The sequence below is a fragment of the Giraffa tippelskirchi genome, chromosome 9 (assembly GCF_054371585.1).
Source record: "Giraffa tippelskirchi isolate mGirTip1 chromosome 9, T2T-mGirTip1v1.2.pri, whole genome shotgun sequence".
NCBI classification, from domain to species: Eukaryota; Metazoa; Chordata; class Mammalia; order Artiodactyla; family Giraffidae; genus Giraffa; species Giraffa tippelskirchi.
In genome coordinates, this window is record NC_137283.1 from 27,524,031 (window position 1) to 27,626,801 (window position 102,771).

Genomic DNA, 102,771 nt, shown 5'->3' on the forward strand with positions numbered 1-102,771 from the left:
TGAATTTAAAGTCCCACGCAACTATTTATTAACACTACTTGTGTGACCTAGTTGCTTAAACTCACATAGCTTCTGTTTTCTCATCCACAAAATGAAAGTTTGTGAAACTGCGACGATAAAGCATTGAGCGCATGTGGTGCCTGGAACATAAGCACTCAAGTTCATGTGGCTGCTGTTTTTATTATCATTATGGTTTTGATTACATTACATAAGCGCCCAGGAAGTTAGGGCGGAGACCTCAGAAGTCCTCTCCCAGCCCTGACATCTTACAAATGGGATAGCTGAGGCGTAGAGAGGTCGTCTAGCAAAACAGTAGAACCTAGAACCTCTGGCAACCAGCTAGTGTGGGAACATCTTTATTACTCTCCTTTGTCTGTGAGCTTTTCAAGAAAAGTTACTGAATTGTTTCACCATCGCTTCTCAAAGCCTAACACAAACCCATGGAAGGAAGGGAGAGAGGGAGGCAGGGAGGACAGAAAGCTAATTCTTGACTGGTGTTAGTGCAAATTTGGACACAGCCATCACAAGTGTTGACCCTCTTAAAAGATAGTGGTTCTGACCCTGACCCTAGGTGGCAGATGTAGGGAAAAGCCCCACTACAAAAAAATAATTTCTTCAGTTTTGCCATCAGAGAACTGCTGCTGCTGCTGCTGCTAAGTCGCTTCAGTCGTGTCTGACTCTGTGCGACCCCATAGACGGCAGCCCACCAAGCTCCGCCGTCCCTGGGATTCTCCAGGCAAGAATACTGGAGTGGGTTGCCATTTCCTTCTCCAGTGCATGAAAGGGAAAAGTGAAAGTGAAGTCGCTCAGTCGTGTCCGACTCTTAGCGACCCCATGGACTGCAGCCTACCAGGCTCCTCCGTCCATGGGATTTTCCAGGCGAGTGTACTGGAGTGGGGTGCCATAGCCTTCTCTGATCAGAGAACTAGGCCCTAGTATCTTTAGGTCCTTTCACTGTTGTAAGCATCCTGCTCAGTTACAAAGAGCCTTGTAGGAGATGTATTAGAATGCTGTCCTCACAGTGGGCCAGTGCTTTAAATGCACCCATGCTTGTGTTTGGTCGCTTCAGTCTTGTCTGACTCTGCGACACTCTGAACTAAAGCCCTGCAGGCTCCTCAGTCCGTGGGATTTTCCCGGCAAGAATATTGGAGTAGGTTGCCATGCCCTCCTTCAGCGGACCTTCCCCACCCAGGGATCGAACTCACATCTCTTGCATTGCAGGCGGATTGTTTATGGCTGAGCCACCAGGGAAGCCCGTTAAATACACTGGATTTAGTTTATTGTCCCCTGGAGAAGGAAATGGCAACCCACTCCAATATTCTTGCCTGGAGAATTCCAAGGACAGAGGAGCCCTTCCAGTCTGAAGGGGTCTGTCCTCTACACAGCAAAGGTTAGCCTCCCTCTCTGCCACCCTGGACTGTCTTTAAGCAGGGGTCTTCTGGTAAGACCTGTGTGGAACAATACAGTCACCACTAGCCATGTGTAGGTATTTAAATTTAAATTAAATTTAATTTAAATTCAACTCATTAGTTCCTCAATACAATTCAATTCCTCAGTCACACTAGCCACATTTCCTGTGTTCAGAAGCCCCACGAGGCTAGTGACTTTTGTATTGTACAGCAGAGAAAGAAAATTCCATGATCGCCTAAAGTTCTTCTGGAACTTTCTATTAGAGAACATACCATGCTAATTTCTTACACCTTGCTCTGTCCCTTTTCATTAGCTGTTCTGCTCACTTGGAGATGCCTCCAAAGTAACTTCCAAAAACTGGATAAGGTCCTTGAAAGGAGATAAAGTACACACAGCAGCCACAACCTAAGGGAATCAGGGAAAACTTTCCCTAGAGGAAGTAGTTGTGTTTAAGCTGAGAGCTGAATTCTGAAAGCAAAGTAGCCCAAGTGAAGTGGAGAGGAGAAGCTTTCAAAGAGAAAAACTGTAGATGTGCAAGGGGCTTGAAATGAGATCGAGGAGTGAGGTGGTTTCAGTCTGGCTTAAGCTGAGAGTGCAAGGGAGGAAGAGGCAAGGGATAAGGCTGAAGAAATATTTTATTTGGTTCCTTCCTTCCTTCTTCCTGTGGGCTTCCCTGGTGGCTCAGAGGTTAAAGCGTCTGCCCGCAATGCGGGAGACCTGGGTTCGATCCCTGGGTCGGGAAGATCCCCTGGAGAAGGAAATGGCAACCCACTCCAGTATTCTTGCCTGGAGAATCCCATGGACGGAGGAGCTTGGTGGGCTACAATCCACGGGGTCACAAAGAGTCGGACACGACTGAGCGACTTCACTTTCACTTTCCTTCTTCCTGGGAACTTTTCTCTAGCCAGCGCTCATCTCACTGTCTGCGATTGCTAGAGCCTCCTATTGGTACTCACCCACTTAGAGCAAAACAAAATGTGATGCCCAGCCTGTACGATTGCCCCCAAGATCCTTGCCTCCTGGGGTTCATGCCCCAGTGTAGTCCCCTCCCAGGTGAATCAGAGCGAGTCTGAGTGAACAATAAGCGTGGTGGAAGGGATGGTATTTGACTTCTGAGGCTAGGTCATAAACGGTGCCGCAGCTTCTGTTCTAGGCACTTGTACTGTTCTCTCTAGAGGAAGCCAGCTGCCATGTCACCAGAACATCAGAGCAGCCTGTGGAAATGCCCCAATGGAGAAGACTGATGCCCTTAACTTGAGTCTTCCCACCCCAGGTAATCTGCAGCCCCAGCTGGGATCTGGACCACAGCCTTGTGAAGGATCCCAAGCCAGAATCATCCATCTAGGCTGTGCCTCAAGTCCTGATCCACAGAAACCACGAAAGATGAAAAATGTTTATAATTGTTCTCAGCTTCTAAATTCTGAGAGAATTTAATCACATAGCACTAGATAACTAATGCAACAAAGGAGAATATTAATAGTAACGGCTAACATTAAGTATTCTCTATGTGTCTAGCATTCTTCTAAGCACTGTAGAAAAATATTTAATCCTTGCAAAAATCCTATCAATGAGATTATGACCCCCCCACTAAAGAAACTGAGGTATAAAGAAGTGAACTAACCTGTCCAAAGTGACACAACTACACAGGCAAGTAAACCTGGACTGATTTCAGAGCCCGAGACTCTTTGTTGTCCTCAAGAAGGTTGCAAATGACCAGGGGAAATAAGACAGAAGTATAGACTCTGATGCAAAGTAAAAGGCAGATATGCAAATCAGATGGTCAGAGGCCTGTAATGTCTCTTCCAGGCAAGGATAGAAGTTACTTTTTGTAAGAGACTAAGTTAAAGATGGGAAAATATTTGTATCACAAGAGAAGAGACTTCCAGGCAAAGTGGATGGTATTAACCAGGCAAACAGTCTGTGAGGGCTTCTTCTGTGTTGCAGTGAAAACGTGTGGAATCTCTTCCTTGCACAGAGACTGGGTATAATGGAGGAGGTGTCCCTTCAATAAGCGTGAATATGCAAGAAGACTAGCCCGTTCCTCTGGGGGTACACAAGAAGGGAAAAGCCTGACAACACAGAGGAGGAGGTGGAAGATGGAGACAAAAGAACAGGAAAGAGAAAACAGCTGAGACTGTGTCAGAATAACATGTGCAAGGATCTTTTTGTAACCCCAGAGAGAATGACTTGAGTTTGGGCCATCCCTCTGAGATGATCCTGTGGCAAGTGAGAAGAGAGGATTGAGGAAAAGTATAGAAAATCCCACACACCATCTGCAAAGGCTGAAGGGCACAGAACAGGCTAGATTAAAATGCAGAAAGAGAGACTTGGAGGCTCTTTGATGCTCATGGTCTTTTATTCATGCTTTTTAGTCCTTATTTGTAGATCACAGTGGGTTCCAGAATGAAGCTGAGGTAGGGGAAGGTGGACAATAAGGATGAATCCAGTTTTCCAAACAAATAAGAGAAAGCTTCACATATCATCAAGGTTAACTTTTTCCCAGAGACTTTCAAAATCTAAATTTAAAAAACTTTTTATTTTATAATGAAATATAGCCAATTAATAACGTGATTGTTTCAGGTCCACAGCGGAGTGACTCAGCCATACATATACATGTACCCATTCTCCCCCAAACTCCCCTCCCATACAGAGTTCCATGTTCTATACAGTAGGTCCTTGTTGGTTATCCATTTTAAATATAAAGATTGTTTTCTTTTTAATTAGAAATAAGTGCAACAAAAAGTCTGCTCTAAAAGACCCAGGGTTGTTTTCTGTGATGCCACAACGGTGTGGGGGTAGCTGGTGGCCATGCTGAGGTGAAGACCAGAGTTAGGAGAACAGACTGGCAGGTGCTGCCTGGGTGGATGGCTTCATGAAGTTTGCTGCAATCCCGGTGGTGCACTTCAAACTGTGTGAATGAAATGGAAATTTATGAGGAGGGAAGGGTACTCCATTGGGCTTCCTTTGTGGGTCAGTGGTAAAGAATCCGCCTGCCCATGCATGAGACGCTGGTTCAATCTCTAGGTAAGGAAGATCTCCTGGAGAAAGGAATGGCTGCCCACTTCAGTATTCTTGCTTGGGAAATCCCATGGACAGAGGAGCCTGGTGGGCTACAGTCCATGGGGTCACAAAGTTGGACACGTCTTAGCAACTAAATAAAAACAAGGATAGTCCATAGGATCCAGGACTCTTAGTTCTGGAGGCCAGGAGTCTGAGATCAGGATGTAAGAAGGCCCACGATCCCTCTGCAGGCTCCACAGAAGAGTCAGTTCTTTTACCTCGCCCAGCTTCTGCCGACTGTCAGCATTCCTAGACATGTGACTGCATGCATCGCTCCCATCTCTGCCCCTGTGGTCATGTTGCCTCTTGCGTCTATCACATCTCTCTTGACCTTACTCTTAAAAGGACACTAGTTATTGGATTAAGAGCTGGATAATCTCGGCTGATCTCCTTAGCTCAAGATTCTTAAATTACATCTACAAACACTCTTTTTACCAGGAAGGTAACAATCACAGGTTCCAGAGATTAGGATGTGGGCATATCATTTTGGGGGCTACTATTAAGCCCATGATAGTAATTTCTGTGGCACAATCGGTTAGCACGTTTGGCTGTTAACCGAAAGGTTGGTGGTTCGAGCCCACCCAGGGACGCTCTTCTATTGGAGAAGGCAATGGCAACCCACTCCAGTACTCTTGCCTGGAAAATCCCATGGATGGAAGAGCCTGGTGGGCTGCCATCTATGGGGTTGCACAGAGTCAGACACGACTGACGCAACTTAGCAGTAGCAGTAATTTAAATTGTTTTGTGAGAACTGTGAAACTTTGCAAATATCCCATTTCTCATCAGATTTTCACTCTCAAGTTTTCACCTCCATTGATGTTACTTGACTGAACTAATTATTATGTACATGCTTTTAGGCTAGGTTGCTACTATGATGGAGAATTCCCTTGTAGTCCAGTGGTTAGGACTCTGAGCTTTCACTGCAGAAGGCCTGGGTTCAGTCCATGGTCGGGGAGGTAAGATTCCACAAGCCACGTGGCAAGGCCAAAAAGAAAAAAGAAAAAAAATATTACTATGTTCATTGCCAAATGGTAGTTTTCTAATTCCATCATTCTTTTTACATTTATCAGCTGGCTTCCTACAATAAGCAAAGAGTCGTCTCATTTATTCATTTTTTTAGTTACAGTAATTTTGACTCACTGATTCCTATTTTATCCAGTGGGTTAGTTCACTGCTATCATTAATTGATACCTACATTGGTCTAGACTTGGCCAATGAGACCTTCTTCAAGCTGGCTCCTGCATCCTTTTGACATGTCTCCATCATTCTTGGAGCACTTCTTCATTTTCTGGTACAAAAAGGTATTCCAGGCTCATCTTGCATCTCTCTTTCCCGGGCCTGGAAGTAACCATTTCTCCAAGAAGTCCCAATTCCTTTTGGTGGAGAATGCTACTTAGGAATCTACTTGAGGCTGCTAGGGTGTTCATGGCCACTGGGATGTCATTGCTGGGCCCTCTTGGCACACAGATACATCCATATATTTATTTATATCAGTATCTATAAAACTAGGAGTTCACAGCTTCCAATTCCAATCTAACACTGGAGGATTCATTTTAGTTTTCTCCTTTTCCATACACATCACTGTCCAACAGTAAACCTGGTTGCCATTCTCCATAGTATATTCCTTTTTTTCTTTGTAGGTTAAGAACTTAATTAAACTACAACAAGGTCAAGGGCAAGAACTGCAAATCCATGTTTTCTGAACTTCAGAGATTTACACGAAGCTACCCTTTTAAATTAATACTGGTTTACTGTCCCAATGCATAAGAAATTCACTGACTCCATAGACATCTGTTTGTACGCTGAAGCCATGGCAAGACAGATCAAAATCAAATATTCAGGTGCCTACTACGTGCCAAATCCTGAGTGAGATACTCCATGGGCTTTTCCCACGTTAAAGGCTTATAATAAAATAGCCTCAAAAATGATTTTTGACAAACTTATTCTTCACTCTCAGTATATTCATTTATTCTATCAATCTCCCTAGTATTCAACCGACCAATCACCAGTCCCTGTAACAGGTTCCTTTCTCACTTCCCTTAGGCTCTGACACCCTGCATCAGGCTACTTTCCCCCAGCCCCTGGCAGATACCTACTTTTCTTGGCCACACTTAACTGGTTGGAGAGTGAATCACTCCAGAAAAGTGAAAGTGAAAGTTGCTCAGTTATGTCCGACTCTTTCTGACCCCATGGACTATACAGTCCATGGAATTCTCCAGGCCAGGATACTAGAGTGGGTAGCCTTTCCCTTCTCCAAGGGATCTTCCCAATCCAGGGATCAAACTCAGGTCTCCCACATTGCAGGCAAATTCTTTACCAGCTGAGCCACCAAGGAAGTCCAAGAATACTGGAGTGGATAGCGTATCCCTTCTCCAGCGGATCTTCCCAACCCAGGAATCAAACCAGGGTCTCCTGCATTGCAGGTGGATTCTTTACCTATTGAGCTATCAGGGAAACTCTTATTCCAGAAGGAAGGGTAAATATTATTAGTATTTATAATAATAATAGTAATTTTAAACTTTTAAAATGTCTGATAAATAGTATTTTATCAAGCAATTCAAAGACTACAAGGCAAGCAAAAAATCTCTTAAGATGTTCTCCTCCACCCCAATACCCACCACAGCTAGGTGGAGCTTCATGAGTTTCTTATGAATGTTTTCAGATGTTGATTAGGTGTTTACATGTCTCACCTGTAGTATTACAGCTGTTCTTCTGCCTTCTGTCCTGGTTGTTCAGTCACTAAGTTGTGTCTGACTCTTTTGTGACCCCACAGACTATAGTCTGCCAGGCTTCCCTGTCCATGGGATTTCCCAGGCAAGAATACTGGAGCAGGTTGCCATTTCCTTCTCCAGGGGATCTTCCTGACTTCTGCATTGCAGGCGGGTGCTTTACTGCTGAGTCACCAGGGACCTTCCAACAATTTATTTTCAACACAAAAGTGTTAGTCGCTCAGTCATGTCCAACTCTTTGCGACCCTGTGGACTGTAGCCCACCAGGCTCCTCTGTCCATGGAATTCTCCAGGCAAGAAGACTAGAGTGGGTTGCCCTTTCCTTTTCCAGAGAATCTCCCCAACCCAGGGGCCGAACTCGGGTATCCTCCTTGGCAGGTAGATTCTTTACCATCTGAGCCACCTGGGGAGCCCCATTTTTAACACAACTGCCAGGGGTTTTAATAATAAGAGCCTATCATGCTTCAATCCAACTAGTTACATTCCACTCCGAGTAAAAGCCATAGTCCTTGCCATGGGTCTGCCAGTCTTACAATCTGCCAGTCCCCTGCCCCAACCACATCTCCTACCACCACCCCTCCCCCCAGCCCTTCTTCAAGTCCTCTGGCCTCATTGACCTTCATGATGTACTCTTTAAGGGAAAAAAAATAAATTCTATTTATTTATTTATTTATTTTTGGCTTTGCGGGGTCTTCACTGTTGCTCGAGCTTTTCCTTAGCTGTGGCAAGCAGTGGCTACTTTCTAGTTGTGGTTTGCAGGTTTCTCATTGAAGGGGCTTCTCTTGTTGCAGAGCACAGGCTCTACGGCACAGGCTTCAGTAGTTGCAGCTCGTAGGCTCAGTAGTTGCAGCTCTTGGGCTCTAGAGCACAGGCTCAATAATTGTGATGCTTGGGCTTAGCTGCTCGGCATGTGGGATCTTCTCAGATCAGGGACTGAACTTGTGTCTCCTGCATTGGCAGGTGATTCTTTACCATTGAGCCTCTAGGGAAGCCCATGATCTACTCTTAATCTGTGAGTACACTCCTTACTTAGGAGGGTGCCCAGCTCTTTCATCTGCCTAGATCCCTCTTCTCTGGGATATCCATGTGGCCCTCTCATCCCCTTGAGTACCATCTTCTCAACAAGACCTCCTCAGGCCTTGTCACTAAGTGACATTGCACTTTCCACCTTCCCCTGAACTCCCAACCACCTCCTCTTGTCCCGTACCCCGCTCTATTTCTTTTGCTCCCAGCTCTTTTTGTTCAGAAAACTAAGATCATGGCATCTGGTCCCATCACTTCATGGGAAATAGATGGGGAAACAGTGGAAACAGTGTCAGACTTTACTTTTGGGGGCTCCAAAATCACTGCTGATGGTGACTGCAGCCATGAAATTAAAAGACGCTTACTCCTTGGAAGGAAGGTTATGGCCAACCTAGATAGCATATTGAAAAGCAGAGACATTACTTTGCCAACAAAAGTCCGTCTAGTCAAGGCTATGGTTTTTCCAGTGGTCATGTATGGATGTGAGAGTTGGACGGTGAAGAAAGCTGAGCACTGCAGAATTGATGCTTTTGAGCTGTGTTGTTGGAGAAGACTCTTGAGAGTCCCTTGGACTGCAAGGAGATCCAATCAATCCATCCTAAAGGAGATCAATCCTGGGTGTTCATTGGAAGGACTGATGTTAAAGCTGAAACTCCAATACTTTGGCCACCTCATGCGAAGAGTTGACTCACTGGAAAATACCCTAATGTTGGGTAGGATTGGGGGCAGGAGGAGAAGGGGACGACAGAGGATGAGATGGTTGGATGGCATCACTGACTCGATGGACATGGGTTTGGGTAGACTCCGGGAGTTGGTGATGGATAGAGAGGCGTGGCATGCTGCAGTTCATGGGGTCGCAAAGAGTTGGACATGACTGAGCGACTGAACTGAACTGAACTGAACTTTTCATCTCATAAGATATCATGTCATTTCCTCTCAAAATTATGTATATTGCATTTCTCTGCATCACTGGAACATAAACACCCCAAAGACAGAAAACTCTTTTGTTCACTGGTTTCAAGGTGCCTTGAAGCCTTGTGCAGCATCTATACACCATAGGATCTCAATAAATAGTTTGTTGCATAAACATATACTGAAGTAGTTCTTCTTGGCTTAAATTTCTCTTAAAAGGTAACATATTCTTCTACAATTATTTTTTGGCTTTTTACTCAAACTATGTCTTGGGTTTTTTCTGTTTTATTTTAGAGATACTAATTAAAATCTTACTTTGCTTAATACTTTGAAGTATAGATGGAATATTATTATTTAACCAGTCTCTATGAATCACATATATAGCTATCCAGTTTTTCTCTATCAAAAACAAGATCTTCCGTAATTCAAATCTCAGTGTCCTCCTTTGAAACACAGAGGCAGTATTCATCTCATAAAAGACTGAGGATTAAAGTGATCCCAGGGTAGTACCTGGCAAATCTTTTATTGTGTTTTTATACTATTATTATTAGCTGTGTGGCAGCAGCTACTACCACAAGCCTCTACATGACCATTTCTCCAGAAGAGTAACAGTTGGATAGGCATATTTTTAATCAATACTGCCAGTGGACCTCCTTAAACAGTGCTGTCACCTTCTGAAAGTATGTGACTCTCCACGCACTTGCGGACTCAGTCATTTTCACCAGTCTGAGGACTAAACAGAAAACCTCGGTGTTGTTTTGATTTTCATTTCCAAGATGTATTTGTTAGTTGGAACATTTTTTCCTTTTCTTTTTTTTGCAAAGAGTGTAGTTTCATCTTTTATTCCATCTTAGTGAAGCCCCAAAACTTTCCAGACAACTCCAAATCACATTGATTGGCTCTATCTTCTGGGTTGACACAAGGTGTATCACTTCCCCAATAGCCTATTTGCATGTGGATTTTGTTAATGTCATCACTCAGAAGTGTGGAATAGGAAGGTGGGGAAGGGGTCAGCTTCCATTATCAAAGCCACAGACTTAGAATCTAAAGCTGAGCCTAGGAAATTCTTTGAGTGTGTGTTTTAGGCCAGGAACTGGTCTGTAGAGTTAGTGGTGAGCCACGTATATAGGATCCTTGCCCTCCTGGATCTCATTGTCTAGTGGGACAGAGGAACATGAAGGAAGTAGACAACTAAGTAAAGGCCCAGGATCTACAGATTGTAGTAAGTTCTAAAAAGGAAATATACAGGATAATATGGTATGAAAGCCATGTAGGGAAGTCATGTTGAGTGAGATGATTAGAAGTCTCTGAAAAGACGATGTTTGAGTTGAGACTTGAAAATGAGACTTTGTACATACCTTTAACATAGGAGCATGAAAACTTTTTTAACCAAAATCAGAAGGAAAAATTCATTTTATATTGCAACCCAGTAAATATACACTGATAAAGTACATAAAATATGATTACATTAAATCAATAAAACATATGACTGTAAAATAATACCTATCTTAATATGCACTCTGATATTCTATTTTTTTAAAGCTGGCTGTGACTTTTTAATTGTTTGTAGTATGAAACATACAGCTTTGGTACATATTTCTCATATGAAATTGTAATTATTTTCATATTTATCTTCTCAGCTGAAGTGTAAACTATGTGTAGGTTGGGGTTGGATCTTATGAATCATGTGTCTCCATAGCTTACTAGGGCACTTAATAAGACAGTCAATAGATATTTATTGAATGAATAAATGAATACAAGAGCCTATAGCTTTTGCTTGTCCTTTTCCAATATTGATCCAAACATTAATATTCAGCTAAACACAAGTCATTTGGGTAAATTGTTGAATCAACTGGATGCCTGTATGGAAATCAATGAAGGTTAACTCTTTCCATACCTAAAACTTAATTCAAAATACATAGTGCATCCTCACATGACTGAGAGAGAAATAGTGTTTCTTGTGTTTCTTCTTAAAAAGGAATTAATCTACCCTCATGACCTAACTGCCTCCCAAAGTTTCCACCCCCTAATACCTCCACATGGGGTTTAGGATTTCAACATATGAATTTGGAATGGGACATAAGTATTCAATCCATAACAGTATAAAACTTAAAACTATAAAATTTCTGGTAAAATACACAGGAGAAAATCTTTGCAACTTGGGACGGGCAATCGTTTTTCACAACACAGTACATAAAACAAATAAGAAAAAGTTGAGAAATTGAACTTAACCAACATAAAGTCTTTTGCTCTTATAAAGACAAATTGAGAAAATAAAAAGACATGACACATGCTAACAAAAAATATTTGCAACATGTGTATCAAAGATTTGTATCCAGAATATGTAAAGACTCCCAAAACTTAAGAATAAGACATGAAAAACCAAAATTTTAAAAAATGGGCAAAAGGTTTGAACAGACTTTTTTACCAGTGAAAACATCTGAATGTTAAACAAACACATGAAAGTATGCTAAACATCATTGCATGCATGCGTGCTAAATCGCTTCAGTCATATCCAACTCTTTGTGACTCAATGGTCAGTAGGAAAATGCAACTTAAAATGAGGGATTACCCTGGTGGTCCACTGGTTTTCTAAGACTCTGTACTCCCAATGCACGGGCAATGCTCAGTCCCTGGTCAGGGAACTAAGATCCCACATGCCTCGTGGCGCAGCCAAAACAAACAAACAACAACGACAACAAAAAATAAAGCCACAATGAGATACTTATACTCACTAGACTGGCTAAACTTAAAAAGGTTGTCCACACAATCTCGGCAAGAAACTTGGAGAAACAGGAATTGCTAGTGAAAATGTAAGTGGTACAACCAACTTGCGAAACAGTTTAGCAGTTTCTTCAAAAGTAAAACATACATTTACCATGGAACTCAAGCATTCTAGTCCTAAATTTTACCCGGCAGAAATGGAAAAATAGGTCCAAAGACATGTTCATGACTTGTTCACTCGTTCATGTCTGTAACAGCTTTATTTGTAACAGTCAAAAACTGGAGACAAGCAAACCCATCAATAAGAGGATAAAATAAAAAGGAATGAACTATGGATACATGCAATGCAACAATATGGATGAATCTCAGTTATGCTGAGTGAAAAAGGCCAAGCAAAATAGAGTACATAATGTATGATTCCATTTTGGGCTTCTCAGGTGATACTAGTGGTAAAGAATCCGCCTTTCAATGCAAGAGCACAGGAGACGCAGGTTTGATCCCTGGGTTGGGAAGATACTCTGGATAAAAAAATGGCAATCCACTCCAGTATTCTTGCCTGAAAAATCCCATAGACAGAGGAGCCTGGCAGGCTACAGTTCGTGGGGTTGCAGAGTGGGACACGACTGAGTATCCACGATTATTATTATTAGTCACGGTTCCATTTATGCAAAATCCGATAACCTTGTAAATAGCTATCGTTTCAAACATTTAATACACCAAAGTTGATATTCGTCCTTTTATTTTTTTCTTCAACTCTGTGTGTTTGCAACCATTTCTTTTTTTTTTTTTGGCCACATTCCCTCATGAGGGATAAAATCTTTGCCCTCCACAGAGAAAGCACGGAGTAATAACCACCATTAGACTGTCAGGAAATTCCTTTTTTTTTTAACTCTGCTATTTTTTTTTTTTGCAATTATTTCTAATAACAGTCATTTAGATACAAGAGAACTCAACTTCCTAATGTGACATTTAGACTCATTTTTTCACTAGAGCCAAAGCAGATATCCTACAAAGGAGGTGCTATTATTTGGATAAGATCTAAATGCTCAGTAAAGAGACAGGAACAGGTATTCCCAGGAGTCTCCTTATAGTCACAGCCTAAGAAGACACACTCACGGGTTGCCTGGTCGCCTTCACAAGTCTATGGGGACCGCGGAGGTGAGGAAAGGTGGTCAAGCACTCTTGCCCATCAGTTAATGAGATTGTATCCTCCTTCCTCCACTTCCCACCCCCCTCCCAAGTCATTCATTCATATTGGATTGCTGAATCATTTCTGGTATGAAGGCTTTATTTACTTAATGGCAGTCCTCAATGAGGGAAGGTGGGATTTGAAGGAAGGAGGATGCGTTCTCATTAACCGTTGGGCAAGAGTACTTTACCATCATTCCTCACCTCAGTTATTTTCAAATATACACCAAGAGAACCATTTTCTTGATATTTTGACCATGTTGACAATACTGTTTTTCAGTTGGACACAGAGACCATGTATTTTTCCACAGATGGAATGATTCTATTGGAATGACATGAAAATTTTATGGCTGGAATCCTAGAAGGATGTATGGTTTTCAATAAAATATTAATGAAAAAAGCATTGTTAGAGTCACACATTTCCCTTGGCATCATTTAAGCCTTTGAATCCAGAGCTATTTCTGGATTTTTCACTCACGAGTCAATGCATTCCCTCTCCCTCTCTCCCTCTGTACCAATTTGAGTTGTATTTGCTGTCACTTGCAATTTAAAAAGTTTTTAACAATACAGAAATTGGCACCAGGAGTGGGGTTGTTTCTAGGCAGTCAAAATCCCACAAACATCCACAACAGAGGCATAAAAGAGAGATTATGGAAACACAGAGCATTCAAGTAGCAAGGAACGCAAACATCATCTGACCTGACCATGTCATTTTATGGGCAAGTAAATAAATTTACAAGGAATTAAATAAATCAATATACTTTCAGTGAATGAGACTTTAAAGGACGGGTTATTACAACTCGACACCCTGAACATTTGTAGGAGAGATAGCAATAGTTGTTGAAAACAACACTCAAAATAAATATAGTGTGTTTTATAGCTTTACTGATATGAACTGGTCCCAGTTCATGGTGCAGCAGAATCATTTATTTTCATTTAATATTCTTGGAGCACAAGAAATGCATTAGCCATTAAAGTAGATAATGCAGAGCATGGAACAAGATCAGCAAGGGCTATACCCTCAAAGAACTTTGTATCTAGTGCAGGAAGACAGAAAATTAACTCAAGAGTTTTACCCAAGTAAGTATTGTTGCTATGATAATACATACTGCATATAAAAAGTCCAGGATTCTATGAGGGAATCTAAGAGGGAGAGCTGCCTTTATGTGGGGGATCCAAGGAAACTTCCACAAAGAAAGGAAATTTAAACTGAACCTGAAGGATAGTAGAATTTGCCAGGTGAAATTTTAGGGTAAATGATTCCAACCATGTGTAAAGCCCCTTGATGAGAAAGAACTTGGCTTCCTAAAGGAACAGAAAAACAAATATGCATTAGTGAACATTAGTGGAGTGAGAAAGAAGAACTCAAATGCAGCCAGGGAGATAAGTAGGAGGTAGATGTGCAGAGACTTTCTGAGAACTTTGGAAAGGAGCTTGGACGTTATTGTAGGAGCAAAGGGGGGAAATACTGAGAAGCTTTTTACAGGATGGGGGTGGTTATGGTTTGGAGAGTTCCAGACTGAATTCAGAGCAATAAAAAAAGGCATTAGGACAACAATCCAGGTCAGAGAGAACAGAAATCCAGGAAGTTACAGTTTGAGCAGAGACAACAATAAAAAGAGAGGAAGTTGACTCAGTGACTATTCTGGAGGTACAAGCATACACCTTTTTTTGTACTAGTTTAGGTTGTTTGTACTATCACTTGCAATTGGAAGAGATGCACAAAAATCGGTTACCACGAGTGGGGTGCTTCAGTGGGGACGTGATGATTTAGTGATGAGGGAGATACGCAATCTGGGAAAGGGAAGAACCAAGAGTAATGAGCGGGTTTCTAGGATAAGGCATGGGGGCAGGGGGGTAGATGTTGGTGACATTGACAGACTTAGGGAATAATGAAGGTGGAGAAGGACGCAGGACATTATGACATCATGAACAAGGTTAGGAAGGGTACTTGTGAGTTATTAAGAGCTAAAGGGTGTGATGGGAACCAAACAGAAACAGGGTAGCTTTGGAAATGGTAAAAGCACTGATAGTGAAAGTTGCTCAGTCATGTCCAACTCTTTATGACACTATGGACTGTAGTCCATGGAATTCTCCAGGCCAAAATACTGGAGTGGGTAGCCTTTCCCTTCTCCAGGGAATCTTCCCAACCCAGGGATCAAACCTAGGTCTCCCGCATTGCAGGCAGATGCTTCACCAGCTGAGCCACAAGGGAAGCCCAAGAATACTGGAGTGGGTAGCCTATCGCTTCTCCAGCAGATCTTCCCGACCCAGGAATCGAACCAGGGTCTCCTGCATTGCAGGTGAAGCCAGAGATATTTAAGCTTTTCCACCCATGTTCCTCTAAAAAAGACAAGAAAGGCAGAACTTAAGCATGTGGACCCTCTGGTGAGTAAACATCCAACCCCATGGCAGATTAATACATTAAAATGCCATTTTTTTCAATCTGATATTCTTTAAAAATCCATCAGCCATTTGTTTACTGGAGGCAAGGGAGCCACAAACAAAGAATTTTGGGAATTTTGAAATTTCATGCTTTTGTGTTTGCTCCTCACAGCAATCTATGAGGAACTACTGGCCCAGTTCTAGTGAGTGGGAAGTCTGAAGCACTAAGACAGTCAAAAAGTTTGCCTGGGAACTTCCCTGGCTGTCCAGTGGTTAGGACTCTGTGCTTTAAATGCAGCGGGTACGGGTTCAATCTCTGATTGAGGGAGGAACTGGGATCCCGGATGCCACGTGGCTTGGACAAAACAAAGCTGTCTAGGTCACAAACAGAAAATGACTGAACTAGGATTTAAACTCAGTGTTGTCTAAATATAGAGCCTGACTCTCATATCTCACATAATTATTTGATGTGGAGTCCCAGTTATTCCAGAAAACTTTATCATACCCAGATACCTTAGCATTTTTAAATGTTTTAAAATATAAGGAGGAAACTCAGTAAATGAACAAAATACCTTCAGACTTTTAAGAGTCTAAGGATTAGGAAAAAAAAAAAAACTTTATACAGACTTGAAACTTTTGGTACGTTATTTTTTCATTATGTTACTAGCTAATAAGTCAGATTCAGTTTTTGCTAAATAAAATGTAAGAACATGAGAACTATTTTCACATTTTCTGATTTTTCTTCATTGTATATCAAGCACCTTTAAAATCCAAATAACATAACTTCCAGTGTGGTATTTTATAAACAAAGAGGATTTTTAATGATTTTTTAAAAAAGGCAAACTACATGCTAAACCAAATTTCTTTAATAGCTGAAAGGACTTAAGTATTACTATTTAATATTATCTTACAAAATAAAAGAAACACACTTCTGAAATAACACTAAAAGACAAGACTTTTTTAAAAAAAGTTTTTAATTAAAAAAAAGTAAAACAGGAGATGGCATTTAAAAATGACAAGATAGTAAGTAAATTGTATCAGTCCTTTTAATTTGCTGTAATAATTCCTTTTCTTTGGAGTGTTCTTTATTATGCTCATTTTGTCCCAAGGAAAAATCACTAAAAATTAGTTTTCCAACATAAAAAATGCATTCAGGTTCTCCTTGGGAGCAATAAACAATGGGTGTACTTTTTAGTGACAACACAAACATGTAAAACTGATGAAGCAGAAATTGCATCTGATTCTTACATGTTCGTGCATATGATGATACAAACACAAGTGCTTTTATCTTGAAGACTCAAGAGAATATTTCCAGTTTTGACTTGTGAAAATTTCTGTAGTTGCCAGAGAAATCTCATTAGGTTTATTGGGTTGGCCAAAAAATTCGTTCAGGGGTTTGTTTGTTTGGGTTTTTTTTTGGTAACCCAATAAATGCCAGCGCAGCAACTGTGAAATGATTTCAACTCAGGTGTCACTATCAATGATTCTTCAATTCGCAGAGCACAACAAATACTGGGATTTTCTTTAAAAAACATGTGAGGTGTATGTGTGGTACATATTGTGTAATTTTTAAAAATTTTTGGAAAATTCTCACCATAAAGATTTGATTTTAGGATTAGAACCTAGTTCGGCCTGCACAGGGATCCCCAAGTGCTGTGGCTCTGCCACTGATGCCAAGCATCTTGGTCCCACTGAGAAGCTAACATCGAAAACAGGAAGGGAAAGGCAAAAATGAAAAACAGGAAGATGAAAAAGTAGGAGAGAAATGGAAAGACATAAAAACAATTGCTTACCATACTAATAAATGAGGATATAATGATTTGTACTCCTATGACATTAAACATAATTCTGAATTCAATCATGAAATCACGTTCATGTTGGTTTATCCAACACCTGAGATTTATCCTTTTTGTATAAGTATTAAGCAGTATTATATCTAATCCTAAATTTGTATGTATGTTGTGCCATCTTCAGGGTGGGTTGGAATGATTACTCCATTATTAGATCACTATTTTGTGACTGTGAATAAGGTTTTGTATGGTTTGCTCGTTTTATAAACACCATAACTGCAATGAAATAAATACAAACCTCTACAAGTCCATATAAATATCCATGTCAACAACAAATTCAGGAAAAGTCACAACCATTTGGAGTGGAAGCACTGAATATGGAATAGACGTTTCAAATAAATAGTTAAGCTTAGAGCAATATATCCTAAATGCTAAATTGTTGTTTTGGAAGCTGAAAGAAAACTTAGATTTTCTAGCCAATTTTTCAGATATTGGAATTTCTAATGTAAGTCACAATTTCAGAGATTTATATTGGGAAAAGAAAAACTCAGCAAGAAAAATATGGTTGGAATTTCTAGTGATTTGCTATTGAAAGTCTCAATATCCATGCACACAAAAATATTACATTTTGCTATTAGAAAGTGTTCTTGCATTCTCAATGGTACTCTGTAGTCATGCATTAAGCAGGATTTTAAAGGACACCAGGAAAGGACAGGACAAGATAGGAGGATAGAAGAAGCCCAGTCTCAAGCTCATCCCACAGATGAGCAATGTGCCATATGGGGCAGTGTCACCTTCTGGCAGACTTCAGACCACAAGTTTCAGGAGTCTGCTGCATTAAAATCTGTGGTTATCATATTTCAAAGGCGTTAATGTAGTAGTTTTATGGAAATTATCAAAAGCAGAGAAAATACTGCCACATGGGTAACATGCTAACTATAGAAAATAATTAGCACTTTTAGGCAGTGGGGATTGGAAGATCAGTTTTTCTACATTATCCACCAAACTCATCTAACAGTTTTCAGAATACAGCAAAGGAATTTCCAAGCAGAAAACCACACCACATTCTAAGGATTCATGGGCTCATAATGCATCATTCTAGAATGTTCTAGAGTCTTATCACTGCTCTTTGCTGGAAATCCTATTGTGTATCTTCAGACTAGAACCAATAATTGAGAGCTGCGGATAAACCTGGCTCCCATACAGGAAAACGCATCGCTGTATTTCAGGTCTTTACAAGCAGATGTTTTTGTGGGGCTTGCCAAGAGAGGAAAGAAACTACTTCAGGTCTGTGAGCCACCAACAAATCTGAATGACATCGGTGGGGGTTACTGGGCATATTGAACAAGCAGGAAGAAAACTTGAATGGAAGTCAGGGAATCATCTCACATCCTGGCTCTTTCACCAAAACTCCATTTGTGGGTATACAGGATACATTTTCCCCATCCAAAAGACAATCCAGAAATTCTCCCACAGGCTTTAGAAATCAAATAATGAATGATGTCACCTTTAGTGGTAAAATGAGGAAACATAAAATACAACAGCAAAGATAGAGTTTCACATCATAACGGTAATTTCCCTTAACATAAATAACAAACCACAGGCCATCCAACTTGTCAAAAGGAAAGTATGGGTTATTACTCAACCATTTTAGATTTAAACTTGTTACTATCGTACACTGCTGCATACTAATGTTTATCGATCCTGATACATTCTTTGGTAGTGCTGAGGTTTTTGTATTTTTTTTTTTCACGGTAAGACTTTTTCTCCTGTTATAGAACCTATCGCTCAGTCGTGTCCGACTCTTTGTGACCCCACAGACTGTAGCCTACCAGGCTCCTCCATCCATGGGATTTTCCAGGCAAGCGTACTGGAGTGGGGTGCCATTTCCTTCTCCAGAGGATCTTCCCAACCCAGGGATCAAACCCGGGTCTCCGGCATTGCAGGCAGACGCTTTACCGTCTGAGCCAACAAGGAAGCCCTATGATATCTTACTGCCTTCCAATATATAGGATATCTATCATATTTGCATTACCAAAACAAAACATTTTCCTTTTAAACCTTCAGATAGTTGTCTATCTGTGATGAAAAAATAAAAATTTTGTTCCTCAAAATTTCTCTGTAAAACAGGATGTATCTTATACATATCTGTGTGTCTTATAGAACAGTAATGATATCGGATATGTTTCCTTGTATTACAATTTCCCTATTTGCCCAGTGGAGATGATGCAGGTCTCTACCAAGTTCACTAGGCTGTTGCAAACATCAAGGAGATCAATTATGCACACGTTTGTAGAGATAAATAAAGCATTATGCAAAATGCCCTTATGCTAATAGCAGCTACTAGCGATTAAGTTAGATCCCTTTGGGTAAAGAATAGAACTTCCTGTACTGTAGCTAGGTGATAAGACCTGCCTGGTTCCTTGGCTTACAGCTGGATAACCCTAGAGAAGGAAAAAAAAACAACTCAGATCTTTCTAAGGCTGGTAGGAAGATCAATTTTCTTGCCAATGGAATCCACTGAACTGTTTATTCGTACATATTACATTCCAACTTGGCCTTTAATTTCCACCTATTGCCCAAGAGTTTAAAGAGACATGGCCACACCTACCAAAGTAAGAGATAAAATGCTTTTGTCTCTGGGTAAACACAAAATCACATCTCTGCTAAATAGACTGCTTAGGTTTAACATCACTACTGAATTTCTCCTTTCAGAAGCTGAATAGACATGTCTTATGATTGGGAAAAAGATGCCTGGATAGGATCACTGACTCAATGGACAGGAGTTTGAGCAAACTCCGGGAGATAGTGAAGGGCAGGGAAGCCTGGCGTGCTGCAATCTTCGGGGTCGCAAAGAGCTGGACACAACTTGGTGACTAAACAACAACAAACAATTTTTCTTTAAAAAAAAAAAACCCAGATATGCTTCACCCTTTATCACTGCTCAAATGGCTAAAATTTGAATGCTCCTCCCATATTTATTTTAAGTAGAAGCTTTATTGCTTTGTCAGGCAAAGGGGGACAGAGCTGGGTCCTGCCTGAAAAACTAAGTGCCTCAACCTTAAAGAATTGATGAGGGGTTTTATAACAATGGTTCAAGGGTGGGATCTCTGACAAGACTAGGGTGTGTGCACAGCTTGTACTCCCTTAATCTCATCTCAATCGGTCTCCTAATCTTGACGAGCTTCTCTGTCCCAGACACATTTTAAATAAAGCACTGTAAACATAATCATTTTGTGTAAATTTTAGTCTCCTACATAAAAATGTCAGCATAGGATTCAACTTTTATTTAGACTACCTGTTTTAGATACATTATATGATGGAAAAGACAAGCAGCAAATAAATACAGAAGCAGGGGAAAAAAGGCTAGATGAGACTACACTACGAAATCTTTTCCCTAGTTGATAGGATTATGGCTAATCTCATCTTGATTTTGGTCCACTGACCTATAGATCCTCTAAAATTTTTAAAAGTTTGTTTGCTTTATAATAAGCATGTATTACTTTTATAACAAGGGGTAGGGGGAACCAATTGCATAGAAAGAGTCTCAAGAAAACTGGATAAAATATACCACAACAGATGTCGCTGCCATCGTCTCTGACATTTGGGAACTGGAAGGCTCACAAGAGTTCCTTTTCACAGCTAGCTCAACCTGCTTCAACAATGTTAAGTGAGCAATAATACCATTTTAAAAAAAAACAAAACAGATAAATAGCATTTTAGGAAAAAAAACCTAAAGCATATTTCCTTTTAGGAGCAACTAATTTAGCAACATTTAATAAGGCTGTTAAAACTCAATTGTCATAGAGCACCATGAAATAGTCACACAAAAGAGATCCAGGCAGCTTGAAGATGAATATTTCCTCGTTCATGAGATGCCTAATTGACTTGTGACAACATGAAATACTCAGTGCATCTGGTTGGGGCCAACATGGATGATGACGTGTTTCTCATAGGCCCTTTTCATTGTTTTCTCAATTTGCTTCAGAAAAACTTGTGGAATTCGTCCACATAAAGTGTGCACAGTCTCCAAAAACTTCAGCTGAAGAGGGTAATACATGGATTGAAAGAGATTGTCTTGAAAGGGAAACTGAAAGATGAGTGGGGAAAAAAAAGGAAACGTTTATTTTAGTTACTGAAATGCCATTTAAAAAGGAAACAACTTACTGGGAAATGACATAGGGAATCCCTGGAAACACGCAGTCACAGCTAGTATGTTTTTAGATGCAGTGGGAAGGAGCTCCAGGGACCAAAGTTCAAACCCTGATTCAATCCTGTGCAACCCCCGGCCGTCATTTACCCTTTTGGGGGCTCAATGCCTTTACTTTAAAAAAAAAAAAAAAAAAGATGATTTATTTGTGTTCTAAAAGCTCTTAAAATTTAAGAGTCAAGTCTTGGGTTGGACAAAAAGTTCGTTTGGGCTTTTTCCGTACCATCTGATGGAAAAGCCCAGAGGAACCTTCCGACCATCCCAATGTATTTCCCAGAACAGGATGTTCTATATACCACGCTCTTGCTGAGGAGATCAAGATTCACGTACAAACAACAAGATCTTAAGTATACAGCACAGGGAACTATATTCAATATTCTGTGACAAACCATAATGGAAAAGAATAAGAAAAAAAACACATATGTATAACTGAATTACTTTGCTGTACAGAAGAAATGAACACAACATTGTAATCAACTATACTTCAATAAAATTGAAAAAAAAAGGTTCAAGTAGATACTTGAAATCTACTACAATAAAACACTGAATTCTTCATATTTGTTGCCTTTATAGCAATGTTAATAAAGGAACTACAGTGATCTCATGAAGTCCAGAGTTTAACAACTACTAGTGAAATGTATCATCAGTGAACTTTATTTTAGTAATTTAGGTACTGAATATTGGTTGTTGCTTTTATCCCATTTCATGCTTTAAAAAGATTATCCTGCTTTCCTATGGAATATGTCTGTATTCTCCCAAATCAATCTTTCAGACTACCTAATTATGAGCATGAGTCAAAGTTTTATTACAATCTCAGCAAAAGGGGAAAGGCCTCCCGTTAGGTCAAGTCAAAGATTCACTGTTGGCAAGGACATTTTAAACAAAAAGACTAGAGAAAGAAAAAAAAAAGGAAAACAAGAATGATGAAAAGTCAGAATACTATTGCCTGACAGCAGAGTGGGTGGGTGTGTAGTTTCCCAAAACAAGCTTTAATCCGTTCAAGTTCATCAGAAATATTGCTTAAGCGAGTTTATCAGAAATGTGATTTTCTTCCCAGAAGGAGGTTAAGGTTCTGTCCCAGACTATGTTTGGGAGACTTTTTCTTTCACAGCATAATTTAGACCACTGATACACTTCTTCTGGGGTTTCCCAGATGGCTCAGTGGTAAAGAATCTACCTGCAGATGCAGGCAATGCAGGAGACGCAGGAGAAGCCGGTTCGATCTCTGGGTCTGGAATCCCCTGGAATAGGGAATGGCATCCCACTCCAGTATTCTTGCTGGGACAATCCCATGGACAGAGGAGCCTGTCGCGCTACAGTCCATGGAATCACAAAGAGTCAGACACACTGAGCATGAACGAAAACTTTCCACCACCGTCTCCCCCGGTGACAGAAAAAGAATAGGTTGAAACAATGGATTCGTCTCTGATTCCTCTCTTTCCCCGTATCCTTCATCTAGTCCATCAGCGAGTGCCATCAACTCTGTCTCCACAACGTATCTGGAATCTGGCCCCTTCCTCCCATCCTCCTAACACCGCACAAGTACCTGCCGACCCCATCTCTCACCTGGATGGTTGTAATCAGCCTCATAAGTGGCCTTTGTGTCTTCACTGGTGCAGCCCTTCCACCAGTTACCAAGCAGGTATTTTTAAAGCATAAATCAGAGCACATCATTTTCTTGCAGGGGCTTCCCACTGCAATTAGAATAAGATTCAAACTCCTCTCTTTCCCCAAAGGTTCAATGAGATCTGGAACTCTCCGTGCTCATCTCCTGCTCGCTCCCCTTTCCGGTCATTCTGGTTACTGGCCTCTTCCCACAAACTTATTCCTGCCTCAGGGACTTTTCCGCCTTATTTCTTCTACTTGGCATGATCTCCCCCTAGATTTCCCCAGGGCTGCCTCCAGGGATCAAGGCTCAGGCTGGGCAGAGGCATCCCTGAGGACCTGAGCTTGTGAATCCTCCTCTCCATCCAGGGTGGCCATTACCCTGCTCTTGTCACCTTTTAATCTCTCACTGTCTGAAAGCACTTCTATTATTTCTTGGTTTATATGAGTATTGTCTGGCTTCATCCACCCAGAATATACGGTTCATGAGGAGCGGGTTTTATTGGTCTTGGTCTTGCTGACTTCTGAGTTCCTAGAATCTAGACTGTTCCTACGTTAAATAGGCTCTTCACAGATGATTGCTGGAAAAGTTACTGGCAGAATGTCTGCTTGGCATGTAACTTTCCTTGGGTCATAGTGCGAGCAGATCGTACCTCCCCTTCACAGAAACATACAGGCAGGGTTAGGGTGTGTGAACATGAGTTGGGGGAGAAAAGGGGAGGAGATGGGATGGGAGAGGAGGAGGGAAAGAAAGAGAAGGGAAGGAAAGAAGGAAGAGGGAGGAGAGGGGAATATTTTCAGAGAAGAAGAAAGAAAGGAAAAAACATACAGTGAGAGGTAAGAAAAAAAAAGTGTGAACCTGTTATCATGCAAACAACTCTATTAACTGTTGAGCACAACTCTACATCAGGCACTGTACTGAGAAGTGTAAACACTATCATTATGAATTCCAGCAACACCTTTTAGAGAATATTATCTCCATTTCACAGATGAGGAAACTGAGGCCCAGTAAGGCAAGAACAGGCTTCCTTGGTGGCTGAGTGGTAAAGAATCTGCCTGCCAACACAGGAGATGTGGCTTTGATCCTCGGTCCAGGAAGACTCCCCTGGAGAAGGAAATGGCAACCCACTCAAGCATTCTTGCCTGGAGAATCCCATAGAGTCTAGAGTACTATAGTCCATGGGGTCGGAAAGAGTTGGACATGACTTATAGATTGAACAATAACAACAAAAGGCAAATCAGAGAGCTAGTAACTAACCAGAAAGGGATAATATTGGGATCTGAACCCATGTCTACTGATGCCCAAAGCCAAGCCTTGACCCCATTGCACTGTAGTGCACAGTGGTTGAGTGAAGAAATATGTCTTTTTATGATGAAGTCTGTCCATATTTACTCGAGTTTCAGGATGGGGTTAGTGACAGTCCCGGTTGAAATGAATGAGAATTGAAGGAGAATTGTCTTTTTAGGCCCAACTGAGGAAAATCAGTTAGTGTATTAGCCAGGATCCTTGCTGAAACATTTATTTGGCCTATTTTCTGATCCACCCAGAAAACAAACAAGACCGAGTGTAATTCTAGAAGCACAGTTGCTCAATCCCAGACCAGGGATGACAGATCACAAAACAACCCAAGGCGTGGTTCTGACGTCCACGTCTGCGGCAGTCTTCTTTAACTTCCCTGTGTACTCCTGAATGGGTTTGCACCTGGAGTCAGTCTGAATACCTAAATGCGACATCACTAAGTACAGAACATATTTTCTATGTAATTAAATCAGCAGGAACTTGGGGAAGAAAGACGTGTTAGCTTATAGGTACATGAAATATTTTCCTTCCACAGAAGACAATTCTGGGGATTCTAGAACTGGAATTCTCTGGGATTCTCTTTGCGTGCATGCATGTTAAGCGGCTTCAGTCATGTCCAACTCTTTGTGACCCTATGGACTGTAGCCCACCAGTCTCCTCTGTCCATGGGATTCTCCAGAGAAAAATACTGGAGTGGGTTGCCATGCCCTCCTCCAGGGGATCTTCCTGACCCAGGGATGGAATCAGTGTTCTCTTATATGCTTTGCAAAATGCTTATCTTCATACATGCAAAAATGTATGAAATATTACTATATTGCAGAGTTCACCCCTACCAAAGCCTGTTCACGAATCATGAGGGTTCTTGGATACTCAAGAAAAAACCCTGTAATAAAATCTACATGCAGTATGTCAGGAGTTGACAATTTTTTGCCGTAAAAGGCTAGATAGTAAATATTTCAGATTCTGTGGGTCATACAGTCTATCACAGTGACTCATCTCTGCTTCTGCACCATAAAAGTGGCCACAGACAATACAGACATGAATGGTTGTCACTATGCCCTGACACAACTCTATTTATGAATGAAGAAATTTGAATTTCATAAAACTTTATGTCACAAACTATTCTTCTGTTTTTTCCCAGCTCTTTAAGAAACCATGCTTACCCCACATGTCTTACAAAAACAGACCACATTTGGCCCAATAAGTGCCCCAAGTTGGATGACCCCTATAGTCCTGTTTTTTGGAATGAAAGTTTCAAAAGAGAAATCTCTGAAAGTAGCTGTTGCTGGTTTTCCCCCAGCAACTTCAAGGTGAAAGGCAACGTGGAAAGCTGCATTTCCAAAGTGTGCAACCAATAGTAGGTAGGACTTGACTGTTACTTCGGTTTGGTTCCGTGCCTAACTGACCACCTTGACACTTGTTTGTTCAACAGGCTGGAGCTGACAACCAGGCACCATGCTTAGCTTGAGTTGAACAATATAATTTTATTTTAATTGTATTAATATTATGTTTACCCTAACCTATGATCCTTTATTATGGCAAATGGCACAGGGTTTCTCTTTCTGATAGGATATTTCTGCCTTCAGTGAACTTATTTCAGGGGAAAAAAATGAGTGACTTACTTGGAAATATTAAGTCAAGAGTGAATAAGGTACAGTATCAGGTAGCAAGAGCCGCAATGTGACTGATACTGGGGAAAACTGGTATAATTCAATGCTTCTGCGGAATTATTTGACCTTCAGAGGGATGGGTAACCAAAGTGTGTGCACTGCATCACACTGATAAGCACGTGCTTGCTGAATGGGGACAGGAACACACTTACATCTCGGATCGCCTCATAGAGTGCTTTGAAAGTTGGCTGCTTCTCGTCATGGTAGACACCTCGATTCCCATGCAGGACAGACACACCCTCCCGCTCCGCCTCTCTGCAATTGCTTCCATACATGCAATGATCAGGACGGTAGTTCCACTGGCAGGGGAACACGTAGAGACATTCTGGTGGTGACAAGAGAAAGACACAATCAATGCCAGTGATGAAACCAACATTTCCATAAACTGCACACCACACAGGATTTCAAAGCCCGTGAGTGATTTGTGACTTGTAGCCCAGGTTTTGCCATGTTTGTCAATAGTCTGAGTTCAGGAATTGAAGGATCATGCATTAGTGATGTTGGAGGCCTTGCCCCAAAGAGAAGGGTAATATAGCATCTTGGACAAGAAGGCAAACAAAGGCAGCAGACAGCTTGAGACAGAATCCCAACTCTGTGGATCAAAAACAGTGCAACCTAGGTCCAGGGACGTAATCGCCTTGTGTTTCAGTTTCCTCATCCACAAGATGGATGTAATACGATTGTCCCATTATTGATGATTCAGTTTTTTAAAAGCTCGTGTAAAATGCATAGCAGAGGGCCAAGCACTCAGCTGTGGCCCACAGTGTTAGCAGTTACAATCAACTCTTTGGAAAGGTTTTGTGAAATGGACCAACCTGAAAAATTAGAGTCAAGAGTGAAGCAAAGGTTCCTCTTCAGATTAAAAAGCAAGCAAGCAACAGAAACAGAATGAAGGAAAACAAACAAAATACTACAACAGCAAAAAACAACAACAAAAAACCCCCCAAAACAAGAAACAACCTACTCAACATAAAAGCAAAATAAAAAGAGTTCCCCCACCCCCTCAAAAAGAAGTCTCCATGTCTGGTGATTATGTACACTGTGGGTGAGCATGTCCACATGTGTACCTGTGTGTCTGAATCTTTTCACAGGTTCTTAGCCAGCGGTGATGCTATTCCAGTCTCTTAGGGCCATCTGGCAGTGTTTGGAGGGAGATATTGGTCATCATACGTGAGGCTGCTATTGGTGTCTAGTAGGTAGAGACTAGGGATGCTGTAAACAACCTCAATGAACAACACAGCCCCCACCACAGTAGTAGCACCAAGGTCAAGAAACTCAGCTCTGATCCTGTTGGACTCAGTCAATTTCCTCTTGGTGACTAGGATTATAAAATTAGCAAAAAGTTCATAACCCTCAAGCTTCCTGGCTCCTCTTTCCTGTGCCTTTAAGGGCTGGACCTAGAGGAGGATGGATCAAAGTTCTCTGCAAACGTGTGTCGCTCATCATGAGAAAGACCTTGTGTGAGAACACAGAAGGCTTGGAGCAAGTCTATTACTGATGTCAGAAAAGCATTATGAAGACGCGTTGTTGATTAGGTTGATGGTATTTCCTTCTTATGGAAAGGACTGCTGCTTAGAGGTTATTTACAGAAAGCTTCAACATGGAAAGCAAAGAATGAAAACATCACTATACATCCCCTCTGGCAGACGGTGTGAAGTATTTCCACCGCTCAGAATTGACAGGCCACTGTGTAATTCCCTGGCAGTCTAGTGTTTAGGACTTGGAACTTGCACTGCCAAGGGTTCAGGTTTAATGCCTGGTCGGGGAACTAAGAGCCTGCAAGTTGCATGGGGCAGCCAAAAAACAAAACAAAATGAAAAACTTACAGACCACTGTGACACCAAAGCACCTTCTAATCCCTAACTGTTCACAAAACACTGTGCGATTTTCCTTTTCTTGGGAGAACTCCATTCCACCATGATGCGTCTCTTACTTTCACTCACCTCCATGCTTGCACATACGTAATCCACACCTGGGGGAGAGTGGTGCTCACCCTGAAATCATACTATCAGGATGTGAATCCCAATTCCTTTATTAGCTGTGTGACTTCCTGTACTTCAGTGCAGAGGGTGGATGTGAGGATGGTGGGAGTGAAAATATCTAAATGTACTTTTGTGCTTCTGAACTGCAGCCTGATGCCAGCACAATAGCTGCCCTTTATAACCCAAAGAGTCATGCACCTGCCAATAACTCTGCTGAATGAACTGCCCTAGACCCTATCTCTAATTTGGTAAACACATGGATTGACAGAATCAACACATATTTATTGAATCCTTGCTATATGTACAGGTCCTGCCATCATGGAGTTTAAGGTTGGTGATGAAGGTTTTGGCCTCCTCCTAAGTAGCGAAAGGACTCTACTACACACACATACACACACACAACCCCCCAAACAAACAAACAAACAAAAATCCCCCAATTTTTCCTCTCTTTGCAGCCTTAGAAGACCAAGCCCATTTAGGGCATTGTTCAAAGGCAAAACACAAACCCACGGAGGCTAAACAATATGCTACTAAATAACCAATGAATCACTGAAGAAATTAAGGAGGAAATTAAAAAATACCAAGAGACAAATGACATTGAAAACACAACAATCCAAAACCCACGGGACAGAGCAAAAGCAGTTGTGACATGGAAGTTTATAGTAATACAATCTTACCTCAACAAACAATAAAAATCTCAAATAAATGACCTAATCTTACACCTAAAGCAACTAGAGAAAGAAGAATAAGCAAAGCCCAGACTTAGTAGAAGGAAAGGGATCATAAAGATCAGAGCAGAAATAAATGAAGCAGAGACGAAGAAAACAATAGCAAAGACCAATAACACTAAAAAGTTGGTTGTCTGAGAAGATAAAAACAAAACTGATAAACCCTAAGCCAGACTCATCAAGAAAAAAAGGGAGAGGATTCAAATCAATAAAATTAGAAATGAAAAAGGAGACGTTGCAATGAACACCACAGAAATACAAAGGATCATAAGCAACTACTATGAGCAACTATATGTTAATAAAATGGACAACCTAGAAGAAATGGAGAAAGTCTCAGAAAGGTACAATCTTCTACGACTGAACCAGAAAGAAACAGAAAATACGAACAGACCAATCGCAAGTACTGAAATGGAAACTGTGATTAACAATCTTCCAACAAAGTCCAACACCAGATGGCTTCACAGGCGAATTCTATTAAACATTTAGTGAAGAATTAACATCTACCCTTCTGAAACTTCCAAAAGGATTTGAAATGAGACAGATTCATACGTTCAGTAGGTTCAAAATTGACTTCTACCATCTTCTAGCTCTAAAACCTTGGGTGATTTGCTGAAAAGCTTGACCTCAGCTTAGGAGCACTTGTTGTTTAGTTGCTAAGTCCTGTCTGACTCTTTTGCAACCCCAGGGACTGTAGCCCTCCAAACTCCACTGTCCACGGGATTTCCCACACAAGAATAGTAGAGTGGGTTGCCATATCCTTCTCCAGGGGATCTTCCCCACCCAGGGATTGAACCCTCCTCTCCTGTATTGATAGGCAGATTCTTTACCACTGAGCCACCACAGAAGCCCTTATCATGTGTCAGTCATGACCTAACAGCAGAGAGGGTGAGAGCAAGTTCTGGAGTCAATCTGTTGAGACTGAATACAGCTCTCTGCCATGAGTTGCATGGACTCAAGCAAATTACACAACTTTTTCTGGGCTTCAGCTTCATCATCTGTAAAAGGGGGAAGAATAGTAAATATCACTTGTAGAATTTGAGAGAGTATTAAATGAGTTCATGTCTAGAAGTACTTGGAACAGCGCTCAGCACATAGGAGGTACACCATATATGTAAGCTGCAATCACTACTATTAACACTGTTATTGCCATAATAAGTACTACCGAATTAGGCTGCTAGAAGGATAAAACAAGATAAGTTACAAGGAACGAGCCTAGCATAGTTCCTGACACATAGTACATGGGTGGTAAATGTTTTACAGCAGTTGCCTCTAGACCTGCAGGTGGCCAGGCTTTCTTAACCTTTCAGGAGTCACAGACCTCTCTGGGAATCTCATGAAGGCTTTAGATTCAGACTTTAGAAAAATATATGAGGAATATTTGCTTACAAGTTTAGGGTTGTGTAGATCTCCTAAAGACCAGCTAAGAATGCCAGCTACTGAAAGCCACATGTGAAATTTGGTCCAGACAGAATTCAATTAACCTGTTTACCTTCCCTTCAGAATGTTGCAGGGAAAGAAACACAAAACACATTGAGAATAGAATTGAAACAAGTATTTGTTCGCCATAAGGCAAGGCACTGGTGTCACTGGGTGATAAGGCGCTGCCTCTGCACTTGGGGAATTTATACTCTTGTAAGGGAGCTAGTATAGAAATGAACACGTTTTATCAGAGTTCATAGAAAGGAAGGCATTTCAGTAAAGCTTTATTTAAACTCAGATGTATAGTAAGGATAGCATTCTGACAGTTAGAAATAGAAGCCTGGAAGAGCTTTTAAGGAGGAGAAAATAGCCTGATGATGGTGAAGAGTTTGGAAGTCAGAGTGTGTTTTAGCAAAGATAAGGCATTTAGTTTTTCAGAGCAACTCATTTCTGCAAAAGGTTAAGCTAATGGTAGGAAAGCTGTCATATAAATAGACTTCTTTGATCTAAGATATTCAAAAAATACAAATCTATGTATTAGGTTGCAAGTAACCAACTATGATTCTAACTTGTGAGGCAAAATAATTTTTTTTCCTTTGGAAAGAAAGGAGATAGCTCATAAAAAAAAAAAAATGGGTTTCCCTGGTGTCTCAGATGGTAAAGAATCCACCTGCAATGCAGGAGAGCTGGGTTCAATTCCTGGGTTGGGAAGATCCCCTGGAGGAGGGTGTGGCAACCCACTTCAGTAATCTTGCCTGGAGAATCACCATGGACAGAGGAGCCTGGTGGGCTGCAGTCCATGGGGTTGCAAAGGGCGGACACAACTGAGCAACTAACTACACACAGCACAGCTCATAAAAATCAGACAGAAAGCTGAACTGGGGCTGGAAGTGGGGCAGGTCCTGGGATCCAGGACTAATGAAAGTCAGCTTCTCAGCACTGCTGTCAGGATGAACCAGCCTTGCCTACTTTCTGCTCTTGGGTTCCCAGACTCAGGTTCCCAGGAGATGGTCTGATGGTTTAGTGCAAGTCAGGGGCAGGCAGGGCTCTAGCTGCATGGGATGAGGGAAGAGTTCCCTGAGAAATTCCCCTGAGAAACTGGGTGCTGTTAGTAAAAGAAAGGGCAATCAAGAGTGCACAGGCAAAAATAACAGATGTGCAGCCTGGGTGGGAGGGGAGTTTGGGGGAGAATGGATACATGTATACGTATGGCTGAGTCCCTTAGCTGTTCATCTGAAACAATCACAATATTGTTAATCAGCTACGTGTGCGAAGTCACTTCAGTCATGTCTGACTCTTTTGCGACTCTATGGACTGTAGACCACTAGGGTCCTCTGTCCATGGGATTCTCCAGGCAAGAATACTGGAGTGGGCTGCCATGACCTCCTCCAGGGGATGTTCCCGACCCAGGGACCGAACCAGTGTTCCTTACATCTCCTGCACTGGCAGGTGGGTTCTTTACCATTAGCATCACCTGCTGCTGCTGCTGCTGCTGCTGCTGCTAAGTCGCTTTAGTCGTGTCCGACTCTGTGCGACCCCATAGATGGCAGCCCACCAGTCTCCACCGTCCCTGGGATTCTCCAGGCAAAAACACTGGAGTGGGTTGCCATTTCCTTCTCCAAAGCATGAAAGTGAAAAGTGAAAAGTGAAAGTGAAGCCGCTCAGTAGTGTCTGACTCTTCACAACCCCATGGACTGCAGCCTACCAGGCTCCTCCGTCCATGGGATTTTCCAGGCAAGAGTACTGGAGTGGGTTGCCATTGCCTTCTCCCATCACCTGAGAAGCCCATAATCAGCTATATCCCAGTATAAAATAAAAAGTTTTAAAAAAAACAACCAGATGTGCTTTTTTATTCACAGATACATTTGATATGGGTCACACTGTGAAACCTCCAAGTGATTAATGTGTGAAGGAGGAGGAGAGGGGCTACACCAGCATCCTGGGGTGGGCTGAAGATGGTATACTTCTAAGATCAGCTGATGAACACGTTGTGTGGATTACTCATGGTAATTTGGCACATAATCAATAACTATTCCAAAATGAATCTAGTTTAAGCAAGATTATCACAGCTGTCAAAACCTAATGTTTAAAAAATGACAGCACCATGAAATGTGCAAATTATTTTCTTTCCACTGCTGAGGAAATAATACAGTGAATGGTTTTTAAATTCCAAATCCCAATGCTTTAAACTCCTGCAATTTATTAAAAAAATTTTTTCCAGCCAGTCTCTCTGGGTCTTTGCTATTTTTCCTCTCCATTTTATATAGATCAAGCAGGTCATTAATTGATTATTTATGAGATTAAAATCCCTTAGTGATCCCTTCAGGAGTCTACATTTATTTCCACAGCCTTCTAACTATTTGCAAAGGACTATGTGAACTGATCGCTCCTTACAGTTCTGATCATTTCCTACTCTTGGAGTCTCTAAGATGATGGAAAAGTTTACGTCTGATCATTTTTAACTTTCTGGTGAAATAAGCTTGCTACTTACCTACTATATTCTATCAACAGATCAGAGGCTGTTTGCATTCCTCAGAGCGATTTGTTTGTTGTTTTGTTTTTTAATGTCTTATTCTGAAACTAGGCTTTCCCAGCCTCCTCTTCTTCCTTATTCCAAAAGCACCTTGTTCGAGAAAAGGGCAGTTCGTTTCTCCATGAAGTCACCTTTGATCACACAATCTGAAGAAGCAACCCTTTCTCCCCAGCCCTGACAGTGGCTCGCTCAACCTCACACTTGTTTTCTTCACAGTATTGATCACTGTTGGTGATTCTGAATGACTCGTTTCTATTCTTTGCAAGTCGATCTCTCCCAATAAAAGGAGGAACTCTGTCTCCTCTGTTTGCTGCCATATGCCCACTGCCTAGCCCTGGGGCTGGCACCCAGTAGGTGTTCAAAAGATAGCTGCTGAAAGGGAGAACAAAAGCTTATACCTTCCTCCATCCTCTGTTATCTCTCTCCTCTCTCTGCTTTCTTCCTTTCGTTTATCTCCCCACCATCCCTTCCTCTCACATTCCTGGCTGTGCTCTTTCTCTCTGATTTCCTTCCCTCTTTCACTTCAGTCTATTAATCCCATTCCTCCAACCAGTCAATACACCTCTGAAGATCAACTCCATTTGGTCTTCAATGCACCATTTAAGGTGCTAAGACTCGCACTACAATCACTTGATGCAGACAAAGTAGACACAACTCCTTCTCGCAAGGACCCTACAATCTTCATTCTTGCACTTCAGATCAGAGTTCATGAACTTCCCAGACAATGCTCTGTTATCGGTTTCCAGGACAGGCCTAAAACCAAATCACTGAGCCTGTCCACCCCAAAACACACTCATAACTGCCAGCTGCTGGGTGTTTTTGGTGGGTGAGTATCTAGTGTGGTTGTCCACCAGGCGCAAAACTCCGGTGACTCAGACAGGATGAGAGAACAAGGCCTGACAGGGCCTCTGAAGAAGCTTGTTCCAAGTGACTGTGTGTCTTGCTCCCTGTGGCCCCAGAAAATCCTCCTGACTCCTTTGTATCAGATTCAACTCATGGACGATCTGTGTATATATTCCCCTCGTGTTTCAGCTCTTCTCTCTCTTCCTGGACAAAACCCTACCACTTCTACTGCGGTTGGATGCCCTGCCTTGTCATCTGTACTTAGTTGCTTTCATTTCCTTTCCTGCCCAAATGCACTTTTCTAGAAACTGTTTCTGAAGAAAAGACAGATCCAGGTAGTCATGTTTGAGAGAGGAAAAAGGCATGTGATCTTGTTCCCCTGGCCCCTCATGACTGGAACAAGGGCAGTCTCCTCATCAAAAAAAAAAAAAAAAAAAAAATTGGTTTAGAGCTGGCTGGGAATCAGGTGATAGGCTGGACCAGAACAATCTCACTCTGTGTCTTTCTCTCCTTCAAGAATCTAAGACATAAAAAAGAAAAAAAAAACAAAACCTATCATCATTGGTATGGACTTGTAAGGTTCTGTTGACCTGATGTTGGGCCATGTACAAGCAAAGGATACTGCAGGAGAGATGGAATGGAATCAGATGAGCAGAAGCAATAAGACAGATACCACAAGGCCTCTGAGGGATGCAGAAATCAGCTTTGGTCCTGAGTAGCTGCCCAGAGATGGTTCTCATGAGGCCTGGTATGATCTGACTCATGTGTTCATGGGACTGGTACCTGGACCCCTACTTAGCTGGTCTGAGTAGAATTTTATTCCCTGAAACCTAAGTATATTTGAATCTAAGCACATCTTTCTAAATAGGGTTCTCTGTGAGCCCTTGTCAAATTTGCCCTTTCTACAGAACTCTGCTCTTGACTCAAATTCCCCTATAAAGATGTGAGTTCAGTCTTCCATTTCTTAATGAAACTGCCTTGGCTCACTGCCAGGAGAAGTCCCGTGGCATGAGTTACCCGTGTGTCTCCCATGGGCTTCAGCTGTCACCCCATGAGTCAGTCCAGTACTCAGCACAACAATTACACACCCACAGGCATTTACTATCTAACTATACCAAGAGTTTCACAACATTTTTAAGCTAATGACTTGTAAACCCGTTTTAGCGATATGATTGGCTACGGGAAGCTATAAGAATGAAAATATTCTAGATACGGGCTCAGGTTTTGTGTGTATTGCTTCACCCATGGCAACCCTGAGAATCATAACAATAAGCATGTTTATTTCCTGAGTCATGGCCAATTTTCTCTTCCTCTCTCCTTTCCAGAGATAAAGGTAACACCTTTTTTTTTTCTCCTCAAATACTGTTTGTTCTGGTTTATAGAAAGTGCTCCCAATCAATATAAACAAAGAAAAACCTTTAATAGGATGGATATCACTGGATTTCAGGTCAAAGAGCTCATGTTTGATAAAGGATCTGAATAAAACATGAAAGATCAAAGTCAGGCCATACAAAGAACAGTCAAAGAGACACCTAATACTGACCTAAAGTTAGGAAACTCAGTTATTTACTTGCTACTGCTCAGACTCAGGATTCAGAACAACTTACTAATTATTTTATAAAATCCTTGTACTCAATGGATCTAAGATGGGCAGTGGGGTGCCATTAAATTCAGCTGGTTTTCAGATTAATTAAAGACAAGGGTCTCGGTCTAATGGCAGAACTGCTTGTGACCGCCTTTGAGTATTATTTACTCACTGAAAAGAAAGTGAAAGTGAAGTCACTCAGTCATGTCCGACTCTTTGTGACTCCATGGACTGTAGTCTGCCAGGCTCCTTCATCCATGGGATTTTCCAGGCAAGGGTACTGGAGTGGGTTGCCATTTCCTTCTCCAGGGTATCTTCCCGATCCAGGTACTGAACCCGGGTCTCTCGCATTGCGGGCAGACACTTTACCATCTGAGCTACCAGGGAAGCTTCTATTTACTCACTGATCATGTCCTCAAATACTCAGCAACAGGCTAAGAGGCTTTCTGGGGAGGCAACTGAGCAGATCTTTTGAATTCCTCAGTTTGGGAATATGGACAGATAGGCTATGGAAGAGAGTTTAAGCCACACAACAGAGAGGGAAAATGCAATAAAAAGCAGTGGTCCCCAACCTTTTTGGCACCAGAGACCAGTGTTGTGGAAGACAATTCTTCCATGGACCAGGCTTGTGGGGGCGTGGTTTTGGGATGATTCAAGCACATTATATTTATTGGGTACTTTATTTCCATTATTATTACATCAGCTCCACCTGAGAACACCAGGCATTAGATCCTGGAGACTGGGGACCCTTGAAATAAAGGACAAAATAATGCAGGAGAGAGACACATTTGGGGAAAACTGCACAGCTCTTTAGATACTCCCCTCAACTAGGAGACCTTCCCCTCCCCCACAAAGACACGGGGCTGGAGTTGGAAAGGCCTGGGCTTGTACCCCTGCTCTGGCACTCATTAGCTATGCCACAAATTATTTAACTCTCTTTAATATGGTACCTTTGTCTATAAAATGGGGATTCTATCAGAGTTCCTATGAAAATTAAATAAGAAAATGCTCAGAACAGCATCTGACACTCAGTAAATAATCAGCGTCAGTCATTATTCCTTAGCTTCAGGCTCCTGGCCAACAGGCTGCCAACATCTGTTTTCTCCCCCCTGGGAATCTGGAAGCGGGATGAAGTTAGTCTTTCCCTGTGGCTGGACCTGGAGTGTGAAACTGTGGGACTGTGCTGTGAGCACAGAATGAGAACCTTCGAAGAGAGGGATGCACAGCCTCCGTGGGAGAAGGGAAGTCCAGCCTGCGCTGCTCAGCCTTTTCCCTTTGCCTGTTTCAGGTCTTCCTGCTCAGGGTTTCTACAGGACACCAGTTTGCTTATTAAAAACAGTATCCTTTGTGTTTAGACTAACTCCAGGGGCCTTTTATTTGTAGCCAAGAGTCCTACTGACTATAACTGCTGCTGCTAAGTCACTTCAGTTTGTGTCCGACTCTGTGTGACCCCATAGACGGCAGCCCACCAGGCTCCCCTATCCCCGGGATTCTCCAGGCAAGAACACTGGAGTGGGTTGCCATTTCCTTCTCCAATGCACGAAAGTGAAAAGTGAAAGTGAAGTCGCTCAGTCATGTCCGACCCTTAGCGACCCCATGGACTGCAGCCTACCAGGCTCCTCCGTCCATGGGAGTTTTCCAGGCAAGAGTACTGGAGTGGGTTGCCATTGCCTTCTCCGGACTATAACTACACCTAGGAAAAAAAGACGGAGTCTGCTTAAGAAGAAAAAGGAGGAGGGGCTGACTTTGAAGTCCCTGTTGCTATCAGAGTGAAATGGATTAAAACACGCCACAAACCAACAGCCAAGACACCCCCTTCATCACAAGAGGTAGTATCGGGAATCTTTCCCAGAAATGAAGTCCATTACATATCAACCTGCTTTTCTTTTCCAGGATTTGCTCCTTTTTGATTCAAAGACATATGAGATTAGGCTTTATTTCAGAATTTTGTAAAAAACCAAATACAGGTACATACAGAGACAGAAGTCTTAGAAAATAGGAGCCTCTATTTCAAGATTTTTTTTTTTTTTTTTTTGGTCACATCGCATGGCTTACGGGATTTTAGTTTCTGACTGGGGATTAAACCCTGGTTCAGGGTGGTAAAAGCCCAAGTCTTAACCACTGGACCACCAGGAAATTCTCTATTTCAAGATTTTTAAAGACCAAGGAGAGACCTGAGTAGGTTATGGTGAGGAGTGATTTTTTTCCCCAGAGATCTTTCTCAAAGAGAAAACATGTTCTTGATTTCAATCACATTAAGTAAGATTGTAGTAAAGATGAAAGAAAACAAGGAAATGTTTAGCTTTAGGAGTCAATATAAAAACACAGACCAGAAACTTCCATCCCCCTTCCTTCCCCAAGTCCACCAAATCACTGATTTGAAGAATTTCTTTTGTCCCAGGTGGAAAGAAAGAGGGATATGTATTCTTGGTCCCTCTTCTACACCATTTTAACCCTGAACAAGTCCCTTCACTGTCAGGATGCCGAGAATCAAGTCCCTTCAATCTAGCAATTGTTCAGGCTATGGAGAGCCTTGTGCTTAGATTATAATGTTTTCATTTAGGTCTGTGCCACTCATTTATTTTGCCTGTACTTCTTCAAAGAATGGCATGGCAAAACCCAAAAGATATTCTTGAAAAATGGAGCCCAGTGTTGGAGGTTTCAACATTTGACCTTTCGTGTTGGCAGCGAGAGGATGGCCCATGTGAGACCCCAAGGGCGGATGAAAAGGCCCCCTTTGCAGGGGACACAGGCACAATTCAGGCTCCGCCAACACAGCCCAGGCTGGAATGTGTTCTGTGGGGTGAGGTGGGCGAACTCGTCCATGAACCACATTCTTGAGAACCTACCTGGGTTGAAATAAAAAATAATATTTAATAAGTCCTGGTCTCCCCACGTGATGGCATTCTTGTACTTCTGGTAGAGAGGGTACAGCATGTCCTCCCAAGCCAAGCCTGTTGAAATCATGCTGTTCTGGAAAAGACAAAACCATCACAGTGGCTACGGCAAGGCAAATACATCTGATCTGCTGAGTATCAGTGTACCGGGACAAGTTCTCCCCTGTACTCTCTGCCCCCCAGAGTGAAAATGAAATCAATAGAGGAAGGGTCTTGCTGGCCTCAAAGCACAGGACAAAGCAAAACTAGGACTAGAGACTGCAGGCGTACACACGGATGGCAGATGAACCTGGAGCTAGCAGTGGGCCTATGGCTTCTCAGAAAAGCAGGCCCCAGATTGAACCTTTCTTTGCTACACTAAATTCTTGCCTCTGAAGTGAAGGAACAAAATACAGATAGCAGAATTAAGGTATCTCAAGGAAAAATACCCTTTCCTTATCTCACAACAAGTATTTATTTTTAAGACAAAAGCAACACATTCATACTAAATATTCAGACAGCCCACAAAGATGTAAAAAGTAAAGATACTTTTCCTTCTGCTTCCTACAATTCCCATTCCCACTTTCTCTAGATGCAGCCACAATTAATGACCAGTTTCTTAGGTATTCTTCTGGAAATTTCTAAGGCATAAAAGGAATTACACGCTATGGTACCATGCTTTGTTTCATTTAAATTTTTTCACTTAATATTTTTTTAGAAATCTTACTTATCTCACTTATAGATTTGACCTAATCCTTTTTAGTAGGAGGATAATTTTTTTTTGACTTGTTCTCTACTGATGTTCACTTAGGTTCTTCCAGTTCTTTGCCAAGATAAAAGCTGAGGGCTTGTTCATTTATCTCTGTATATTTATGTAAATTTATCCCTAGGGTAATTTCAAGAAGTTCTCCAAGATTTTTGAAGGCTGAGATACACACAGGGTTTAAAGATGGAATTCAGAAATGCAACATAATGTTCCCGAATAGTAACTCTGTTGAAGAGCTTTAAATTCCATAATCACCTGGGATTTTTCTAAACCAACAAATATTCTGTAACTTTCCAAATGCCTTTCTCTTCCCTGGCTTCTTCTACAAGCCATTTACTTCTAAAGTCAATACACTGACACTCCCTAAACATCACGCTGGGAAGACAAAGCCTTGATGTTTAAAGAAGGAAATATAAACTACTTTCTTACCTTGAACTGGGCACTTCTTATCCGAGTTAAATTCATTAGCATGACTCCTGAGTTAACCCCCGCGGAGCCATAGAAAGGGTGCCGGGCAAAGCGGCTGTACCACCCGATCTTGGGGATTTCATGCTCGGGGGCCATGGCTGCAAGCTGCGTGGAATTAAACTGCCTCAGAAGCTTCCAGATGTCATCAACAGGTCTCAGAAAGAGAACATCGGTGTCCACGTAGAGAAGGGAGTCCACATCTTTTAAAATCACCTTTGTATGTATTGGGTGAGGAGGGAAAACATGACAAGTCAGAAACAAAGGAAGTGGCCTGACAGGTCAACACTGACACTGATTTCATTGATTAACGCTAATTCTACAAAGGGTATAACTCTTAGCTCCCATTCCTTCCTTCTCCTTGGACTTCAGGGATAAGTGTCAATTAAAGGGTGGATGCTCAAAGAAAGATCAATCTTGACCCAGATTGGTCCAATTCCAAGACCCTTGACTATATTTGGTAAGGGTTAAACTTCCCAGGGAATGAAAATATCAGCAAATGAGGACTTTCTTCTTCTTCTTCCAGGCTTTCTTCTTCCATCCTCCAGTAAGGCCAACTGTCTTTTTCTTTTAGTTTTTTCTTGGAAAATCTAGGGCAGGCATTAGAACACTTGAAGCTGGACAACTAGATTAGTTCATGCCAGGCTTTAGGGTAAATACTCTGTCTCTGGATCCATTTCTTCCACTGTTGGTGGGTATGGCTCTGCATTTTTTTGAAATAATATTTTCAACTAAGGTTTAGACTTGGAAATAGGCAAAGCAAGTCATTGGCCAACTTTGTCTGCAGGGATTGGCAAATGCTTTTCTCTAAATGGCTAGGGAATAATATTTTAGGCTCTGTTGCAGCTATTCAACTCTGTTGTAGGATAAAAGCAGCCATGGATAATATGTAAACAAATGCGAACGGGTGATTCCAGTAATACTTTACTTAGGAACACTTAAATTCGAATTACATATAATCTTTAGATGTCACAAAACCTTTTTCTTATGTTTCTTTTGTCAACCATTGGAAACATAAAAGACATTCTTGACTCAAGGGCTCTGGTTTGTCAACCTCTGTTGTAGATCATTCAAGTCAGCCACCTTAAGTAAATAAGTTCTCCTTTGCTAAATGCTTATTAGCTTACCAGAATTTTGCCCTGGGGTTTGAGACTTCAAAGCCATTGTTATTATAGTAATAGGGTTATTTGCCTTGTTTTGTTATTGTTCCTCCAAATTTAGAGGTAGCTTAACCAAAGAAGGATCATCATCCTAAAACCATAACAACACTTGTTATGGCCTGAAAGTGCCTTTCCAAAATGCATATGTTGAAGCCCTAACACTCAATCTGATGGTATTTAGAGATGGGGATCTTTGGGAGGTAATTAGGGTTACTTGAGGTCCTGAGGGTAGAACCTTCAAGATGGGATGCGTGTGTGAGTGCTCAGTCATGCCTGACTCTTTGTGACCCCACAGATGGTAAACCACCAGGCTTCTCTATGGGGTTCTCCAGGCAAGAATACAGGAGTGGGTTGCCATTTCCTTTCCCAGCAAGATGGGATTCGTGTCCTCATCAAAAGAGACATCAGACAGCTTGTGTCTCTCTCTCTCTCGCTCGCTCTTGCGCTCATCTCACTCTCGCTCTCTCTTTCTGCCATGTGAGAACACAGTGAGAAGGGCAGCAGTCTGCATGCCAGAGAGGGTTCTCACCCTAATCTCAGACTTCTAGCTTCTAGAACTATAAGAAAATACATTTCTGTGGTTCAAGTCACCCAGTTATGGTATTTTGTTATGGCAAGTTAAGACAATATTCCACTGAGATCCTAATATTTAAAATTGATGAACATAGGCACCATACGACACAGGCATCATGGAGATTTCAGTTTTGTATAATTTAAAAAACTTACATGATTAGTTGTAACATTTACCTTTCCTTCCTCATGTAGTAGAGGAATAGAATTCACATGTCAATAAAATGAAATAAAAAACAACGATCATCTACCATGTCACAACAGATTATCCATATTAAAAAAATACATGTAACCTTGTTAAATACTTTGTAAATACATTAATCATTGCTGGGAATTCCAGCACTTATCCTAGGAAAAGTTCTGTTAGTAACAATACTACATAAAATAAATTAGAAAGTTAAAAAAAAAGTGAACTGAGATAGTCAGTGATAAATACACAAGAGATTTTAAAGACATATTAAGGACATAAAAAAGGATGTCAAATATCTCATTATGATTTTATAATGATTATAGGTTGAAATGATAAAATTTTGGATATACTGAATTAAAATGTTATTAAAATTAGTTTCATGTTTTTTCTTTTTCAGCATAAATATTACAGACTGAAAAATCACATAGCTGTGCATATACAATTTCTTTTTACACTACAAATGGTAGTATAGTGCAAACAATGTCTCTAGTCTTCTTGCTGTCTTTTTTTTAAACTTTTAATTTTGTATTGGCGTATAGCTGATTAACAATGTTGTGATAGTTGCAGGTGAACAGCGATGGGACTCAACCATACATGTACATGTCTCCATTCCTCCTCAAACTCTCCACCCATCCAGGCTGCCACATGACATTGTGGCTTGCTTTTTTATTAAACAAAAGAATACATGTAGGAGAGCTTTCCATACCAGTACATAGAAATTTTATCCACTTATTTTTATGTATAGTGTTCTATTGGGTGGATCTACCATAATTTTTTTAATCACCTACATAGAACATTTAGGTTCTTCTCAAGCTTTTGTTATCACAAACAAGGTCTCAATGAAAAAAAATTCTCATTTTAATTCATTTCAAGTATACAACATTTTGGTGGGCTCTTTTTGGTATACAGATCATATTTCAAAACAGACACCTAAAAGTAGCCTAATGATATATCTCAGGGACAGCACAAAAGATAGTCCTTAGGGATCTTGAGTCTGGCATTTCTGAGTTCAAATCCTGGCATCATGAGCCCTGTTACTCTGGATGAATTCCTCAGTCTTTCCAGGTCCCAGTTCCCTATCTGTAAAAAGTAGAAAGCAAGACCTCTACCCCTACCACCCCGTCCCCAGATTGTCACAATCATCCAGTGAATAAAAGACACAAGGAACTTGGTACACAGTAAGTACTCAATAAATAGCCACACAGCCTGGATGGAGGGGAGTTTGGGGGGAGAACGCATACATGTATACGTATGGCTGAGTCCCTTCACCGTTCACCTGAAATTATCATAACTTTGTTAACAATTGGCTATTCCCCAATACAAAATAAAAAGTCAATAAATAAATAAATAGCCACACTGCTACTGTAAGAAGTCTCTGTGCTTTTCCTTCAAAAATGTTGACTTAAAAAAAAAGTCGCAAGCTAAAAGTTGAGAGTTATGTTTTAATGGGCAGAAATGTCTAGGACTTAAGCCCAGGAGACAGCATCTCAAGTAGCCCTGAGAGAACTGCTTCAGAGAAGGTGGGAGGAGGCAGTGGGGGGTGGGCAAGGGTGGGGTGGGCAGGAAGGAATCAGGTTATACAGAAGTTTGCAACAAAGGCTATGTAGTTTGAATATCAAAAGAATTTTTGTGATTTAAAGAAAACCAGGTATCCCAAGTTAAGGAATTGAGAGCTTTTCTATGTATAGGAAGATGCCAGAGTCTGGGCTCACTGAAATCATTCCTTTCATATGCATCTCAGCTATCTGGGGCCAGTATCCTGAGTTTTTCCCATTCTGAGATCCTCAGTGCTCACCTTAGGAAGTGGCTGCAACCTGATGGCTGCCTGATCTCTCCCGTACTCTCCTTCCTGAATGCCCATAGGGCTCAGGAATTCACATTCGGAGGGCTGGAATGGCTGATGACTCTGACATCCCTGCTTACTGATATGGCAGGAAATACTCCATTTCTCAAAAACTTCAAATGTAATTAGTTACCATTTGCATCAGCGGCCACAGTACTTCAAAGCATGTGTTGAGTATAAAGTGTTTTTTTATACAAAGTCTAGCGGAGAAAAAAAATGGAAGTTTTTGAACCTAATATCATAATCCACTTATTACCTTGACTGAAAACAAGAGCACAAAGGTCTCTTTACTCTTTATCTGAGAAAAAAACAAAACAAAACAGGAGAAAAACCCAACTCCTTCTATAACATTGCATCTCCTGAGACTAATTCTGCAACAATTATTGGTGGTATTAACTTGAAGAGGATCACGGAGGCCACGTTTTAATGGGCAGAGGAATACTTACCGAAAGGGTACAAAATCAGCCATTCTAATTCCCTTATGGAAATTAGCACTACAAATGAGGCCTTTGGTTTCTAAGAGAAGGGCAAAAAGAGGCACAGGCACAGACAATAGCTATTTGTATACAAAGCTGCTCCAGCTCCATTCATCATCCCAACCTGGGCAGCTGCCTCAGGGGAACCCTGCTGGCTCTCTGTGCTAAGTAAGGATCAAAGGCTGGCCTTGGGCAGCAAGATTATCAGGGGCCACTGGCTCTCATTCAAGTTCATTATTTGCTCCAACCTTACTGTAACTTGGACAGCACAACTCTGTGGCTGAAAGTTGTGGCTTTGAAATCTAATTACATGTGTTCAGATTCTGTTTCTACTACTGACTGTGGTCTTGGGCAAGCTAGTTCAAGCCTTCTAAGCCTTATTTTCCTTGTCTTGTAGGTTGGGATCAGCCACTCACTTCAGAGTGCTGTTGGGATGATTAAATGAGATAATGCATGTGAAGCCCCTGGTACACACACAATGAGGACTCGATAAATGCTATCTGATAGTCTTACTGTCTCACTCTCAGGAGGGCTAGTTCCTTGACTCACAGCCCAGTAACTGGCTGCCATAGTGGTAGCAGTCGCAGCAGTAGCAGTAGTAGTAAAAGAATGAGGCATGTTCTCTGTTCTCAAGCAAGTTTAGTTGGGGCGACAGATAGAGGCAAAGCAAAGTAAGATGTTCTAATGGTAGGGGTAGCACAGAAGCACAAAGAAGGGCCCCCTAAACCAGTCTGGAGTGAAAACAGGGAAGGCTCCCCAGAAGTGACATCTAAGCCAAGAGATTAGTACTGAAGAACAGGGCAAAGAGTGTTAAAGATAAATAGAACAGCATGTGAAAAGTCCCAGTGACCAGGAGAGAACAACGCATAGGCAAGTTGGCTGATGGGCCTGAAGCTTAGAGCAGGAGAGCCAGGAGCCAGGGGTGGGGAGAGATTAGGCTGGTCAAGTGGGCAGGAGCCTGATCAGGACCTACGCAGACAAATTTGAATTTGACCCTGAGAGCAATGGGGAGATGTGAAATAATCTGAACCAGGAATTGAGGTCTGATGCTTCCTTTCCTGCCCTCATCGCTCACATCCAGTCCTCAGCAAGTCTCATGCACTGTTCCTCTAAAATACACCTGAATTTGCCCATCTCTCTCCCTTTCCGCTGCCTCACCCTCAGTCCAAGGCACCATCATAGCTCTCCTAGAATTCTGGAAAGGTCCATCCACTGGCATTCCTCCTCTGATCTATTCCTAACAGAGCAGCCAGAACGATTTTTTAATCTCCAGTGTCATTTCTTCTTGGACCCATGGGTTATTTACAAGGGGGGTTGCTTAATTTCCAAATATTTGGGATTTTCCAGATATCTTTTTACTATTCATTTCTAATTTAACTTCCTTATACTCAGGGAGCATACTCTGCATGATTTCAATCCTCTCCCTTTCACTGAGACTTGTTTTATGGGTCAGCATTTGGTGAATGCTGAATGTTTATCCTGCAGTTGTTGGGTGGAGCATTCTATAAATTCTATAGCTACCGATTAGGTCAGCTGGTTGATAGTGTTGTCAAGTATTTCTAGGTCCTAACTGATTTTCTGTTTCCTTATTATAACCACAGGAGCTCTACGGAGTTCTATCTTCAGACACAAAGAAAGAGTGGAGAAATATGAAATTACTGCAAGCTCATTTACATCAACAGATATGATTTGGGAGCCATCATCAATTTTCACACTAACAAACAATTATCAAAAAGGAAGAGTGTTGAAGTCTCCCACACTGACTGTGGATTTGTGTACTTCTCCATTTCTCTAAGCATGGTTTTGCTTTCTACAGCTGCAAGCTCTGTTATTAGGTTATTAGGTGCATACTCATTTAGAGTGGAACATGCTCCTGATGGATTGAGCCTCCTATCATAATGAAAGATCCAGAGGGCTTTTTAAAAAACTTACATTAGATGATACCACTTTCATCTTTAAACCCCTTTAAGACTTTTCACTGAACTTTCATTACACATGAACCATGGTCCCTAAAAGATAGACATACTCTGACGCTATGGGGCACCGAGTTCCTATCAGTGGTGATCTTTCACCTCCTAGCACAACTCTGACTTCGAGACCTTCAACTTTTCATTAGGGCTCAATTACTGTCAAACTCAACAAAGGGTGGGGAGCAAAACAGACTTAATAGGAAGCCAACAAGCGTCCATTTTTCTTCCTGCCTATATAGCCCGAGTTTCCACTGTCAGAGACACACTTAAATCTTTGCTTAGATAGAAACTAACACATAAGTCCCCCACTTTCAAAAAGAAAACATAAAGTAGAAACTATCCCATTTAACAAAGGAATTATCTTTTGGAAAAGGTTTTTTTTTTTTGTTTTTTGGTTTGTTTGCTTTGTTTGTTTTTAGGCCACACAGCATGGCTTGTGGGATCTTAATTCCCTGACCAGGGATTGAACCTGGGCCACAGAGCCCTAACCACTGGACAGGCAAGGAATTCCCAGGAATCATCTTTTGGAATGGTCTCTCTTACTTTATTTCCTAAATTCAAAGCTCCCAAGGTGAAGAAGATATGGTGCTCAAATCTGCTGAAACACAGTGTTATCTATAGTTTACGAAATACATGTGCAGCTCTGATGCTTTAGTTAGTTTCAAGGTTTGTGAGCTCTTGTTTTAGATAATTGCCTAAAGTATCAAAACTGTGATTAGCATGAAATTAATGATGTCCCCAAATCATATCTGTTGATATAAATCAGTTAACAGTAACATCACATTTCTCCCCCTTTCCTTGGCTCTGGAGATTAAGCTCTAGGGAGTACCTGTGATTTAAGATAAACATCATCCCAGGCCTGTGAGCAAAGTGCTACCGACAGATTCCTGCATGTGAGGCAGAGCTTGCCACTTAACATTTTTGAATGCCCAGCTCTAACTCAGCCTGCAGATATAAGCTCTGGTGTGACCTCTCAGAAATGCTTACCCAAGAGCCTGCTTCCTCTTGCCTTCCAGCCTCTCCATCACACCACTATACTACCTCTGTCCACAACCAAATTCTTTTCTCATCTGTTGCTTGCCTTCCCCAATGAGAATAGCAGTTCCATGAGGGCAGGGACCTTCTAGGTCTAGTGAACTTCCAAAGTTTGTGGGCCTAGTGTAATGCTTAGTAGACATATTAGGCATCAAGAAATATTTACCCAAAGTAATGACTTCAATCACTGAGCTGTCTCAAAACCACTGTAACTTTAAATATGCTTCAAGGCTGATTGCAGAAGAAAGGACAGGTCCTGAGAAATGAGAAGGTCTGTGAATAGCTGAAGAATAAAAGAACCATGTTCCTGAAGAGAAAACCAACATAACACCTACTGTGCTGAATACCATTCTTTTGCTGGTGTGGTCCAGTGTGTCACCCTCCAAGTCTCTGTTAATGGGGCAGCTAAGTTGCTAAATATGTATAATATCCCATTTCCTTACCTCTCCAGGATTTTAAAAAGACCCTAAGAACTGAAGGAATCGAAAGGGAGCTGGAGGAGGCAAAATGGAGCAGGAACCTATGGTTTTTGCCCCCCATGACCTCTGCCTGCCTTTCGTCTGTGAAAAGAGCTTAGCTAAAGAATAAGTTTAATCCAAGACATGAGAAAATGCAGAAACAAAGGGAAACAGTCCGATGAGATGAAATAACCGTTTGGTCATTAAGCATAATTAAGGATCTTTAGTTCCTTCTCAAGGCCTATAGATAATATTTTGAGCCATATCCTGTGAGCTGTCTTACAGACACTGAAACCTCCGCCAGGTGGGAGAAGTTAACTACATGATGACCAGCCTGTAGCCACGACATAAGCTGCCACAATTCTTAGAAATGGCCTCAAGGACATGGGAACAAACAGACCCCAGAACTAAAGATAAACTGTACTTAAAACAATCAAGGTGACACTGGTCAGACCACTGATCACCAATTGCATGACTATTAGACCAGACTGTGCAGTTTCTGCATCCCCCTCTCTCTGTCTATAAAAGCCTCTCTCTCCCCCCAGCCCACCATTGCTGGCATCCAAAATAAAGCAAACTTTCCTATTGGCTTTTGAGTGGCAAGCAGTGGGACTCCCCATTGCTGGTTACAAAGGGAAAGGGCAGAACAGAAGCAAAAGCAAAAAAAGCCATTAAGATTTCAGTAGAACTGTATTCCAAAGGGGGGATCTTTGGTAAGTGATGTTAGTGATAATCAGGATAGGGTTAAAGAGAGTTAAAGCAGAAGATGGAAACAGAAAAGATGAAAAGACATCTCAAGAAGCAAAAAAGAAACACATCTTTTATTCTTACCAATGGAAGACATCTACGTTTATGAAAAACAGAGACTTCAATATAATTAAAATAGCAACAATTCATTTGTACAGTCTAAAAGTCACAGTCTCCATATACACTGTTAGATCATGACTAAATGAATGATGGTCTCCATGGAAACACACAAGAAATGCAGACATTGTTTAACTCTGGGAAGATGAAAAAGTTCTGGAGATGGTGATGGTTTGCACAATGTACTGAATGCCACAGACCTGTACCTTAAAAATGGTTAATTAAAACATTTTACATTATATATACCTTGCTGTGTGCTTAGGTGCTCAGTTGTGATCCCATGGACTGTAGCCCACCAGGCTCCTCTATCCATGGGATTCTCCAGGCAAGAATAGTGGAGTGGGTTGCCATTTCCTTCTCCAGGGCTCTTCCTGACCCGGGGATCGAACCCGAGTCTGTCACATCTCCTGCATTGGCAGGCAGATTCTTTACCACTAGCGCTACCTGGGAAGGGGTTAGATTCTGGGGCAAATGTTTGCAGTCCCCAAGCCCTTCTCATTCTACAAAAAGATAAACTGGATGGAAGAGGATTTCTGGGGCTATTTGGATTTTCTCCTCTGGAACCAAAATTCCTGTTTCCAAATCAAAATCAGAACAAAAAGGAAATTTTAGATTTCAATATATATATGCAACTTGATCAAAATAAATTCCTTTTTCTTCCACCATTCTATCACATTCTTTTTCAAAAAACCTACACTGGACCTATCTTGAAGCTATTACAGAGAAAATAATTTTGGGTGAAAGGAAGAAAGAGAGGTAATGACAAAGATGTCCACTGATGGCTGGGTAACCTCTGAGAGATCCTCTAGTAAATAGAGGTGGCAATCTAAGATAAGAATTCATGATTTGGAATAATGCTGAAAAATTAAGAAGTGAACTCGTTCAGAATGCAAAGAGCCCTGAAAAACCATGCTGACTTGATCCTATAAGACAACAGGGACTCTGGGCTGAGAATCCACATGAGAATATCATTCGAAAACTAAAAAAATCCAGGAGTGGCATGCAGGAGGGAAGGGACGCAGATGGCAGGGAAACAAGTAAATAGATCAGTACAATCATCCTCTTCTCTATTATAATTGTAGCATTCATTGTTTTAATGTAAATACACCCAGAACCAGAACACCTGGTCAGAAAGAGGCCAGTACCTTCTGTGATCCTCTGTAATTCTGGCATGTCTGTATATCCTTGCAAATGTGAATAAAAAGTTTCCATACATTATGAAAATTATTTTTTTCTCTTTCTTACTGGTTTGCCATTTTAAAAACTGTAAATTATACAAACTCATGCTTGTATGTTATAAAAGTATGGACAATTCAGCAATCCACGGAATAAGAAGTTCAAATAGCTCTTTTTCTGCCTCTCCCCAGCACACCATCACTGCGTGCTCTTATACCTTTTTTTCTTTTTTAGAATTAACTAACCATAACAGTTCAGTGAACTTCACCCTACCTCAGGCAGTTTCTACATATTTAAATATATATACAAAAATAACCTTTTCAGGGCTTTCCTGATGGCTCAGTATAAAGAATCCACCTGCAATGCAGGAGACGCAGGAGACTTGGGTTTGATCCCTGGATCGGGAAGATTCCTGGAGGTGGGCATGGAAACCCACTCCAGTATTTTTGCCCGGAGAATCCTATGGACAGAAGAGCCTGGTGGGCTATAGTCCATAGGGTGGCAAAGAGTCAGACACTACTGAAAGCAACTGAGCATGCGCGCACATGACCTTTTCAAAGCCAAGAATTCAGATCTCAACCCAACTGCGACCTCCTCAGACAGCCCCACTCCTCATCATTCCCTAAAATGCTTTAATTTTTTCTCATTATTCTTATTAATATATGAAATTAGTTTGGGTTTGGTAAGTATTGTTGAATGAATGTTTTTATATATGATGTTTGTGTATGTATACATACACACACAAATGCACATAGTTTTGGAGTTTTCAAAATTGAAGTAGGGTTGATTTACAATGCTGTGTCTTACTGGTGTACAGCACAGAGTGATTCAAATACATATATACACACATAGTCTTTTTGACATTCTTTCCCATTATAGTTTATCATAAGATATTGAGCACAGTTCCTATGCTAGAGAGTAGGACCTTGTTGCTTATCTACTTGGCATACAGTAGTTTGTATCTGCTAATCTCAACCTCCTAATTAGTCCCTTCCCACCTCTTTCCCTTTTGATAACTAACCATATGTTTGTTTCCTATGTCTGTTTCCTATGTCTGTCTGTTTTGTAAATCATTTCATTTGTATCATATTTTAGATTTCACATATAAGAGATAGCATATGATATTTGTCTTTCTCTGCCTTACTTCATGTAGTATGATAATCTCCAGGTCTATCCATGTTACTGTAAATGGCACTGTTTCATTCTTTTTTATGACTGAGTAATATTCCATTGTATATATGTACCATATCTTCACCCATTCATTTGTTGATGAACACTGAAGTTGTTCCCACGTCTTGGCTCTTGTAAATAGTGCTGCTATGAACATCAGGGTCAAGCATTTTTTCAAATTAGAATTTTCTCCATATATAGTCCCAGGAGTCAGATTGCTGGGTCATATGGCAACACTGTTTTTAGTTTTTAAGGAACCTCTATAGTGTTTTTCACAGTGGCTGCACTAATTTATATTCCCACCAACACATAATTTGTAATTATCTACTTTGAGATATTTCCCCTTAGTTTTAGATGTGCAGAGAACAAAGAACTTTATGTTTGATGCTATATGTTCTCAAATATCCTTTATACTGTTACAATAGTTTAAGATAGGGGAGAGAATTATAAACACTTGGAAAGTATCATTCCTCTATAGCGCTCTTTTGTCCTGTTTCATTGCAAATCTGTACAAAAATAAACATCCACTCGATTAAATAGTGATTCACCACTTAACACTGTTTTGAGATTTTAAAAGAGGATCACTAAATTGCTAGCTTAAAATGCACAGGAGATCAGCTGGGTGCTCTGTGATAACCTAGATAGGTGCGATGGTGGTGGTGGTAGGGGTGTGGAAGGCAGGTCCAAGAGGGAAGGGATATGTGCATAGGATACACTTCCTTGTACAGGAGACACTAACACAATATTGTAAAGCAACTGTATTCCAAGGGGGGGGGGGGAAGAAAAGAAAGTATTATAATGCCCTCATTCTGAAAAAACAAAAAAACAAAAAACTATAACTTATGTACCAAAGAGGTCATTGTGCTTGTCTGAAAATGACAAAAATGTTTTAAAGGTGTCATGCCAATAAATAAATAAATAAAGCGTACGGGAGAAAATTAAAGGATAGCAATTTTTATTTTTGCTTCTGTTGTGCCCTCTTGTGGAATGACATATAACTTGCATATTCATTTTTGTGAAGTTTTAACAAAAAGCAGATTGTACCCGTGTCTTTGCTACATTCACACATGTTCCTGTTAGGTAGTTAGAAAAAGGAGTCCAAGATGGTGGCTGGAAGAGTCACATAGAAGGCAAACAAAAGAAAAAGCCCAGGAAAGAGGAAGTCGAGAACCAAAGCTAGAATTTCCAGTGGGGAAACACGCCCCCTTCCTGGATTGGCCTTGAGTGTATGCTTATTTGCATTCCCTTCTCTGATTGGTAGCAGGTACAAGCCCTATTTAGCATAAGGCTGGACCAATCAGGCTCCAGGGGAAGGTGAGAGAAAGTGTGAAAGAGGAAAGTTAAGAGAAGTGGAGGCCACTCCTTGGGATCAGCCTGTTTCCTTTGGGGTCAGCCCACTCTCTTATCTCAAGGGTGTACTATCTGCTGCCTGCTTAACAAAATTCTGCCTGCTTGAGCTGTAACTAGTCTGTTGTTTCACGTCTTTGCTACAAGGAGATAAGGAGAGAAATAAACTAACTTGACATTCCCATCAATGAAGTAGACTCTTCAATCAGTTTAATCTTTGATAACCATGCAAACAAGATTCAGATTGCCTCTGAGTTGAGCAAATCAATGATGGCTTTATTCAGGATGGTTCTCCTAAAATTCTGGCTTGTCAAACTTGCGTTTGGTCTTGTCTTTCATCATCTCAGCTGTGGGGCCAACTGTTCTAACTGCATGCATGCCGTTTTGCACAGGCCTTGCATTCCTAAAGGTGTCTGGTTTTTCTGGCGTGCTCTGAGATACTGGCTCTCTCAGATCTTCCATCTGCTCCCATCATCTCTTTGGCTTGCTTCCTCCTCTTATCAGGTGTTGCAATCCCAGCCAGCAAGTACATACTATCTTCTCTTGCTGGCTGCAGACATCCTGTTAGCCATGGCAACTGTCCTTTAAAGCAGAGTCCAGTTTCTGAGTCAGATGATGCCTTTTCAGAGACTGTCCCCTCTGCTAGGGAGTTGCTGGAAACAGGATCATTGGGTTGCAAGCAACTATAGCTCTTCACTTGAATTGGACTGGTTTTCAAAGCATATTTTCCTTTTCCCTGTATATGAGAATGAAATTCAACTAACATTTACTGAATATTTACGGGGTTCAAGTCTGGGCACTTTATAAGCGTTAAATCTTCAAATCCTCTCTACAACCCTTTGAGGAACTTGGTAAAGCCCTGTCCACTCATTCATGCATCCAATCATCCAGCTTCACTCCTTCCCTCCCTTTCCTCTATACTTCCTTCCTGCTTTTCTACCTACCTTCCTTCTCATCCATACCATCCAGTTTTACTGAGTACCTTCTGTTAATATGTGCAGTGCACTATGTGTTGAAGATCAAAGACTTTTCCCCTGGTAGGACTTAGATGCCAGTGAGAGAAAGCAAAAAATAAAACAAGTAAGTAAAGTATAGATGAAACTTTGAAGATAGTAGCAGAGAAGGAAAAATACAGTGAGGGAGAGGAGCAATTTTAAATACAATAGCCTCACTGAACAAGTGAGTCTGAACAAAGACATGTGTACTATTTTTATACCCCGTTAACAGATGACGATGGAAGATTCATGGGAATCTTCCAAAGGAGGTAGTTTGGAATATCCTGGGAATCTTTTCTATAAATACAGAAGAAAAATTTGGCATTTAGAAATTGCAAGAAGTTGGACAGAATGACTAGACTATGGGATAAACTTGGGCTTCAATCCAGGCTCTAAGATATACCCCAGGAAAAAATGAGGTAAACTTCCCTTAACTTCAGTTTCCTCATTAGAAAAAATGTTACAAATCAGTACATTCCTCAAAGAGCTGAGAAGAGTTGACGAAATCATCAATCCGAGGATCTTATCACGTGTTTGTATAACAGTCACTGTGTGGTCTTTGTGTCACTATGTGGACCAACCATAGAGTCCTCTCCTTTCAGTGGCACGTCCTGAAGACCTATCTTAAAGCCTCATTTCTCAAAGTATTTTCAATTGTACCCCACTGTAAGAAAGGCATCTATATCACAATACTAGAACATGCACATATAAATACATAAAACAGAAACATTTTCAAAAATATTATTTGTCTTACTATAGTTATGCATGTCCCTTATTTGATTCTACTCATTTAATTTTTAAAAGAGCTAATTATTATCTACAAAATTGATTTCAGGAATTACTAGTGGGGGACTTTCCTGGCAATCCAGTGGTTAAAACTCCAAGCTCCCACTGCAAGGGGCATGGGTTTGACCTCCTGGTCAGGGAACTAAGATCCCATATGCCAGGCAGCATGGCCCAAAAAACCCCACACAAAAAGAGTTACTAGTGAGTAATTTTCTTAGTTCCCTGACCAGAGCCCTCAGTCGTGAAAGCACGGAGTCCTAACCATTGAACCAGCATGGAATTCTATAGTGGATACATTTCTACTAGAATCACAAGGGTTGAGCAGTTAATGAAGGCTTGGTAAGTAATTAAATATAGACAGACAGACATACGGACAAATACATAAAAAATACCTTCAACATCTCCTGCCACATTTCCTCCCTCTCATGGCAAACAACCAATTCCAGTTCTTTGAGTATGTATGTACCTTCACGTCTCTAAATAACACACTCAAAGAAAAACTTAATTCTTTTAATTCACAGCACTTCTGACACCAAATGTACGGGGCTTTTCTCCACACCAACTAACTCCTCAGCGCTTCCTTGGGACACCCACTGAGTGTCCCACAGTTCGATTTTGATGCTATCTGAATTAGTAAGAACCACCGCAGTCAGTTACCAGAGGTTAAGGGCCCAGTCCCACAAGACTGCCCTGCCCCTTCAGACGCTAATCATAAGTAGTGGTCCCCAGGGTGCCTACACTTTCGACTTGACTACAAATCAGGGGTTCCCATGATCCCCTCCTCAGGTCTGATGATTTGGTATAATGGCTCACAGAATTCAAGGAAACACTTATTTTTATGGTTTGTTATACAGAATATAAAAAAGGATACAGATGAGCAGCCAGAAGAAAAGGTACATGAGGTGAGGTCCAGAAGGGTCCTGAGCCCAGGAGCTTCTGTCTCCATGAAGTTTGCACCACTGTCCCAGAACATGGATGTCTTCATCAACCCAAAATCTCCCTGAACCTCCTCGTTTACAGATTTTTAGGAAGGCTTCATCACGCAGGTGTGATCAATGATTAACTCAATCTCCAATCGCCCTCTCCCTTTCCTAGAGAATGGCGGTAGGGTTGGAAGTTCCAAGCTTCTAATCACGGTTTGGTCTTTCTAGTCACCAGCCCCTATCCGGAAGCTCACCAAGAGTCATTTCATTAGGACAAAAGACATGCCTATTACCCAGGAAATTCCAAGGGACTTAGGAGTTCTAGGAAGATATTTCTTACTATGTCAGATACGTCTCATCTACTGACTTCCTACCTGAGAAGAGAATTCAGGTCCTTTTCACAAAAACTATCAACTCCATAATACACCTCATCTCCCATTACAGCAACATCAAAATATCATTTTGATCAACACACAATGTTATCGTATGATGATTATTTAACATGATTTCCAATTAAGCCATGGCTCAAACCAGACTTTTTCCCTTTCTGGATAATTTTGTTTTCCCTGAAATTGATAACTGTGGTCTTCTGTTTTTGTTTCTTTTTCCTGTTGTGAATTTGCTTAGTTGTCTATACCTCAAGCGAAGTTTCTTCTACAGCTTCCTGATTCGCTCTGATCAGGATGCTCTGCATCTCCCTTCCCAAGACTCCTCTCATGCCTCCTTTCTGTGAGATTGTCTATTTCCTGGATCATGCATCTTTATCTTTCTGAATGTACTCCCTCATTTTGGTGGAGCACATTATTCAGAGAGAAGACGGATGGGGGTAAATATTTTGAAACTATGCACATCTGAAAATGTCTTGATTCTACCCACATGCTTGATTTGTAGCTTGTCTGGTAGGGAAACTAGGTTAGAAATAATATTGCCTCTGAATTTAAAGGCATTGCTCCAATATTTTAGCACTTCCACCACTGCTGCTGACAAGTTTGAAGCCCTTCTGATTCCTGATCCTTTGATGTGAACATCCCCCAACCCTCCACCTTACTGACACCTAATACATTCTTCTTTTTCTCACTGTTGTTCTGAAAATTCAAGTTCTTTGTTTCACTCGATCTAGTCTGCTGTTGAACCCCTCCACTGAATTTTTCAGCTCAGTTATTGTATTCAGCTCTGTGACTTCCATTTGGTACTTTCTTGTATTTTTTCTTTTTGTTGAAAGTCTCACTTTGTTCACGCATTGCTCTCCCAACCTTGGTGAGCATCTTTATGACTATCACATTAAACTCTTAATCAGGTTACTTATCTTCATTTCATTAAGGTCTGTTTGTGGAGTTTTGTCTTTTCGTTTTGTTTGGAGCATATGCCTCTGTGTCTTCACTTTCTTTGACTCTCTCTGCTGGTTTTCTGTGCATTAGATGAAACAGCCATCTCTCCGACATTTTTGTTTTTAATATTTATTTATTTATCTGCATCTGGCTGCACTGGCTTTATAATATTGTTCAAGTCTTTTATTCCCTTGTTGATGTTCTGCCTACTGCTTAATCCATTATTGAACACGGGGCATTGAAATCTCCTAATATTATTGGTGAATCGCCTATTTCTTCCTCTAATTCTGTCAGTTTTTGCTTCTAGTACTCTGGGGGCTTTTACATTTTACATAAATGTAAAAACTGTGCATAAATGTTTACAACGGTTATATTTTCTTAGTGGATTAACACATGCATCATGACAAAATATGCCTGTTTTTCTCTAGTAATGTTGCTTTTTAAATTCTACTTTATCTGATACTAGTATAGCCAGTCCATCTTCCCTGTGGCTGCTGTTTGATTGACATATCTTTGCCAACTTATTTGTATTTTGAACCTGAGGTATGTCTCTTGTAAACAGAACATAGTTGGATTGTATTCTTTATCATCTATCTCTGGCAATTTCTATCTTTTGATTGGCCTTCTACCCATTTTTATTTAATGTGATTATATAGACAGAGCTGAATAATGTCTCCTATTTTTGTTTTAACATGTATCGCATCTTCTTTATTACTCTAGTCTTACTGTTTTCTTTTGTACTGAGTATTTTTGAATGCAGCATTTTAATACATTTCTTTTCACCATGCTTTTTGAGATGTTTCCTTGGTGGTTGCTCTAGAGATTATCATATATGTCTTATCAGAATACACCTCAGTTTTACACTACATTCCAGTGAGATATACAAATGTCAGTCACATATAACTCTATTTCCTCTTCTCCATTTTACAACATCATTGTTACACATATTACGTAGATACTGTTATAAGCCCAACACTATAATTGCTACTTCATATAATTTTATGTGTTTTAAGAAGCTGAGAGGAAGAAGAACAAGTATATATTTATGGAGTTTGTTATATTAACTTTCTCATATGCCATTTTTAATTTTTTCATTTGTTCCTGTGGATTCAAGTTACCATCTGGTGTCATTTTCTTATTCCATACAATTTTTCTTCATCTAACCTCCTTTGTGCTATTATTAGTAAATATATTTTAACAGTACAAGTCCAAAATATAAACATAATGCTTTATATAATCATTTTTAAAATCAATCAAGAGACTAAAGGATAAGAAATACTCATTTATGTTTTCTTTTGCATTAATGCCTTTATTGTACTCTTTTTTTTTAACATGATTTTTTAATCACTGTCTGGAGTCACTTGCTTTCAGACTGAAGAACTTCCTTTATTCTTGAGGTTCTGCTGTAAATGAATTATCTCAGATTTTGTTTATCTGGGAGTGACTTTATTTCACCTTCAACTTAAAAATTATTTTGCTGGATATAAAGTTTTTGGTGGACAGTTCTCCCCATCTTTTGGCACTTCAAATAATGTTATCTCATGGTCTCAGGGTATCCAGTTTTTGTTTTTTCACGTTTTGGCCGAACTACGTGGCATGTGAAGTCTTAGTTCCCGGTGCATGAGTGCTAAGTTGCTTCAGTTGTGTCTGACTCTGTGCGACCCTATGGACTGTAGCCCGCCAGGCTCCTCTGTCTGCGGGATTCTCCAGGCAAGAATACTGGAGGGGGATGCCATGCCCTCCTCCAGGGAATCTTCCCAACCCAGTGATCAAACCCAGGTCTACTGCATTGCAGGCAGATTCTTTATCGTTTGAGCCACCAGGGAAGCCCGAGAACACTGGAGTGGGTAGCTTATCCCTTCTCCAGGGGTCTTCCCAAGCCAGGAACTGATGGTAGCTCAGCTGGTAAAGAATCGCCCTGCAATGCCGGAGACCCGGGTTTGACTTCTGGGTTGGGGAGATCTCCTAGAGGAGGGATAGGCTACCCATTCGAGTATACTTAGGGCTTTCTTGGGGCTCAGATGCACTACCAGGGAAGTCCCCACAATTTCTAATGAGAAGTCAGCTATTAATCTTATTGGAGTTGCCTTACATGTGACAAGTGTTTTTCTTTTGCTGCTCGTAAGACTTTGTTTTTGTCTTTCAGGGTTTTTACCATGATTTGTGTGCGGATCTCTTTGAGTTTATCTTACTTGGAGTTGATTTTCCATGTGTAGATTGTTTTTCATCAAATTTACAAGTTTATAACCATTATTTTTTCAAAATTTTTTTCTATTCCTGTCTCTCCTTTCCTTCTGGTGCTCCCATCATATGTGTCCTGGTGGGTCTAATGGTATTTCACATCTCCAAGTCTCTGCTCAATTTTATTTGTTATTTTTGCCTGTTCTTCAGGTTGTATAATCTTAATATTTGATTATTTTCAGGTTTACTGACTCTTTCTACTTTAAGTTCAAATCAATAGCTGATTTTTTTCACTTATTTTACCTTTCAACTCTAGAACTTCTATGTGGCTCTTTTAAAAAAAATTTAACTTTCTTTATCAACGGTCTCAATTTTACAAAACATAATCATCACATCTTATTTGCCTTTTTTAAGCACAGGTTCCTTTTGTAGCTTGAATACATTTATAATGGCTTCTCTGAAGTCTTTTTCTACTAGATCTGACAGCTGGCTCTTCTCACCAGTTTCTGTTGCCTGCATTTTTTTTCCTGTGAATGAGTCACACTTTCTTGTTTATTTGCCCGCCTTATATTTTTTTGTTGAAAAAGATTTAGATAATCTTTTTAGCATGTTAATATATTTTACCATGATAATACATTTTAGGATGTTTTAGCAACTTTGGATAACTCTCCCTCGCCCACGCTACACCCCACTCCAAAAAGTGCAGGGCTTGTTGATGTTGTTTATTTGTTTAGTATCTTGACTGGACTTTTTCAGTGCAGTCCACTTCATCTTGTGTGTGAAATCTATGCTGTTTTTCCTGAGAGGATGCAGCCTGTGCATACCCACAGTCACCCAGGATGACAGTGGTTTTTATCTGGGCTCTCTTTGATTGACCATTCCTTTAATCTTTCTCATAAGCTGTTCACTACTGTTGGTAATACCCAGCTGTTAGCCTTCACTAATTGCAGCTGATTGCTCTTCTATTTTTGACAATGGCCTGAGCAGGAGTTGCTCTGCAGGATGATCCATTAAATTCAGGCACATCTGCGGGGACAGTTTTAGAAGCTGGTCTTTGAACTTTGTTCTGACCAGAAGGGCACTTTTTATATTTCTTCCCCTGGTTCTTCCTTGTAAACTAACTGGCCTATAAAGTTTATTTACCTTCTTGCTCTCATGAAGCTTTCTCTTAATGAAGGGAGCCTCTGAACCCTTGGCCATTTTTGCCTGGAATTTAAGCTTCTGTAAGACACTGCTGGTAGAGATGAGAAATGCTGATGACCTCCCTACCCCCTGCACCCAAGAAAATACCATATCCCTCAACTGGGAGCTGTGGAGGAAAGGATTTCTGTGTTCTTGACTGAACTGTCCAGAGTTGGGTTTCCACCATGCCGAGCTAGAAGGGGAGAGAGAGGGAGCTCATTGAGGTCATGGCTCAATTGGCACAGATTCTCACTCTTTCTTATTAAGTTTTAGTAGATTTTCTTGAGTAAGAAATCTGTTTCTTCATTTGCTTAGGCCATTAGGACAGTTTCCAAAGATTCTAGATATTTGTTTTAAAAATAATGTTCTGGGACTCCCCTTGAGGTCCAGTGGTTAAGACTTTGCCTTCCAATGAAGAGAAGGTCTCACATGCCTCAGGGCCAGAAAACCAGAACATAAACAAAAGAAGCAATAGTGCAACAAATTAAAAAAAAAAAAATGGTCCACATAAAAAAGTCTTAAAAAAATATATATATCATTTATGCTTATTTCACTGGGTAGCAGTTTCCAGAACTCTCCTGCCACCGTTTCAGATGTCACCACCCTGCCAGGCTCTTTTTCTGCTGCAGTAGCTAAGCTTCTAGAATGTGACTCTCAGGCTGCTTTAAGCATTCATCATTCTCACGGAGTAAGCCTAGCAAAGGACTATGAGAGAGACAGATAGAGCCCTGGCAACATTATAGCAGCTGTTGGATCTAGTTGTGCTTGAGATTAGTCCTCTGATCTGGACTCCACAGTCAGATAAGTGAATAAATTGCCTTTTCTGCTTCAGTTCAGTTCAGTCACTCAGTCATGTCCAACTCTTTGCGAGCCCATGGACTGCAGCACTCTAGGCCTCCCTGTCCATCACCAACTCCTGGAGTTTACTCAGACTCATGTCCATTGAGTTGGTGATGCCATCCAACCATCTCATCCTCTGACGTCCCCTTCTCCTCCTGCTTTCAATCCTTCCCAGCATCAGGGTCTTTTTCAAATGAGTCAGTTCTTCGCATTAGGTGGCCAAAGTATTGGAGTTTCAACTTCAGCATCAGTCCTTCCAATGAACACCCAGGACTGATCTCCTTTAGGATGGACTGGTTGGATCTCCTTGTAGTCCGAGGGACTCTCAAGAGTCTTCTCCAACACCATAGTTCAAAAGCATCAATTCTTTGGTGCTCAGCTTTCTTTATAGTCCAACTCTCACATCCATACACAACTACTGGAAAAAGCATAGTTTTGACTAGACGGACCTCTGTTGGCAATGTCTCTGCTTTTTAATATGCTGTCTAGGTTCATCACAGCTTTTCTTTCAAGGAACAAACGCCTTTTAATTTCATGGTGCAGTCACCATCTGCAGTGATTTTGGAGCCCAAGAAAATAAAGTCTGTCACCATTTCCACTGTTTCCCCATCTATTTGCCATTAAGTCATGGGACCAAATGCCATGATCTTAGTGTTTTGAATGCTGAGTTTTAAGCCAACTTTTTCATTCTCCTCTTTTATTTTCTCTGCTTAGCTATTAATAGTTGAAATTGAGTTTCTCTCACAGGTAACCAAGAGTTGTAACTAATATCCTGAATGTCAAATGTTTAATAATGTGTGAGTAAATGATAAGTACTATGGAAAACTTGTTCAACAAAATCAGTGTCTAGGATCATTTTCATGTGATCTTTTAGGTAGTTAACTTCATCCTGATAATTTAAGGCCTCTTAGGGCATGATGAAATATACAGACATCATTTATGATGATGCTAACTGATGTTCCTCTTAATAAGGCTTTTTAATATATTCTTATTCGTCTGTCAATATTTGTTGAAATACAAAAGGTTCTTTCCAAGGAAGTCTCAACATTAATTGTTAATTCTGAAACATATTATTAATAATACAAAAACCTTACCTTAATTATAAAAAGTTCTAATAAGTCAAGTAAACCTCTCTTTTTCCTCAACATATGGCAAACACATTAGAACATTCCTAGTGGGCATACAGTTTTCCAAATACTGGAACCAGATAAAGACCTCTTTAACAAACTATAAGTGTAAAAAGGGAAGATTATATGTTGTTGCTCTTGATGTTATATAGAAAATCTAGGTAATTAAGATTTTTATTTGGCATGGTATTACCTTGAAATATTAAAGAATGGGACAAGTTCACTGGAAATACAGAGTTAAAAAAAATCTCAGGATATATTTATGTTTTGTGAATTCACATCACCTTTTCTTTGTTTAATAGGAATTAGTGAGAGTTTGTGGGCTTTCCTGGTAGCTCAGAATCTGCCTGCAATGTGGGAGACCCTGGTTCCATTCCTGGGTTGGGAAGATCCCCTGGAGAAATAAATGGCAACCCAGTCCAGTATTCTTGCCTGGAGAATTCCATGAACAGAGGAGCCTGGATAACTAACAGGGACTGAAACTGAGTCTCTTAGGTCTCCTGCATTGGCAGGCAGGTTCTTACTATTAGTGCTACCTGGGAAGCCCAGGATCTGCAGAGGAGAACATTATTGAGGAGACAGGTCTTTATAGTCAAACAGGCACACTGTGTAACAAAATGTGGAGACTCAGTATAAAACCTCACTAATTCCTACTAAATAAAGAAAAGGTGACGAGAATTCACAAAACAGTTGTTCTTACAAAAGTAAAGCCTTTTGGCTTTTACTAAGCAAAAAGGGAAAAGTCCTCCAGGATCAATTTTAAAGGACAGATTTGACTTATCTGTGGTTTGCATATTGTTTTAAATATTTTGAGCTTCATTCAGCCTAAGGAGCTTCATCAAGTCACCTGTTAGCTTGCACTAATAATGGTCCTTAGATCCACTGTTCACAGAAACAGAAATGTTAACAACCATTGATTGATTTACAAGTTAATAAATCTTGAATTTGTGGGATCTGAATTCCACTAATTGTACTTGAGAATCTAATAGGTTTGACTTGCAAAGGTTCATGCTCTGATTAGTAAAATCTTACCTGAGAAAAGGGCTTCCCTGATAGCTCAGTTGGTAAAGAATCCGCCTGTAATGCAGGAGACCCTGGTTTGATTCCTGGATCGGAAAGATCCACTGGAGAAGGGATAGGCTACCCACTCCAGTATTCTTGGGCTTCCCTTGTGGCTCAGCTGGTAAAGAATCCTTCTGCAATGCGGGAGAACTGGGTTTGATCCCTGGGTTGGGAAGATCCCCTGGAGAAGGGAAAAGCTACCGACTCGTATTCTGGCCTGGAGAATTCCAGGGACTGTATAGTCCATGGGGTTGCAAAGAGCTGGACACGACTGAGCGACTTTCACTTTCACTTACCTGAGAAAAGGTTTCATCTACAGATGACACCCCCTCAGAAAAGACGTAAGACTGATTCTCAGTCATTTGTCTGATCAGGGTCAGAACGTTTGCATTTTAGAATCTCCATCTCCTCTGCACTGACTGAGCAGCACTCCTGATTTGGTTTTATAGAGACAAATTTCAAGGAAAACATCACCTAGACTTGATTTCAAATTACCATGAGGATCAATATATCTCACTGATGTCTAGAAACGCCATGTTTATAACTTCTGTTATGATATACAACTCAGGGAAAGTAAATGTCCTGTCAACCACAATCTCTCTTTATTATTTTTAAGAAGGGCTAGTTTCCATTATCAAAAGCAGATAAGGAATTCCAGCACTCATTTGTCATTCAAAATGGAATAGACTTGTTCAGCAGGGAATGAATGAAAACCATCATGTGGTGGGTTTGTTTTTTTAGTAGTGGCAGTAAAGTCACAATTCAAGGTCAGGGAAAATTCAAATGTCTTCTACTGGGTTGTTACTATTTTTTTTGGTAGGTTGGGGAGACAATTTTCCAATAATAACTTGGGATTTCTAATATTTTCCCCCTAAAACAGTTAAGCAGAAGCCTGAGATTTTTTTTCTTGTCTTCTCAAATAGTTTTCATAACACCAACCCAGAGATTTTAGTTCTGATTTAGGGTAGTTGCTTCTTGAAAGTGAAGTGAAAGTGTTAGTCACTCAGTTGTGTCCGACTTTTTTGAGACCTCTGGGCTGTAACCCTCCAGGCTCCTCTGTCCATGGGATTCTCCAGGCAAGAATACTAGAATGGGTTGCCATTCCCTTCTCCAGGGGATCTTCTAGACCCAGGGATCGAATCTGGGTCTCCTACATTGTGGGTGGATTCTTTACCATCTGAGCCACTTCTTACTTCGTTTCGTGCAGTGAATCCCATCTCACAACCTGTACTAAAGGCTGTACCATGTGAAAAACAGTTCATTTAGCAGTCAGTGAACTTGTGCAGCAAATCACCACCAATAGTACATCCAGGTTGTGTTTCTTTTTCACAGGTTCTGAGTAGGAAATGCTAAAAATGCCATTTGCCGTATAGGGTTTCAGACCAACAGATGGCAAGGCCTCCTTGTGTGGGTGTTTCCCAGGTACCTCAAAATCAAAATATGACCCCAGTTAAACTCATCTTCTCCCTTACAAATAATGGTATTTCTTTATAGCCTTTTCCATCTCTAAGTTTTGTTTTTACATTTTTTGTTTTTTTTGGCCCCACTGCGTGGCATATGGAATCTTAGTTTCCCAACCAGGGATTGAACCCATGCCCTCTATGGTGGAAGCACAGAGTCTTAACCACTGTATCGCCAGGCGAGTCCCCTTTTCTATCTCTATAGCACTACTATACACTCCCAGGTGACGAAGTGGTGAAGAGTCTGCCTGCCAATGGAGGAGACACAAGAGATGTGTGTTTGATCCCTGGGTCAGGAAGATCCTTTGGAGTAGGAACTGGCAACCCACTCTAGTATTCTTGCCTGGAAAATTCCATGGACAGAGGAGCCTGGCAGGCTTCAGTCCATGCAGTCACAAAGAGGTGGACACAACTGAACTCACACACACACACACACATTGTATAGGTTGAACTAAAAGAAACAGCCTTTTTTGTAGGTCATAAATAGCTGAATACTGTCAATTTCAAACAGATCAACTTTAAAAGTTGTTCAGATTAGAAACGGTGAAATCTTGATCACCTCCACTTCAACTCTCACAGCCAGCCACTCATAGGGACTGGTAATTCTATTTCTCAGGCATGGTCTGCATCCATCTCTAAGGAAACCAGCTGCCATAGCTGAAGTCAATATTAATTGGCCTCAGCAATTCCACTATCCATACAGTAATGAACCAGTGAATCCTTTTTTTTTTTCCCCTAAATATGTATTTATTTATTTGGCTGTGCCAGTTGTAGCATATGGAATCTAGTTCACTGACCAGGGGTTGAACCCAGTCCCCTGCATCGGAGCATGGAGTCTTAGCCACTGGACCACCAGGGAAGTCCACGAATCCTCTTCAATACCCAAGTCAGATCATCTCACTTCCAAACTAAGAATTGTTCAATGGCATCTCACTGTCCTGAACACAAAGACTGGACATTCCAACATGGCTTATACAGTCTGCAAGCTCCAGATCCTGCCAACCCCTTCTATTCCACCACACTCTATTTTTAGTTACTGGAATCTTCTATCTCCTCAAACATGCACCTTCCTACTTTTGTAGTAGGGTCCGTGTACCTACTATTCCATTTACCTGGAACCTTTTTCTTCTCAGACCCTAGTCACTCAGTGACCACCCCCTGCTACTACTCCTTCTTTCACATTTCAGCATAAAAGCCATTCCTCAACAGAACCGTCTAGATATCCCCCAGATCAAAGTGTAACCCTGTGTTACATACATCCATGAGACTCTGTTCTCCATCTCAGCACGGATCACATTTCTAAGTTCTTGTTCATTTCCATGCTAGACTCCAAACTCCAAGGGGGCAAGACCAATAAATGACTATTAAGGATTTGCTGTATGGCACAGGAAACTCTATTAAATACTCCATAATGACCTGTATGGGAAAAGAATCTAAAAAAGACTGGAAATATGTTAGTTATAACTGACTCACTTTGCTGTACAGCAGAAAGTAACACAACATTGTAAATCAACTATACTTCAATAAAAATTAAAAATAAAAATAAAAATAAAAAAGGCCATGAGTGTCTTGTTCATAGCCATATCACCATCACTAAGCCAGGGCTTAGCACCTAATGGGCACTCAATAAATGTTTACTGAAAGCATGGCCTTCACAAATGTCAAGGCTGCAATTCACAAGTCAAAGCTGCCATTTTGTTCACTGATATTGTCAGTTTTGGTATATCTTTGGTGCTTTTCTATTTAGCATTTTTTAAAAATGAAAACAAAGACATTCAATTTGAACATTCCAAATGGAAAAGGTGAACTGGAACTCTGGACCTTCTCTGAATTATTCCCTAGCAAAGTTACAGCTGGGCTTCCCTGGTGGCTCAGTGGTAAAGAATTTGCCTGCCAATGTCAGAGATGTGGGTTCAATCCCTGAGTCAGGAAGATACTCTGGAGAAGGAAATGGCAACCCACTCCAGTCTTCTTGCCTGGAAAATCCCATGAACAGAGGAGCTTGGCAGCTACAGTCCATGGGGTCGCAAGAGTCAGACACGACTTAGTGGCTAAAGCAACAACAACAACATAGTTACATCTAGTAGTAGTTATTATTAAAAGAGAAATAATAATAATCTAAAATAACATTAATTGAGCATCAACTATGTGCCAAGCTTACGGAGGAAAGTGAGGCTTAGAGAAATTTAGAGATTTAGTGAGGTCCACAGAGCTAGTAAATGTGGATCCACAGTCACAAAGACTCATAATCAAGAATGCTCTGGATACTCTCAGTCCCTCAATCTTTGAGAAAGACAATTTCTCAACCACAGGTACCTTCTCTGTACACCTTGATCATTAAGAGCATCAACTACAGAATCTAAGAGGAACATATTTTCCACTGTTAACCACTGTAACTAAAATGTCTCTAAACAAACCCTAGTTAATTCCATGATGTTTCCAAATGCAATTCTCTCCCAAGCAGCATCTTATTAAAAGCAGGTGTTCCTACCGGAAGAAAAAGTCTCTGGGCAGCACAGGGTTTGAATAATTTCTTCCATTCCTGAGGGTTTCCAGCCGAAAATGTGATGGGGTAGATTCTGTGCTCAAACTTCTTTGTATATGAGTCAGGCCACTGTCGAAGCTGAAAAAGATAGCAGGTAAGGGGAAGGTGATTAGACCCCAGAAATATGGAAAACACCTAAAACTTCTGAGTGGCAAGGTAGAAATTATTCAGGTAGCATGCATAGAAAGTTTAACTGTATCATCACAACTCATGCTCAATGAATAGAAGATCATTGTTAAGATTTAACAAAATAGCATCCAAAGTTGGCAAGGATGATGGGAAACTCATACCTAAACACTGGAAGGGTAAATTATAAAAAAACTTCCAAGAGGGCAATTTAGAAAGTGGTAATAACAAACCCCAAGACAGAGGTACAAGGACTTTCACCAAAACATAGTTTTTAGCAAAAAATAAAAAGCAAAACAAAAAAATCTTGGGAACAAATTAAATACTCAATAATAAGGAACTGGGAAAATGCATTATGATGGAACTACACAGTGGACTATTGTAAAAGTAAAGTACAGGTGGCACTAGTGGTAAAGAACTCGCCTGCCAATGCAGGAAACATAACAGACGTGGGTTTGATTCCTGGGTTGGGAAGATTCCCTGGAGGAGGACGTGGCAACCCACTGCAGTATGCTTGCCTGGAGAATCCCATGGACAGAGCAGCCTGGCAGGCTACATATGGTCCATGGGGTCGCAAAGAGTTGGACACAACTGAAATGACTTAGCACACACGTATATGCGCCATTATGAAGAAATAGTTACAATATATAGTTAGGTTTTAGAAAAAGCAAAGTGCAAAAAGAAATTTGTAATATGGTTCTATCACACAGCGGAAAATACATGCGTGTATTTTACAGGTAGAGAAAAATCTGAACAGACATGCACTGAACTGTTAGAAGTGGGTACCTATGGAGGTGGGGGTGTCATTTTCTATGTTTATATTATTTCTGTATTCTTTAAAACTTTTATAGGGAGTGTATATTACTTTCTCTGCTTATATTAATCTTATAATAAAATTATTTTAATCAATAGACTTTATTTTTCAGAGAAGCTTTATGTTTACAGAAAAATTGACCAGGAAGTACAGAGAGTTCCCATATATCCTCTCTCCTTCCCTTCCCCATTCCACAGTTTCCTCATCATTAACATCTTGCATGCATGTGGCACATTTGTTACAAGTGATGACTCAGTTTCAATACATTATCAAGTAAAGCCCATAGTCTACATGAGGATTCATTCTTTATATCATCCAATTTTATGGGTTTTGACAACTGCATGATGTTCTACATCTACCATTACAGAATGTCAATGTCTCATGCACCCCCACCAGAATGGGCTGGTGGCTGTCCCCACTTCTGTGTCCTACTATTTTCTGGTTTTGAGTCTGGGGGAAAGTTAAATTGTATATTTGATTGTGAACTGCCTGAAGAGGTTAAGAAATCAACCAGCTGACAATTTCAACTTTTATATTAGGAGATGACAAAAATAAACGAAACTTTCAAATATTAAATATCAACAATGTAGATGGTAAATACCAATATCTACAGCTTAAAAAAACTCTACTCCTAAACAGCTTTAAAAAAAAAAAAATTCTACTTCAATATAACAGCACTTGCCCACAGTGCAGTTTCCAGAGGGATCATGATGGCAATTAGCATTTTGTTTTGTTCTGACGCTGAGGTATGTGTCCCTGAGCCTCCCAGAAAGTTATCACAAGACACTCTGGATATTCCCACAATGCCTCAGTGTTGAAACTAACTGACAACCCTGAGAAGGATGCGATAACCTGCCCCTCCACACCAGCATCTCACACGGCTGAGCAGAAACCAACTGCTGCTGATCTACAGTTTCAGGGCTAAGACAATACCCACCAGACAGAAACATTCCAAGGAATCTGTAGAATCTGATATAGCCTCACAATTATACTCCACAACAAGCAGAGCAAGAATCATTTGTCCCTTTTGTGTATTTATGATAGATTTTTGCTTGATAAAAATGAAAATTGAAGCTGAGAAACATTCTGTGACTTATGAAAGAGGCAGTGTTTTACATCTAAACTGGTACCATAATCTCAGCATGGAGAAGAAAGGGGCCATATGCCCTGCTGTGATTTTTAACACCCTATTATGATTTCCTTTGCAATTGAGCTTCACTGGTCTAACAAAGACCTGAGGAAATAAGCCGTCAAAGGGATAAAGTCATCTGAGCAACGCAAAACATAACACAACTGCACAAGTAGCTACAAAATTTTCCCATACAATAGCTCCTAATTTGTAACGCCCCAGGTACTACGGCTCATAACAAATTACTCCAAAACTTGGTAGTATAAAACTAGCATTTATTATCCTCATAGATTCCAAGGATCAAAAACTCAGACACGGCACAGAAGGGATGGCTTGACTTTGCTCCACAATGTCTGGGGCCTCAGCTACAAGTCTTGAAGGCTGGGGGCTGGAATCATCTAACGGCTTGTTCTCACATGTCTGGTGGTGGAGGTTAGTTACCAGCTGGGGACCTGAACCCCTCTCTGTGTGGACTTCTTCCTCTGGGTGAATTTGGACTTCCTGGCCAGGTTCCAGGGCCAGGCATCCCAAGAGATAACCAGGCAGAAGCTGTGTCCTTTTTATGGCCCAGCCTCAGATGTCACATAGCAGGACATTTGGCCCCTCTATGTTATATCCACGTACACAGCATGGGCTCACGCTCAGTCGCTCAGTCCTCTCTGACTCTTTGTTTCCCAGGTAGCACAGTGGCAAACAATCTGCCTGCCAGTGCATGAGATGCAAGAGATGCAGGTCCAATCCCTGGGTTGGGAACATCCCTGGAAAAGGAAATGACAACACATTCCAGTATTCTTGCCTAGAAAATTCCATGGACAGAGGAGCCGGGTGGGCTACTAAGCATGCATGCACACACATTTTATGTACATAGATATATCTGTATTAGCTCTCGCCTTAGAACAAAGTACCCTAAAACTTAGTAGCTTAAAACCACAAACACTCATTATTTCATATCATTTCTTAGGGTCAGGAATCTGTGAGCTGCGTTATTCTGGCTGAGGACCCCTCCTGAGGGTGAGTCATCTGAAGGCTAGGTGGAGTTAGAAGTCTCCAAGTTCATGTGCATGAATGTCAGCCAGAAGTCTTCATGCCTCAATGCATGGTCTTCTGCAAGGGCTGCTCTGACATAAAATCTGGCCTCCAAGAGAGAAAGAGTGCAACCAAGATGGAAGGTGCAGTGCCTTTTTAAATGTAATCTCAGAAGTGACATAGCATCACTTCTTCCCTATGCTACTGGTCACGGAGGCCAGCCCTGGGACAGTGCAGGAGGAAAATACATAAAGGTGTGAATAGTAGGAGGCAGGATCACTGGGGGCCCTTCGGAAAACACAATCTGTTACACATCTATAATTATATATATACATCTTCCTTCTCTTTTAAAATTTAAGTATGCATTCTGCTCTGTTCCATTCTCATGCCCCAACTTCTAGCATGTAGTAGGTACTCAATAAATACTTGTTCAAATGATACTGTACGTGACCCGACTAGTGTTGGCCCATAGCCACTTTTGCTGCATTCCTGCACAGAGCATACTTCTCAGCCCCTTTGGAGTTGGGTGGGTCTTGTTGACCGGCTGCTGCTGGACAGTTAAATAGGGACAGTTAAATAGGAACAGAATGTCATTGTCAAGTGGAGGAAGTGAAAGGCACTGTGGGGATCTGACAGTTCCTATCTTTCCTTTAGTGGCATCTCAAGAACTGCAGAGGCCAAATGTTCCAGCAGGTGCCAGCTACATGCAAGAACGGTCTCTGTTAACTGCGGTCCCAGGCTGAGAGGGCCGTGTGGAGAGGCCCTCTGAGACATGCAGCAGGCGTGTGGAAAGTCTCTGAGCTTTCCGGAAGTTGTTACTGCAGCCTGACCTAGCCCACCTTGGGTACAGATAAGCATCTCTTTTTATCACTCCCACTGGTCCCAAGTTGCAAAGGGGGAAAGTGAAGCCCAAAAAAAGCCCCTAAGACTTGCCCGAGATCAGGCAACACGTGAATAGTGGAGCTGAGTTTTGAATCCGAGTTTTCTGTCTACTAGTTTGAGAAGTAGTCGAGTTAAGTTTATGGATATTTGGGTCAGAAACCTTGAACTGACATCAGATGAGTTAATCACTGAGACTCTCTAAGCCTCAGTGATCTCAGTTAGTAAAATACGGATATGGTTATTAACTTTTTCAAAGGATTGTTATGAGGATTAAATAACAGCAAATCATAAATCATAAGCCCTTGATAAAGGCTATTCTATTTTTGAAATTATGATTACTATTATTATTATTAATTATAATTCCCCTTATACCACAGCTTCAGGGAAGCTACTTACATGTGTTTCAATGATTTTGGTTGCCCCTTCCCCTTATGCAGACCTTTCTCAAGGTGTCTGCCAATCAGTTTTAAGTCCCAAGACAGTTTCTTCCCTGGCTTCTCTAGGTGAGGATGTCAAAGCGATTTTTTTTTCTTTAGAAAACATAATACATTCTCCAGCTTTCAGTTATTAGTCTTTAGCTACCCAACATTCTGCTTTGGCCTTTCTCATCAGCGTGGCTACCCGGGGGGCAGGATGTAGCCCCGGTGACACAAGCTGGTATATACAAAACGAAACAGCTGCTCTCTCTGCCAGCACTCAAGACCTCACTGCAAGAGAAGCCTCGCCAGCAAAACAAAACTCGGTTTATAGTCACACGTGCAACAAGCCCGGAGAAAAGAGGTATTTCCAAAGCTCTCCTGTACTGGGAGGAAACTGTTACTTGCTCTTCAATACGAGAAGAGTACACACATATACATGTATACACATACAAATACTCAGTCTCTCAGATACATAAATACACATACACACACCTGTATGTGAAAAAAAATATGGAAGAATCACTCAAAAGTGTTGACTCTGATAGTTTCTTGTGTGGGGAAGAAGGGTAGCAAGGACTTCTACCTTTTAAATTTATAACATCCTGTTTGAATTTATTTTGATGAGCACATGTTATCTGTCATTCAACAAATAGATATACACAGATGAAAATAAGCTACGTGACTCCCACTGAGAACAATGTCGGTAACCCCAGGAGGGGTGCAGCCCTGGGTCAAGTGCTTCGAGTGCATCATCTCATCTGATCCTCATTTAATCCTCCCCATCTCTCTCTAAGGAGGTGTAAGTATCCCTGTATTATAGATGACAACTTTAAGGCTCAGAGTCAAGTGTTCGTGGGCACACAGCTGAGTATTCAGTAAAATGCATTAGGAAACAGGATATGCATGTCCCACAGTGCACTCTGTCCACACTCAGTAAATACCGTGCCACACTTTCTGCACAATCACCTGCTTATCAAACTCAGGCTTCAGAGATTCTTCGGTGAAGATGTGAAATTGCATCTTCCTGTGGCTAAACAGCACGGCAGATTTGAGCATGACAAGCGTCTCCTCCAGCCGATTGCCACAGGCCACCACTGCCAAGTGGATCCAGAGCTCGGGTGGCAGCACAGCTTGGAAACTCCTGAGTTCTCCAGGCCTCCTAGAAAGAAGAAAAATAGGTGAAAGCTATTATTAAACTCATGAAAGAAAAATAAAAGCTAGTGGAGGGTTAGAACATTTCAAAACATGAACAGGCACAATCTGTTATACTTTATAAAGTGATAAGCATTTTGACAATTCTTGCTGCTTAGAGAAAAATACCCTTTATTTCCATATTTATCCTGGCAATAGCAGGATGAGTCACTGTTTGGACTGCTATAGGTGTCTGAGGCTTTTTTCCGCCAGCATTCAGCTGTCTAGTGCCTGCTGGCTGCCTACTGGCCCATGTTTGGAAATGGTATTGCTAAACTCTGACAGCTGACACAGGGCTGTGGCGCTCCCACTCACATGGGCCATGGAAATTAGATTTGAATGCAATTTGAACAAGACGAGGGTGGACAGTGGCTTTCCCACGTGAAACAGCAACATGATACTCCTATCATCTGGAGGGTTTTAGGCTGAAGTGGAAGGCATGACCACCGGACCAAAGGAAAATCATGCAAACCCAGGAGGTGAGCAAAGAAAACAACACATGGGCCTCCATGACATCTTGGGAGAGTCTTACAGAAACAGGTGTTAATCTTAACCGTCTCGCTCAAGACTGCTGAGCTGGTAGGTATGAAATCCAGCTTCTAGCATGAAATGCTTACTAATAAGAAGCAGACAGGAGAGAGGACAGGTTAAACTGAAAATTACCAAGGTATCAAATACCCAGTCAACAGCTGAGAGCGGAACAGGGTCCAAGAGTCCAGAATCATTTTCCAGCTATTTCCTCATAATAAAAGATTTGTTCCAGGCAAGGAGACACAGCCAAGCCTCAAACACACCACTGAGAAACATTTGCAGGCAAGCTGGAAGAAGTTGGCCTGGATAAAGGTGCCCTGAGACAAATGAAACTAATTTACTTGCACAAAAGATCTGGAGACCAGGGGAGCTTGGATGTGGAATGCTACCTTCCTTCCAAAAACTTCGAGTTCAATCAGCGTGCTGCTCCATTATTCACTGCTCGCTCAAATAAAGGCAGCCGTGCTCCAGATTTCTTTCACCAAGAGGAAAGTTGAAGATGTGGGTGGAGCACTGCGGAAGACTTTCCAGTTTGATTACTTAAGAGCATGCTGAGTAGAAGCATGGCCTCCTGGCTTAGTTAGGTCCAGATGCATAGACTTACTCAGATTCCACTGATTTCGGGGATCAGAGGAGAGGACAGTAGAGATGTATCTTCTGAGACTGTCCACGTCTCTTCAGCTCCCTGCTGCTGCCTGATGAGGCATCATCTTCCTTCACCAAGATCACTGTGATTCCCCCTAGATGGTCCACCCGCCTCCAATCTGATCCTTAACCCCGTCTATGATTTCTCCTTGTTGGAGAAATGTTCTTCTAAAATGTTCTAAAATGCAAATAGGATTGTGTTATTCCCTTGATAAAAGTCATGTAAAGGCTCCCAACTGCCTTGAAGGTCAAGTCCAAACTGCTGATTGTGGCTTCTACTTAGGTCTCTTGTATCTGCCTCCAGCACCTGCAGCCTGGGTGGGCAGCCATTTATAATCACTTAGACTGCAGCTTAGTCTTAGTCACACTTAGACTGCAGCTCTCCATCTCATTTTTTGGCATCTTCAGATCCTAGCACATGCACTGTCTCTCAGAAATGCTCTTCTCTGCTCTGTTTTCCTTGCTCACTCCATCTCATTACTCCATAAATCTAGATGAGGTGCCTACTATGTGCCAGACACCTTTCTGGGTACCAGGAAGACAGCAGTGAACAATACAGATCAAAATGCCTGCCCTTGCTGAAGTTACAGTCTACAGGTGGTAGGCATAAGACAAAGAAAGAATAACAGTCAAAGCCAAATAATAACTAACTCACAAAGAAAGTTAACCAGCCAGCAGGAAATACAGGGTGGAATCATGAGGGATACAGGAGTGTCTGATGGTTTGGAACATACTATACATTTCGAAGTCAGGGAGGTAAGTCCTCACTGAGAAGGTGAGATCTGATGACAATCTGATGGTGGGGAGGGAAGGAGTCACATGCTTTTGTGGGTGAGGAGGATTCCAGGCAAAGGGGGCAGTGAGAGCAAAGGTGCTAAATCAGAAGCATGCCTAGTGAATTCGAGAATCCTTGCCTTCAGGAGTCAGATGTCTTCTCTCCCTCAGCTTCATGGATGGACTTTCATACCGGCTATTAAAGCCAACTCCCAACTAATTTATGTAAAGGGATGGGAAGGATGTGTCACAGATAATGCCAAAACCACAGTCAATTAAGAGAAAGTCAGTCAAAATACCAGCCAAAATATGCTACAAAAACATTTAATGCATACTCGTTTGTTTAAAATTATGCTCAATATTTAAAAACACAAGTATCCACAGGTACTAAAATAGTAAATGCAACAGCTTAGCTGTCTTAAATATGAGCCATTACCCTACCTCCAAAGAGAACAACTCCTCCTAGTTTAGCTTTACACTTTGGACTTCTACATGAATAAAATGTCTTAACTTCAGTAATCAGGAAACTACTAATTCAAACAATAAGGAGATTCTATGTTGTTTTGGACTGGTGAAACTTAAAAAATAAAAGTTGGACCATACACGTTTCAGAGTGGATAGGGAGGTGGGGGACAGCTCAGATACTGCTGGGGCAATTTAAGTTGACCTAAACACCTTGGAAAGCCTTTTGGCCACATCTATCAGGAGTGAAGATATATATACACCCTCATTCTTCTGGTTCTACACCTGCATATGAGATCTGAAGAAACTCTTGCACATTTGCATAGGACCCATGCAAGAATGCTCACAGCAGTCCTATTTATAATATTGAAAAGTTGGAAATAACTTTCCTGTCCATGCACAGGAGAATCATGAATATATTTGACAAGTTTAAGTGGAACACTGCACAGCAGTGAAAATAAACAACTCAGAAGGTCATGTATGAACATAAGGACAAAGAGGAAAAAGAGCAATTGGTAACGGGACAGCGGTACAATGAGAGAGTTTGGATGAAGCTGAAAAACCAGCAAACAACACTTCATGTTGTTCACAGACATATGGAGTAAAAGTCACCATGTTATGAGCATGAGAAACATCAAAGGCAAGGCAATGTTTACTTCCGGGCACTTAAGTTTTTATTTCTTAAGATGAGAGCAGGGTACACAGAAATGCATGATGTAATTGTCTGTATTATTCATGTGCCCAAACTATGTGACAAATACTTTAATTTCTTCTTGATTAAAAAAAGCTTGCACTTCCTTGCACAGCAGGCCACTTTTCTTTGCAGGCTTCAGTGGTTTGGGCCTGCATGGTACACAGAGCAGGGGCTGGGGCCTGCAGCCCTTTTTGGTGTCTGGTGACAGGTACTAAAAAAGACAAATAAAGCTTCTCCTAGTGGCAGTTCAAGTATCGGTGGCTGGGATTTAATGAGATCTTTGCTGCCCCTACTCTGTTACCTCTCATGTTACATTAAAAATCTCAGGCTTCAGGTAATAAGCATTTGTGTTCTGTGGCCACAAGGAATAATCAAGTTTAAGGGCGCTGAAATGGTGTGCCTTCCACCAAATCTTACCAATGGGACACAAGCCCCTCGCAAATGTCACCTGAAGACCCTGCAAGGGTCAAGGGATGTCCAGGCTACAGACCTCAGACTTCTAAACCCCTTGAGTTGCCAGGTGTTGGTGGGGAATGGGAGATGGGAATTGTACTTCCACTGCTCTGACTGATGGTTAACTATGTTCTTCTTTACACTTTATAAAAGAAGACTGGAGTAGACATTTGCTGTCCAGGAGTTTTACAGGCCTGCTGCTGAGGCTGAAGCTGATGGCAACCACCTCAGTTACCGCCCTGGTAGAGCCTGGATGGGAGTCAACAGGGTGGAAAGCAGTGCCAAAAGGAGGCAGGTCAGATCTCCAATGGCATTACTTGGGCACCTGAATCCAGGTATATGGCTTTAACCTTGGAAAGTCATTGATCAAGCCAATAAATTCTCCTCCCTTTAAGTCAGCTTGAAACAAACTTCCAACTTAGCAATCAAAAAAGAGTCTTTACATAGGTCTTAGAAATAGGTTTCAGATTGCCTTAGATTCACTGTGCTTTTCTTCTCACCTTGAGTCATCCTTTAAATGCTCCATGAATCCATCCCCTCTCTGTAGCTCACTGGTTGGATGGCATCAACCGGATGGACATTAGTTTGAGCAGGCTCCAGGAGTTGGTGATGGACAGGGAAGCCTGGCGTGCTGCAGTCCATAGGGTTGCAAAGAGTCGGACAAGACTGAGCGACTGAACTGAGGACCTTCATTCCAATTTTCATCATTCTACCGGTTTCATAGGTGGAAGAGATAACAGATACCATCTCGAGCAGGGGATTCCCAGCCTGACTGCATATCATCATCACAGGAGGTGTCTGTTAATATCATAACTTCCATCCCAGAGAGATTCTGATTCCGTGGGTCTGGAGTGAGATCCGAGTTTGCATATTAACACACTTGGACTACAAGCATCCGGAGTTCATCTCCAGCCAGGAACTCATCACCTGAGTTGACCTCTCACCTCTCCTCTCTCTCCCTAACTCTTCCCCTCACCTTCAGGAATGAAGCTCTATCCTCTGCCTTTTCTCCGGGTCTTCTCCTCACCTCTTGCCTTAATGAAAACATGCCGCCCTGTGAGGATGCCACGTCCCCAGTCGACGCCTCGAGAGCAGCTCTTCTTCCTGCTCTGTCCCAGGAGCCTCAGAGGCTGGTTTCCTCCCTGCTCCTCCCTAACACGTCCAGACACCTTGTCTCCACGGTGAAGTCTACAGATGCAACTATCCCATCTTCCTTGTTGGTGTCATCTCTCAGCTGTCCGGTCACTCCTCTTCATTCCCTGAACAGTTGAGCTTCTTGCCCACAGGACACCTCCCCACCACAGTCCTTGTCAACATTCTTGTTGTTGTCTAGTCGCTAAGTCATGTCCTACTCATTTTGATCCCGATAGGCCCTTAGGGACTTCAACGGCTCTTTAAAACATGGTTTCTGCATCCTGATCCTTCAGTTTTGTGAGCTGAATACCCTCCACCTTTTCCTTCTCATGTCCTGAGACACCTAGTGCTGTGCTTACGTCCTGGACCTCCACATACACTGTTGCTTCTGGAATGTTCTTCCCTAGGGCTTCCCTGGTGGCTCAGTGGTAAAGAATCCACCTGCCAATGCAGAGACTCGAGTTCAATCCCTGGGTCAGGAAGATCCCCTGGAGAAAGAAATGGCAACCCACTCCGGTATTCTTGCCTGGGAAATCCCATGGACGGAGGAGTCTGGCGGGCTACAGTCCATGGGGTCGCAGAGTCAGACATGACTGAGGCCACAGCACAGCACAGCACAGCTCTTTGCAAAACCACCTCCTTCTCTTTCAACAGTAGAATAATGCTTCCCTGACCACCGCACTGAAGGAGCACCTTCCCTTTTCTTTTCTATCAGGGTCTTTATTTCATTCCAAAAACCTACCTTGTTTGGTGATTACCTAGTCTTACATTGTAATTTATAGCAAGCACACAATATTATCTACAGTCAACATAAGGCAATGTAAATTTTAAAAATCCTTAGAAAAAAGGTTGGAATAAAACACACAATGTATATTTTCAATTTTTAAAATGTAAAACATTATGTGTTGAAATAGTAAAGTTGGTACATGAAAAAAAATCCTTGTCCCATAAAATATTTTTTTTTCATGTTACAGTCTGGTCTTTATTCCACTGAATAAAATACATACAAATGGTGTACATACAATTTTATATCCTACTTTTTTCATCTGATTCTTTTACTTTTCCTGTTACTTTTTAAGTCTTCGTGACCATCATTTTAACTGATTATCTGACTAAAACACCATGGCTTACCATCTCTTTCGTGGTGGTGGTTCTCAATTTTTCCCAAAAATACATATGTATATATATGTACATATAAAATCTTGCACTAAACATGTATAGGTCAATAGATTTTTTTTTCCCTTTTTTGCATTATTTCCTTACATTACATTCCCAGGAAGGGATTTATTGGGTTAACGGCTATTATCCTATCAAGGATGTAGTAATTTTGAGTTTCTCAAATTTACCCAAGAGTTCTTAGAAAACATCCAGACTATGAGAAGGAAAAAAAAAAACATAACAAACATTAGACCAGCCACCTCTGAGCTCCTTGTATGAGGTAACCGTGGAGCTGACAGCTGAAACAAGATGAAACATGCTTGCACGTGACATCAGTACCTCCAAATTCCTTGTGTTCTGAAGATGTGATGCATAGATTGTAGTTATCATTTAGACACTGCATCAAATAACACTGAGTCTCACAGTAAGAAGTTATTCCATTTTCAGTTCTTTTTCAACAATGTCTTTTTCAACAGTGCTAATATGTCTTTCTGATGTTGCCTAATTCTCCTTTTCAACTGAGAAGACAGCAGGCCTCAGCTAGAGAGCCTTCAGCAGGCACGAGTACCAGGTTAAAAATGAAAAGCTGTCTTGTTTTCTTAGTGTTTGATTTGACAATTCCCTTCTATTTATGTTATTGCTAACAATTTACGTCAGTGATATAAAGTTTTCTTTAAAAACAAACATACTAAGAATGTGGAGAAATCAGCACCCTCAAGCACGACTGGTGAGATTGCAAAATAGTGCAACTGCTTTGGAAAACAGTTCCTCAACATTTTAACTATAGAACTACCATCAGTCAGTTCAGTTCAGTTGCTCAGTTGTGTCTGACTCTTTGCGACCCCATGGACTGCAGCACGTCAAGCTTCCCTGTCCATCACCAACTCCTGGAGCTTGCTCAAACTCATGTCCATCGAGTCAGGGATGCCATCCAACCATCTCATCCTCTGTCATCCCCTTCTCCTCCTGCCTTCAATCTTTCCCAGCATCAGGGTCTTTTCCAATGAGTCAGTTCTTCACGTCAGGTGGCCAAAGTATTGGTATATCTGGTGGTAGTACAGAACTACCCAATGACCCAGTAATTCTACTGCTAGGTGTCCACCCAAGAGAAATGAAAACAACTGTCCTCACAAAAACATGTACATTTGTAAATGTTCATAGTAGCATTATTTACAATAGCCAAAAAGTCCAACCCAAGTGTCTATCAATTGATGAATGAATAAATACAACATGGTATATACCCATATAAAGGAATATCATGTGGCAATAAAAAGGAATGGAGCACCAATGCATCTGTCAACATATTAGAAACTTTAAAATAGTTTGTGAAAATATAAAAGACTACATGTTGCATGATTCCAAATGTACGAAAAGTCCAGGAGAGGAAAATCCATAGAGACATAAGGCAAGTTAGTGGTTACCAGTGACTCACAGAAGGGGCGAAGGGGGAGTGACTGGTTCGTGGGTATAGGGTTTCTTTTCCGAATGATGAAACTGTTCTGAAACTGGATAGCAGGGATGGTTGCACAACTCTGTGAGTAAACTAAAAATCTCCACATTGTACACCTTTTAAGGGTATTTGAATTACATTGCAATAAAGCTGCTATTAAATAAATACACAAAGGCACACATTTATAACAAGGATAGATTTAAGTTTTTTTCTTTTCAAGTTAGCATACAGTGGTATAGTCTTAAGAATCATGATGCTGATGTAGGAATGACTGAGGTTTGGAAAATGCCACCCTCATTGTCCTGGTTTATGCCCACCCTGTGATCCAATGAAAAATGATGCTCAGAACAACAGAGAAGGCTCAACCACCACCTCCGCACTGCTGGAGACGAGCGTCTCCTTAATTGCTTAAAAGTCTCAAGCGTGTGACTTAATTAAACTTCAATTTCTGGAGTGTATAAGTAATGAAATACGGCATTTATGTGTAGTGCTATTTACTTTGGAGCCTATTACTGCAAAACACACTGAATTATTAACGCAAGTAATTGCTTCTACTCAGACCCTCTTTTCCGCTGTCTCCTGCTACCTCTGTTATCAGGGCTTCTTAACTGATAGGCTAAATTAACTAAGGTAAACCTGATGCTATGATATGGGCTGGCAGTGCGAGTTGGACAAAAAATCACAGCCTGAACCAGTACTGTTGGTGACTAGTTTTAATAGGGAAGGAAACACAGAAATTTGAGGGGGGAGGTGGGAAGGAAGGGAAACAGACAAATTTTAAGATTTGAGTTGAATATGCTCACCCTAGGGAAGACTTGACTTGTGGAATGCTCTTACCCACACCCCCCCCACCCCTCGTCCCAGTGGAATCTCTTTTAAGATGAAGCCATGGCTATTTGAACATGGAGGTTTGTAAATGGGGTCACAGTGGCAGTTGAAAAAGTGGAAACACCTTGATTTAGCTCCTAGCAAAAGAGTCTGGTGATGGGTGATTATATCCATGTTAAGTGTTGGCAGCCAAAGACACTAATGAAGTTCCTTGCAAACTACAGGTCTGGGAACACATGAAACCCCTGACAAGAAATTTCCACACTGAAGCTGTGAGTAGAGCCTTTACTTAGCAACCCAGACATGACGCCCAGGACTGTGCTAACAGTTAAATCACTTTTAATGACCCATGGGTTAGAGTTAAATCAACAGTCTTTAATCTTCCAAGACAGACAGAAAAGCTGACATTTGCCTTGAAGTCCCTGCATTACATGATCAGTGTTGACACGATGCAAAAATATCTGCTATGAGGGGGAGGCTTAATAAAATCATTTGATAAGTGAATCCAATTATTAATAATTCATATTTTGCTTGGATCACGACATTTGAAACATGGCTGTGTTCCTAAACAAAGTCTAGCTCTTAAGAACAATAGGTGTCAATGCCCAAAGTTGGTGATTTTGTATGTGTGTGTGTCTGCTTTAAGCCATCATTGTACACACTATACACGGTTAATGATTAGGAAGTAGCAGAGTCAGGATTCAAACTCAAGACTTAAGAAGCCTTGCTTTCCATTATGATCTTGTATATGGGACCACATACAAGTGAGTCAGAAAAGAAGCCCCCTCTAGGCACATAAAGCCTTCATCTTTACTTTGAGCTCCTAACTCAGTGATCTGAAGGTGAACTGGATTTCAGCGCCCACAAGAGCCCCACCATGTGTGACTCCCATAGCATACCTGCACCATCTCTTCCTCCGTAGTCTATCCACTTGCCCTTTGTTGTTGCTCAGTCGCTTGGTTGTGTCCAATTCTCTGAGACCCCATGGACTGCAGCACACTAGGCTTCCCTGTCCTTCACCATCTCCCAGAGTTTGCTCAAACTCATGAACATTGAGTCGGTGATGCCATCCAACCATCTCACCCTCTGTCATCCCCTTTTCCTCCTGCCTTCAGTCTTTCCCAGCATCAGGATCCATTCTAATGAGTCAGCTCTTCACATCAGGTGGCCAAAGTATTGGAGTTTCAGCTTCAGAATCAGCCCTTCCAATGAATATTCAGGATTGATTTCCTTTAGGTTTGACTGGTTTGATCTCCTTGCAGTCCAAGGGACTCTCAAGAGTCTTCTCCAACACCACAGTTCAAAAGCATCGATCCTTTGGTGCTCAGCATTCTTTATAGTCCAACTCTCACATCCATACATGACTACTGGAAAAACCATAGCCTTGACTATACGGACCTTTGTTGGCAAAGTAATGTCTCTGCTTTTTAATATGCTGTCTACATTTGCCACTTATCCTTAGTTGAGGTTATACACAATTTTGTTCATAATTCTTCTCCTTCCAAAACTTTAGGATGCTGCCTGGACTAATTCTCATTTCACTTTTCCCCCTTATGATTGTTCCTGACACACAGGGAATTCTATTTCTCCATCTCCCTTTTCTTTTCAAATTAAGATGTTATTGAGATTTTAAAAATATGAACCAGCAGCGCTGGTTTGAAATAAATGTCTGGCGACATATGAGGGAGAAGAGTGTGGATTATATATTCTGTGAATGGGCACCTCTATTTCATTCCCCAAAAAAGAGCATGAAGGACCTACCAACCTAAAGGAAGGAAAAGTGATTTCCCCAACTAATTTCCATCTTCTTATGCCTCAGGCCAATAAGGGATTTTTAATTTTCATGATAATTAATATAGTTTAAATTGTTTTAGCAATATACAAGTGAAGGAAATGGCAACCCACTCCAGTATTCTTTCCTGGAGAATCCCAGGGACGGGGGAGCCTGGTGGGCTGCCGTCTATGGGGTCGCACAGAGTCGGACACGACTGAAGCGACTTAGCAGCAGCAGCAGCAGCAGCATATATTTAGCATACAAAAATGCAAAATGTAGACAAGCAAAAGAGGGGGTGCCCAATTTGATAACCTCTGTTAACATTTTGGTATACCACTTTCCGGGTGGTGCAGTAATAAAGAATCTGCCTGCCAATGCAGGACACACAAGAGACACAGGTCCAATCCCTGGGTCAGGAAGATCCCTTGGAAGAGGAAATGGCGACCTACTCCAGTATTCTTGCCTAGAAAATTCCATGGACATAGGAGTCTGGCAGGCTACAGTCCTTGGGGTTGCAAAGAGTTGGACATGACTGAGCACAAAGGCAGATACCACCTTCCAGAGATATAACCAATATATGTGGGTATGTGTTTATAAATATGTAAATATATAGAAGGCATTAAAAATGAGATAACTTTTATAATCTGTTTTTTCCCTTATAAATACAAGCAATTTTCAAAGTTAAAAAAAAGAGATTTCATTAAAGGTATATTCTTCAAAGGGATTCTGGAAAGCAAGCAAATAGTTCAAATTTCAAGATATGTTCCCAAGTATAGTGTGGTTGTAAGCAAAGATCCAATCATGTCTGAAGCCAGTATAGCCACTGGACTTTTCAGGTATGTGAGCCAATAAATACCCTTCCTTGCTAAAGTTAAAAAATAAAAAGCAATATAGATTTAGTTGCACATAGACCTGGCTTCAAATTCTAGGTCTGCGACTTGGCTGTTTCATCTCTTGGGCCAACACTGTTGCCATCTCTAATCCTCAGGTTTTCCATCTGTAAAATGGGCTTATTGATTCCAGTGGTTCTCTGCTTCTGGTTTTGGTGTTTCTTACTAGCATCCATTTCCAGGTGTATCTGCTAAGGACACCTCAGTTTTCTTCGGGGGGAACCTCAGTTCTCAGTCCATGAGGTTGAGATGGGCTGAAATATCCTCCCTGCCAGGTGTGGCCATCAGGGATTGGGTGTGCATGGGGTCCAGCGGAAGCAGCCCTGGGACTCTTGCTGGATGAAGTCTTTTCCTTCAAGGTTACTAAAGGAGGACAGAAGTCCAGATCTGTTGGAACTATCACACAGAAAAAAACTGACCTACAAGTGTGGCCCAGAAGGAAGCAGAGCTAAAAAATAGAGGCAAGATGGTCAGATGGGCTTCCCGGATGGCGCAGTGGATAAAGAATCTGCCTGCCATGCAGAAGACACAGGAAATATGGGTTCCATCCCTGGGTCAGGAAGATCCCCTGGAGTAGGAAATGGCAACTCACTCCAGTATTCTTGCCTGAAAAATCCCATGGACCGAGGAGTCTGGGCTACACTCCACAGGGCCACACGAGTCAGACACGACTGAGTGACTAAACAAGCAAGACAAGACAGACATCCTAGATACACTTGTGACTGAAGCTTGACCTCCTTTGCAGTTTTACCTGATCTCACAGTTTTATGAGCTAGTAAGTCCCTTTTATGATTAAGTGATATGATTATGATTACACTGAGGAGCTGGGATTCCATCACTTCTAACTAAAAAGAATATTACCTATCCAGTATCAGTACCCATCTCTTAGATTGTTATGAAGTTTAATGAAATAATGTGGCAAAGTGCTTTATATATAGTACCTGGAATGTTTTAAGTCATCATTAAATATTAGTTACCATCATCACTATTATTAAATATTAACTTGATGCATCAGAAGCCTTCATTTTTCTCCAAATCCTTTATACCCATGCCCAAAATGGGTAAGGCAGAGCAGCATAAAACTTAAATGTCAATACTCAATTATTGCAAATCAGGTTTGAAGTGTTCGCACACTTTCTAAACTTCTCAGACTTTAACAGCAAAGTCCATTACCCCATTTCTCCTGAGGGATGATATTTGATACTTGAACACTAAGGCCTGTTACTATGGAGCAGCAGTCAAACAACTGGCTCCTTGTAATTTCCATAAAATTGAGAGGAAAAGAAAGCAGAGCAAGGGTTCAAGCCCAAGCAGAGACACAGGCTCCTGAAGAGCAGTGTCTGCGGACAAAATCCTGCATTTTGGTTCCTGAAGACACTGCCTAATTCCTGCAAAGTCTTCACTTATCCTCTGCTTTTCTAGGCTCAGAAATAATAGTTTTCCTGCCCTTGAGCAGAAGTTAAACCTATAGATGGCCAGACTTTTGGGTTCTCAAACTCTCCAGAAAAATCGCCCAGCTCTACCAGAGACAGTGAAAAGGGTCCTGTCCCATCTATTTCCCCAGCTTTTACTAAGGACCAGGTTACTGGGTTGGGATAGCATTTGCTATACACAGAGGCTGTCTGCATTTCCTCAAGACACAACCCAGCGAAAAGCCTGACTGAATCCCCTCTTAGATCTGGTTAACATTTGCTGAGAGCTTCTCGTGTTGCAGGTTCTGTGCCAGCATTTGACTCACATTGTTTCATTTCCTGCTTGAACTTAGGAGAAAGCCTAGATTTGCTGAGGAGCACTGACTCATGCAAAGCCATACAGCCAGTCAGCTGGATCTAGTTAGGATTCCGTTTCTAAATAATGAAGCAACCAGGATGAGAGCAGTACCCAGAACAGCATGTCACTTGCTGAGGGATCACCATGAGCTAGGCCTGGGCTTGCTGCTTTATGTGCATTATTATTATTTTAGCTCTTTGGACCTCAGTTTTCTCTCTTATAAAAGCAAATTGCATCTTAAATTATGTGTTCTCTATTGCCTCCCACTTATGGAAAGCTTGGACTCTAAATTGTACGGCTTTGAGTATTTACCAGAAGATGACCGTCTTCTGTGTTGCTGTAAGAGGTCAGGGGGAAGCGGGCATCTAAAGATCACCCTCAAACATACTGCAGCTGCTCTTGGCTGCCAAAATAGCACGGAATCCAAATAAAGGCATCAAATCAAGAAACTCTTCTTTCTGGGGCAGTTTTCAAAATTTCATGATATAAAATATATCAAGTGCTGGGGAAGTTCTGAAGAGGAATATGAATTCCATCTTCAAGTCTGCCTCTTATTTCCTTTTTTCTTTTTTTTTTTCTTTTCTTTTTTGAAAAAGAATTTTAAATGGTGATAAGAGGTGGTGCTGGTGGTAAAAAATCTGTCTGCCAATGCAGGGGATGAAAGAGATGCATGTTCGATCCCTGAGTGGGGAAGATCCCCTGGAGTAGGAAATGGCAACCCACTCCAGTATTCTTGCCTGGAGAATTCCATGGACAGAAGAGCCTGATGGGCTATAGTCTATGGGACCACAAAGAGTTGGACAAGACTGAGCACACACACACCCACAAGACAGATATAACAAAAAACTTTACCTCTTATTTCCTTACAGTAAATTGTAACACGAAGAGAAGTATTTCCAAAGAAAACAAATCTGTTCTCAAATTTTCTTCCAAGGAATCTGTCTTGTGAGTTTCTCGGAGGATAAGTGTCAATATGGCCACTAGTTATGAAGCTTTCTAAAGGTGCTAAAATCAGGTGCGACATATCTATATCAGTCAGATTCTTCCGTGGTGAGTGACAGAAACTCAATTCATGGATGCTAGGACAGGGGTTGGGGCTTCTGAGGTGGTGCAGTGGTAAAGACTCTACTTGCCATTGCCAGAGATGCAATAGATCCATTTTCGATTCCTGGGTTGGGAAGATCCCCTCGAGGAGGAAATGGCAACCCACTCCAGTATTCTTGCCTGGAGAATTCCATGGACAGAGAAGCCTGGCGGGCTACAGTCCATGGGGTCACAAAGAGTCAGACACGATGGGCCAGAACAGCCAGCAGAGGGCAGAAGCTGGCCTTGGGAACGATGTCAGCACCCACCCCACCCCCACCCCAGTTGCTTGGCATTGCTTCTCTACCCTCTTTGTCATCCTGGGTCCATGAACTCTCCAGCTTTCTCCAGGGCAGAGACAGAGCTGCCAGTCCCTAAGTTTCCTATCATACAGCTCCAGCCACTAGAAATACTTTTCCCTTATCCTGTCTCTCTGATCCCAATTTTTTAAATCCCCCACCTCCCAAAGGCTCTAATTTGGCTTAGGAACTTATCCAGGAATCACCTGCTGCCTGGGACAAGGTCAAGGGCACAGGATGACACCTCCAGGGTGTAAGGGACCTTCATTCCCTGTGTGCTCCTGTAGCTGTTCCCTTTTTTCTTCATCAACAGCACTTAGGTTTTGATGTAAAGAACCATCTAGTTCCACTAAAAGGAGTTTAGGGACTTCCCTGGCAGTCCAGTGGTTAAGACTCTGCACTTCCAATGCAGGATATGCAGGTATGATCCCTGGTCAGGCAAGCAGGATACCACATATGGCACATCATGGCAGGGGGGAGAGGATTTTGGTTGCAAATAACGGAAATCTCAACTGCAGTATGGAACAGGAGGGTTCAAGATGGGTCAGGCCTCTAGAGCTGGGGTTCTCAGGGTTCAGCACTGTCCACAAGGATCCACAGTCTCCATCTTTCTCTACTGCCCAGAGTGATGACTTCAGTCAAGGCTGGTTTTCTGAGGATGGCAGTGACAACTGGGACTGTTTATTTGCTTGTTCATATCTAGAGGATAAAGTCTTTTGTCCACTAACATAAAATAAATCCTTCTTCTGGCTGATTAGGCCAGCTTGGGTCATGTAACACCTGTAAGACCAGTAACTATTGCCAGAGGAATGAAATTATATCTTGGTCCTGGATGTACAAAGATTACACTATGGCATGGATGGAGATGTGACGGTAGGTTTAGACCATTGCCTGGAGGTACACCTCACTGTCAAACTGGGGGTGGGATGGGAAAACAGAGGTCAGGAGCCAACCACACGTCTATTACTTTATCTCCACCCCATGGTTCCGGCATAGTTGGCCTCATCCTTAACTTAAGTGGTGAACCTCACTTGGTTTACATCAATTAGCTGATCCCATCTCACCCCTCTATTCCTTTCCATTTCCTCATCCACACTGTAGGCATTTAAACCAAACAAAGCCAGTAAGATGGGAGAAAACTTTCGCTGGTGCTTCTAGGAAATAAAAACACTCCCTCTCCCAGAGAATCAAGGAAAAGAGGTTAGAATGATCCACGTGGTAGTGGATTGCAGTTGGAGACATTAAGTATAAATCCATGTTTAACATACACAGAGATGGTCACACATGGAAAAATTTATAAATACATGTACATACATAGGTTAGTACACACATATATGTTTTGCTCTCTCAGCTGTGAGGGCTAAACGAAATGACACCCCAGTAGCAACAAACATATTGGGTATCCAAATCTTGGCTTCTAATACCATTTTCCAATGAGAGAAATCAGGTCTCCTGGAAGAAATGACTGATTTTATGACTGAAGCAGGAAATACAGGAGGTGAGACTGCAGCCTTTTATAGCGCCAGAGAGTAGAAAGTGCCCAGAAAGTCAAGAATGAAAACAAAAAAAACCAAAGCACAGGGATGGGAGTATGTCTAAAGGGCATAGCAGCCAACTGTAAGAGCTACTAATGACTTGAACTGAAACAATTTCAACAACAAAATAAAGTCATGTTGCACTGTAACTCAAAGGATAAAATATCTATGATTCTATACTGATTTATGACTGAATAAATTAATAAATGGGGGAGAAGAAACACAACATCTCTCACACAAAAGAATTTCAAATAAATTATATACAGATATTCCATACTCCCTGGAGAAGGAAATGGCAGTCCACTCCAGCATTCTTGCCTGGGGAATCCCATACAGAGGAGCCTGGTGGGCTACAGTCCATGGGGTCACAAAGCCTTGAACATGACTGAGCGATTAAGCACGCACTCCATCCTCAAGGAGGGGGAACATAACTCCACACTCCTTACGCGGCAGCTATGCAGTGTCTTCCTTCTAAAGAGCACAGTATGGAGACAGGGAAAGAGTAAGTCTAGAAGGGAGACTAGCTGACAAACACTATCTCAGCCAGGTGACCAAAGCCAACATTAATTCACTCTGATAGTATATACACTTGATATGATGTGATGAAACGGTGCTATACCATGGTTTTCCTCCTGATGATTCATAACCCCGGAGTCACCCTGAGTGAAATATCAGACACATTCCAAGAGTGAAGCATCTTACAAAATACCTGAGTAGTGCTCTTCAGAACTCGCAAGGTCATCAACAAAGGAAAAGTCTGAGAAACTGCCACAGCCCAGAGGAGCTCAAAGAGATGTGACAACTAAATGTAACATGATGTCATAGATAAAATCCTGGAACTGAAAAAGAGCACTAAGTAAAAACTAAGGTAATCTAAATACACCAAACATTAGTAATAACGTACTACTATTATTTGGTAAATTACAACAAATGTATCATACCAGTGTAAGATTTTAATCAGAGAGGAAACTGGGTACAAGATATATGGGAACCCTCTGGACTACATACTCCCCAATTTTTCCACAAATGTTGCTAAGTCGTGTCCAACTCTTGGACCCCCGTGGACTATGGCCCGACAGGCTCCTCTGTCCATGGAATTCTCCAGGCAAGAACACTGGAGTGGGTTGCCATTTCCTTCTCCAGGGGATCTTCCCAACCCAGGAATCGAACCTGGGTCTCCTGCATTGCAGGCAGATGATTTACCAACTGAGCTATAAAGGGAAGCCCTCTAAAAAATTTAAAACCTATTAAAAGAAAAATATTCCCTCTCTTGAAAGGATGTTACTATTAGAGATCCTCCCCAAAAAGGTGTAAGATTGTTTTGAATATTATTAAGTGATACGCCATTTTATGAGAGAAGCAAAGTCTTACTATAGTGCTGGCATCAGGGGGGTGCTGCATTCATTCATTCATTAGTTCACTCAACAAATATTTACTGAGTACCTACTGACAGCTCATCTCTGTTCTAGGTGCCAGCTGTACACTGATTAACAAGACATGAAGCGTGCACGAAGGGGGAAGGAGCAAAGTAGTATTTTCATATAGTGATGAGTGCTATTAACAAAAACTAAATAAGAGCAAGGAGGTAAGGATGATGGGCAGGGTCCCAGCTGGGAAGACCCCTCTGAGGCGAAAACCTGAAAGCATAGACCTGAAAGAAATGAGGAAGTTAGCCACACAAGGATAGGAGCAAAGAACATTTTGGCATAGGAAAAAGCAAGCAGGGCTGAGGTAAGAATGCAGAGTGAGTTAAGTGGGGAGGGGTAGGAGATGAGGTCAGAGAGCTAAATGGGCCTGAAATACGGTTCAAAGGCCACACTAAGAAACTGAATTTTACTCTGTATGATGTGAAGTTAGTGACTGGAACCAGCAAACTTTCGGTCACATTATTTAAGATTATAGCACCTGTAGAGGGTGCTAGAGTGGACACCCCAAGTCAAAGAGAAGCTACTGTAGTGGTCCACGCCAAAGCATGGTGTTCAGGAGCTGGGTGGTAACCATGAAAGTGGTAGACATGGTGGGACTGGGGTTATATTTTGAGATAAAACCGAGAGGACTTACTAAATGAATACATGGAGAGGGTGAAAGAGGGGTCTCATGGAGCAATCGACAAAAATGAATGTGAAACTAGAATCTGCACTCACAGTGACCAAGTGTCATAGATGGTCCTCAAGATCTGGAGATCTGTAATGTGCTCTGGGGGCACCAGTTAATTATAGGTTGGCCACAGACCTGGCATTTTGCTGTATAACATAATCCCTCTTTAGTGAGACCTTTATTCAGGCTTGAACCCTCTGAGAAGACTTCTCTCAGAGACCAAAGGGAACTGCAGAAAGTGCTGTGTCTTGATGAGCAAATACGCTCGCCTCCTCTCATTGGGGCTGCTGTGGAGGCTGCCAAATATGTAATGTGTTTTCGTGTTGTCATCCCTCTTCCAAACTCCACCTACCATTGCACAATGAGTACCTGGCTCAGGACACATGTGCAATAAACATCTGCTGAATGACTGGTATAAAATCACAGAGGGGCTTAGACGTAGCCCAGGTCTCCCTTAGAAGCCATATTTTTATGGCTTCTAGAGAAAACAGCACTATCCAGGCTAACGCAACAGACAAAGAATAGAAGTTCAGGAGAGGGTGGAGGCTGACTAATCAGCAGGAGTTCTAGGTTACAGCCAATAAATGAGAAACACAGTGATTTTGCAAGACACAGCCCAAAGGGCTAAGCAACCGTCCTTGTTGGGATTTTGCAGCTGAACTTGATGATCTCATCACAGGACGGTCAAATGGCAGAGCTGAAAGAGATCTTAGAAAATTTGTGGATCGACTCTCATTTGACAGATGTAGAAATTAGGGTGAAATGGTTCCAGAATAGAGCCCAATCCTCTGGACTCCAGATGACAAATTCTTTTTCCTATCACATTGATGTTATATTAAACACAAAAATATATTATATATATTTAATATATATATTAAAATATATCACACACACAGTTATATTAAACTTCCTCTTCTGTAGGCAGGCTCAAAGGGTATTCAGAAGTAAGCTGGAGAGACAGGCTTCTGAAATCAATTCTAATGTAAAGTTCTCATTTTAGGATTCAGTTCCATAAAAAAAAAAAAGATCCCTCTTGATAAGCTTTTCCTCTTATCATTCAAAGAAAATAACACAGCCCATCATGGTTCCCTTTTTGACATGGCTGCCAGGAAGCTTAGAGCTAAATTGAACACTTAATCCTTACAACAATAGTGGCCTTAGTTTTAGACAAACAGTACTTATTTCCCACCTCCTCTTTATGACTTTTCATGTTGCATAAGTATTTCAATGGCCTTATTGTATATGTGTCAGTTACTGTTAGTCGGCTCAAATTTGTTTTGGAAGTCAGCCAGGTCTAAATCACCAAAAAAAAAAAAAAAAAAAACCAAAATAGAAGGAAGATTTCATTTCTCTTGTGCCCTGGAACCGCTACTTAAGAGTGTGGTGTCCGTTTTCAGATTCCACCCTTGACCTAAAAGCTCAGACCTCACCTCCTGGCTTTATATTTATGGAAAGGGGAGCCCACCACAGGACAGATTGCATACAAATGACTACTTATAAAATTGTAGGGTCTGCCTGCTAACGAGGCAAATCCCTGGAAACGTCCCTGAAATGAAAACAAGATGTGGAAGCAGAATGCCATGCTTGCTGCGCTGACGTGGCAGGAGTTCACTTACGCCACGACCCTGCAGGGAGCAGTGCAGCCCTGGAAGGACGGTCAGCAGGTGGTGGACTGGGTCTCATCCAGCCCCACAATTTCTGCTGACTACTCCCCAGGCCCGAGATACCAGATCATGCATGTAGCCTTCATCTCTTCTGGATTCTAGCCACATCAAGAGATTAAAGCACTCATTTTCTGAAAATATGAGGCTTACTATTCCCTCCCTAAAATGAAATTCCTCCTAAACCACAAAAATTTAACCCAGGCAGGATTAGGAAAGCAACAAAGGCGTCCATGCAAAGATCTTTCCTCCTGCTCCCTTACTGATTCTGTCACCATTCCTGTCCAGGTAGCAAGAGAAACCTTAAGAAGTCCCCGAAAATGTCAACTTTGCCAGGGGACTTTCACATTTATGCATTTGAGCCTGAGACTTCCTGTGGCTTTTTTGTTTTTCACTCTTTCCTGACTTTGAAAATGTTGTTCTTTATTCTTATGGTGTTGGCCATGATTTCCACGATAATCTACAAGATATGTTCAGAAGAAAAATGACTTCAGGAGGTGCTGTTGCTCATGGAAATAGTCCTTCCTGAAAACATCCATTTGGATTCTGTTCGTGATCTCTTCTGAGTCAGAGCCAATTTGTTCAGATAGAGACAAGAAGATGCTGCCCCAGTGTTCCCAACACCTTGAAGGATGAAGACAGTGCCAAAAATTGGTCACATTTCTTTAGAAAAAAGTCTCAGGAAAATGATGAATGCAGGCAAGCCTCGTGTATGACAGGTGCACTAGTACTAAAGGGCTCAACCTGGACCCAGACTGCTGGGATATTTAACCTCACCTTGGAAACTTAGACAAATTGCTAAACCTTGTGTAATATTTTCCTCATCTGTAAAATGGGCATAATATTAGTGCTTGATTAGTGCTTACTTACAGCAGGCTCTCAAAGTTCGGTGTGCATCAGAAACAAGAGGAGGGCTTACTAAAACGCATATTACTGACGTCATCCTCCTGATTTCTTACTCAGAGGGTCTAGGGGTGGGATGGAAGAGGGGAGGGGTAAGACTGCACTTCTAACAAAGCCCCAGGTAAAGTTGCTGCTGCTAGTTCAAAGAGCACTCTGGGAGAACCACTATCATAGGGTTATGGTACCGATGGTGTAATTAAGAAACATAATCTGCGTTAACAATGACTTTTAATGTACTGAAGTTAACACTATGCCTTATAAAAAGTTAGCCATGACAAATGATGTCCAATCTTATTATCTTTCAAGTTGTCCCATCAACTTACAAATCACAGCAACCCTGTAGTTAAACTGTATTAGACTCCATTATAAGAAACCTTCGTACCTAGAAGGGAAAACCCTATTTAGTTCCTAACAGAAATATCCTTACAGAGCAACTTACAGAGCAAATACATTCATAAGAGGTTATAAATGGTTCCAAGTACTCAAAAACAACCCTATAGCTCATTGGGGGTTTTGCCCCTAAAACTCCTCCCTACTCATCTGTACATCTCTTACCAGGCAGAAGAGAAACAAAAGCTGACACAGCTACTTACTGAGGTCTCCTGACTTTTCTCTCATGGTAAAAACGTCAAACCAGATTTAGTCACTATGGTCAAAAAGAAGTCTTCCACTCGTTTCAAATCATTAGGGAGCCCAGCAAAAGTGGACGTCGCAACTGGCAGAAACATCAACAGCCTCAAAAGGGTAGAGGAAACGACGGTTACGAGACAGGAGGATTGTTAAAAAGCTCTCTGCACAACAAAGGAAATGAGCGCAAATCCCTAACCTGCAGGCGTTCCAGCAACCCCAAGGCCAAAGATAAAACGCTCCGATGAAAAGCTGTGGCGGGTTAAGCTCTGTGTAAAGAAAAGAGGATATCAAACAGAATGTTGAAGGCTAAGATGTTTTCCTTGCAGGACTCTGACCATACAGGAGTCTGAAAAAGAAGGAATAACAAGGAAACCCCCACTGTCTTTCCCGTGCCACGCATCACTCCTTCCTGGGAGAACACTTCTGTTTAACACCCTCAGGTAGAGTGCCTCTTCTGTTCTAAGCACAGGGCAATTCGAGGTTCAATAAGAGACAGCCAGTACTTAGCAAAAATCTAACTTTTCCAACTCAATCAGATCTAAGTTTTTGGTTTTTTTAAAAAAAAATCTCCAGTGAAATATGAGAGTTAGATAAAGCGTTCTTGCATCGCTATGGCTTTTGAGAAATGAAACAAAGGTCGCAAGTTTGGAAAAATGCAAATATACGCTTTTGCCCGGACAGTTAAGAATGTAACATGCCAATCATTTCCCCTGACACTTCCCTTTCCAAAAGGTACGTGATGACTAGCACTGAGCTGTTAACGGGATCCCAAGAAGACGATTTTTCATTTCTAGCAGGGTAAGAAATAACAGTGGGCAGCCCGTGGGTGAACTTGGAGTTTGTCCCTCCAGCCCACAGCCTCCCTTGGACTTGACACGGGTGGAGGGAGGGAGACACGGGTCCACAGATGGGATTCTGGGGCTGCCACGACTCACCTCGCCGACTTCTTCAGGCTCACGGCGCCCCGACGGCCGGCTCGGGGGCGCAGACGAGGAGGCCGGCGCCTGCGAGCGCTCGGGCCGGCCCCCGGCAGGGCGCTCCAGCCCGGGAGGCGCGCGGGGGCCGGCGCGGGGCGGCGCGGCGCGGCGGACGCGGGGCGCGCGAGGGGCGCTGGGGGTGCGGCGCGGCCGGCGCGCAGGGACAGAAGCGCCAGCAGGAGCGCGGCCAGCGCGAGCAGGAGCAGCGCCGCCGCCTTGTTGCGGAGCTTCATGGTGCGGCGCGGCGGCGGCGGCGGCCCCCGGGCGGCCGGGCCCCTCTGAGCATCGCGGCGCCCCGGGCGGCGGGGCGAGGGCAGCGGCGCGCGGCGGCCGCCTCCTCCGCCCGCCCGCCGGGTACTGGGGTCCCGGCGGCCGACGGGCGGGCGGGCGCGCGACGGAGGAGGACGAGGAGGGAGGGAGAGAGGGGGAGGCGTGAGCCGGCCCGAGGAGGGGCAGCCCGCGCCTACCGTACTGTGTGGAGTAGCTGCCCGTCCGCCCACCCGCCGGCAGCTAGGCGCTCGGGCTTCTGGTAGGGCCGCCTCGAAACCCCTCACTCCTTCATCCATCCATCCCTCCATTGACCCATTCTCTCCCACTCCGTTCCATTCCCTCGTTTCCTTCCTCATTTCACTCACTCATTCACTTACTCTTCCATTCCATCCCCTGTTCATTGTATTCCCTCATTATTCCATGCATTTCCCCCGTCATTTATTTTTATCCATCTATCCACGCACTCGGGCAGCTATCCACACGTCCAGTCAGGCCGAGATATCTCTGTCCCTTGGCCATTGCAGGGCCTGGCAGTTAGTAGATATCTGTACGAAAACATGACTCCAGCTCCATATAGCCTAAACAAGTTACAGAGCTAATTTTAGGAGTCTGGGTTTGAAATTTGACTCTACACCTCACCGACTAAGTGATCTTGAGCAACTTGCCCAGCTTTCTTGAGCCTTTATTTCCCTCCATGCAAACTGGGATTGTTTTGCTGTTCTGCACAGAGGTGTTGTGTGGGCCTTAAGTTAAACAAAGCACTCGAAGAAACTCACAGTGCTTAGCTCACAATTGGTGCTCAATAAAACTTATGTGATAATTAGTACAATAAAACCGAGCTTGTCATATATACATAAATGCACGCTTTCTGACATACATTTGAGATAGAGTAATAAGTTCACAACCCAGCGTAGAAATGCATTCTTCTGAGATTTTAACAGTCAGAATTATCAGACCAAGTTTCTGGAAGTTTCTAACTCTTCTTCCAGGGCATCCCATCATAAATCTAAAGCATGGAGGCTCCTCCTCTTACTATTTATTGTGAACTGACAGCCAGTGTTCTATTAACTTTCTTTTCAGCTATGGAACAAAGAACACTAGTTACGGCAATGTCTCTGAGATTCTACAAGATTCCATATTGCCTTCTAAATCACCTAAAATTCAAAATAGTTCTCATATTAGCATTACATTTTAATTCTTTGAGATTCTATTGTATTTAAAGTTCTAGGAATGAGAACATATAAACACCTGGAACCTCTGGTCAAGCAGGCACTTGGGGGATGGTAGGGTGCAGGCTCAGGGTGTGTATGGCAGATGTTGCAGGTGAGTGAGCACAAAAAATTCATTGATTCTCACCGAGGGTGAGGTGCTGTCTCAGTAAGATGCATTTTTGAATTGTGGAAAGGGTGTTTTGGGTTGTCAATAACTGGCAGATTCTACCGGCACATGCTAGACCTCCTACAATGCTAGGACACTCCAGTAACACAAAAAATCATTCTGGGTTGGGACTTCTTTGGTGGCCCAGTGGTTAAGACTCTGCGCTTCCACTGCAGGGGGCACGGATTTGATCCCTGGTCAGGGAACTAGATCCTACATGCCACAGCCAAGAACTGGTGCAGCCAAATAAATAAATAAAATATTTTTTAAGATAAAGAAATGTCTTGGGCCAACTGCCTACATGGCGATGCTGTGGAAAAACATTGGTTTAGGCTAAAGCCTGATGTTCAGGCCTTCCAAGTTCAGAAATGACCATTATTATGTTGATATGTGGCCAAGCAAAGCAGGAATTTCCAAACTGTATCTTGCCACCTCCTCTCTTCCTCAAGGAGACACATGCAACAAGAATAAAATGAGGCCAAGTCACACTTGACTAGCAGTTAAGGTTTTCGTCTCAAATACCAAAATAGAACTCGGGCCAGCTAGGTTTGAACAAACAGAGGACCCTGATTTCTTCAGCCTTGCTGGAGCAAAGGAAAGGCCTGATTTTCTTCCTTTCCCTGAGTTCAAATTCATGTTTTGGTTACTGCTCTGACATCTAATGTCACGGAAAAAGGGTTCCAGATACATTATCTAGGATTGACCCAAGTTTTCACTTGGATGTCTAATATACCAAATGCTTTTTTTTATCTGCCTCTCTATCCCAGAAATCTGTTCTTCCCCTTGGAATTTTGACATGTCTAGATACCCAGTTGCTCAAGCCAGAAATTAGGTAGGATGCATCCTTGGTTTCTCTGCTTACCTCACACTTGTATTAGTTATCTATTGTTGCATAACAAACCCCCAAATTTGGTGGCTTAAGATAATACACATACAGGGACTTCCCTGGAGGTCTAGTGGTTAAGACTCCATCTTCCAATGCAGGGGATGTGGGTTTGATCTCTGGTCAGGAAACTATGATTCCACATACAACTAAGCCCACATGCCTCAACTAAGACTAGACACAGCTAAATAAATAAATATTTTTTTAAAAATATAATACACATACAATCTCATGCTTTCTGTGGGTAAGAATCCAACAGAGTGTAGCTGGGATCTCTACTTCCCAGGCTCTCAAAAGGCTGTAATCAAAGTGTTGGCCCAGGTGTGGTGGTCTCAACTGAAGTCTCGACTGGGAAAGGATCTGCTTCTAAGACTCACATGGTTGTTGAAAGGGGTGGTTTCTTTCAGGTCACTGTATTGAGAATTTCTGTTTTGATGACTCTTTGCCAGAGACTGCCCTCGGGGCCTTGCTAGGTGGCTCTCTCTATCAGGGTAAGGACATCAGAAGAGCTAGAGAGAGAACACAGAAGTAGCAATCTTATTATCTATTTTAGGAAGTGACATTCCATCACAGTGCCCTGTTCTTCTTAGTGGAAGCAAGGCATTAAACCCATTCTACACTTAAGTGGAGAGGCTTACACAAGGGCCTGGATACCAGGATTACTGGGAGCTGTTTTAGAAGGCTGCCTCCCTTACCTCCCATATCTGAGAGTCAGCAAGTTCTGTCAACTCTACCTCCAAGGTGCAGTTGGCATCTGTCCACTTTTCTCCTGAGTTGTCAATAAGGATTGTTTGACAAGACCAAACCTTGCCCAGTTCCTCATAGTCTTGTTCTCATTGTATTTCATATAAATTATTCCCAGTCCACCCCTCAATACTTTAAATTGTATGCTGTAGCTCTTTTGTGGCCTAGAAATCTTCTAACTAATCTCCTTGCTTTTCCCCATGCCTTCTTCCAATCCTTAAACCAGAATAATTTTTTAAAAAACATACACTGAGTCCTGTTTCTCCTCTTGGGCTTCCCTGGTGACTCAGCTGCTAAAGAATCCGGCTGCAGTACAGGAGACCTGGGTTTGATCCCTGGGTTGGAAAGATCCCTTGGAGAAGGGAACAACTACCCACTCCAGTATTCTGACCTGGAGAATTCCATAGACTGTATGTCCATAGCGTTGCAAAGAGTCAGACACACCTGAGAGACTTTCACTTTCACTTTCTCCTCTGCTTACAACTCTTCAGGGATGGCAACAAATTCTTAGATATAATGCCAAAGACACAATCCATGAAAGAAATTACTGATGAGCTAGATTTTATTATAATTAAAAACTTCTGTCCTGTGAAAGACAAATGCAAAGGAATTGGAAGATAAGCTACAGACTGAAAGAAAAGATTTGCAAAAGACACATCTGACAAAGGACTGTTATTCAAAATATGCAAAGAGCTCTTCAGTTCAGTTGCTCAGTCATGTCCGACTCTTTGCGATCCCATGAACTGCAGCACGCCAGGCCTCCCTGTCCATCACCAACTCCCAGAGTTCACCCAAACTCATGTCCATTGAGTCGGTGATGTCATCCAACCATCTCATCCTCTGTCCTCCCCTTCTCCTCCCGCCTTCAATCTTTCCCAGGATCAGTGTCTTTTCAAATGAGTCAGCTCTTCGCATCAGGTGGCCAAAGTATTGGAGTGTCAGTTTCAACATCAGTCCTTCCAATGAACACCCAGGACTGATCTCCTTTAGGATGGACTGGTTGGATCTCCTTGTAGTCCAAGGGACTCTCAAGAATCTCCTCCAACACCACAGTTCAACAGCATTAATTCTTCAGTGCTCAGCTTTCTTTATAGTTCAACTCTCACATCCATACATGACTACTGGAAAAACGATACCCTTGACTAGATGGACCTTTGTTGGCAAAGTGATGTCTCGCTTTTTAATATGCTGTCTAGGTTGGTCAAACTTTCCTTCCAAGGAGTAACTGTTTTTTAATTTCATGGCTGCAGTCACCATCTGCAGTGATTTTGGAGCCCAAAATATAATGTCAGCCACTGTTTCCCCATCTATTTGCCATGAAATGATGGGACCGGATGCCATGATCTTTGTTTTCTGAATGTTGAGCTTTAAGCCAACTTTTTCACTCTCCTCGTTCACTTTCATCAAGAGGCTCTTTAGTTCTTGTTTGCTTTCTGCCATAAGGGTGGTGTCATCTGCATATCTGAGGTTATTGAGATTTCTCCCAGCAATCTTGATTCCAGCTTGTGTTTCTTCCAGCCCAGTGTTTCTCATGATGTACTCTGCATATAGGTTAAATAAATAGGGTGACAATATACAGCCTTGACATACTCCTTTTCCTATTTAGAACCAGTGTGTTGTTCCATGTCCAGTTCTAACTGTTGCTTCCTGACCTGCATACAGATTTCTCAGGAGGCAGGTGAGGTGGTCTGGCATTCCTGTCTCTTGAAGAATTTTCCACAGTTTATTGTGATACACAAAGTCAAAGGCTTTGGCATAGTCAATAAAGCAGAAATAGATGTTTTTCTGGAACCCTCTTGCGTTTTTGATGATCCAGTGGATACTGGCAATTTGATCTCTGGTTTCTCTGCCTTTCCTACAACCAGCTTGTACATCTGGAAGTTCACGGTTCACGTATTGCTGAAACCTGGCTTGGAGAATTTTGAGCATTACTTTACTAGCGTGTGAGATGCGTGCAATTGTGTGGTACTTTGAGCATTCTTTGGCATTGCCTTTCTTTGGGATTGGAATGACAACTGACCTTTTCCAGTCCTGTGGCCACTGCTGAGTTTTCCAAATTTGCTGGCATATTGAGTGCAGCACTTTTACAGCATCATCTTTCAGGATTTGAAATAACTCGACTGGAATTCCATGACCTCCACTAGCTTTGTTCGTAGTGATGCTGCCTAAGGCCCACTTAACTTCACATTCTAGGATGTCTGACTCTAGGTGAGTGATCACACCATTGTGATTATCTGGGTCATGAAGATCTTTTTTGTACAGTTCTTCTGTGTATTCTTGCCACCTCTTCTTAATATCTTCTGCTTCTGTTAGGTCCATACCATTTTTGTCCTTTATTGAGCCCATCTTTGCAGGAAATGTTCCCTTGGTATTTCTAATTTTCGTGATGAGATCTCTAGTCTTTCCCATTCTGTTGTTTTCCTCTATTTCTTTGCATTGATCGCTGAGGAAGGCTTTCTTATCTCTCTTTGCTATTCTTTGGAACTCTGTATTCAAATCGGTATATCTTTCCTTTTCTCCTTTGCTTTTCACTTCCCTTCTTTTCATAGCTATTTGTAAGGCCACCTCAGACACCCATTTTGCTTTTTTGCATTTCTTTTTCTTGGGGATGGTCTTGATTCCTGTCTCCTGTACAATATCACGAACCTCTGTCCATAGTTCATCAGGCACTCTGTCTATCAGATCTAGCCCTGTAAATCTATTTCTCACTTCCACTGTATAACCATAAGGGATTTGATTTAGGTCATACCTGAATGAGCTAGTGGTTTTCCCCACTTTCTTCAATTTAAGTCTGAATTCAGCAATAAGGAGTTCATCCTCCGAGCCACAGTCAGCTCTCAGTCTTATTTTTGCTGACTGTATAGAGCTTCTTCATCTTTGGCTGCAAAGAATATAATCAATCTGATTTTGGTGTTGGCCATCTGATGATGTCCATTTGTAGAGTCTTCTCTTGTGTTGTTGGAAGAGGGTGTTTGCTATCACCAGTGCATTCTCTTGGCAAAACTCTATTAGCCTTTGCCCTGCTTCATTCTGTACTCCAAGGCCAAATTTGCCTGTTACTCCAGGTGTTTCTTGACTTCTTACTTTTGCATTCCAGTCCCCTATAATGAAAAGGACATCTTTTTTGGGTGTTAATTCTAGAAGGTCTTGTAGGTCTTCATAGAACTGTTCAACTTCAGCTTCTTCAGCGTTACTGGTCGGGGCATAGACTTGAATTACCGTGATATTGAATGGTTTGCCTTGGAAACGAACCGAGATCATTCTGTGGTTTTTGAGACTGCATCCAAGTACTGCACTTCGGACTCTTTTGTTGACTATGATGGCTACTCTATTTCTTCTAAGGGATTCCTGCCCACAGTAGTAGATATAATGGTCATCTGAGTTAAATTCACCCATTCCAGTCCATCTTAGTTCTCTGATTCCTAGAATGTCAACGTTCACTCTTGCCATCTCCTGTATGACCACTTCCAATTTGCCTTGATTCATGGACCTAACATTCCAGGTTCCTATGCAATATTGCTCTTTATAGCATCAGACCTTGCTTCTATCACCAGTCACATCCACAAATGGGTGTTGTTTTTGCTTTGGCTCCATCCCTTCATTCTTTCTGGAGTTATTTCTCCACTGATCTCCAGTAGCATATTGGTCACCTACCGACCTGGGGAGTTTGTCTTTCAGTGTCCTATCTTTTTGCCTTTTCATGCTGTTCATGGATTCCTCAATGCAAGAATACTCAAGTGATTTGCCATTCCCTTCTCCAGTGGACCACATTCTGTGACCTCTCCACCACGACCCGTCCGTCTTGGGTGGCCGCACACGGCATGGCTTAGTTTCACTGAGTTAGACAAGGCTGTGGTCCATGTGATCAGATTGGCCAGTTTTAAAACTCAGCAATAAGAAAAGAAACAACCTGATTTAAAAATGGGCTGAAGACCTTAATGGACACTTCATCACAGGTGATATACAGATGGCAAGTAAACGAATGAAAAGATGCTCCACGTTCTGTCACTAGGGAAATGCAAATTAAAACAACAACGAGATACGACTACACACCTATTAGGATGGCCAGTATCTGGCACACTGACATGACCAAATGCTAACGGGGATGTGGACCAAGAGGTACACTCATGTACTTCTGGTGGGAATGCAAAATGATGCAGCTTCTTTGGAAGACATTTACAAAATTAAACATACTCTTACCATACAATCCAGCAGTCATGCTCCTTGGTATTTATTCAACTTATGTCTGTACAATAACCTGCACTTGAGTGCAGGTTATCAGTAATTAGTAATAATGGCTTTGTTAGTAACTGTGAAAACTTAGAGGCAACCAAAACGTCCCTCAGCAGGTGATGGATAAATAAACTGTGGTCCATCTATCATTTTGGGTGATAATGGTGTGCCAGTGTGTATCTATCAGGTGAAAGCATGTACCCCTCTGGTGCTGAGATGTTGGTGGAGAGAAGGCTGTGTACGTGAGGAAGCAGTAAGTGTATCAGAATTCTCTGCACTTTCCCTTCTTAACAGTGAACCTAAAAATATTGCTCTTAAAAAATCTATTTTTCTTTTTAAAAAACAAGCAGATAAAGGATTTTTCATTCAAGTACTCTGACCCTACTGGCTGTGTTGTTAACGATGCCCCTCCACCCCCTGCCCCAGAGGATAATGTATATATGTAGCTTGAGCAAAGAGAAGGGTGTTAAGTGATCTGTACAAAATGGTAGCCAGTAAATACCCCAGTTGAAAGGAGAGGAAGCTTAGGGTTATATCTATATCAGTCAGAAGGAACAGAAGAGAATCTGACTATGGCTTTTCAAACTTGAATGGGTGGACAAATTATCTGGAGATCTTGTTAAATGTAGATATCAATGTCGTATATCTGAGCTATGACCCGAGAGTCTGTGTTTCTAATAAGCTGTTAAACATTGCTCCTGCTGCTGGTGGTGATCCAACATTTTGAGCAAGGGCTTGAATAATAAAGATAGCTTTATCTTATGGAGTAAGAAACCCAGAACAGATGGAAGACAGGGGTGGAAGGAAATGTTTTCACTGAATACCTGCTGTGAACATTCTTGTATTTCTCTTTTGGTGAGCACGGGAATATGTGTATGTTGGATGTATATATTAGGAGGTAAATTGCTGTGTTGCAAGGTAGACACAAGTTTAGCTTTAGTGGATGCTACCCAACAGTTTTCCTTTGTGATTGTATCAACTGACACACCTACCCGCAACACATAAGAGTTCTTTTTGCTAAACATTCTCTCCAAGTGTTTTGTTTTTTCCATTTTAACCACGCTGGTGACTGTGTAGTGGTATTTCAATGTGGTTTTAATTTGTATTTCCCTGAGCACTAATGAAGTTAGCATCTTTTCATGCATGTACTGGCCAATTAGACCTCTTATTTTATGAAATCTCTGCTCCAGTCTTTTGCTCATTTTTCTGTTGAGTTGCCTTGATTGATTTGTAGGATGCTCCAGAATCTGCATAAACAAATCTTATCAATAAATATAGTTTCATTTTTAAATGTAAATCTTTGGTTCACTTGGCATTTATTCTGGGTGAATTTGGGCCCAACTTTACTTTGTCTTCATACTGTTTTCTCAACACTTAAACTGCACAGTCCATCTTTCCCCATCAATTCCAGATGCCACCTTGGTCATGTGCTGCATTCCTAGGTGTATTTTTGGATATTTGGGGATTTTCTATCCCATTCTGCTCATCTGTCTCCCATGTTAGCATGCAGTTTTATTTCCTTAGGATGATGACATGTTTACATTTCTAGCAGGATGAGTTCCATTGTTTTAGAGCTTCCCAGGCCATTCTTATTTATTTTTCCATATGAACTCAGAACTAGCTTGTCTCATTCTAAAATTAAAAAAAAAACTATTGGTATTAAGAAAAATTTATAAATTAACTTACAATGAATTAACATCTCCACGATGTTGTTTTTCCCGTGGAGTATAATTAAATGTCCCTCATTGGTTCAATTGCTCCCCTGGAGAAGGGAACAGCTACCCACTCCAGTATTCTGGCCTGGAGAATTCCGTGAATTGTATAGTCCATGGGGTTGCAAAGAGTTGGACATGACTGAGCGACTTTCACTTTCTTATTGGTTCAGATGTTATTTGGTATCCTTTGAGGATGCATATACTTCTCTCGATATGTGTCACTGACCTGGTGGGAAAACAAGGAAAATCTCTGAAGCCAAGAAACTATCAGAAGGTAAGAAACCCAAGAGATTATTCAGCATTGTAGTGAAAATTTTCTTTGG

The 102,771-nt window shown here is 41.6% G+C and overlaps 1 protein-coding gene across 3 annotated transcripts; it reads right to left on the reverse strand.

Moving 5' to 3' along the window:
- Positions 1-3,747: 3,747 nt before the first annotated feature.
- On the reverse strand, positions 3,748-93,685 carry GXYLT2 (glucoside xylosyltransferase 2). 3 transcript variants are annotated; one of them, XM_081528316.1, is made up of 7 exons: positions 93,185-93,685; positions 71,254-71,446; positions 65,838-65,969; positions 39,168-39,419; positions 37,946-38,069; positions 26,159-26,331; positions 18,713-21,311 (listed from the first exon to the last, which is right to left on the reverse strand). In XM_081528316.1, the coding sequence occupies exons 1-7, from the start codon at positions 93,457-93,459 to the stop codon at positions 21,129-21,131; spliced, it is 1,332 nt and encodes a 443-aa protein (XP_081384442.1). In that variant the 5' UTR covers positions 93,460-93,685; the 3' UTR covers positions 18,713-21,128. The 3 variants fall into 3 exon arrangements, with proteins under 3 accessions (XP_081384444.1, XP_081384442.1, XP_081384443.1); XM_081528318.1 differs by lacking the exons at positions 18,713-21,311; positions 71,254-71,446; positions 93,185-93,685 and adding exons at positions 3,748-4,318; positions 68,585-69,200; XM_081528317.1 differs by lacking the exons at positions 71,254-71,446; positions 93,185-93,685 and adding an exon at positions 68,585-69,200.
- Positions 93,686-102,771: the final 9,086 nt, after the last annotated feature.

What these genes read in the sequence shown, in the direction of transcription:
- GXYLT2 (XM_081528316.1), bottom strand. Translation starts at nt 93,459, where the DNA reads ATGAAGCTCCGCAACAAGGCGGCGGCGCTGCTCCTGCTCGCGCTGGCC. An exon ending in CCCAGAGACTTTTTCTTCCG is followed by an intron (nt 39,420 to 65,837) that starts GTAGGAACACCT and finishes ATACATACAAAG; the next exon opens with GTGATTTTAAAAGATGTGGA. An exon ending in TCTATGAGGCGATCCGAGAT is followed by an intron (nt 21,312 to 26,158) that starts GTAAGTGTGTTC and finishes CTCATCTTTCAG; the next exon opens with TTTCCCTTTCAAGACAATCT.